This window comes from Ascaphus truei, unplaced genomic scaffold (genome assembly GCF_040206685.1).
Source record: "Ascaphus truei isolate aAscTru1 unplaced genomic scaffold, aAscTru1.hap1 HAP1_SCAFFOLD_311, whole genome shotgun sequence".
In the NCBI taxonomy this organism is placed as follows: Eukaryota; Metazoa; Chordata; class Amphibia; order Anura; family Ascaphidae; genus Ascaphus; species Ascaphus truei.
This window is the reverse complement of record NW_027456082.1, coordinates 68474-190973: the sequence shown is the minus strand read 5'-3', so window position 1 is coordinate 190973 and position 122500 is coordinate 68474. Positions and strand designations below refer to the sequence as shown.

At 53.1% G+C, this 122500-nt stretch overlaps 2 protein-coding genes across 3 annotated transcripts; both read right to left on the bottom strand.

Annotated features, from left to right (window-relative positions):
* Positions 1-12861: 12861 nt before the first annotated feature.
* LOC142483243 (uncharacterized) lies at positions 12862-50600 on the bottom strand. Of its 2 annotated transcripts, XM_075583306.1 has the most exons (12): positions 50428-50594; positions 42192-46292; positions 40467-40568; positions 39689-39807; positions 39140-39198; positions 35958-36115; positions 32848-32907; positions 17959-18124; positions 17662-17823; positions 17014-17123; positions 14454-14524; positions 12862-14091 (listed from the first exon to the last, which is right to left on the bottom strand). In XM_075583306.1, the coding sequence occupies exons 1-12, from the start codon at positions 50477-50479 to the stop codon at positions 14056-14058; spliced, it is 5196 nt and encodes a 1731-aa protein (XP_075439421.1). In that variant the 5' UTR covers positions 50480-50594; the 3' UTR covers positions 12862-14055. The 2 variants fall into 2 exon arrangements, with proteins under 2 accessions (XP_075439421.1, XP_075439423.1); XM_075583308.1 differs by lacking the exon at positions 14454-14524 and having other exon boundaries at positions 50428-50600.
* A 7812-nt stretch (positions 50601-58412) lies between these two features.
* On the bottom strand, positions 58413-83409 carry LOC142483242 (uncharacterized). The gene is made up of 12 exons (XM_075583305.1): positions 83178-83409; positions 71988-75416; positions 71538-71639; positions 70549-70667; positions 69846-69904; positions 69281-69420; positions 67467-67526; positions 66977-67145; positions 65744-65911; positions 62037-62137; positions 59917-59981; positions 58413-59640 (listed from the first exon to the last, which is right to left on the bottom strand). The coding sequence occupies exons 1-12, from the start codon at positions 83227-83229 to the stop codon at positions 59581-59583; spliced, it is 4524 nt and encodes a 1507-aa protein (XP_075439420.1). The 5' UTR covers positions 83230-83409; the 3' UTR covers positions 58413-59580.
* Positions 83410-122500: the final 39091 nt, after the last annotated feature.

The following is a 122500-nucleotide window of genomic DNA, read 5'->3' as shown; positions in this document are numbered from 1 at the left end:
TCAAAGGCGGGGGGGGGGCGTCAAAGGCATGGATTCCTCCCCCTGCATTTCCTCACCTGGCAGCATGCCGCGCTCCTTGGGCTGCCACTGGTTCTCTCCCCCCTCGTGGCCTCCGCCGACTCCCGGTGGCACAAAGGAGGTATTAACTCCCTGCCGCCCTCCTCCTGCTCCTCGGGGATGTTGAGCCGTAGAGAGCATGCTCTGGGAGGTGGGGGGGGAAAGAAGTGGGGGGGGGGAGAAGTAGGCGGGGGGAGAAGTGGGGGGTGGGAAGTGGGGGGGGTGGAAATGGGGGAGCGACACACACGCGACACCTACCTGTACTTCCAGGCGCCGCCATCTTCTCACTCGGCACCGCGAGGGAGGAAGGGGGTCCTTCCGGGCGGCGCCATCTTAGGCGCCGCGAGGCAGCCTGTCTGTTCCCCCGCCGGGGAGGGAGGTGAGTTGGAGCGCCGGCGGGGAGGGAAAGAGGTGAGTTGGAGTGCCGAGGGGGAGAGATGAGTTGGAGAGAAACCCGGCGTTGCCCGTGAGTTAAATTTCCCGCTTCCTTCTCTCTCCCTCTTTCTCTGTTCTCCCCAGAGGCGAGGGACGAACAGTGGACAGGAGGGGGGGGACGAACAGTGAACAGGAGGGGGGGGACGAACAGTGGACAGGAGGGGGGGGATGAACAGTGGACAGGAGGAGGGGGACAAACAGTGGACAGGAGGGGGGGGACGAACAGTGGACAGGAGGGGGGGACGAACAGTGGACAGGAGGGGGGGGACGAACAGTGGACAGGAAGGGGGGGGACGAACAGTGGACAGGAGGGGGGGGACGAACAGTGGACAGGGGGGGGTACAGTAGACAGGAGGGGGGGGGGACGGACAGTAGACAGGAGGGGGGGACGGACAGTAGACAGGAGGGGGGGGACGGACAGTAGACAGAGGGGGGGACGGACAGTAGACAGGAGGGGGGGGACGGACAGTGGACAGGAGGGGGGGGGACGGACAGTGGACAGGAGGGGGGGGACAGACAGTGGACAGGAGGGGGGGACGGACAGTGGACAGGAGGGGGGGGACGGACAGTGGACAGGAGGGGGGGGGGGACAGTGGACAGGAGGGGGGGGGGACGGACAGTGGACAGTAGTGGTGGGACAGTGGACAGGAGGGGGGGGACAGTGGACAGGAGGGGGGGGGCAGTGGACAGGAAGGGGGGGCAGTGGACAGGAAGGGGGGGCAGTGGACAGGAGGGGGAGCAGTGTACAGGAGGGGGGGCAGTAGACAGGAGGGGGGGGCAGTGGACAGGAGGGGGGGCAGTGGACAGGAGGGGGGGCAGTGGACAGGAGGGGGGGCAGTGGACAGGAGGGGGGGGGCAGTGGACAGGAGGGGGGGGGCAGTGGACAGGAGGGGGGGCAGTGGACAGGAGGGGGGACAGTGGACAGGAGGGGGGGGCAGTGGACAGGAGGGGGGGGGGACGAACAGTGGACAGGAGGGGGGGGACGAACAGTGGACAGGAGGGGGGGGGGCAGTGGACAGGAAGGGGGGGGCAGTGGACAGGAAGGGGGGGCAGTGGACAGGAGGGGGAGCAGTGTACAGGAGGGGGGGGCAGTGGACAGGAGGGGGGGGCAGTGGACAGGAGGGGGGGGCAGTGGACAGGAGGGGGGGGGCAGTGGACAGGAGGGGGGCAGTGGACAGGAGGGGGGGCAGTGGACAGGAGGGGGGGCAGTGGACAGGAGGGGGGGGCAGTGGACAGGAGGGGGGGGGGCAGTGGACAGGAGGGGGGCAGTGGACAGGAGGGGGGACAGTGGACAGGAGGGGGGGGGGCAGTGGACAGGAGGGGGGGGGACGAACAGTGGACAGGAGGGGGGGGACGAACAGTGGACAGGAGGGGGGGGACTAACAGTGGACAGGAGGGGGGGGACGAACAGTGGACAGGGGGGTACAGTAGACAGGAGGGGGGGGGACGGACAGTAGACAGGAGGGGGGGACGGACAGTAGACAGGAGGGGGGGACGGACAGTAGACAGGAGGGGGGGGGGGGACAGTGGACAGGAGGGGGGGGACGGACAGTGGACAGGAGGGGGGGGACGGACAGTGGACAGGAGGGGGGGGGACGGACAGTGGACAGGAAGGGGGGGACGGACAGTGGACAGGAGGGGGGGGACGGACAGTGGACAGGAGGGGGGGGGACGCACAGTGGACAGTAGTGGTGGGACAGTGGACAGGAGGGGGGGGGACAGTGGACAGGAGGGGGGGGCAGTGGACAGGAAGGGGGGGCAGTGGACAGGAAGGGGGGGCAGTGGACAGGAGGGGGAGCAGTGGACAGGAGGAAGGGCAGTGGACAGGAGGGGGGGGCAGTGGACAGGAGGGGGGACAGTGGACAGGAGGGGGGGCAGTGGACAGAGGGGGGGCAGTGGACAGGAGGGGGGGCAGTGGACAGGAGGGGGGGCAGTGGACAGGAGGGGGGGGCAGTGGACAGGAGGGGGGGGGCAGTGGACAGGGAGGGGGGGGGCAGTGGACAGGAGGGGGGACAGTGGACAGGAGGGGGGGGCAGTGGACAGGAGGGGGGCAGTGGACAGGAGAGGGGGGGCAGTGGACAGGAGAGGGGGGGCAGTGGACAGGAGAGGGGGGCAGTGGACAGGAGGGGGGGCAGTGGACAGGAGAGGGGGGGCAGTGGACAGGAGGGGGGGGCAGTGGACAGGAGGGGGGGGCTGTGGACAGGAGGGGGGGGCAGTGGACAGGAGGGGGGGCAGTGGACAGGAGGGGGGGCAGTGTCGCACACACATAGTCACACACACACACACACACACACACACACACACACACACACGTCTCAGTCCCGTGATGCGCCCTTTCTCAGTTCCGTGCGGCACCGCAGGTGGGGGGGAGGTGGGGGAGCGACACACGTGACACCTACCTTTACTTCCGGCCGTCGCCATCTTCTCACTCGGTGCCGCGAGGGAGGAAGGGGGTCCGCCATCTTACGTGCCGCGTGGCAGCCTGTTCCCCCGCCAGGGAGGGAATGGAGCGGGAGGGAGTGGTGTGTAGCGGGAGGGAGTGGTGTGTAGCGGGAGGGAGTGGTGTGTAGTGGGAGGGAGGTGAGTGGAGCGGGAGGGAGGTGAGTGCGGGAGTGGAGCGGGAGTGGAGCGGGAGGGAGTGGTGTGTAGCGGGAGGGAGTGGTGTGTAGCGGGAGGGAGTGGTGTGTAGCGGGAGGGAGTGGTGTGTAGCGGGAAGGAGGTGAGTGGAGCGGGAGGTGAATGCGGGAGTGGAGCGGGAGGGAGTGGTGTGTAGCGGGAGGGAGTGGTGTGTAGCGGGAGGGAGTGGTGTGTAGCGGGAGGGAGTGGTGTGTAGTGAGAGGGAGTGGAGCGGGAGGGAGGTGAGTGCGGGAGTGGAGCGGGAGGTGAGTGCGGGAGTGGAGCGGGAGGTGAGTGCGGGAGTGGAGCAGGAGGGAGGTGAGTGCGGGAGTGGAGTGGCTTCCGGGCGCGTCTTAGGTGGGCGCGTGTCCCCCCGCCGGGGAGGGAGTGAAGCGGGAGGGAGGTGAGCACCGGGGAGGGGGGGAGGTGAGTGTGATGGGGGGGGAGAGGACAGAGATGTGTGTGTTTTTTTTTTTTTTGGACCTTTGGCCCGTCACTCCGCCTCAGGCCAATGAGAGGTGTGGGGGGCGGGCCAAGGGGGTGGTCTGAGTGTGTGAGCCCAATGAGAGGTGTGCGGGGGCGGGCGGGCCAAGGGACCAATGAGATTGCTGCTAGGGACGCAGACATACAGTGCTTTCAGAAATATATAGTAGACTAGCTGAGAGACCCGGCGTTGCCCGGGATGTAATGTTCCCGCTCCTCTCTCTCTCTTCCCCCCTCTCTCTGTTTGTCCCCCATTCACATCAATCCAGTCTCCCTCCTCCCTCCTTTACAGCTTCATGCAGTGTGTGCGCGCGCGCGTCAGTGAGTCTGACGCAGAAACACAAACACACACAGACTGAGTGACTGACGCACACACAGTCAGTGTGTGCGTGTGTGTGTGCCTCAGTCAGTGTGTGTGTGCGTCAGTCAGTGTGTGTGTGCGTGCGTGCGTCAGTCAGTGTGTGTGGGGGTGTGTGCGCGCGCGTCAGTCGGTGTGTGTGCGTGTGCGCGCAGTCAGTCTGTGTGTGTCAGTCAGTTAGTGTGCGCGCGCGTCAGTCAGTGTGTGTGTCAGTCAGTCAGTGTGTGTGTCAGTCAGTCAGTGTGTGTGTCAGTCTGTCAGTGTGTGTGTGAGTCAGTGTGTGTGTGAGTCAGTGTGTGTGTGTGTGTGTGTGTGTGTGTGTGTGTGTGTGTGTGTGTGTGTGTGTGTGTGTGTGTGTGTGTGTGTGTGTGTGTGTGTGTGTGTGTGTCAGTGTGTGTGTGGTGTGTGTCAGTGTGTGTGTGTGTGTGTGTGTGTGTGTGTGTGTGTGAGTCAGTGTGTGTGTGTGTCAGTCAGTGTGTGTGTGTGTGTGTGTGTGTGTGTGTGTGTGTGTGTGTGTGTGTGTGTGTGTGTGTGTGTGTCAGTGTGTGTGTGTGTGTGTGTGTGTGTGTGTGTCAGTGTGTGTGTCAGTGTGTGTGTGTGTGTGTCAGTCAGTGTGTGTGTGTGTGTGTCAGTCAGTGTGTGTCAGTCAGTGTGTGTGTGTCAGTCAGTGTGTGTGTGTGTGTGTGTGTGTGTGTGTGTGTGCGCGTCAGTCAGTGTGTGTGTGTGTCAGGTAGTGTGTGTGTGTGCGCGTCAGTTAGTGTGCGTGTGTGTGTGTGCGTCAGTCAGTGTGCGTGCGTGCGTCAGTAAGTGTGTGTGTCAGTCAGTGTGTGTGCGTGCGTCAGGGTGTGTGTGCATGTGGCTGTCAGGGGTTGTGTGCGTGTGGCTGACAGGGGTTGTGTGCGTGCGTCAGTACGTGTGTCAGTCAGTGTGTGTGTGTGTGTATACTCGGCGTTGGCCGGAGGCGGGGCGTGAAAGGCAGGGGGAGTGAGCGCCGGGGAGGGGAGTGTGATGGGGAGGAGGAGAGGTGTGTGTGTGTATACCCGGCGTTGGCTGGAGGCAGGGGGGGGGCGTCAAAGGCAGGGGGCGTCAAAGGCAGGGGGTGGGGGGGGGGGCGTCAAAGGCAGGGGGTGGGGGGGGGGGGGCGTCAAAGGCAGGGGGGGGGCGTCAAAGGCATGGATTCCTCCCCCTGCATTTCCTCACCTGGCAGCATGCCGCGCTCCTTGGGCTGCCACTGGTTTTCTCCCCCCTCGTGGCCTCCGCCGACTCCCGGTGGCACAAAGGAGGTATTAACTCCCTGCCGCCCTCCTCCTGCTCCTCGGGGATGTTGAGCCGTAGAGAGCGTGCTCTGGGAGGTGGGGGGGAAAGAAGTGTGGGGGGGGGAGAAGTGGGGGGGGGGAAGTGGGGGGGGGTGTGGAAATGGGGGAGCGACACACACGCAACACCTACCTGTACTTCCGGGCGCTGCCATCTTCTCACTCGGCGCCGCGAGGGAGGAAGGGGGTCCTTCCGGGCGGCGCCATCTTAGGCGCCGCGAGGCAGCCTGTCTGTTCCCCCGCCGGGGAGGGAGGTGAGTTGGAGCGCCGGCGGGGAGGGAGAGAGGTGAGTTGGAGCGCCGAGGGGGAGAGGTGAGTTGGAGAGAGACCCGGCGTTGCCCGTGAGTTAAATTTCCCGCTCCCTTCTCTCTCCCTCTTTCTCCGTTCTCCCCAGAGGGGAGGGACGAACAGTGGACAGGAGGGGGGGGACGAACAGTGAACAGGAGGGGGGGGACGAACAGTGGACAGGAGGGGGGGGACGAACAGTGGACAGGAGGGGGGGGACGAACAGTGGACAGGAGGGGGGGGACAAACAGTGGACAGGAGGGGGGGACGAACAGTGGACAGGAGGGGGGGGACGAACAGTGGACAGGAGGGGGGGGACGAACAGTGGACAGGAGCGGGGGGGACGAACAGTGGACAGGGGGGGGGGACAGTAGACAGGAGGGGGGGGTGGACAGTAGACAGGAGGGGGGGATGGACAGTAGACAGGAGGGGGGACGGACAGTATACAGAGGGGGGGGACGGACAGTAGACAGGAGGGGGGGACGGACAGTGGACAGGAGGGGGGGGGACAGTGGACAGGAGGGGGGGGGACAGACAGTGGACAGGAGTGGTGGGACAGTGGACAGGAGGGGGGGTGACAGTGGACAGGAGGGGGGGGACAGTAGACAGGAGGGGGGGGCAGTGGACAGGAGGGGGGGCAGTGGACAGGAGGGGGGCAGTGGACAGGAGGGGGGGCAGTGGACAGGAGGGGGGGGCAGTGGACAGGAGGGGGGGCAGTGGACAGGAGGGGGGGCAGTGGACAGGAGGGGGGGGCAGTGGACAGGAGGGGGGGGCAGTGGACAGGAGGGGGGGCCAGTGGACAGGAGGGGGGGCAGTGGACAGGAGGGGGGGCAGTGGACAGGAGGGGGGCAGTGGACAGGAGGGGGGGGCAGTGGACAGGAGGGGGGGGGCAGTGGACAGGAGGGGGGGGCAGTGGACAGGAGGGGGGACAGTGGACAGGAGGGGGGGGCAGTGGACAGGAGTGGGGGCAGTGGACAGGAGAGGGGGGCAGTGGACAGGAGAGGGGGGGCAGTGGACAGGAGAGGGGGGGCAGTGGACAGGAGGTGGGGCAGTGGACAGGAGGGGGGGGCTGTGGACAGGAGGGGGGGCAGTGGACAGGAGGGGGGGCAGTGGACAGGAGGGGGGGGACGAACAGTGGACAGGAGGGGGGGACGAACAGTGGACAGGAGGGGGGGGACGAACAGTGGACAGGAGGGGGGGACGAACAGTGGACAGGAGGGGGGGGACGAACAGTGGACAGGAGGGGGGGACGAACAGTGGACAGGAGGGGGGGGACGAACAGTGGACAGGAGGGGGGGGACGAACAGTGGACAGGAGGGGGGGACGAACAGTGGACAGGGGGGGGACAGTAGACAGGAGGGGGGGATGGACAGTAGACAGGAGGGGGGGACGGACAGTAGACAGGAGGGGGGGACGGACAGTAGACAGGAGGGGGGACGGACAGTATACAGAGGGGGGGGGATGGACAGTAGACAGGAGGGGGGGACGGACAGTGGACAGGAGGGGGGGGACGGACAGTGGACAGGAGGGGGGGGACGGACAGTGGACAGGAGGGGGGGGACAGTGGACAGGAGGGGGGGGGGACAGACAGTGGACAGGAGTGGTGGGACAGTGGACAGGAGGGGGGGGGACAGTGGACAGGAGGGGGGGGACAGTGGACAGGAGGGGGGGGACAGTAGACAGGAGGGGGGGGCAGTAGACAGGAGGGGGGGGCAGTGGACAGGAGGGGGGGCAGTGGACAGGAGGGGGGGCAGTGGACAGGAGGGGGGGCAGTGGACAGGAGGGGGGGGGCAGTGGACAGGAGGGGGGGGCAGTGGACAGGAGGGGGGGCAGTGGACAGGAGGGGGGGCAGTGGACAGGAGGGGGGGGCAGTGGACAGGAGGGGGGGGCAGTGGACAGGAGGGGGGGGCAGTGGACAGGAGGGGGGGCAGTGGACAGGAGGGGGGGCAGTGGACAGGAGGGGGGCAGTGGACAGGAGGGGGGGCAGTGGACAGGAGGGGGGGGGGCAGTGGACAGGAGGGGGGCAGTGGACAGGAGGGGGGACAGTGGACAGGAGGGGGGGGCAGTGGACAGGAGTGGGGGCAGTGGACAGGAGAGGGGGGGCAGTGGACAGGAGAGGGGGGGCAGTGGACAGGAGAGGGGGGCAGTGGACAGGAGAGGGGGGGCAGTGGACAGGAGGGGGGGCAGTGGACAGGAGGGGGGGGCTGTGGACAGGAGGGGGGGCAGTGGACAGGAGGGGGGGGACGAACAGTGGACAGGAGGGGGGGACGAACAGTGGACAGGAGGGGGGGGGACGAACAGTGGACAGGAGGGGGGGGACGAACAGTGGACAGGAGGGGGGGGACGAACAGTGGACAGGAGGGGGGCGACGAACAGTGGACAGGAGGGGGGGGACGAACAGTGGACAGGAGGGGGGGGACGAACAGTGGACAGGAGGGGGGGACAAACAGTGGACAGGAGGGGGGGACAGTAGACAGGAGGGGGGGATGGACAGTAGACAGGAGGGGGGGACGGACAGTAGACAGGAGGGGGAGACGGACAGTAGACAGGAGGGGGGGACGGACAGTGGACAGAAGGGGGGGGACGGACAGTGGACAGGAGGGGGGGGGACAGACAGTGGACAGGAGGGGGGGACGGACAGTGGACAGGAGGGGGGGGGGGACAGTGGACAGGAGGGGGGGGGACGGACAGTGGACAGGAGTGGTGGGACAGTGGACAGGAGGGGGGGGGACAGTGGACAGGAGGGGGGGGGACAGTGGACAGGAGGGGGGGGGACAGTGGACAGGAGGGGGGGGGGACAGTGGACAGGAGGGGGGGGACAGTGGACAGGAGGGGGGGGACAGTGGACAGGAGGGGGGGGACAGTGGACAGGAGGGGGGGGGACAGTGGACAGGAGGGGGGGGGACAGTGGACAGGAGGGGGGGGGCAGTGGACAGGAGGGGGGGCAGTGGACAGGAAGGGTGGGCAGTGGACAGGAGGGGGGGGGCAGTGGACAGGAGGGGGGGCAGTGGACAGGAGGGGGGGCAGTGGACAGGAAGGGGGGGGCAGTGGACAGGAGGGGGGGGCAGTGGACAGGAGGGGGGGGCAGTGGACAGGAGGGGGGGGGCAGTGGACAGGAGGGGGGGGGCAGTGGACAGGAGGGGGGGGCAGTGGACAGGAGGGGGGGCAGTGGACAGGAGGGGGGGGCAGTGGACAGGAGGGGGGCAGTGGACAGGAGGGGGGGCAGTGGACAGGAGAGGGGGGGCAGTGGACAGGAGAGGGGGGCAGTGGACAGGAGAGGGGGGGCAGTGGACAGGAGAGGGGGGCAGTGGACAGGAGGGGGGGGCTGTGGACAGGAGGGGGGGCAGTGGACAGGAGGGGGGGGCAGTGGACAGGAGGGGGGGCAGTGTCGCACACACACAGTCACACAGAGTCACACACACACACACACACACACACACACACACACACACACACACACACACACACACACACACGTCTCAGTCCCGTGATGCGCCCTTTCTCAGTTCCGTGCAGCGCCGCAGGTGGGGGGAGGTGGGGGGAGCGACACACGCGACACCTACCTGTACTTCCGGCCGCCGCCATCTTCTCACTCGGCGCCGCGACGGAGGAAGGGGGTCCGCCATCTTACGCGCCGCGTGGCAGCCTGTTCCCCCACCGGGGAGGGAATGGAGCGGGAGGGAGGGGTGTGTAGCGGGAGGGAGTGGTGTGTAGCGGGAGGGAGTGGTGTGTAGTGGGAGGGAGGTGAGTGGAGTGGGAGGGAGGGAGTGGAGCAGGAGGGAGGTGAGTGCAGGAGTGGAGCGGGAGGTGAGTGCGGGAGTGGAGCGGGAGGGAGTGGTGTGTAGCGGGAGGGAGTGATGTGTAGCGGGAGGGAGTGGTGTGTAGCGGGAGGGAGTGGTGTGTAGCGGGAGGGAGTGGTGTGTAGCGGGAGGGAGGTGAGTGGAGCGGGAGGTGAGTGCGGGAGTGGAGCGGGAGGGAGTGGTGTGTAGCGGGAGGGAGTGGTGTGTAGCGGGAGGGAGTGGTGTGTAGAGGGATTGGAGCGGGAGGGAGGTGAGTGCGGGAGTGGAGCGGGAGGTGAGTGCGGGAGTGGAGCGGGAGGTGAGTGCGGGAGTGGAGCGGGAGGGAGGTGAGTGCGGGAGTGGAGCGGCTTCCGGGCGCGTCTTAGGTGTGCGCGTGTCCCCCCGCCGGGGAGGGAGTGGAGCGGGAGGGAGGTGAGCACCGGGGAGGGGGGGAGGTGAGTGTGATGGGGGGGGGGAGAGGACAGAGATGTGTGTGTGTGTGTGTGTGTGTTTTTTTTTTTTTTTTTTGGACCTTTGGCCCGTCACTCCGCCTCAGGCCAATGAGAGGTGTGGGGGGTGGGCCAAGGGGGTGGTGTGAGTGTGTGAGCCCAATGAGAGGTGTGCGGGGGCGGGCGGGCCAAGGGACCAATGAGATTGCCGCTAGGGACGCAGACATACAGTGCTTTCAGAAATATATAGTAGATTATAAAACATACAGAGCAATGTATACTGTAAGTTTAAATTGCACAGCATTTTATCAATAACACGTAGGCCAATGTATATATCTATACGGTCTATAAACATGCAAAGCGACGTGTATATCTCCACATTAGATGTCCAGACCAACGATTTAATTTATTTTATTATTATTGTTTAATATAACATTTGGAAACAAAATGAGCGCAAATCATATAAAATATAGAACGATGCAAATTACAGTTATAAATAAATGGGGATAAAGTTACTGCGGGGTGGGGTGGGGTGGGGGGGGAGACAGGGGTGAATACAGAGACTACAAGGGGTTAGGCGAAGGGAGCGGCCCAGTACACAGCAATGTAGTGAAACCCGCCCTCGTGATCATGGTGACTATAATGGTGTTGGGGGGGGGGGGTGGAGGAGGAGGAGGGATCTGGTGGTGGAGAAGGGATCTGGTGGTGGTGGTGGAGGGGTGTGGTGGTGGTGGTGGAGGGATGTGGTGGCGGAGAAGGGATCTGGTGGTGGTGGAGGGGTGTGGTGGTGGTGGTGATGGAGGGATGTGGTGGTGGAGTAGGGATCTGGTGGTGGTGGAGGGGTGTGGTGGTGGTGGAGGGATATGGTGGTGGAGAAGGGATCTGGTGGTGGTGGAGGGGTGTGGTGGTGGTGGTGGAGGGATGTGGTGGTGGTGGTGGTGGAGGGATGTGGTGGTGGAGTAGGGATCTGGTGGTGGTGGAGGGGTGTGGTGGTGGTGGAGGGATATGGTGGTGGAGAAGGGATCTGGTGGTGGTGGAGGGGTGTGGTGGTGGTGGTGGAGGGATGTGGTGGTGGTGGTGGTGGAGGGATGTGGTGGTGGAGAAGGGATCTGGTGGTGGTGGAGCGGTGTGGTGGTGGTGGAGGGATGTGGTGGTGGAGAAGGGATCTGGTGGTGGTGGTGGAGGGGTGTGGTGGTGGTGGTGGAGGGATATGGTGTGGGTGGAGAAGGGATATGGGGGTGGTTAAGGATGACGGATATGTTGGTGGTGGAGGAGAAATATGGGGGTGGTGGCATGTTTTCATGGTGGTGGAGGAGGGATATTTTGGTGGTGGTGGAAGAGGGATATGGTGGTGGGGGATATGGTGGTGGTGGAGGGCAGATATTGTGGTGGTGGTGGTGGTGGGATATCGTAGTGTGGAATATGGGGTTGGCGGAGGAGGGATATGGTGGTGCTGGTGGTGGTGATGGAAGGATAGGATAGTGGTGCAGGTGGAGGAAGGATATGGTGGTGGTGGAGGAGGAGGGATATGGTGGTGCTGGTGGTGGTAGAAGAGGGATATGGTGGTGGTGGTGGTGGTGGTGGAGGAGGGATGTGGTGGTGGTGGTGGTGGTGGTGGTGGAGGAGGAAGGATATGGTGGTGGTGGAGGAGGAGGGATATGGTGGTGCTGGTGGTGGTGGAGGAGGGATATGGTGGTGGTGGTGGAGGAGGGATGTGGTGGAGGAGGGATATGGTGGTGGTGGTGGAGGAGGGATGTGGTGGTGGTGGTGAAGGATGGATATGGTGGTGGTGGTGGTGGTGGTGGTGGTGGAGGAGGGATGTGGTGGTGGTGGTGGAGGAGGGATGTGGTGGTGGTGGTGGTGAAGGAGGGATATGGTGGTGATGGTGGTGGTGGAGGAGGGATGTGGTGGTGGTGGTGGAGGAGGGATGTGGTGGTGGTGGTGGTGAAGGAGGGATATGGTGGTGGTGGTGGAGGAGGGATGTGGTGGTGGGGGAGGGATATGGTGGTGGTGGTGGGGGAGGGATATGGTGGTGGTGGTGGGGGAGGGATATGGTGGTGGTGCGGGTGGGTTCTTCATTAGACTGTTAATAACTATAACATTTTGTCTGTCTGTTTCTCTCTCTCATCTTTCTCCTTGTTTTCCCGTCTCCCCCCTCGCTGTCTCTTTCCATTCCACTCCCTCTTCCCTCTCCCCCCCTCTCTATCCCTCTCTTTTTAGCATTCTGATCATGCTCATGACCCTGAGCGTGACATCCCCAGAGCTGATAAAAGGGACAATTACAGGGCTATATATTTATAAAACAGGGAACAACATTTTTCCGAAACTTCCTGCTGTCCCAGGGGCCACTCCTCACTCTCTGCTGTCCCAGGGGCCACTCCTCACTCTCTGCTGTCCCAGGGGCCACTCCTCACTCTCTGCTGTCCCAGGGTGCTCTCCCTGCTGAAGGTGAACCTTTAGATCATTCATGATTGAGGTAGGTTTCTTCGTTCCAATCAGCGTTTATTCAGAAAGCATCTGACAGGCATACGGGTTCAGAGTGGAGAACTTATCAGCATGATGGTACAGCCTAGTTCTGTTCTCTATATGTCTAGTCACAAACTTTACACCCTTTTTCTTAAAACCCGCTATATACGTGGCAGTGACTCCTTTTGCTCACCATCAGCCAAATTATAAATAGCAATTAATATTCATAGGCAGGAAGACAGCACGTTTTCCCAACCGTTACCCGTTATCTTTTAGACATTCACGGCAGAACAATGTCTCCCTATACGTTTCTCTCCCAGACCTCCTTGTGAGATGTCTTCTCACACTATCCATCTCTGTTCCGACAAACCTCCCTTGTTCCAGACTGATCTACAGTAGCTAAGGAATGCGTATAGAGAAGGGTTGGTGCTCACGTGCTTGGTCCCACGTAGATAATAGTTATAAGTTGTAAATATATTCTCTACTGCGTATGTAGGAATCTCCTCTCGTACTTGGATCGATCACCCCCCGGGAGGCCTTTTTTCCCCACTCTTAGAGTGCTGGACAGGAAAAGACGCGAGCAGATCGGAGGAGAAGTGATTGAGTCAGACACCAGTGAGCATTGTCAAAAACCTCTCCTGTTTATTAATGGTTACAGTCAGGTTTTATAGGCGAGCGTAGAAGAAAAAACGTATACGTGAGAAACTTACTTCCCTTTATGTTTATCTAGAAAGTGACAGGGGGAAAGTTACAGTTTGGGAACCAGTCTAGGGCACAACATATTTCTTGCTGTTAAGACACTTCATAAATTTAGGCTAAGCATGGTTGGCTAGAACTTCCTGTTTCTTCATTGTGAAACTATGTCTGAACATATAGTTCAGTAGTTCAGCCAACATTAAGTGGGTAAAAGGTCAGTTTAATATCAGCCTAAAAAGCATAATGGCAGTGTTAATATAGAATGGTTATATAGCAGACAAAATGGAGTCCCCCCCTTGATACACACATTATCATAAGTGATCAAAGAGAAGACAGCCCATGAGGTCTATACTGTAGATCCATAATCCAGTGATACCAGTGATCAATCATTGAAACCTATATAAGGGCTCTATAACTCCCTGAAGGTGGAGCGTAGCATACAGTATACCTTTCCCCTCCTCATTGGGACGGCCCTATAGGTAAATCATAACGTACTCACTGTATGTCCCCAGATGTCTCCTCCAGGCGTGCAGCCATAGCAGAGTCCAGAGATATCCAAAAAAGTGTAGATCCAGCGCACAGCGACAGAGAGCCGGGTCATCAAGATAAAGATTCTTTATTTAAGCGGCATTAAAAAAAACAGAGGGTGCAACACTCCGACGCGTTTCGCGCGTGATTTATCCTTGATAAAGTGCGGTCACGCACGAAACGCGTCGGAGTGTTGCACACTTTTTTGGTGATCTACAGTAGCTGTTCGCCTATCTCCAAAAACCATGTTTATTATCCTACAAATACAAGTACCAAGTTTTATACAACAGAGAAAAAAAATCAAAAGTAGTCCAATAGATTCCTGAATCACACGGGACATTTCTACACCTGCGCTCACTGCTATTCCGGGGGCCGCTCCTCACTCTTTGCACCCTACCAGCAGTCATTATACGGGAGGTCCTGAGCAGTTGGGTGTATCCTGGTTCTTCAAGCCCAGAGCTGTCATTGGTTCCTCACTGGATGTGGCCACTAGGAGCCATGGTGTCTGGGTGTTAACCTATTGCTGCATTAACTTATCGCCCACTTGTTCAAGGCAGAGAGAAGGGGGGAGGGAGAAGTTCATGGCTCAATCATAATTTGGAGATCTCAGGACGCTGTATCTTCACCTGGGCAAGGGGGAGGAAGAGGGAAGAAGAGTGAGGGAGAGGTGAGGAGGAATAGGAAAGAGAGGGAAAGGAAAAGGAGGAGAGAGAGGAGAGAGAGAGGAGAGAGGGAGATAGAGGAGAGAGAGAGAGAGCGCAAGCGCAGTTGGAGAAGGGGGGAGATAAGAAATAGTAATGGAAGGGAAAAAGAGAGAAGTTAGAGAGAACGAGAGAGAGAGAGAAAGAAAGAGAGAAAGAAAGGGCAAGCGAAGGAGGGGAGGGAAAGTGAGTGTGAGAAAGATGGAGTTAAATTGGGCAAAGAGAAGGGAGAGAAAGGGAGAATAGGAGGGAAGAAGCGATGATGAGGGAGAAGAGACACTATATACCTGGATGTTTGTGTTTACGTTTACCAGTGAGGGTTTGAAGCTGGATTTGGAATGACTGATATTGGAGGGGTCTGTAGAGAGAGGGACAGAGAGTGAGACACCGCTGGGTGACACAGTGACACAGACAGAAGGGAGCTATGAGTCTGTCCCTCCCGCCCGCAGGATGACAGTGACACAGACAGAAGGGAGCTATGAGCCTGTCCCTCCCCCCGCAGGGTGACACAGTGACACAGACAGAAGGGAGCTATGTGTCTGTCCCTCCCCCGCAGGGTGACACAGTGACACAGACAGAAGGGAGCTATGAGCCTGTCCCTCCCCCCGCAGGGTGACACAGTGACACAGACAGAAGGGAGCTATGAGTCTGTCCCTCCCCCCGCAGGGTGACACAGTGACACAGACAGAAGGGAGCTATGAGCCTGTCCCTCCCCCCACAGGGTGACACAGTGACACAGACAGAAGGGAGCTATGAGTCTGTCCCTCCTCCCCGCAGGGTGACACAGTGACACAGACAGAAGGGAGCTATGAGTCTGTCCCTCCCCCCGCAGGGTGACACAGTGACACAGACAGAAGGGAGCCATGAGTCTGTCCTCCCCCCGCAGGGTGACACAGTGACACAGACAGAAGGGAGCTATGAGCCTGTCCCTCCCGACCGCAGGGTGACACAGTGACACAGACAGAAGGGAGCTATGAGACTGTAAAGCAGGGTGATACAGTGACATAGACAGAAGGGAGCTATGAGTCTGTCCCTCCCCCTGCAGGGAGACACAGTGACACAGACAGAAGGGAGCTATGAGCCTGTCCCTCCCCCGCAGGGTGATACAGTGACACAGACAGAAGGGAGCTATGAGTCTGTCCCTCCCCCCGCAGGGTGACGCACTGACACAGACAGAAGGGAGCTATGAGCCTGTCCCTCCCCCCGCAGGGTGACAGTGACACAGACAGAAGGGAGTTATGAGTCTGTCCCTCCCCCTGCAGGGAGACACAGTGACACAGACAGAAGGGAGCTATGAGCCTGTCCCTCCCCCGCAGGGTGATACAGTGACACAGACAGAAGGGAGCTATGAGTCTGTCCCTCCCCCCGCAGGGTGACAGTGACACAGACAGAAGGGAGCTATGAGTCTGTCCCTCCCCCCACAGGGTGATAACAAGATGAGGATGTCTGTCAGAACAGGAGTAGCTGCGTAGTGTTCCCATTGGCTAGTTTGTAATCTCCGCCCTCCTTGCCTAAGCCTCACGTCACGCCCCCTTGCCCGATTGGCCAACACAGACCAACCCTCGTCCTGTTATCCAACGCCTGAATGCGTTATCCAACGCTCACCGCCACTGATTAACATGGGACTCGCTTTACAACGGTGTCACTACCCAACGCGACTTCCAGAACCGGTTCCGGTGGATAACTCAGAACCGCCTGTAAAGCTCTATCGTGATTTGTGTTGGGTCTCGCCAGAATACAAATACCTTTATTTGATTTCGGCGCCCTGCCTGGTGGTTGACCCCCCGTGAAAGAGCCTTGGTCTCCCGTGACAGTGGTGTTGAACGCTTGTGATGTCATGTGGTAGGATTGTTGGGTTGTGATGTCATTGTGATGTTGTCGGATTGGGGTGGCTCTGTTGTGGTGTTGCAGGGTTGGGGTATCATGTTGTGGTTGTGATGGAGAGGGGGCCCGGGGATCAGTATAATGAAGGTTAAGCCCAGTCCCTGTCCATCCTTCCTTGGGGCTCATTTGGCCACCGAACCCCCGGAGCGACCCTGCTATAATGTACTATGAAGCCCCTTGCATGACCTGTACTGTGATTCTTCTGTTCCTGTTGTGTAACTGTAATAAAGTATAATACGTGTGTGTTGATGTAACTATAAAGAAGAGTCTGGACACTCAGGGCTTTGTGCAGCTCACATTGTCCAGATTAAATGGCAGCTGCTCAGTCTGGAGGGGGAGAAGAGAGGCAGCGGACCAAGGATAAAGTGACCAGTGGCAGAGATCAGGCAGGGCGGTCATCCGTCCACAAAGCAGAGCATGTGGTTGCCCCCCAAGCCAGAGCGGTGCCAGCCCATCGGGAAATATGCTGTCGGCCTGGGGAAGCCGTTGCCGTGTCCCACTGGACCTTTTGTGTTTCCCTCCACATCCTTTTACCTCTGAGTGGCCAATGCAGATGAGCCCTTGCCTCCTGATTGGTCGGCGAGCAGCATCCGCGCTGTGATTGGTCGCTAGCCCCTCTACCATGCTTTGGGGAAGCTACCGTAGATAAGAGGAACCCGATCGGCGCTCCCGAGCTCATTCTGATCCTGACGTGGAGAAGGACTACGTGCGGTGCTCCGAGGCTGTGCCGGAGACGCCCCAAAAACGAGGCCGAGCCTTGCCAGACGGAGTGTGGAAGCAATTCCCAGGTAAGTCTTCAATATGGCGCCTGGCATGGAGCCAGCTAAGATCCCCCCATATCCCCTGTGTTAGTGAGTGTAGCTCTGATGTGTGTTTTTGTGTTGTGCTTGCTGGCTTCGGCTGGAATAAAAATGTATTGAACTGCAGTAGTGTTGTCATGTTGTGGTGTTGTAGTTCACGTACCCTCGTCTCCTGGTGTCGCCCCCTCGTTCCGGAAGGTGAAACCTCGCTCAGCGCTCCATTCATCGGTATCCTCGTACCACAGCTCCTCCTTATCCACGGAAAACGCGTTCCTGGGACCACAAAATACAACATAGTGACACAACTACACAACCACACAGTGACGCAGCCACACAGTGACCCAACTACACAACCACAGAGTGACACAGCAATGCAGCCATGCAGTGACCCAACTACACAACCACAGAGTGACACAAAACTTGACCACACAGAGCTACACAACCACACACAGATACACAATAAAACAGTGACCCAACTACACAGTGACAACTACAACCATACAGAAAGACTCAGCTACACAAAGTGACAGTGACTCAACCACACACAGCTACACACTGACACAACTACATAAGCATAATCACACAGATACACAACAAGAATGACACACACACAGTGACATAACTACACAAACAAACACAACTGCATAACAATACAATAACACCGGGACAACTATATAACGTACAAAAACATAATGATACAACTATACAACACAACACAAATCAATTACACAGCGACACAACTTTCCGTTCGCCTGGCAGCCATAGGCAGGGCCAGCACAACGCGTGTAACACATGGAGATGCTGCTCTCACCCGGTCTTGGGGCGTCTCGCCCTGTACAGGAGGATTCCCACGGTGACAATGACAATGAGCAGGACGGCGATGGCAGCGCCTATGCCCCCATACACACCCGACTTCAACACACGCCCTGTACACATCGGGGAGGTGTATAGGTAGAGATCTGTTTCGGGGCAGCTGCAGAGAGACACAACAACACAACGTTAGGGACAACTATACAATGACACAGCGTTACTAACAACCGCACAATGACACAGGGTTACTAACACAAGATGGGGAGTATTTATATAACGAGGGGTTATAAATACTCACAAACACTGTGGGCCTTTATACTTTATGATCCGACAGGCCCCCTGGTTGCAGTTCACTATATCAGGGGCTTGGTCACTGCAGAGAGATAGGCACGTCAGTCCGGACGCGGTGACTTTGGGGAAGTAATATTGCTTGAAGCCTTCTTCTATCCGCTCTGTGCAGAGAGCTGAGGGGCAGGAAGAGGGAGAGCAAAGGGAGAGCAGGGGGTCAGCATGGAGATCAGGGGGGCAGGAAGGAGAGCAGGGGGTCAGCATGGAGATCAGGGGGGCAGGAAGGAGAGCAGGGGGTCAGCATGGAGATCAGGGGGGCAGGAAGAGGGAGAGCAGGGGGTCAACATGGAGAGCAGGGGGGCAGGAAGGAGAGCAGGGTGTCAGCATGGAGAGCAGAGGGGCAGGAAGAGGGAGAGAAGGGGGTCAGGATGGAGATCAGGTGGGCAGCATGGATGAGAGCAGGAAGGAGGAGAGGGTGGGGGGGGGCAGAACAGAGGAGAGCCAGGGAGTCAGCAATAAGGGGCAGGAAGATGGAGGGAGGGTGGGGGGGAGGGGGCAGAATTGATGAGATCCGGGGGCTAAAAGATGTTGGGGATGACGGAAGCAAGGGATAAGGCCCAATGGCAGGATGGGGGGTGGGGGTGGAGAAGGGGTATGCACATGGGCAGGATGGGGGGTGGGGAGGGGGTATGCACATGGGCAGGATGAGGTGAGGGGGCAGGGGAAGGAGTATGTACATGGGCAGGATGAGGTGAGGGGGCAGGGAAGGGGTATGTACATGGGCAGGATGAGATGAGGGGGTGGGGAAGGGTTATGTACATGGGCAGGATGAGGTGAGGGGGCAGGGAAGGGGTATGTACATGGGCAGGATGAGGTGAGTGGGTGGGGAAGGAGTATGTACATGGGCAGGACGAGGTGAGGGGAAGGGGTATGTACATGGGCAGGATGAGGTGAGGGGGCAGGGAAAGGGTATGTACATGGGCAGGATGAGGTGAGTGGGTGGGGAAGGGGTATGTACATGGGCAGGATGAGGTGAGGGGAAGGGGTATGTACATGGGCAGGATGAGGTGAGGGGGCAGGGAAGAGGTATGTACGTGGGCAGGATGAGGTGAGGGGTGGGGAAGGGGTATTTTCGTGGGCAGGATGAGGTGAGGGGGCGGGGAAGGGGTATGTACATGGGCAAGATGAGGTGAGGGGGCGAGGAAGGGTTATATATATGGGCAGGATGAGGTGAGGGGGCAGGGAAGGGGTATGTACATGGGCAGGATGAGGTGAGGGGAATGGGTAAGTACATGGGCAGGATGAGGTGAGGGGGCGGGGAAGGGTATGTACATGGGCAGGATGAGGTGAGGGTGGGGAAGCGGTATGTACATGGGCAGGATGAGGTGAGGGGGCGGGGAAGGGGTATGTATATGGGCAGGATGAGGTGAGGGACAGGGAAGGGGTATGTACATGGGCAGGATGAGGTGAGGGGGCGGGGAAGGGGTATGTACATGGGCAGGATGAGGTGAGGGGACGGGGAAGGGGTATGTACGTGGGCAGGATGAGGTGAGGGGGAAGAGAAGGGGTATGTACATGGGCAGGATGAGGTGAGGGGGCAGGGAAGGGATATGTACATGGGCAGGATGAGGTGATGGGGCAGAGAAGGGGTATGTACATGGGCAGGATGAGATGAGGGGGTGGGAAAGGGGTATGTACATGGGCAGGATGAGGTGAGGGGGTGGGGAAGGGGTATGTACATGGGCAGGATGAGGTGAGGGGGTGGGGAAGGGGTATGTACATGGGCAGGATGACGTGAGGGGGCGGGGAAGGGGTATGTACATGGGCAGGATGAGGTGAGGGGGCGGGGAAGGGGTATGTACATGGGCAGGATGAGGTGAGGGAACGGGGAAGGGGTATGTACATGGGCAGGATGATGTGAGGGGGCAGGGAAGGGGTATGTACATGGGCAGGATGAGATGAGGGAGTGGGAAAGGGGTATGTACATGGGCAGGATGAGGTGAGGGGGTGGGGAAGGGGTATGTACATGGGCAGGATGAGGTGAGGGGACGGGGTATATACATGGGCAGGATGAGGTGAGGGGGTGGGGTATGTACATGGGCAGGATAAGGTGAGGGGGTGGGGTATGTACATGAGCAGGACGAGGTGAGGGGGTGGGGAAGGGGTATGTACATGGGCAGGATGAGGTGAGGGGGCGGGGAAGGGGTATGTTAATGGGCAGGATGAGGTGAGGGGGCAGGGAAAGGGTATGTACATGGGCAGGATGAGGTGAGGGGGTGCGGAAGGGGTATGTACATGGGCAGCATGAGGTGAGGGGGTGGGGAAGGGGTATGTACATGCGCAGGATGACGTGAGGGGGCAGGGAAGGGGTATGTACATGGGCAGGATGAGTTGAGGGGGCGGGGAAGGGGTATGTACATGGGCAGGATGAGGTGAGGGGACGGGGAAGGGGTATGTACATGGGCAGGATGATGTGAGGGGGCAGGGAAGGGGTATGTACATGGGCAGGATGAGATGAGGGAGTGGGAAAGGGGTATGTACATGGGCAGGATGAGGTGAGGGGGTGGGGAAGGGGTATGTACATGGGCAGGATGAGGTGAGGGTGTGGGGAAGGGGTATGTACATGGGCAGGATGAGGTGAGGGGGCAGGGAAGGGGTATGTACATGGGCAGCATGAGGTGAGGGGGTAGGGAAGGGGTATGTATATGGGCAGGATGAGGTGAGGGGTGGGGTATGTACATGGGCAGGATGAGGTGAGGGGGTGGGGTATGTACATGGGCAGGATGAGGTGAGGGGGTGGGGAAGGGGTTTGTACATGGGCAGGATGAGGTGAGGGGGTGCGGAAGGTGTATGTACACGGGCAGAATGAGGTGAGGGGGCAGGGAAGGGGTATGTACATGGGCAGGATGAGGTGACGGTGGGGAAGGGGTATGTACATGGGCAGGATGAAGTGAGGGGGCAGGGAAGGGGTATGTACATGGGCAGGATGAGGTGAGGGGGCAGGGAAGGGGTATGTACATGGGCAGGATGAGGTGAGGAGGTCGGGAAGGGGTATGTATATGGGCAGGATGAGGTGAGGGGGTGGGGAAGGGGTATGTACATGGGCAGGATCAGGTGAGGGGGCAGGGAAGGGGTATGTACATGGGCAGGATGAGGTGAGGGGGCAGGGAAGGGGTATGTACATGGGCAGGATGAGGTGAGGGGCAGGGAAGGGGTATGTATATGGGCAGGATGAGGTGAGGGGGCAGGGAAAGGGTATGTATATGGGCAGGATGAGTTGAGGGGGCGGGGAAGGTGTATGTACATGGGCAGGATGAGGTGAGGGGGTGGGAAGGGGTATGTACATGGTCAGGATGAGGTGAGGGGTGGGGAAGGGGTATGTACATGGGCAGGATGAGGTGAGGGGGTGGGGAAGGGGTATGTACATGGGCAGGATGAGGTGAGGGGGTGGGGAAGGGGTATGTATATGGGCAGGACGAGGTGAGGGGGCAGGGAAGGGGTATGTACATGGGCAGGATGAGGTGAAGGGGCAGGGAAGGGTTATGTATATGGGCAGGATGAGGTGAGGGGGTGGGGAAGGGGTATGTACATGGGCAGGATGAGGTGAGGGGAAGGGGTATTTACATGGGCAGGATGAGGTGAGGGGGTGGGGAAGGGGTTTGTACATGGGCAGGATGAGGTGAGGGGAAGGGGTATTTACATGGGCAGGATGAGGTGAGGGGGTGGGGAAGGGGTATGTACATGGGCAGGATGAGGTGAGGGGGTGGGGAAGGGGTATGTACATGGGCAGGATGAGGTGAGGGGACAGGGAAGGGGCATGTACATGGGCAGGATGAGGTGAGTGGGCGGGGAAGGGGAATGTACATGGGCAGGATGAGGTGAGGGGGCAGGGAGGAGTATGTACATGGGCAGGATGAGGTGAGGGGTGGGGAAGGGGTATGTACATGGGCAGGATGAGGTGAAGGAGCAGGGAAGGGGTATGTAAATGGGCAGGATGAGGTGAGGGTGGGGAAGGGGTATGTACATGGGCAGGATGAGGTGAGGGGGCAGGGAAGGGGTATGTACATGGGTAGGATGAGGTGAGGGGGCGGGGAAGGGGTATGTATATGGGCAGGATGAGGTGAGGGGGAAGGGAAGGGGTATGTACATGGGCAGGATGAGATGAGGGGGTGGGGAAGGGGTATGTACATGGGCAGGATGAGGTGAGGGGGTGGGGAAGGGGTATGTACATGGGCAGGATGAGGTGAGGGGGCAGGGAAGGGGTATGTACATGGGCAGGATGAGGTGAGGGGGCAGGGAAGGGGTATGTACATGAGCAGGATGAGGTGAGGGGTGGGGAAGGGGTATGTACATGGGCAGGATGAGGTGCGGGGGCAGGGAAGGGGTATGTACATCGGCAGGATGAGGTGAGGGGGTGGGGAAGGGGTATGTATATGGGCAGGATGAGGTGAGGGTGGGGAAGGGGTATGTACATGGGCAGGATGAGGTGAGGGGGCAGGGAAGGGATATGTACATGGGCAGGATGAGGTGAGGGGGCAGGGAAGGGGTATGTACATGAGCAGGATGAGGTGAGGGGGTGGGGAAGGGGTATGTACATGGGCAGGATGGGTTGACGGGGCAGGGAAGGGGTATGTACATGGGCAGGATGAGGTGAGGGGGCAGGGAAGGGGTATGTACATGGGCAGGATGAGGTGAGGGGGCAGGGAAGGGGTATGTAAATGTGCAGGACGAGGTGAGGGGGTGGCGAAGGGGTATGTACATGGGCAGGATGAGGTGAGGGGGCAGGGAAGGGGAATGTACATGGGCAGGATGATGTGAGAGTACAGGGAAGGGGTATGTACATGGGCAGGATGAGGTGAGTGGGCGGGGAAGGGGTATGTACATGGGCAGGATGAGGTGAGGGGCGGGGAAGGGGTATGTAAATGGGCAGGATGAGGTGAGGGTGGGGAAGGGGTATGTACATGGGCAGGATGAGGTGAGGGGGCAGGGAAGGGGTATGTACATGGGTAGGATGAGGTGAGGGGGCGGGGAAGGGGTATGTATATGGGCAGGATGAGGTGAGGGGGAAGGGAAGGGGTATGTACATGGGCAGGATGAGATGAGGGGGTGGGGAGGGGTATGTACATGGGCAGGATGAGGTGAGGGGGTGGGGAAGGGGTATGTACATTGGCAGGATGAGGTGAGGGGGCAGGGAAGGGGTATGTACATGGGCAGGATGAGGTGAGGGGGCAGGGAAGGGGTATGTACATGAGCAGGATGAGGTGAGGGGTGGGGAAGGGGTATGTACATGGGCAGGATGAGGTGAGGGGGCAGGGAAGGGATATGTACATGGGCAGGATGAGGTGAGGGGGCAGGGAAGGGGTATGTACATGGGTAGGATGAGGTGAGGGGGCGGGGAAGGGGTATGTATATGGGCAGGATGAGGTGCGGGGGCAGGGAAGGGGTATGTACATCGGCAGGATGAGGTGAGGGGGTGGGGAAGGGGTATGTATATGGGCAGGATGAGGTGAGGGTGGGGAAGGGGTATGTACATGGGCAGGATGAGGTGAGGGGGCAGGGAAGGGGTATGTACGTGGGCAGGATGAGGTGAGGGGGTGGGGAAGGGGTATGTACATGGGCAGGATGAGGTGAGGGGGTGGGGAAGGGGTATGTACATGGGCAGGATGAGGTGAGGGGGCAGGGAAGGGATATGTACATGGGCAGGATGAGGTGAGGGGGCAGGGAAGGGGTATGTACATGAGCAGGATGAGGTGAGGGGGTGGGGAAGGGGTATGTACATGGGCAGGATGGGTTGACGGGGCAGGGAAGGGGTATGTACATGGGCAGGATGAGGTGAGGGGGCAGGGAAGGGGTATGTACATGGGCAGGATGAGGTGAGGGGGCAGGGAAGGGGAATGTACATGGGCAGGATGATGTGAGAGTACAGGGAAGGGGTATGTACATGGGCAGGATGAGGTGAGTGGGCGGGGAAGGGGTATGTACATGGGCAGGATGAGGTGAGGGGCGGGGAAGGGGTATGTAAATGGGCAGGATGAGGTGAGGGTGGGGAAGGGGTATGTACATGGGCAGGATGAGGTGAGGGGGCAGGGAAGGGGTATGTACATGGGTAGGATGAGGTGAGGGGGCGGGGAAGGGGTATGTATATGGGCAGGATGAGGTGAGGGGGAAGGGAAGGGGTATGTACATGGGCAGGATGAGATGAGGGGGTGGGGAGGGGTATGTACATGGGCAGGATGAGGTGAGGGGGTGGGGAAGGGGTATGTACATTGGCAGGATGAGGTGAGGGGGCAGGGAAGGGGTATGTACATGGGCAGGATGAGGTGAGGGGGCAGGGAAGGGGTATGTACATGAGCAGGATGAGGTGAGGGGTGGGGAAGGGGTATGTACATGGGCAGGATGAGGTGAGGGGGCAGGGAAGGGATATGTACATGGGCAGGATGAGGTGAGGGGGCAGGGAAGGGGTATGTACATGGGTAGGATGAGGTGAGGGGGCGGGGAAGGGGTATGTATATGGGCAGGATGAGGTGCGGGGGCAGGGAAGGGGTATGTATATCGGCAGGATGAGGTGAGGGGGTGGGGAAGGGGTATGTATATGGGCAGGATGAGGTGAGGGTGGGGAAGGGGTATGTACATGGGCAGGATGAGGTGAGGGGGCAGGGAAGGGGTATGTACGTGGGCAGGATGAGGTGAGGGGGTGGGGAAGGGGTATGTACATGGGCAGGATGAGGTGAGGGGGTGGGGAAGGGGTATGTACATGGGCAGGATGAGGTGAGGGGGCAGGGAAGGGATATGTACATGGGCAGGATGAGGTGAGGGGGCAGGGAAGGGGTATGTACATGAGCAGGATGAGGTGAGGGGGTGGGGAAGGGGTATGTACATGGGCAGGATGGGTTGACGGGGCAGGGAAGGGGTATGTACATGGGCAGGATGAGGTGAGGGGGCAGGGAAGGGGTATGTACATGGGCAGGATGAGGTGAGGGGCAGGGAAGGGGTATGTACATGGGCAGGATGAGGTGAGGGGGTGGCGAAGGGGTATGTACATGGGCAGGATGAGGTGAGGGGGCAGGGAAGGGGTATGTACATGGGCAGGATGATGTGAGAGTACAGGGAAGGGGTATGTACATGGGCAGGATGAGGTGAGTGGGCGGGGAAGGGGTATGTACATGGGCAGGATGAGGTGAGGGGCGGGGAAGGGGTATGTACATGGGCAGGATGAGGTGAGGGGGCAGGGAGGGGTATGTACATGGGCAGGATGAGGTGAGGGGTGGGGAAGGGGTATGTACATGGGCAGGATGAGGTGAGGGGGAAGGGAAGGGGTATGTACATGGGCAGGATGAGGTGAGGGGGTGGGAAGGGGGATGTACATGGGCAGGATGAGGTGAGGGGCGGGGAAGGGATATGTACATGGGCAGGATGAGGTGAGGGGGTGGGGAAGGGGTATGTTCATGGGCAGGATGAGGTGAGGGGACAGGGAAGGGGTATGTACATGGGCAGGATGAGGTGAGGGGGCAGGGAAGGGGTATGTAAATGGGCAGGATGAGGTGAGGGGGCGGGGAAAGGGTATATATATGGGCAGGATGAGGTGAGGGGGCAGGGAAGGGGTATGTACATGGGCAGGATGAGATGAGGGGGCGGGGAAGGGATATGTACATGGGCAGGATGAGATGAGGGGGTGGGGAAGGGATATGTACATGGGCAGGATGAGGTGCGGAGGCAGGGAAGGGGTATGTACATGGGCAGGATGAGGTGAGGGTGGGGAAGGGGTATGTACATGGGCAGGATGAGGTGAGGGGGCAGGGAAGGTGTATGTACATGGGCAGGATGAGGTGAGGGGGCAGGGAAGGGGTATGTACATGGGCAGGATGAGGTGAGGGGGCAGGAAAGGGGTATGTACATGGGCATGATGAGGTGAGGGGGTGGGGAAGGGGTATGTATATGGGCAGGACGAGGTGAGGGGGCAGGGAAGGGGTATGTACATGGGCAGGATGAGGTGAGGGGGTGGGGAAGGGGTATGTATATGGGCAGGACGAGGTGAGGGGGCAGGGAAGGGGTATGTACATGGGCAGGATGAGGTGAGGGGGCAGGGAAGGGTTATGTATATGGGCAGGATGAGCTGAGGGGGTGGGGAAGGGGTATGTACATGGGCAAGATGAGGTGAGGGAGTGGGGAAGGGGTATGTATATGGGCAGGATGAGGTGAGGGGGTGGGGAAGGGGTATGTACATGGGCAGGATGAGGTGAGGGGAAGGGGTATTTACATGGGCAGGATGAGGTGAGGGGGTGGGGAAGGGGTATGTACATGGGCAGGATGAGGTGAGGGGGTGGGGAAGGGGTATGTACATGGGCAGGATGAGGTGAGGGGACAGGGAAGGGGTATGTACATGGGCAGGATGAGGTGAGTGGGCGGGGAAGGGGTATGTACATGGGCAGGATGAGGTGAGGGGCAGGGAAGGGGTATGTACATGTGCAGGATGAGGTGAGGGGGAGGGAGGGGTATGTACATGGGCAGGATGAGGTGAGGGGTGGGGAAGGGGTATGTACATGGGCAGGATGAGGTGAAGGGGCAGGGAAGGGGTATGTAAATGGGCAGGATGAGGTGAGGGGGCAGGGAAGGGGTATGTACATGGGTAGGATGAGGTGAGGGGGCAGGTAAGGGGTATGTACATGGGTAGGATGAGGTGAGGGGACGGGGAAGGGGTATGTACATGGGCAGGATGAGGTGCGGGGGCAGGGAAGGGGTATGTACATCGGCAGGATGAGGTGAGGGGGTGGGGAAGGGGTATGTATATGGGCAGGATGAGGTGAGGGTGGGGAAGGGGTATGTACATGGGCAGGATGAGGGGAGGGGGCAGGGAAGGGGTATATACGTTTGCAGGATGAGGTGAGGGGGTGGGGAAGGGTTATGTACATGGGCAGGATGAGGTGAGGGGGTGGGGAAGGGGTATGTACATGGGCAGGATGATGTGAGGGGGCAGGGATAGGGTATGTACATGGGCAGGATGAGGTGAGGGGGCAGGGAAGGGGTATGTACATGAGCAGGATGAGGTGAGGGGGTGGGGAAGGGGTATGTACATGGGCAGGATGGGTTGACGGGGCAGGGAAGGGGTATGTACATGGGCAGGATGAGGTGAGGGTGCAGGGAAGGGGTATGTACATGGGCAGGATGAGGTGAGGGGCAGGGAAGGGGTATGTACATGGGCAGGATGAGGTGAGGGGGTGGGGAAGGGGTATGTACATGGGCAGGATCAGGTGAGGGGGTGGGGAAGGGGTATGTATATGGGCAGAATGAGGTGAGGGGGCAGGGAAGGGGTATGTACATGGGCAGGATGAGGTGAGAGGACAGGGAAGGGGTATGTACATGGGCAGGATGAGGTGAGTGGGCGGGGAAGGGGTATGTACATGGGCAGGATGAGGTGAGGGGCGGGGAAGGGGTATGTACATGGGCAGGATGAGGTGAGGGGCAGGGAAGGGGTATGTACATGTGCAGGATGAGGTGAGGGGGAGGGAGGGGTATGTACATGGGCAGGATGAGGTGAGGGGTGGGGAAGGGGTATGTACATGGGCAGGATGAGGTGAAGGGGCAGGGAAGGGGTATGTAAATGGGCAGGATGAGGTGAGGGGGCAGGGAAGGGGTATGTACATGGGTAGGATGAGGTGAGGGGGCAGGGAAGGGGTATGTACATGGGTAGGATGAGGTGAGGGGACGGGGAAGGGGTATGTACATGGGCAGGATGAGGTGCGGGGGCAGGGAAGGGGTATGTACATCGGCAGGATGAGGTGAGGGGGTGGGGAAGGGGTATGTATATGGGCAGGATGAGGTGAGGGTGGGGAAGGGGTATGTACATGGGCAGGATGAGGGGAGGGGGCAGGGAAGGGGTATATACGTTTGCAGGATGAGGTGAGGGGGTGGGGAAGGGTTATGTACATGGGCAGGATGAGGTGAGGGGGTGGGGAAGGGGTATGTACATGGGCAGGATGATGTGAGGGGGCAGGGATGGGGTATGTACATGGGCAGGATGAGGTGAGGGGGCAGGGAAGGGGTATGTACATGAGCAGGATGAGGTGAGGGGGTGGGGAAGGGGTATGTACATGGGCAGGATGGGTTGACGGGGCAGGGAAGGGGTATGTACATGGGCAGGATGAGGTGAGGGTGCAGGGAAGGGGTATGTACATGGGCAGGATGAGGTGAGGGGCAGGGAAGGGGTATGTACATGGGCAGGATGAGGTGAGGGGGTGGGGAAGGGGTATGTACATGGGCAGGATCAGGTGAGGGGGTGGGGAAGGGGTATGTATATGGGCAGAATGAGGTGAGGGGGCAGGGAAGGGGTATGTACATGGGCAGGATGAGGTGAGAGGACAGGGAAGGGGTATGTACATGGGCAGGATGAGGTGAGTGGGCGGGGAAGGGGTATGTACATGGGCAGGATGAGGTGAGGGGCGGGGAAGGGGTATGTACATGGGCAGGAAGAGGTGAGGGGGCAGGGAGGGGTATGTACATGGGCAGGATGAGGTGAGGGGTTGGTAAGGGGTATGTACATGGGCAGGATGAGGTGAGGGGGCAGGGAAGGGGTATGTACATGGGCAGGATGAGGTGAGGGGGCAGGGAAGGGGTATGTACATGGGCAGGATGAGGTGAGGGGGCAGGGAAGGGGTATGTACATGGGCAGGATGAGGTGAGGGGGCAGGGAAGGGGTATGTACATGGGCAGGATGAGGTGAGGGGGTGGGGAAGGGGTATGTACATGGGCAGGATGAGGTGAGGGGGCAGGGAAGGGGTATGTACATGGGCAGGATGAGGTGAGGGGGCAGGGAAGGGGTATGTAAATGTGCAGGATGAGGTGAGGGGGCGGGGAAGGGGTATGTATATGGGCAGGATGAGGTGAGGGGGCAGGGAAGGGGTATGTACATGGGCAGGATGAGATGAGGGGGTGGGAAGGGGTTTGTACATGGGCAGGATGAGGTGCGGGGGCAGGGAAGGGGTATGTACATGGGCAGGATGAGGTGAGGGGGTGGGGAAGGGGTATGTATATGGGCAGGATGAGGTGAGGGTGGGGAAGGGGTATGTACATGGGCAGGATGAGGTATGGGGGAAAGAAGTGTATGTATATGGGCAGGATGAGGTGAGGGGGCGGGGTAGAGGGGAATGTACATGGGCAGGATGAGGTGAGGGGGTGGGGAAGGGGTATGTACATGGGCAGGATCAGGTGAGGGGGTGGGGAAGGGGTATGTATATGGGCAGAATGAGGTGAGGGGGCAGGGAAGGGGTATGTACATGGGCAGGATGAGGTGAGAGGACAGGGAAGGGGTATGTACATGGGCAGGATGAGGTGAGTGGGCGGGGAAGGGGTATGTACATGGGCAGGATGAGGTGAGGGGCGGGGAAGGGGTATGTACATGGGCAGGAAGAGGTGAGGGGGCAGGGAGGGGTATGTACATGGGCAGGATGAGGTGAGGGGTTGGTAAGGGGTATGTACATGGGCAGGATGAGGTGAGGGGGCAGGGAAGGGGTATGTACATGGGCAGGATGAGGTGAGGGGGCAGGGAAGGGGTATGTACATGGGCAGGATGAGGTGAGGGGGCAGGGAAGGGGTATGTACATGGGCAGGATGAGGTGAGGGGGCAGGGAAGGGGTATGTACATGGGCAGGATGAGGTGAGGGGGTGGGGAAGGGGTATGTACATGGGCAGGATGAGGTGAGGGGGCAGGGAAGGGGTATGTACATGGGCAGGATGAGGTGAGGGGGCAGGGAACGGGTATGTAAATGTGCAGGATGAGGTGAGGGGGCGGGGAAGGGGTATGTATATGGGCAGGATGAGGTGAGGGGGCAGGGAAGGGGTATGTACATGGGCAGGATGAGATGAGGGGGTGGGGAAGGGGTTTGTACATGGGCAGGATGAGGTGCGGGGGCAGGGAAGGGGTATGTACATGGGCAGGATGAGGTGAGGGGGTGGGGAAGGGGTATGTATATGGGCAGGATGAGGTGAGGGTGGGGAAGGGGTATGTACATGGGCAGGATGAGGTATGGGGGAAAGAAGTGTATGTATATGGGCAGGATGAGGTGAGGGGGCGGGGTAGAGGGGAATGTATATGGGCAGGATGAGGTGAGGGGGCGGGGAAGGGTATGTATATGGGCAGGATGAGGTGAGGGGGCGGGGAAGGGGTAGGTACAAGGGCAGGATGAGGTGAGGGGGAAGGGAAGGGGTATGTACATGGGCAGGATGAGGTGAGGGGGTGGGGAATGGGTATGTACATGGGCAGGATGAGGTGAGGGGACGGGGAAGGGGTATATACGTGGGCAGGATGAGGTGAGGGGGCAGGGAAGGGGTATGTACATGGGCAGGATGAGGTGAGGGGGCAGGGAAGGGGTATGTACATGAGCAGGATGAGGTGAGGGGGTGGGGAAGGGGTATGTACATGGCAGGATGGGGTGACGGGGCAGGGAAGGGGTATGTACATGGGCAAGATGAGGTGAGGGGGTGGGGAAGGGGTATGTACATGGGCAGGATGGGGTGACGGGGCAGGGAAGGGGTATGTACATGGGCAGGATGAGGTCAGGGGGCAGGGAAGGGGTATGTACATCGGCAGGATGAGGTGAGGGGGTGGGGAAGGGGTATGTATATGGGCAGGATGAGGTGAGGGTGGGGAAGGGGTATGTACATGGGCAGGATGAGGGGAGGGGGCAGGGAAGGGGTATATACGTTTGCAGGATGAGGTGAGGGGGTGGGGAAGGGTTATGTACATGGGCAGGATGAGGTGAGGGGGTGGGGAAGGGGTATGTACATGGGCAGGATGATGTGAGGGGGCAGGGATGGGGTATGTACATGGGCAGGATGAGGTGAGGGGGCAGGGAAGGGGTATGTACATGAGCAGGATGAGGTGAGGGGGTGGGGAAGGGGTATGTACATGGGCAGGATGGGTTGACGGGGCAGGGAAGGGGTATGTACAGTACATGGGCAGGATGAGGTGAGGGTGCAGGGAAGGGGTATGTACATGGGCAGGATGAGGTGAGGGGCAGGGAAGGGGTATGTACATGGGCAGGATGAGGTGAGGGGGTGGGGAAGGGGTATGTACATGGGCAGGATCAGGTGAGGGGGTGGGGAAGGGGTATGTATATGGGCAGAATGAGGTGAGGGGGCAGGGAAGGGGTATGTACATGGGCAGGATGAGGTGAGAGGACAGGGAAGGGGTATGTACATGGGCAGGATGAGGTGAGTGGGCGGGGAAGGGGTATGTACATGGGCAGGATGAGGTGAGGGGCGGGGAAGGGGTATGTACATGGGCAGGAAGAGGTGAGGGGGCAGGGAGGGGTATGTACATGGGCAGGATGAGGTGAGGGGTTGGTAAGGGGTATGTACATGGGCAGGATGAGGTGAGGGGGCAGGGAAGGGGTATGTACATGGGCAGGATGAGGTGAGGGGGCAGGGAAGGGGTATGTACATGGGCAGGATGAGGTGAGGGGGCAGGGAAGGGGTATGTACATGGGCAGGATGAGGTGAGGGGGCAGGGAAGGGGTATGTACATGGGCAGGATGAGGTGAGGGGGTGGGGAAGGGGTATGTACATGGGCAGGATGAGGTGAGGGGGCAGGGAAGGGGTATGTACATGGGCAGGATGAGGTGAGGGGGCAGGGAAGGGGTATGTAAATGTGCAGGATGAGGTGAGGGGGCGGGGAAGGGGTATGTAGATGGGCAGGATGAGGTGAGGGGGCAGGGAAGGGGTATGTACATGGGCAGGATGAGATGAGGGGGTGGGGAAGGGGTTTGTACATGGGCAGGATGAGGTGCGGGGGCAGGGAAGGGGTATGTACATGGGCAGGATGAGGTGAGGGGGTGGGGAAGGGGTATGTATATGGGCAGGATGAGGTGAGGGTGGGGAAGGGGTATGTACATGGGCAGGATGAGGTATGGGGGAAAGAAGTGTATGTATATGGGCAGGATGAGGTGAGGGGGCGGGGTAGAGGGGAATGTATATGGGCAGGATGAGGTGAGGGGGCGGGGAAGGGTATGTATATGGGCAGGATGAGGTGAGGGGGCGGGGAAGGGGTAGGTACAAGGGCAGGATGAGGTGAGGGGGAAGGGAAGGGGTATGTACATGGGCAGGATGAGGTGAGGGGGTGGGGAATGGGTATGTACATGGGCAGGATGAGGTGAGGGGACGGGGAAGGGGTATATACGTGGGCAGGATGAGGTGAGGGGGCAGGGAAGGGGTATGTACATGGGCAGGATGAGGTGAGGGGGCAGGGAAGGGGTATGTACATGAGCAGGATGAGGTGAGGGGGTGGGGAAGGGGTATGTACATGGCAGGATGGGGTGACGGGGCAGGGAAGGGGTATGTACATGGGCAAGATGAGGTGAGGGGGTGGGGAAGGGGTATGTACATGGGCAGGATGGGGTGACGGGGCAGGGAAGGGGTATGTACATGGGCAGGATGAGGTCAGGGGGCAGGGAAGGGGTATGTATATGGGCAGGATGAGGTGAGGGGACAGGGAAGGGGTATGTACATGGGCAGGATGAGGTGAGGGGGCAGGGAAGGGTTATGTATATGGGCAGGATGAGGTGAGGGGACAGGGAAGGGGTATGTACATGGGCAGGATGAGGTGAGGGGGCAGGGAAGGGGTATGTACATGGGAAGGATGAGGTGAGGGGGTGGGGAAGGGGTATGTACATGGGCAGGATGAGGTGAGGGGGCAGGGAATTGGTATGTACATGGGCAGGATGAGGTGAGGGGACAGGGAAGGGGTATGTACATGGGCAGGATGGGATGAGGTGAGGGGGTGGGGAAGGGGTATGTTTATGGGCAGGATGAAAGAAGATGGTAAATGATAAATAGACCCGATAATGTACAAGGAAAACACACTTAATACAGGTCGGACACAACATTAGGCCACACGTCTATCTCTCACCTTCTGCATCTGGAACATCTGTTGTATCGATTCGCGTAACATCAGAAACACACAGGTCAGCTGTGAAAAGAACAGGTTGGGTGAGGTTGTAGGGGAAGGGCTGTCCACAATAATACTGCAGACACAATAAGACAGATACACACACACACACACAGGAAAGTGAGATGTAAGGGTGGCAGACACAGGGTAATTTGACAGATACTCACAGTCAGACACACAGTCAAAAACAATCTGACATACATACACAGTCATACAAACAGACCTACAGTCAGAAACAATCTGTCAGACACATACACACACAGTCAAACGCAATATGACATTCTCACAATAATACACAGACACACAGTCAGAAACAATCTGACAGATACACCCGCAGTCACACTCACATACACACAGTCAGAAACAATCTGACAGATACACCCGCAGTCACACACACAGACACACAGTCAGAAACAATCTGACAGATACACCCGCAGTCACACACACAGACACACAGTCAGAAACAATCTGACAGATACACCCGCAGTCACACACAGTCAGAAACAATCTGTCAGACACATACACACACAGTCAAACAAAATCTGACATTCTCACAGTAATACACAGATACACAGTCAGAAACAATCTGACAGATACACCCGCAGTGACACACACAGACACACAGTCAGAAACAATCTGACAGATACACCCGCAGTCACACACACAGACACACAGTCAGAAACAATCTGACAGATACACCCGCAGTCACACTCACATACACACAGTCAGAAACAATCTGACAGATACACCCGCAGTCACACACACAGACACACAGTCAGAAACAATCTGACAGATACACCCGCAGTCACACTCACATACACACAGTCAGAAACAATCTGACAGATACACCCGCAGTCACACACACAGACACACAGTCAGAAACAATCTGACAGATACACCCGCAGTCACACACACAGACACACAGTCAGAAACAATCTGACAGATACACCCGCAGTTATACACACATCACTCCCCTGATTTTCATACTCTGTGCATTTTGTATTGTGTATAGCACATTCATATTGCGCGGTTCTATTCCTCTGTGTGTATTTTTCCATTTCTGAGCAGTAAAATACCATGTTTTGGGCAATCTCAGTGTTACTTTTACATTTCTATTATGAGTACGGGGAACATATGTTTTTGCCTTTATGGTGGTATTTTCCCCAGCTCCTATACATTATACCTGTTCTGTCCCCTGTTCCAGCACTTCCTCGTTTCCCCCCTGTTGCCTTGGAAACCCCCCTTTCTCTTTTCTCTGAGTTGGGCTTCCCCTCCTCCCCTTGACATTTGGTGCAGTCCTACCCCTTTGCTCTCTGTCTGTGTGACGCCCTGCCCTCTTGCTGGAGACTGCATCACAGCGCTCCAGCGTATCCAGGCATTCAACAAAGTCAGCGCGATCCAACGTATCTAGCACAAGTGCATGCGCTACCAGGGCACGAGCTACCGCAGAGGCCACACGTGCAAGGGCAACACACAGTCGGAAAGAGGTAGCCATGAAGTCGGAGAGAGCCCGTATCGAAGAGGAGAAGCAGAGGGGCGCTGCTACCGCTGCTGCTGCTGCCGCCACCGCTGCTGCCACCGCCGCAGCCTTTGTGCATAGGAAGGCCGATTTGGAAGCAAACTTAGAGGCCTTACGTGAAGAAAAGGAAGTAACTGCCACTGAAGCCCAAGCCAAGGTCTTGGAAGCAGCCACAAGACAAGATGGCGGGGAGCAACCGTACAGTCTACCAGCTTGTCTCTGATTGGTGGCAGAGAAATTTCTTACGCTTTGCATTGGGCTATAGTATTTTTTGAATGAAAGTCAGAGGTAATATAACCCCTTGCAGCCCATGAGACAGGGTGTTCTCAGGGTGTTTCTCAGTGTTTTCCAGTGTTCTCAGATTCTCAGATTCTAAGTTTCCAGTTGCAAGCCTTCAGCAAGAAGAGGGCTGCTTCAGCGAAAAGCTGCCTAGAATATTTTCTGTCCTGTTTCTTGCAACTGTTATCAGGGATAGGATTCCCTGCAACTAGGAGAGTCCAGGTTGTTACCCCAATTCCCACGTAAGTGTGTCTTTTTGCTGTAGTTTGTGTAACATTGTGTTTGCCTTTTCCTGTGAATTAACTCGGAGAGAGGCCGTATCGAAGAGGAGGAGCAGCGGGACGCTTCCAAGGCCTCCCTTTGCGTGGAATGGGGATTGAGTTGAGCGGTCTGTCTCTGCTCAGTAGCCACAGTGTGATTGAGACAGAACAATAACGATCAATCTATTTTCTATGGGTGGCAGCGTTTGCCACCAATATGACAGAAACAATAAGACACACACACAGGCAGACAACCAGAAACAATATGACACACACACACACAGGCAGACAACCAGAAACAATATGACACACACACACACATACACACACAGGCAGACAACCAGAAACAATATGACACACACACACACACAGGCAGACAACCAGAAACAATATGACACACACACACACATACACACACAGGCAGACAACCAGAAACATTATGACACACACACACACACACACACACAGGCAGACAACCAGAAACAATATGACACACACACACACACATACACACACAGGCAGACAACCAGAAACAATATGACACACACACACATACACACACAGGCAGACAACCAGAAACAATATGACACACACACACACACACACACAGGCAGACAACCAGAAACAATATGACACACACACACACAGGCAGACAACCAGAAACAATATGATTCATCCACACAGACGCACAAATCGGAAACAATATGACAGACAGACACACAGACACACAGACACACAGAGACAGACAGACAGACAGACAGACAGACAGATAGACAGATAGACAGATAGACAGATAGACAGATAGACAGATAGACAGATAGACAGATAGACAGATAGACCGATAGACCGATAGACTGATAGATACACAGATAGTAGATAGACAGATGATAGATAGATAGATAGATAGATAGATAGAGAGAGAGAGAGAGAGAGATAGATAGATAGATAGATAGATAGATAGATAGATAGATAGATAGATAGATAGATAGATAGACATGACAAATGACACTTACTGGTATTAGTGATATCGCTGCAGTTGTTATTAGTCACGAGCTCCGTCAGAGTTTCCGTCACCAGATTGAACGTAGCGTCGTAATCCTCGGTCACCGTGGCGTTCTCCTTATATTCAATCTCCACAATCACATCGTGATCCACGACAATACTCCCCTGCCTACCACAAGCAACAGAGGGATGTGTGCATGGGAGTAACGCAGCAACACGCAGCAGGGGTCGTGTGCAGAGCAGTAACAAGGCATAGTAACAGTGGGTAAGGAAAGAGTAACAATCCATAGAGCAGTAACAAGGCTTAGTAACACTTGGTAAGAAAAGAGTAACAATCTATAGAGCAGTAACAATGCTTAGTAACACTTGGTAAGAAAAGAGTAACAATCTATAGAGCAGTAACAAGGCTTAGTAACACTTGGTAAGAAAAGAGTAACAATCTATAGAGCAGTAACAAGGCTTAGTAACACTTGGTAAGAAAAGAGTAACAATCTATAGAGCAGTAACAAGGCTTAGTAACACTTGGTAAGAAAAGAGTAACAATCTATAGAGCAGTAACAAGGCTTAGGAATAGTAGGTAAGAAAATGGTAACAATCCACAGAGCAGTAACAAGGCTTAGTAACACTTGGTAAGAAAAGAGTAACAATCTATAGAGCAGTAACAAGGCTTAGTAACACTTGGTAAGAAAAGAGTAACAATCTATAGAGCAGTAACAAGGCTTAGGAATAGTAGGTAAGAAAATGGTAACAATCCACAGAGCAGTAACAAGGCTTAGTAACACTTGGTAAGAAAAGAGTAACAATCTATAGAGCAGTAACAAGGCTTAGTAACACTTGGTAAGAAAAGAGTAACAATCTATAGAGCAGTAACAAGGCTTAGTAACACTTGGTAAGAAAAGAGTAACAATCTATAGAGCAGTAACAAGGCTTAGTAACACTTGGTAAGAAAAGAGTAACAATCTATAGAGCAGTAACAAGGCTTAGTAACACTTGGTAAGAAAAGAGTAACAATCTATAGAGCAGTAACAAGGCTTAGGAATAGTAGGTAAGAAAATGGTAACAATCCACAGAGCAGTAACAAGGCTTAGTAACACTTGGTAAGAAAAGAGTAACAATCTATAGAGCAGTAACAAGGCTTAGTAACACTTGGTAAGAAAAGAGTAACAATCTATAGAGCAGTAACAAGGCTTAGGAATAGTAGGTAAGAAAATGGTAACAATCCACAGAGCAGTAACAAGGCTTAGTAACACTTGGTAAGAAAAGAGTAACAATCTATAGAGCAGTAACAAGGCTTAGTAACACTTGGTAAGAAAAGAGTAACAATCTATAGAGCAGTAACAAGGCTTAGTAACACTTGGTAAGAAAAGAGTAACAATCTATAGAGCAGTAACAAGGCTTAGGAATAGTAGGTAAGAAAATGGTAACAATCCACAGCACAGTAACAAGGCTAACTAATAGAGGATAAGCAAAGAGTAACAATTCATAGAGCAGTAATAAAACTTGGTAACAGAGGGTGAGCAAAGAGTAACAATCCATAGAGCGGCAACAAAGCTTAGTAGCAGAAAATAAGTCAAGAGTAGCAATTCATACAGTACAGCAGTAACAGGGCTTTGTAACAGTAGATAAGAACGGGTAACAATCCAAAGAGCAGTAACAAAACATAAGTAACAGAGGGTAAGTACAGAATAACATGGAGGAGGTGTCACTGCTGATCTCCTCTCCTCCCTCTACCACCCGCTTTCTTGACCCCATTCCCTCCCATCTCCTAAAACCTCTTGGTCCTACTATAACCCCTACGCTCACACACATTTTTTACTCCTCCCTCTACTCTGGTACCTTTCCATCCTCCTTCAAGCATGCAACCGTTATACTGTACCATTACTCAAAAACAGCAAGCTTGACCCTACCTGTCCTTCTAACTATCGACCTGTCTCCCTACCGCCTTTTGCCTCCAAACTCCTTGAACTCCTTGAAGAAATAGGAACAATCCATAGAGCAGTAACAAGGCTTAGTAACAGAGGGTAAGCAAAGAGTAACAATTCATAGAGCAGTAACAAGGCTTATTAACAGTGGGTAAGAAAAGAGTAACAATTCATAGAGCAGCAACAAGGCTTATTAACAGTGGGTAAGAAAAGAGTAACAATTCATAGAGCAGTAACAAAGCCCAGTAACAGAGGGTAAGCAAAGAGTAACAATTCATAGAGCAGTAACAAGGCTTAGTAACAGAGGGTAGGCAAAGAGTAACAATTCATAGAGCAGCAACAAAGCCCAGTAACAGAGGGTAAGCAAAGAGTAACAATTCATAGAGCAGTAACAAGGCTTAGTAACAGAGGGTAAGCAAAGAGTAACAATTCATAGAACAGCAACAAAGCTTATTAACAGTGGGTAAGAAAAGAGTAACAATTCATAGAGCAGTAACAAAGCCCAGTAACAGAGGATATGCAAATAGTAACAATCCATAGAGCAGTAAAAAAAAAGTTTGTAACAGAGGGTAAGAAAAAAGTAACAATCCATAGGGTAAGAAAAGAGTAACAATCCATAGGGCAGAAACAAGGCTTAGTAACAGTGGGTAAGAAGAGAGTAACAATTAATAGAGCAGTAATTAGGCTCAGTAGTAACAGGGTAAGCAAAGAGTCAGAATCCATAAGCAGCAACAAGGGTTAGTAACAGTGGGTAAGAAGAGAGTAACAATTAATAGAGCAGTAATTAGGCTCAGTAGTAACAGGGTATGCAAAGAGTCAGAATCCATAAGCATCAACAAGGGTTAGTAACAGTAGGTAAGAAAATAGTAACCATCCATAGAGCAGTAACAAAACCTTAGTAAAATAGGGTAAGCAACGAGTAGCAATCCATAGAGCAGTAACAAGGCTTAGTAACAGTGGGTAAGAAAAGAGTAACAATCCAAAGAGCAGTAACAATGTTTGTAACAGAGGGTAAGAAAGAGTAACAATCCATAGAGAAGTAACAAAGCTTAGTAACAGTGGGTCAGAGTAACAATCCATAGAGAAGTAACAAAGCTTAGTAACAGTGGGTCAGTGTAACAATCCATAGAGCAGTAACAAAGCTTAGTAACAGTGGGTCAGAGTAACAATCCGTAGAGCAGTAACAAGGCTTAATACCAGAGAGCAAGGAAAGAGTAGTAATAAATAGGGCAGTAACAGAAAGTCACAAGGATTAGTAGTAGTACTCGTACCTCACAGACAAGATGATCACGTCTTTGTAACCCGGGACACTGCTATAAACAGATTTCATCTGTACAACGAGAGAGCGAGGTGAGGGGTCGCAGGTCAAAGTTTACACAGGGTTAGAAGTCACAGGAATGAAGTCACACAGGGATTAAGGTTACAGGTGAAAAGTCACAGGGTTACAGGTTAAAGGTCACGTGGATGGGTAAAGGGCACCGCTAGAGGTCACGCAGGGTGAGAGGTTACAAGTGGAAGGTCACCTGGATGGGTAGAGGGTAAAGTTAGAGATCACACAGGGTTACAGGTCGAAGGTCACAGGGATGGTTAAAGGGTACAGTTAGAGGTCACACAGGCTTAGATGTTACAGGTTGAAGGTCACACGGAAGGGTGAAGGGTAATGTTGGAGGTCACAGAGCGTTAAAGTTTACAGGTAAAGGTCACACAGATGGTTACAGGGTACAGTTAGAGGTCACACAGGGTTAGAGGCTACATGTAAAGGTCACAGAGGGTTAAAGGTTACACGTACACGCATGAGCTATGTCAGGCCGCTCACTCACCTTGTCCTTAAAATCCCGACTGAAGCTCTGATACTCCTCACTGGCAGTATTATTCAGCTCCGGGGTAAACTCTTTCTGAATTTTGACCTCCACTTTCACAACGGTTTCAACGGTGGTACCTGTGAGGGGAGCGACACGCCATGAGGAACCTACAGAGTACCTGTATACTGTACGTCTACATCTGCAACCCTATATAATGATATCTACATGTGTATAACCCACAGGCTATTGTATGCTACAAGGATGTATACAGTTATGGTTACACAATATTTGCCCTGTAGCATGACAACATAATCCAATCCTATGGGATACAATGCAAAGTACCCTGGGGTGAGTGAGATACAATGGAGGATACAATGGTGGGGAGAGGGGGCTTGTTATAGGGACTGGAGGAAGCACACATGATGGAGGTTGGGGGATAGGGGTTTGGGGCTGCCTGGGGGGGCATGGCAGGGGACACAGGGGGATCTGGTGAGCAGAGGGGCTGAACGGAGAAGGGGGCGTTACCTGTGGCTGACCAGAGGCGCTAACGGAGTACAGGAGCGGAGGCGAGGGTCGGGATTTTAGGTAGTTTATACACGGGAAGGGTCAGGGGCGGGGGAGAGAAGGTTCGGCGTGGGACGGAGAGATTGGGCGAGGATCCCACGCCTGCCACGACGCTCGCACCCCTGCAGCCTTTTAACTGCATGTCCGTTACCGGCTCATTGGGGATAATATAGCACAATATCCACCGTGGGGGGAGGGGGGAAGCTTCATGAACCCCTCGTTAAATACTCACTGATCACGACTCGGTCCAAGATGAACTCGCACAAGGGGCCGTAGAAATCGTCAAGGCAAATACATTTAACGGAATCCGGGGTCCCTCCGTTCTGACACGCCACTGAGGGGAGAATAATATATATATATATATATATATACTATATATATTGAGATGAAGGCAGATTAACTAAGTGCTGCTATCTCATGAGACACATTCCGGGGCCCTCGAAGACGCCTGTCAGCACGTTAACTTGCTTGGAACTTAGTGTGCCTTGTAGCACCGCTTAATAACGATGGGCCCACGTGTATGAGAGAGAAGATGTTACGTATATAAGGTGTTATCTGCGTAGTTTAAGACCATGGGCCCCCATTGCCTAAACGGCGTTATGCCACCAGATACCTTTCCGGGTTACCGAAAGACGCCCTACAGCCCGTTCTTGTGGCATAGCCCTGCTTAGTAAATAAGTTCCTAAAGTGCGCACCAAAGTCTGGCAGTCGTGAAGCTGCGGCGCCAGGCGTCGCGCCCCTGATCTGGCTGCACCTGCCATTCAAGTCAAGCTGCTCACCTCCTCTTATCTGTGTTGGATAAGGGGAAAGAAAACACTCCCCCATTCAGAGGCCCCTAAGGAGTCCAACTGGCCGACCATGTGGGATTGCACCTTTAGCACCTCGTCCTTTACAGCCGCTGCTGTGCATCACTCCTCATTTCGCAGTCTCCTTGAGAAAGGGTGCGAAACGCGTGGCAGGATTCGTTTGCCCCGAATAAAGCTTTTTGATATTTTTTTTTCTTCAAACAATTGAGTTCCCGCTGCATTTGTCGCGAGCGGCGACTCCTTACGCCTTTGACTCGTCTCTCGTTCGATCTCTTTAGCGGATTCTAAGGCTAGGTCCTCGCTGCCTGCGGGCGCTGCAGGGATAAGAACCACCCCTCGATGGTGCCGGGCCTGCAAACTACCTTGCCCGCCGCGTTGTGTGAACATCATGGCCGCCCCGCCACTCTCCCCCCTGCAGCTCACCGCAGATCGGGGATCCAGGCTGCACGCGCCACCAGCCTGGTAGGCGCGCGTGCAGCGCTGACACTGGGGCCTCAGCCTAAGGCTGCGGTCCCAGTGCGTTCTACAGTCCACGTACGCGCACAAGCACCGTCCCCCAATCTTTCCGGCCACAGTACATGCGTCGGCGCGCATTTCGCAGCCGCACTGCACCGCAAGTTTTCACACGTACAATTTTTTTTGTCTGTGGAACTTGCGACAGAGGTGTGGCCATGCCCCCCTGCAAAAAAAAACTGCCACGCCCCCTCCCGTCACAAACTCTCCGATCTGCAGTGAAGCGCTGTACACGCGCCCGCCTGTAAGACGAGTCTATGTTACTTTAAGAATATCAGGATACATTGTAGCTGCTGAGTTACACTGACTGCAGGACCTGATTTAAACGGATAGGCGGCAGCCATTTAGTGATCCCAGGGGAAGCAGGGTCTTTGCTGATCGATCGCGGGAGAACAAATCGATCGGCAGCTTGGGTAACAAGTTTTCAGTAAAGGTAATCAAAGACTGCATGTATTCTATATATAGTAAGTGCTGTTGGAGTACCTCTTTAATACCCCAGCAAAGGGTAATGTTGCTGGTGTTTGAGCAGTGCTGCCCATTCAAACTTTCCCTGTAATGTATTACTCTGCCCCGGGTAGAAGCGCTTTAAATATGTGCAAATCAACAAAAGGGGGCATGTTTCATGCAAAAATACTTACAAGGTGGTTTCGTAGTTGTGGTTGTAGTTGTGGTGGTTGTAGTTGGGGTGGTTGTAGTTGGGGTGGTAGTAGTTGGGGTGGTAGTAGTTGGGGTGGTTGTAGTTGGGGTGGTACTAGTTGGAGTGGTTGTAGTTGGGGTGGTAGTAGTTGGGGTGGTTGTAGTTGGGGTGGTAGTAGTTGGGGTGGTTGTAGTTGGGGTGGTAGTAGTTGGGGTGGTTGGAGTTAGGGTGGTAGTAGTTGGGGTGGTAGTAGTTGGGGTGGTTGTAGTTGGGGTGGTAGTAGTTGGGGTGGTAGTAGTTGGGGTGGTAGTAGTTGGGGTGGTAGTAGTTGGGGTGGTTGTAGTTGGGGTGGTAGTAGTTGGGGTGGTAGTAGTTTGGGTGGTAGTAGTTGGGGTGGTTGTAGTTGGGGTGGTTGTAGTTGGGGTGGTAGTAGTTGGAGCGGTTGTAGTTGGGGTGGTTGTAGTTGGGGTGATAGTAGTTGCGGTGGTTGTAGTTGGGGTGGTTGTAGTTGGGGTGGTTGTAGTTGAGGTGGTAGTAGTTGGGGTGGTTGTAGTTGGGGTGGTTGTAGTTGGGGTGGTAGAAGTTGGGGTGGTTGTAGTTGGGGTGGTTGTAGTTGGGGTGCTAGTAGTTGGGGTGGTAGTAGTTGGGGTGGTTGTAGTTGGGGTGGTTGTAGTTGGGGTGGTAGTAGTTGGAGCGGTTGTAGTTGGGGTGGTTGTAGTTGGGGTGATAGTAGTTGCGGTGGTTGTAGTTGGGGTGGTTGTAGTTGGGGTGGTTGTAGTTGAGGTGGTAGTAGTTGGGGTGGTTGTAGTTGGGGTGGTTGTAGTTGGGGTGGTAGAAGTTGGGGTGGTTGTAGTTGGGGTGGTTGTAGTTGGGGTGCTAGTAGTTGGGGTGGTAGTAGTTGGGGTGGTTGTAGTTGGGGTGGTTGTAGTTGGGGTGGAAGTAGTTGGGGTGATAGTAGTTGGGGTGGTAGTAGTTGGGGTGGTAGTAGTTGGGGTGGTAGAATTTGGGGTGGTTGTAGTTGGGGTGGTAGTAGTTGGGGTGATTGTAGTTGGGGTGGTTGTAGTTGGGGTGCTAGTAGTTGGGGTGGAAGTAGTTGGGGTGATAGTAGTTGGGGTGGTAGAATTTGGGGTGGTTGTAGTTGGGGTGGTAGTAGTTGGGGTGGTTGTAGTTGGGGTGGTAGTAGTTGGGGTGGTAGTAGTTGGGGTGGTTGTAGTTGGTGTGGTTGTAGTTTGATTGATAGTAGTTGGGGTGGTTGTAGTTGGGGTGGTTGTAGTTGGGGTGGTTGTAGTTGGGGTGGTTGTAGTTTGGGTGGTTGTAGTTGGGGTGATAGTAGTTGGGGTGGTTGTAGTTGGGGTGGTTGTAGTTGGGGTGGTTGTAGTTGGGGCGGTAGTAGTTGGGGTGGTTGTAGTTGGGGTGGTTGTAGTTGTGGTAGTTGTAGTTGGGGTGGTAGTAGTTGCGGTGATAGTAGTTGCGGTGGTTGTAGTTGGGGTGGTTGTAGTTGGGGTGGTTGTAGTTGAGGTGGTAGTAGTTGGGGTGGTTGTAGTTGGGGTGGTTGTAGTTGGGGTGGTAGAATTTGGGGTGGTTGTAGTTGGGGTGGTTGTAGTTGAGGTGGTAGTAGTTGGGGTGGTTGTAGTTGGGGTGGTTGTAGTTGGGGTGGTTGTAGTTGGGGTGGTTGTAGTTGGGGTGGTAGTAGTTGGGGTGGTTGTAGTTGGGGTGGTTGTAGTTAGGGTGGTAGTAGTTGGGGTGGTAGTAGTTGGGGTGGTAGTAGTTGGGGTGGTTGTTGTTGTGGTAGTTGTAGTTGGCGTGGTAGTAGTTGGGGTAGTTGTAGTTGGGGTGGTTGTAGTTGGGGTGGTTGTAGTTAGGGTGGTTGTAGTTGGGGTGATTGTAGTTGGGGTGGTAGTAGTTGGGGTGGTAGTAGTTGGGGTGGTAGTAGTTAGGGTGGTTGTAGTTGTGGTAGTTGTAGTTGGGGTGGTAGTAGTTGGGGTAGTTGTAGTTGGGGTGGTTGTAGTTGGGGTGGTTGTAGTTTGGGTGGTTGTAGTTGGAGTGGTAGTAGTTGGGGTGGTAGTAGTTGGGGTGTTTGTAGTTGGGGTGGTTGTAGTTGGGGTGGTTGTAGTTGGGGTGGTAGTAGTTGGGGTGGTTGTAGTTGGGGTGGTTGTAGTTGGGGTGGTTGTAGTTGGGGTGGTTGTAGTTGGGTTGGTAGTAGTTGGGGTGGTAGTAGTTGGGGTGGTTGTAGTTGTGGTAGTTGTAGTTGGTGTGGTAGTAGATGGGGTAGTTGTAGTTGGGGTGGTTGTAGTTGGGGTGGTTGTAGTTGGGGTGGTTGTAGTTGGGGTGGTTGTAGTTGGGGTGGGTGTAGTTGGGGTGGTTGTAGTTGGGGTGGTTGTAGTTTGGGTGGTTGTAGTTGGGGTGGTAGTAGTTGGGGTGGTATTAGTTGGGGTGGTAGTAGTTAGGGTGGTTGTAGTTGGGGTGGTAGTAGTTGGGGTGGTAGTAGTTGGGGTGGTAGTAGTTGGGGTGGTAGTAGTTGGGGTGGTAGTAGTTGGGGTAGTAGTAGTTGGGGTGGTAGTAGTTGGGGTGGTAGTAGTTGGGGTGGTTGTAGTTGGGGTGGTTGTAGTTGGGGTGGTAATAGTTGGGGTTGTTGTTGTTGAGGTGGTTGTAGTTGTGGTAGTTGTAGTTGGGGTGTTTGTAGTTGGGGTGGTTGTAGTTGGGGTGGTTGTAGTTGGGGTGGTAGTAGTTGGGGTGGTTGTAGTTGGGGTGGTTGTAGCTGGGGTGGTTGTAGTTGGGGTGGTTGTAGTTGGGGTGGTTGTAGTTGGGGTGGTAGTAGTTGGGGTGGTTGTTGTTGGGGTGGTTGTAGTTGGGGTGGTAGTAGTTGGGGTGGTAGTAGTTGGGGTGGTAGTAGTTGGGGTGGTTGTATTTGGGGTAGTTGTAGTTGTGGTAGTTGTAGTTGGGGTGGTTGTAGTTTGGGTGGTGTTAGTTGTGGTAGTTGTAGTTGGGGTGGTAGTAGTTGTGGTGGTAGTAGTTGTGGTGGTAGTAGTTGTGGTAGTTGTAGTTGGGGTGGTTGTAGTTGGGGTGGTAGTAGTTGGGGTGGTTGTAGTTGGGGTGGTTGTAGTTGGGGTAGTTGTAGTTGGGGTAGTTGTAGTTGGGGTGATAGTTGTTGGGGTGGTTGTTATTGGGGTGGTAGTAGTTAGGGTGGTTGTAGTTGGGGTGGGTGTTGTTGGGGTGGTTGTAGTTGGGGTGGTTGTAGTTGGGGTGGTAGTAGTTGGGGTGGTAGTAGTTGGGGTGGTTGTAGTTGGGGTGGTTGTAGTTGGGGTGGAAGTAGTTGGGGTGATAGTAATTGGGGTGGTAGTAGTTGGGGTGGTAGTATTTGGGGTGGTAGTAGTTGGGGTAGTTGTAGTTGTGGTAGTTGTAGTTGGGGTGGTAGTAGTTGGGGTGGTTGTAGTTGGGGTGGTTGTAGTTGTGGTAGTTGTAGTTGGGGTGGTTGTAGTTGGGGTGATAGTAGTTGGGGTGGTTGTAGTTGGGGTGGTTGTAGTTGGGGTGGTTGTAGTTGGGGTGGTTGTAGTTGGGGTGATAGTAGTTGGGGTGGTAGTAGTTGGGGTGGTAGTAGTTTGGGTAGTTGGGGTGGTTGTAGTTGGGGTTGTTGTAGTTGTGGTAGTTGTAGTTGGGGTGATAGTAGTTGAGGTGGTTGTAGTTGGGGTGGTTGTTGTTGGGGTGGTAATAGTTGGGGTGGTTGTAGATTGGGTTGTTGTAGTTGGGGTGGTAGTAGTTGGGGTGGTAGTAGTTGGGGTGGTAGTAGTTGGGGTGGTTGTAGTTGGGGTGGTTGTAATTGGGGTGGTAGTAGTTGGGGTGGTTGTAGTTGGGGTGGTAGTAATTGGGGTGGTAGTAGTTGGGGTGGTTGTAGTTGGGGTGGTTGTAGTTGGGGTGGTTGTAGTTGGGGTGGTAGTAGTTGGGGTGGTAGTAATTGCGGTGGTAGTAGTTGGGGTGGTTGTAGTTGGGTTGGTTGTAGTTGGGGTGGTTGTAGTTGGGGTGGTAGTAGTTGGGTCGGTAATAGATCCTCCTGCTGTGGTCTCAGTGTCTGTGGTTACGCCTCCTGCTGCTCTGGTCCCAAAATCTGTGAAGCAGGGAGCACAGGGAGTCACAGAGCAGGGAGCACAGGGAGTCACAGAGCAGGGGGCACAGGGAGTCACAGAGCAGTGAGCACAGGGAGTCACAGAGCAGGGAGCACAGGGAGTCACAGAGCAGGGAGTCACAGAGCAGGGAGCACAGGGAGTCACAGAGCCGGGGGCACAGGGAGTCACAGAGCAGGGGGCACAGGGAGCCACAGAGCAGGGAGCACAGAGAGTCACTGAGCAGGGAGCACAAGGAGTCACAGAGCAGGGGGCACAGGGAGTCACAGAGCATGGAGCACAGGGAGTCACAGAGCAGGGAGTACAGGGAGTCACAGAGCAGGGAGCACAGGGAGTCACAGAGCAGGGAGCACAGGGAGTCACAGAGCAGGGAGCACAGGGGGTCCCAGAGCAGGGGGCACAGGGAGTCACAGAGCAGGGAGCACAGGGAGTCACAGAGCAGGGAGCACAGGGAGTCACAGAGCAGGGACTCACAGAGCGGGGAGCACAGGGAGTCACAGAGCCGGGGGCACAGGGAGTCACAGAGCAGGGGGCACAGGGAGTCACAGAGCAGGGAGCACAGGGAGTCACAGAGCAGGGAGCACAAGGAGTCACAGAGCAGGGGGCACATGGAGTCACAGAGCAGGGGGCACATGGAGTCACAGAGCATGGAGCACAGGGAGTCACAGAGCAGGGAGTACAGGGAGTCACAGAGCAGGGAGCACAGGGAGTCACAGAGCAGGGAGCACAGGGAGTCACCCCAGGATCCCACCCTAGAGGCGGCCGCACTAATGTCAGGATCCCACCCCAGAGACGGCTGCACTAATGTCAGGATCCCACCCTAGAGACGCCGCACTAATGTCAGGATCCCACCCCAGAGACGCCGCACTAATGTCAGGATCCCACCCCAGAGACGCTGCACTAATGTCAGGATCCCACCCCAGAGGCGGCTGCACTAATGTCAGGATCCCACCCCAGAGACGGCCGCACTAATGTCAGGCTCCCACCCCAGAGACGGCTGCACTAATGTCAGGATCCCACTCCAGAGGCGGCTGCACTAATGTCAGGCTCCCACCCCAGAGACGGCTGCACTAATGTCAGGATCCCACCCCAGAGACGCTGCACTAATGTCAGGCTCCCACCCCAGAGGCGGCCGCACTAATGTCAGGCTCCCACCCCAGAGGCGGCCGCACTAATGTCAGGATCCCACCCCAGAGACGGCTGCACTAATGTCAGGATCCCACCCCAGAGACGCTGCACTAATGTCAGGCTCCCACCCCAGAGGCGGCTGCACTAATGTCAGGATCCCACCCCAGAGACGGCTGCACTAATGTCAGGATCCCACTCCAGAGGCGGCTGCACTAATGTCAGGCTCCCACCCCAGAGACGGCTGCACTAATGTCAGGATCCCACCCCAGAGGCGGCCGCACTAATGTCAGGATCCCACCCCAGAGACGGCTGCACTAATGTCAGGATCCCACTCCAGAGGCGGCTGCACTAATGTCAGGCTCCCACCCCAGAGACGGCTGCACTAATGTCAGGATCCCACCCCAGAGACGCTGCACTAATGTCAGGCTCCCACCCCAGAGGCGGCCGCACTAATGTCAGGCTCCCACCCCAGAGGCGGCCGCACTAATGTCAGGATCCCACCCCAGAGGCGCTGCACTAATGTCAGGCTCCCACCCCAGAGACGCTGCACTAATGTCAGGATCCCACTCCAGAGGCGGCTGCACTAATGTCAGGCTCCCACCCCAGAGACGGCTGCACTAATGTCAGGCTCCCACCCCAGAGGCGGCTGCACTAATGTCAGGATCCCACCCCAGAGGCGGCTGCACTAATGTCAGGATCCCACCCCAGAGGCGGCTGCACTAATGCCAGGATCCCACCCCAGAGACGCTGCACTAATGTCAGGATCCCACCCCAGAGACGCTGCACTAATGTCAGGCTCCCACCCCAGAGGCGGCCGCACTAATGTCAGGCTCCCACCCCAGAGGCGGCCGCACTAATGTCAGGATCCCACCCCAGAGGCGGCCGCACTAATGTCAGGATCCCACCCCAGAGGCGGCCGCACTAATGTCAGGCTCCCACCCCAGAGACGCTGCACTAATGTCAGGATCCCGTCCCAGAGGCGGCCGCACTAATGTCAGGATCCCACCCCAGAGGCGGCTGCACTAATGTCAGGCTCCCACCCCAGAGGCGGCTGCACTAATGTCAGGATCCCACCCCAGAGACAGCTGCACTAATGTCCGGATCCCACCCCAGAGGCGGCTGCACTAATGTCAGGCTCCCACCCCAGAGGCGGCTGCACTAATGTCAGGATCCCACCCCAGAGACGGCTGCACTAATGTCAGGACCCCACCCCAGAGACGGCTGCACTAATGTCAGGATCCCACCTCAGAGGCGGCTGCACTAATGTCAGGCTCCCACCCCAGAGGCGGCTGCACTAATGTCAGGCTCCCACCCCAGAGGCGGCCGCACTAATGTCAGGATCCCACCCCAGAGACGGCTGCACTAATGTCAGGACCCCACCCCAGAGACGGCTGCACTAATGTCAGGATCCCACCTCAGAGGCGGCTGCACTAATGTCAGGCTCCCACCCCAGAGGCGGCTGCACTAATGTCAGGATCCCACCCCAGAGACGGCTGCACTAATGTCCGGATCCCACCCCAGAGACGGCCGCACTAATGTCAGGATCCCACCCCAGAGACGCTGCACTAATGTCAGGCTCCCACCCCAGAGGCGGCCGCACTAATGTCAGGATCCCACCCCAGAGACGGCCGCACTAATGTCAGGCTCCCACCCCAGAGACGCTGCACTAATGTCAGGATCCCACCCCAGAGGCGGCTGCACTAATGTCCGGATCCCACCCCAGAGACGGCTGCACTAATGTCAGGCTCCCACCCCAGAGACGCTGCACTAATGTCAGGCTCCCACCCCAGAGGCGGCTGCACTAATGTCCGGATCCCACCCCAGAGACGGCTGCACTAATGTCAGGATCCCACCCCAGAGGCGGCCGCACTAATGTCAGGCTCCCACCCCAGAGACGGCTGCACTAATGTCAGGCTCCCACCCCAGAGGCAGCTGCACTAATGTCAGGATCCCACCCCAAAGACGGCTGCACTAATGTCAGGATCCCACCCCAAAGACGGCTGCACTAATGTCAGGCTCCCACCCCAGAGGCGGCTGCACTAATGTCAGGCTCCCACCCCAGAGACGGCCGCACTAATGTCAGGCTCCCACCCCAGAGGCGGCTGCACTAATGTCCGGATCCCACCCCAGAGACGGCTGCACTAATGTCAGGATCCCACCCCAGAGGCGGCCGCACTAATGTCAGGATCCCACCCCAGAGACGGCCGCACTAATGTCAGGCTCCCACCCCAGAGGCGGCTGCACTAATGTCAGGATCCCACCCCAGAGGCAGCTGCACTAATGTCAGGATCCCACCCCAAAGACGGCTGCACTAATGTCAGGATCCCACCCCAAAGACGGCTGCACTAATGTCAGGCTCCCACCCCAGAGGCGGCTGCACTAATGTCAGGATCCCACCCCAAAGACGGCTGCACTAATGTCAGGCTCCCACCCCAGAGACGGCTGCACTAATGTCAGGATCCCACCCCAGAGGCGGCTGCACTAATGTCAGGATCCCACCCCAAAGACGGCTGCACTAATGTCAGGATCCCACCCCAGAGACGCTGCACTAATGTCAGGATCCCACCCCAGAGACGGCTGCACTAATGTCAGGCTCCCACCCCAGAGGCGGCTGCACTAATGCCAAGATCCCACTCCAGAGACGGCCGCACTAATGTCAGGATCCCACCCCAGAGGCGGCCGCACTAATGTCAGGCTCCCACCCCAGAGGCGGCTGCACTAATGTCAGGATCCCACCCCAGAGACGGCTGCACTAATGTCAGGATCCCACCCCAGAGGCGGCTGCACTAATGTCAGGATCCCACCTCAGAGGCGGCTGCACTAATGTCAGGATCCCACCCCAGAGACGGGTGCACTAATGTCAGGATCCCACCCCAGAGGCGGCTGCACTAATGTCAGGATCCCACCCCAGAGGCGGCCGCACTAATGTCAGGCTCCCGCCCCAGAGGCGGCCGCACTAATAACCAGACTTAATCTCCGGGGGACACTTACCAGCTGCTAGAAGTACAAGACAGGCCAGCACCGCTGTGCCCGCGGCCTTCATGCTTGGGCGACTCTTGTAATATCCAAATAGAGTTTCTGCTCATTAACAGAACGAGGTGTCAAAGATGCCGTCTTTCCCAAGAATGGGGAAGCTGGGAACGACACCTCGCTGATATCAGCCTGATCTTTGTCCTGTCTGCATGGGCCCGGTCTGGGCCAGCGTCATCATTAGAAGCTACTGCGCCCTCGGGATTGGTAGGCGCCCTTTGGAACCAAGATTGGTAACGTATAAAAGATTGCCGTTCCTTATCAAAATAATGAGGGATCCCAAGGTCAAGAGGAAGGAGAGAGGGGGTTAATATCAGTGCTTATCCAGCTTTGGCAGCTGTGAGAGGAAGTGATACAGTGCAGGTCAGTGACAGGGACATGGGAGTTAGGTGGGACCCATGGACCACTCGGATTATCACCCAAAGCACGGTGACACAGACAGAAGGGTTTTATGGGACGTAGAGTCTCTCCTATGATGTGGTTGCATTATGACTCTTTGTCCCATTACAGCCAGTAGGACCACTACCTTCATCTCCATTCTACAGAGCCAAGGGCCACTCCACTTCTCCCACAGGCTGAAGGACCATCAATCCCTTAATGTCTCCCCCAGTCTATAAAACCAGTCTTCACTTAAGGGGTAATTCTATATATGCCACCCAGCCCATTTTCGGTCAACAATCCCGATAAACTTTACCGGGGTGATTTTTGTCTGTACACGGCCCTCATGGTTGCTTCGACTAATATAGAAAAATGTCCTTAACGTCTCTCCCAGTCTGTAGGACAGGCAACACCTTGATATCTACCTGATCGCTGAGACCTATAACAGCTTAACCTTCCCCAGTCTACAGAACCAGTAAGAAGACCCCAAGAAGAAGAGAAGCTTCCAGGAACTAATCTTGCAGATTTATTCGAGCGCTTGCTATTTTCTTGTGTGTTTATTTAAGGACCCCTCACCCATGTTTGGTGTCTCGGATTTGTGATGTGTGAGATGTGCAAACGCCTTTACAAATTTAGCAATTATCGAAACTGCAAAAATGTCAAAAAATAACTAGATCCGGAGATTTTAATTCACCCGTGAAATCTCTGATCTTCTTAAATGCTCTTGGGTTCCTCTGGTTGTCAGGGACCTTAGAGGATTCACAAGGAGTGATCCTGCAGTTTGGGATTCATTTAGCAAATGTTTCGCTAAATCTAAAATATTACAATATATTAGTATGAGTGGGATAGCATGCCTTGAGGAGAGTGGGATTTCATGCACTGAGAAGAGTGGGATTTCATGCACTGAGAAGACTGGGATTTGATGCACTGAGAAGAGTGGGATTTCATGAATTTGAGAAGACTGGGATTTCCTGATTTGAGAAGTGGGATTTCCTGATTTGAGAAGAGTGGGATTTCCTGATTTGAGAAGAGTGGGATTTCCTGATTCGGAAGATTGGGATTTCCTGATTTGAGAAAAGTGGGATTTCTTGATTTGAGAAGAATCTTATTTCCTAATTTTAAGAGGAGCGGAATTTCCTGATTTGAGAAGAGTGGAATTTCATGACCTGAGAAGAGTGGGATTTCCTGATTTGAGAAGAGTGGAATTTCTTGACTTTGAGGAGATTGGGATTTCCTGATTTGAGAGGAGTGGGATTTCCTGATTTCAGAGGAGTGAGATTTCCTGATTTGAGAAGAGTGGGATTTCCTGATTTGAGAAGAGTGAGATTTCCTGATTTGAGAAGATTGGGATTTCCTGATTTGAGAAGAGTGGGATTTCATGACTGTGAGAAGCGTGGGATTTCCTGATTTGAGAAGAGCGGAATTTCCTGATTTGAGAAGAGTGGAATTTCCTGATTTGAGAAGAGTGGAATTTCCTGATTTGAGAATAGTGGGATTTCATGACTTTGGGAAAAGTGGGATTTCCTGATTTGAGAGGAGCTGGATTTCCTGATTTGAAAAGAGCGGGATTTCATGACTCCATATAAACTTCAACATGCTGCTGCCCCCTTTGTGATGGAGCGGCCTCTGATTTACGGTCAGTAAGGAGTTCACACAAACTTCTTTCCAAGGTAGTCCTTTATTTCCCAGGTTGGGAAATATACAAGTATCAGCAGTGCACATCAACAAAGCAAAATAGCATACTTCTGCCAAACAACAAAGCGATCTGTTTGGTGCTGTTCGCTAGAGAAGCAGCCTGAGAACCTAAGTTTGGTGCCGGTGAGACTCCGGCTGTTCCCAAGAGAAGCACTCTGAGAACCTAAGTTTGGTGCTGGGTGAGACTCCGGCTGTTCCCCAGAGAAGCACTCTGATAATCTAAGTTTAGTTCCGGGTGAGACTCCTGGCTGTTCCCCAGAGAAGCACTCTGAGAACCTATCTAAGTTTGGTGCCGGGTGAGACTCCTGGCTGTTCCCCAGAGAAGCACTCTGAGAACCTATCTAAGTTTGGTGCCGGTGAGACTCCTGGCTGTTCCCCAGAGAAGCACTCTGAGAACCTATCTAAGTTTGGTGCCGGTGAGACTCCTGGCTGTTCCCCAGAGAAGCACTCTGAGAACCTATCTAAGTTTGGTGCCGGTGAGACTCCTGGCTGTTCCCCAGAGAAGCACTCTGAGAACCTATCTAAGTTTGGTGCCGGTGAGACTCCTGGCTGTTCCCCAGAGAAGCACTCTGAGAACCTATCTAAGTTTGGTGCCGGTGAGACTCCTGGCTGTTCCCCAGAGAAGCACACTGAGAACATATCTAAGTTTAGTGCCAGGTGAGACTCCGGCTGTTCCCCAAAGAAGCACTCTGGGAACATATCTAAGTTTAGTGCCAGGTGAGACTCCGGCTGTTCCCCAGAGAAGCCCTGTGATGGGGAGCAAAGGATGTCCGGGCTGTTGAGAGAGTTAGAAAAAAGCTGAATAAAGGGGTGTCGAATTTTGTTGGACGTTTGTCGGCATCTCTCACAGGCCCGAGAATCTGGAAGAGGGTTGGTCGGGTTTATATAGGGAGGGTGGCATTCATTTATCTGACTTAGCCCTGGACATATTTACTGTAGTATTTGTCTCCAGGATGGGGTGTAAAGAGCTTTGCTTATAGCGGTGGGGTGGTTTTCAGCTTGCACATAGTAAGGTTGGATCAGTGGCCCAGTTAGAAATAAGGTGGAGAAGGCATTGCTGGGCTGTGGCGCCCGGTTGGGTGATATAAGGTGGGGAAGGCATTGCTGGGCTGTGCTCTGGCACCCGGTTGGGTGATATAAGGTGGGGAAGGCGTTGCTGGGCTATGGCACCCGGTTGGGTGATATAAGGTGGGGAAGGTGTTGCTGGGCTGTGGCGCCTGGTTGGGTGATATAAGGTGGGGAAGGCGTTGCTGGGCTGTGGCGCCCGGTTGGGTGATATTAGGTGGGGAAGGTGTTGCTGGGTTGTGGCGCCTGGTTGGGTGATATAAGGTGGGGAAGGCGTTGCTGGGCTGTGGCACCCGGTTGGGTGATATAAGGTGGGGAAGGCGTTGCTGAGTCGTGGCTCTGCCACCCGGTTGGGTGATATAAGGTGGGGAAGACGTTGCTGGGTCGTGGCTCTGGCGCCCGGTTGGATGATATAAGTTGGGGAAGGCATTGCTGGGTCGTGGCTATGGTGGCCCAGTCTGGTGATGTCCTTCTGGTTTGGCTGGGGGTATTTTGATAGCGCCTGCTGGGCTGATTACGGCTGGTGGGTTTGGCGTCTATATGACGTAGGTGGGATAAAGCAGGTAAGGGTGCAATCAGACGCTATGGGTATTTTAGGTATGTTACATTAATTAAAGCTATGGCCATTTTACCCCAACTTGGAGTCAGTGTCTGTTTTGGTTAGGGGGTTTGGTGTCGTCTTTAGGACCTACGGGGCAACTTGTGTCCTCCTGACATCATGCCTCTGGACTGTACCTTCTGCTTCTTACATTTGGTGTCACACTGTCCCATCTGGTGGGTGACCATGTGAGGTAACGCTACTAAAGAGGACGTGTCCTCAGCACTAACCCCAGTGACACTGTGGTCACTCTCATCTTCTCTCCTATCCCTCAACTGCTATGGAAGCCATTCATACACCTCAAGATTCACTCTCACCACCACCAATCGCGATCAACTCAGTGACTAAAGACAACGACTGTCAAACAACGACACTGAGTTTGAATCAGGGGAACCTGGTTCTATTCCTGGAGTCACCTCCTTGTGACCTTGGGCAAGTCTGCCTCAGACACCACAAACATAGATTGTAATCTCTACAGGGTAAGGACTGTAATTGTGACGCGTTTTAAGTCCCATTGTGAGGAAGGTGCTATAGAAGATAAAGTTGTTATTATATCTCTCTCCATCTTTCACTCTCTCCCTCTTTATCTCTTTCTCCTCACTGGGGACATTTTGATTACACCATTAAGACAAGTCCCCCCCCCCCCCCAAGCCTGGCAAACCCTCCCAGTGACCCACACACACACAGCATATTAATATAGAAACATTTATTTACAGTTTTATACCTCCTGCTTAAATACGTCGTACTTTACACCGACGGGCAAAGTCCCGGCTATTTACATGAGTTTGACAAACAACATGCTCATAAAGTGCTCTGCCGGATTACGCCATTCTAATAACATATAAATGGGGGAGCTTGAATTAATAGTTACAAGGGAGCAGTATGATATCATAGGCATTACTGAAACATGGTGGGGTGAAACTCATGACTGGACAGTTAATTTAGAGGGTTATTCCCTTTTTCGGAAGGATCAAACAAATAGAAGGGGAGGTGGAGTATGTTTATATGTTAAACCGGATCTAAAACCTATTATAAGGGATGATGTCTATGAAGGGAATGATGAAAATGTAGAGACTTTGTGGATAGAAATTAGCAGTGGAGGTTAAAGTATAAAGAAAATGTTTGTGGGAATATGCTATAAACCACCAAATATCTGTGAGATTGAGGAAGCTAAAATACTTTTGCAATTGGAGAAGGCATCAAAACTGGGTCATGTATGCATAATGGGGGATTTTAATTATCCAGACATAGACTGGAGCAATGAGATTAGCATTACAGCAAAGGGAAATAGGTTTTTGGGGGTGCTTAAAGACAATGATATGACCCAAATTATTGAGGAACCAACCAGGAGAGGGACAGTACTGGATTTGGTAATATCAAGCAATGTATACGTAATAACAAGTATTCAAGTCCTGGAACATTTGGGTAACAGTGATCATAGCATGGTCTCATGTGAAATAAATGATCAAAAAACAGATTACTTGGGTTCAGCAAAGACCTTAAACTTTAGAAAGGTAGATTTTAATAAACTGAGGTCTAATCTACAAGGAATACATTGGGATGGTGTTTTTGTAGGGGAAAATGTAGAAGATAAATGGGCAGTCTTTAAAACATTGTTAGAAAAGCACACTCATCAGGGTATACCCTTGGGTAATAAGTATAAAAGAAATAAGTCAAAACCAATGTGGCTAAATAAACAGATAGGGGAGGAAATGGACAAGAAGAGGAAGCCGTTTAGATTCTTTAAGTCAGAAGGGACAGAGACATCGTATCAGAATTATAAGGAATGTAACAAAAATTGCAAAAGGGCAATCAAATTAGCAAAAATTAATAATGAAAAAAGGATTGCAATAGAAAGTAAGAACAACCCAAAAAAGTTATTTAAGTACCTTAATAACAAAAAAATGAGAAAAGAAAATATAGGACCCTTTCAGTGTGAGATGGGCAGGCAGATTATTGGAGATAAGGAAAAAGCAGAGGTATTAAACAAATTCTTTGCCTCTGTGTTTACCAGGGAAGAATCAATTTCAATTGTAGTGCCTCAGGAGGAAGCCACAACCTCCATGTTAATGAACAATTGATTAACTGAGGAAGAAGTTCATAGGTGGCTTGATAAAATTAAAGTAAATAAGGCACCTGGTGGCATACATCCAAGAGTTCTCAAGGAGTAAAGTTCAGCAATAGCCAAACTATTACATTTAATATTCAAGGACTCCATTTCCACAGGCTCAGTACCACAAGATTGGCGTAAAGCAGATGTGGTGCCTATATTTAAAACAGGAGCATGATCACAACCAGGGAATTACAGACCTGTAAGCCTGACTTCAATAGTGGGGAAACTACTTAAAGGTTTAATATGGAATAACATTCAGGAATACCTAATGGAAAACAAAATTATTAGTAATAGTCAGAATGGATTTATGAAGGACAGATCTTGCCAAACTAACCTTATTTGTTTCTTTGAGGAGGTAAGTAGGAATTTAGATCAGGGTAATGCAGTTGATGTGGTCTACTTAGATTTTGCAAAGGCTTTTGATATGGTTCCACACAAGAGGTTGGTGTACAAAATAAAGAAAGTTGGACTCAATAATAATATATGCACCTGGATTGAAAAAGGGTTGAAGGACAGACAACAGAGGGTTGTCATATATGGAACTTTTTCAGGTTGGCTAAAGTCGTGAGTGGAGTACCTCAGGGATCAGTACTGGGACCCCTGCTTTTTAACTTGTTTATTAATGACCTTGAGGTTGGGATCGAGAGCAAAGTCTCCATCTTTGCCGATGATACTAAATTGTGTAAGGTAGTAGAATCAGAGCAGGATGTAATTTCTCTTCAGAAGCACTTGGAGAGACTGGAAACGTGGGCAGGTAAATGGCAGACGAGGTTTAACACAGATAAATGTAAGGTTATGCATTTGGGAAGCAAGAATAAACAGGCGACTTAAAATTAAATGGGGATAAATTAGAGGAATCCTTGATGGAGAAGGATTTAGGAGTGCTGGTAGACAGCAGGCTTAGCAATAGTGCCCAATGTCATGCAGTAGCTGCAAAGGCTAATAAGATCTTATCTTGCATCAAACGGGTAATGGATGGAAGGGAAGTAAACATAATTATGCCCCTTTACAAAGCATTAGTAAGACCACACATTGAATATGGAGTACAATTTTGGACACCACTCCTTAGAAAAGACATTATGGAACTAGAGAGAGTCCAGAGAAGAGCCACCAAATTAATAAAGGGGATGGACATTCTAACTTATGAGGAGAGGCTAGCTAAATTAGATTTATTTACATTACAAAAGAGGCGTCTAAGAGGGGATATGATAACTATATACAAATATATTCAGGGACAGTACAGGGATCTTTCAAAAGAACTATTCATCCCAAGGGCAGTACAAAGGACTCGGGGCCATCCCTTAAGGTTGGAGGAAATTAAATTTCACCAGCAACAAAGGAAAGGGTTATTTACAGGAAGGGCAGTTACAGTGTGGGATTCATTACCCATGGAGACTGTGATGGCAGATACAATAAATATGTTCAAAAAAAGGTTGGACATCTTTTTAGAAAGGCAAGGTATACAGGGATATACCAAATAAGTATACATGGGAAGGATGTTGATCCAGGAAGTAATCCGATTGCCAATTCTTGGAGTCAGGAAGGAATTTATTTTTCCCCTTATGAGATATCATTGGATGATATGACACTGGGGTTTTTTGTTTGCCTTCCTCTGGATCAATAAGTATAGATATAGGATAAAGTATCTGTCTTCTAAATTTAGCATAGGCTGAACTTGATGGACGTACGTCTTTTTTCAACCTCATCTACTATGTTACTATATGTAACTATAACATATAATGCATGCACGGGGAGTCGGGAACAGGGAAAAACAAGATAAAAAATACCGATATAAGTTAGTTTTATTTCCAGTCCTGCATCTAAACATGCGAAATAGCTATGTTAAAATATATATACACATACATATGTATAGAAATACACACACACGCACACATATATATATATATATACTCATATACACACACACACACACAAAGTTTATATATAAATATACAAATATTCATGTTAAATAAAAGTTAATATAAATAGGTTCGGTGTAATTCAGTATATAACATGAATGTAAGAAATGGTGCGTAAAATAATAGGCATAATTATATTTAAAAAATAATATATTATAATAATAAATTTACAAACATATACAGCGTACATATATTTTATTCTTTTCCTTCCCTGCAGCTTTGGAATCGTTCCAGCGTCCCCTCTCCAGTAAGAACCGCGTGTGCGCGTGAGTCCGCGTGTGTGTCCACGTGTCATAGACATTTTTCATAAATTCTTCTTCAACGTAAGGCGGAGTCCCCTGTGACGCTGAGCGCGCTGAGCGTGCTGAGCGCGCTGACCGCGCGGTGCTTGGCGAGGTTGCTTGTAGCTATTTTAATTGTTATGTCCCCGCTCACGCGGTGCGTGCATGCTCGTGCGCGGGCACGGACGCTCACCCACGCTTGGCGCTTGCGTAAACAAAAAAAAATCTAACTTTGAACCGCGCTCAGCTTCCCTGCAACGCCCCCCCCCCCCCCTGCGCGTGCGCACGCTTGCGAAATTGCAAGGACACCCGGCGCTCATGCTTGGGGAGTTGGTGACGTCACCGCTGTCTAAGCATGAGGGCAGTCAGCGGCACAGGGGACTCAGCCTAAAAAGTCCAGCTTGGGTCGCGCAAGCGCGTTCATTTCGTGCGGCTCAGTGGGACCGCTCACAAAAAATTAATTTCTTTTATTGAAATTAAACCCCCCCCCCACCCCTCTTGGTTGTGGAAATGGAACATTCCGGGACCCTAGAGGATACGGTATAGGCTCGATGTATCCATGACAACAGCCTCAGCCTATCAGAGCGCCCCTATACACGGTCAGTCCCACAAGTGAGGAGCCGGAAGGGGAGGGTACACAAAGTTGGCGAGGTGTGTGCGGAGCGGAGCGTGCTGATTGGCCGAGCGTTTTATTATAGGCTGTAGGAATGTGACTCTCACAATCCTGCGCGTTCATGAGTATTATTCCCCCGTCCCCTCTCCCGCCTCCTGTATAGAGGAGGGGGAGATCACACAGTGTGTATACAGGCAGTCCTCGGTTATCCAACGGAACCGGTTCTGGAAGTAGCGTTGGATAGTGACACCGCTGTAAAGTGAGTCCCATGTTAATCAGTGGCGGTGAGCGTTGGGTTGCATTGTAAAGCGTTGGATGTGCCATTCGTTGTAAAGTGAAACGTTGGATAACAAGGACTACCTGTACGCGCTTTGATATATACGCTGGCTGGGCGTTGGGGGGGAGGAGGGGGCTTGTTCATAGCGGCTCAGTGCTCCCTCTCCTGGGCATCTTCACATGCTGAACTCCGGCGGGAAAGAGAGGGGGACAATGTGAGGTCTGGAGGTGGTCAGCTGAGGAGGGGGAAAGAGACAGGATTAATGAAGGAGGCGGTCACCCACTCTCTCTCTCTCTCTCTCTCTCTCTCTCTCTCTCTCTCTCTCTCTCTCTCTCTCTCTCTCTCTCTCTCTCTCTCTCTCTCTCTCTCTCTCTCTCTCTCTCTCTCTCTCGTTCTCTCTCTCTCTCTCTCGTTCTCTCTCTCTCTCGTTCTCTCTCTCGTTCTCTCTCTCGTTCTCTCTCTCGTTCTCTCTCCCCCCCCCCCCCGCTCTCTCTCTCCCCCCCTTTCTCACCTTCACATCTGTATTCACTTTCTCCAGTGCCGGTTGGAAGTTTCCAGATCTGGAGCCTTGAGACCCTAAAGCAGACACCGGCAGGAAAGGGGTTAATTGAGCGATGATCTGCATGTCTCTGGGATGGGATGGGGTAATGGTGCGATGCTCTGCAGGTCTCTGGGGTGGGAGGGGTTAGTAGTGCGAAGCTGTGCAGGTCTCTGGGATTGGACGGGGTTAGTGGTGCGATGCTCTGCAGGTTTCTGGGATGGAAGGGGTTAGTGGTGCGATGCTCTGCAGGTCTCTGGGATGGAAGGGGTTAGTGGAGCGATGCTCTGCAGGTCTCTGGGGTGGGAGAGGTTAGTGGTGCAACGTGCTGCAGGTATCTGTGATTGGAGGGATTCGTGGTGCGATACTCTGCAGGTCTCTGGGATGGGAAGGGGTAGTGGTGCGATGCTCTGCAGACTCTGGGATGGGAGAGGTTAGTGGTGCGACGCTGTGCAGGTCTCTGGGATGGGAGAGGTCAGTGGTGCGACGCTCTGCAGGTCTCTGGGATGAGGAGGTTAGTGGTGCAACGTGCTGCAGGTATCTGTGATTGGAGGGATTAGTGGTGCGATAATCTGCAGGTCTCTGGGATGGACAGGGTTAGTGGTGCGATGCTCTGCAGATCGCTGGGGTGGGAGGGGTTAGTGGTGCAATGTTCTGCAGACTCTGGGATGGAGAGGTTAGTGGTGCAATGCTCTGCAGGTCTCTGGGATGGGGAGGTTAGTGGTGCAACGTGCTGCAGGTATCTGTGATTGGAGGGATTAGTGGTGCGATACTCTGCAGGTCTCTGGGATGGGAAGGGGTAGTGGTGCGATGCTCTGCAGACTCTGGGATGGGAGAGGTTAGTGGTGCAATGCTCTGCAGGTCTCTGGGGTGGGAGAGGTTAGTGGTGCAATGCTCTGCAGGTCTCTGGGATGGGGAGGTTAGTGGTGCAACGTGCTGCAGTATCTGTGATTGGAGGGATTAGTGGTGCGATACTCTGCAGATCTCTGGGATGGGAGGGCTTAGTGGTGCGATGCTCTGCAGTTCTCTGGGATAGGAGAGGTTAGTGGTGCAATGCTCTGCAGTCTCTGGGATGGGGAGGTTAGTGGTGCAACGTGCTGCAGGTATCTGTGATTGGAGGGATTAGTGGTGCGATACTCTGCAGGTCTCTGGGATGGGAGAGGTTAGTGGTGCAATGCTCTGCAGGTCTCTGGGATGGGGAGGTTAGTGGTGCAACGTGCTGCAGTATCTGTGATTGGAGGGATTAGTGGTGCGATACTCTGCAGATCTCTGGGATGGGAGGGCTTAGTGGTGCGATGCTCTGCAGTTCTCTGGGATAGGAGAGGTTAGTGGTGCAATGCTCTGCAGTCTCTGGGATGGGGAGGTTAGTGGTGCAACGTGCTGCAGGTATCTGTGATTGGAGGGATTAGTGGTGCGATACTCTGCAGGTCTCTGGGATGGGAGAGGTTAGTGGTGCAATGTTCTGCAGACTCTGGGATGGAGAGGTTAGTGGTGCAATGCTCTGCAGGTCTCTGGGATGGAAGGGGTTAGTGGTGCGATGCTCTGTAGGTCTCTGGGGTGGGAGGGGTTAGTGGTGCAATGTTCTGCAGACTCTGGGATGGAGAGGTTAGTGGTGCAATGCTCTGCAGGTCTCTGGGATGGGGAGGTTAGTGGTGCAACGTGCTGCAGGTATCTGTGATTGAAGGGATTAGTGGTGCGATACTCTGCAGCTCTCTGGGATGGGGAGGGTTAGTGGTGCGATACTCTGCAGGTCTCTGGGATGGGAGAGGTTAGTGGTGCGACGCTCTGCAGCTCTCTGGGATGGGAGAGGTTAGTGGTGCAATGCTCTGCAGGTCCCTGGGATGGGGGGGAAGTTAGTAGCGTGACGCTCTGCAGCTCTCTGGGATGGGAGGGGTTAGTGGTGCAATGCTCTGCAGGTCCCTGGGATGGGGGGGAAGTTAGTAGCGTGACACTCTGCAGCTCTCTGGGATGGGAGAGGTTAGTGGTGCAATGCTCTGCAGGTCCCTGGGATGGGGGGGTGGTTAGTAGCGCGACGCTCTGCAGCTCTCTGCGATGGGAAAGGTTACTGGTGCGATGCTCTGCAGATTTCTCACCCTGCATGCTACTGGCTGAATCTGGGTTCACAATTCTGCCTCTTTCCTGGGTATCAGCTTCCCACCCGTCCTCGTACCAGCGCTGGTCTGAGTCTATCAGCCTGGGGGGGGGGGGGGGGAGAGGGGGGAGAGAGAGGGGAGGTGGGGTTACTAGCTGATGCTCCCTCCCCTCCACCCACAGGTAACTGAGCCCTGACACAATAGGATACAGAATAAAGTCTAGAGTTTGTGAGAGAGAGAAGAATAGAGAGAAGGATAGAGTGAGAGAGAAGGATAGAGTGAGAGAGAAGGATAGAGTGAGAGTGAGAGAGAGAGAGAGAGAGAGAGAGAGAGAGAGAGAGAGAGAGAGGATAGAGTGAGAGAGAAGGATAGAGTGAGAGAGAAGAATAGAGTGAGAGAGAAAGATAGAGTGAGAGAGAGAGAAGGATAGAGTGAGAGAGAGAGAAGGATAGAGTGAGAGAGAGAGAGAAGGATAGAGTGAGAGAGAGAGAAGGCTAGAGTGAGAGCGAGAGAGAGAAGGATAGAGTGAGAGGGAGAGAGCGAAGGATAGAGAGTGAGGTAGAGATAGAGATAGATAGATGGGGAGAGGGAGAGAGGGAGAGGGAGAGAGATAGGGAGAGAGGGAGAGAGATAGAGGGTGAGGGAGAGAGATAGAGGGTGAGGGAGAGAAGGATAGAGTGAGAGAGAAGGATAGAGTGAGAGAGAGAATGATATAGTGAGAGAGAGAGAAGGATAGAGTGAGAGAGAAGGATAGAGTGAGAGAGAAGGATAGGGTGGGAGAGAAGGATAGAGTGAGAGAGAGAAGGATAGGGTGAGAGAGAAGGATATAGTGAGAGAGAGAAGAATAGAGTGCGAGCGAGAGAAGGATAGAGTGAGAGAGAAGGATAGAGTGAGAGAGAGAAGAATAGAGTGAGAGCGAGAGAAGGATAGAGTGAGAGAGAAGAATATAGTGAGAGCGAGAGAGAGAAGGATAGAGAGTGAGATAGAGATAGATAGAGATAGATATATGGGAAGAGGGAGAGGGAAAGAGATAGGGAGAGATGGGAGAGAGAGAGGGTGAGGGAGAGAGGGAGAGAGATAGAGGGTGAGGGAGAGAGATAGAGGGTGAGGGAGAGAGATAGAGGGTGAGTTAGAGAAGGAGAGAGATAGAGGGTGAGGGAGAGAGGGAGAGAGATAGAGGGTGAGGGAGAGAGATAGAGGGTGAGGGAGAGAGGGTGAGAGATAGAGGGTGAGGGAGAGAAGGAGAGAGGATAGGATAGAGCAGTGATTCCTTGAAGCAGTCTCAGGGGTTCCTCCCATGGACCACAGACCCCCCCTGGGGGTGTTCTTTTTTTTTGGTATGTATTTTGTAGGGTGGATTGAGAGAGAGTGTGGTAATTGACGGAAGGTAGGGGCGAGTGAGAGAAGAGAGGGGGGCAGGAGGGAGTGAGTGAGGAAAAGAGGGAGTAAGGGTGAGACGCAAGGGATAAATACATGCGAAGCGGGAGGGGAGAGAGTGAGTGAGACGGAGAGAGGGCAGCGTATGAGAGAGTGTACTGTATAAGAGAGAATACTACAATAGAGAGAGCGAGAATGATGTTCTATAATGGATTTTAAATAGAGGATGCGATAGTGCACAGTAAGTGAGTACTTAAGTATTAGGAAATACCTTTTTTATTTGGACTAACAATTGATTTTTTTTAAGGACAATTTTGAGGGTTTTCTCTCTTCCTTAGATAAAGCAAAACATCATCTCCCCCTAGTGACACTTCCCATATCACAAACTGCCACACACAGGGCACAACCTGTCCCATATTACCCCATAGTCACCGTGAGAGAGAGTGAGGGGGAGAAAGAGTGAGGGGAGAGAGAGAGAGTGAGAGTGGGGAAAGCGAATGTCTCCCATATTACACCAGAGTCACTGTGAGAGAGAGTGAGGGGGAGAGAGAGTGAGGGGAGTGAGAGTGGGGAAAGAGAGAATGTCTATAACAGGTACATATCTCCCCCTAGTGACACTTCCCAAATCACAAACTGCCACACACAGGGCATAACGTGTCCGATATTACCCCATAGTCACCGTGAGAGAGAGTGAGGGGGAGAGAGAGTGAGGGGAGTGAGAGTGGGGAAAGAGAGAATGTCTATAACAGGTACATATCTCCCCCTAGTGACACTTCCCAAATCACAAACTGCCACACACAGGGCATAACGTGTCCGATATTACCCCATAGTCACCGTGAGAGAGAGTGAGGGGGAGAGAGAGTGAGGGGAGAGAGAGAGAGTGGGGAAAGAGAGAATGTCTCCCATATTACCCCATAGTCACCGTGAGAGAGAGTGAGGGGGAGAGAGAGTGAGGGGAGTGAGAGTGGGGAAAGAGAGAATGTCTATAACAGGTACATATCTCCCCCTAGTGACACTTCCCAAATCACACGCTGCCACACACAGGGCACAACCTGTCCCATATTACCCAGAGTCCCCGTGATATCTCACCCCCTCCCCTACAGGGAATGCAGAGCCCGGAATGTGCACGCGGCTTATCCTAGGGCCCCTCTGACACGTATCACACGCAACCGCTCCCGTGTAACGGGAAATACAGGTGTTATATCCCAATGTGTTAGAACCCATACATATTCTAATACCCATATCCCCACGTATGTTCCCCTGAGACGGGTGGGGAGAGGTGTTAGGTGTCACCGTTATTACACAGAAAGGTAACTCCCGTCCTCGTCTCTCCGCGTATCGAGGTTCTCCGTGTCTCTGCTTGTGATATGTGTGTATGTAACTATAACACCACGCACACTCACTTCTCTCTGACCGGACCCCGTCCTCGTCTCCCCGCGTATCGAGGTTCTCCGCGTCTCTGCTTGTGATATGTGTGTATGTAACTATAACACCACGCACACTCACTTCTCTCTGACCGGACCCCGTCCTCGTCTCTCCGCGTATCGAGGTTCTCCGCGTCTCTGCTTGTGATATGTGTGTATGTAACTATAACACCGCGCACACTCACTTCTCTCTGACCGGACCCCGTCCTCGTCTCTCCGCGTATCGAGGTTCTCCGTGTCTCTGCTTGTGATATGTGTGTATGTAACTATAACACCGCGCACACTCACTTCTCTCTGACCGGACCCCGTCCTCGTCTCTCCGCGTATCGAGGTTCTCCGTGTCTCTGCTTGTGATATGTGTGTATGTAACTATAACACCGCGCACACTCACTTCTCTCTGACCGGACTCCGTCCTCGTCTCTCCGCGTATCGAGGTTCTCCGTGTCTCTGCTTGTGATATGTATGTATGTAACTATAACACCACGCACACTCACTTCTCTATGACCGGACCCCGTCCTCGTCTCTCCGCGTATCGAGGTTCTCCGTGTCTCTGCTTGTGATATGTGCGTATGTAACTATAACACCGCCCACACTCACTTCTCTCTGACCGGACGCCGTCCTCGTCTCCCCGCGTATCGAGGTTCTCCGTGTCTCTGCTTGTGATATGTGTGTATGTAACTATAACACCGCGCACATTCACTTCTCTCTGACCGGACCCCGTCCTCGTCTCCCCGCGTATCGAGGTTCTCCGTGTCTCTGCTTGTGATATGTGTGTATGTAACTATAACACCGCGCACATTCACTTCTCTCTGACCGGACCCCGTCCTCGTCTCCCCGCGTATCGAGGTTCTCCGTGTCTCTGCTTGTGATATGTGTGTATGTAACTATAACACCGCGCACACTCACTTCTCTCTGACCGGACGCCGTCGGCGTCGGCACGAGATGACAGCCAGGGCGACGATGACGATGAGGAGGACAGCCAGGCCGGCCCCGACCCCTCCGTATACACCTGGCTTACTGATAGCCGTCTGACATCGATGTCCTGTGTACCAGAACTGATCTGAGCTCTCACAGCTGAGGAGAGAGAAAAGAAAGAGAGCGTTAATAGAGAGAAAAACGGAGAGTGTGTGGGACCATATATATCTATATATATATATTCTGTGTATACAAATAGAAGCGCAGAAACAGTGCAGTAAATGTTGCACCCCGGACTCGATACGTTTTGCAGAGCTCGGTCTGCTTCTTCAGGAGTAGGTGTGTGCTCCAGGGAGTCTTCAATAAATAGTCCACTTAACCCAAGGACATAGTCCAAGAATAAATAAAGCCCGGTGCTCTTCTCAATGGTAGAAATGCTGTTGGCCCCGGGAATAAAGGGAGTAGAAGGTGAGGGTGTGGTCCTCGTGACCCACGGTTCCGATACAGGAAAGGACCTGGTCCATGCACTGGACACTCCAGGCAGTGTCTCCCGGGAGGGCGTGAGAACAGAGAACCCTAAATCCCGACACTGAAAACGTCAGTACCCCGGTTCTGTGTGTGCCGCTCATCTCCCTGGTCAAGGACCTCCACCTCACCTTCTACTTCCTTTATTTCCGAAGCACCAGCATTTCTACCATTAAGCCGGACTTTTTTTTATTCTGGGACTAAGTACTTGGTTAAGTGGACTATTTATTGAAGAGGACACACCTACTCCTGACGAAGCAGACCAAACTCTGCGAAACGCGCCGAGTCCTCGGTGCAACGTGAGTTCCGCCATGGGGACATCGTTGGGTTCAGCGGCGGTAAAGCCGGCGACTCTGGAGGGACTCTGCCTCTCGCCGTGAGGGAATCCCGTGTGTGAAACAACGGACGTGTCTTCTACTGAGGACCCGGGAGAGTCAGAAGGAAAGAGGAAGAGGAATAATGCATGGCGGGACGGGGAGAGAGAAAGGATAGAAATGTGGTGAAAAGTGAAAGTAAGGATCGAGGGGAAGAGGAGGAACGGATGACTGACGGAGAGAGGGCAGAATGAGGGACATCAACTGGTTGGGGAGGGAGAGGATGGATGTGGAGATTAGAGAGAGACATGGAGAGGTAGAAAGGTTGAAGGAGGGAAAGAAATAGATGGGGAGGGGGGTAAGTAGGGATGGGTGATGGTCTCACTAGCAGTTGGGTCCCGCCCTGGTGACTGAGCACTGCCCCTGGTTGCAGTCGATGTTGTGGACGTTATCGGTACTGCAGTTGGTGACACAGACGAGCTGGTTGGAGATGTTGACACCGTAGAAATATTGATGCAGCTCCGGAGGGATCGAATTCAGCTCTGAACATAAATCTGAGGGCAACCACAGAGGTTATAACTTCCTGCAATAAGTAGTGACCACAGCCATAGGGAATATACCCTGCTACATACACACAGTGACCGCAGGGTGTCACTGATACCCATAGGGAATATACCCTGCTATATACACACAGTGACCGCAGGGAGTCACTGATACCCATAGGGAATATACCCTGCTATATACACAGTGACCGCAGGGTGTCACTGATACCCATAGGGAATATACCCTGCTACATACACACAGTGACCGCAGGGTGTCACTGATACCCATAGGGAATATATTGGCTGCTATGTACATACAGTCACCACCCTTACCTGTTAAATCTATCTCATTGTTGTTGATTTTCTCTGTGTTTGGAACAAAGCACAAGGTTTCTGTGAAAGAAAAGGACACAATGACTTACACATCAGGCACTAAGGGAGAGTGTATGCATCTTTGAATATATCTACTGTACACACACACATTCTCTGCTCACATTGAAAAGGTAGCTAAACCTGTCGCTTTTTCCTCCGCAATATAACTAAGATACGCCCGTTCCTCTGTTGCCCGACTGCTAAAACTCTGACTCAGGCCCTCATTCTCTCACGTCTCGATTACTGTAACCTCCTGCTGTCCGGCCTTCCTGCCTCTCACCTGTCTCCCCAACAATCTATCCTAAACGCTGCTGCCAGAATCACGCTGCTCTTTCCTAGATCTGTCTCAGCGCCTCCCATCCTGAAATCCCTCTCCTGGCTTCCTACCAAATCCCACATCTCACACTCAATTCTCCTCCTCACTTTTAAAGCTTTACCCTCTTCTGCCCCTCCTTACATCTCTGCCCTAATTTCTCGTTATACACCATCCCGACTCTTGTGTTCCACTCAAGCATGTCTTCTTTCTACCCCCTATGTATCTAAAGCCCTCTCCAGCCTTAAACCTTTCTCACTGACTGCCCCGCACCTCTGGAATGCCCTTCCCCTCAGTACCCGACTAGCACCCTCTCTATCCACCTTTTAGACCCACCTTAAAACATACCTGCTTAAAGAAGCATATGAGTAGCTCCGTGGCTGATACTATACACCTCATACATAAAGCTTGGCCCCCTGTAGACGCACTTACCAGAACTCCCTCCTACTGTCTCTGTACATTCTCCCTACCTACCAAATAGAGTGTAAGCTCCTCGGAGCAGGAACTCCTCTTCCCAAAATGTTACTTTTATGTCTGAAACACTTCTCCCCTTTATGTGTTATGTGTATTATTTGTTATTTATATGATTACCCCGTGTATTACTGCTGTGACGCGCTATGTACATTAATTGCGCTATATAAATAAAGACATATATGCATACATACATATATATATCTGTGGACACACATGTCTGTGTTTGTGCAAAACCTTGCATATATCCTGCTGCATCAACTCCTGCACATCTTTAACGATCTCTAATATTTTATTGACATTGGAGTTTGCGTTAGACATTTTTACCAAGCGCGGGACAAGCTAGCCGCTCATTGCACGCTAAACAAAATGGAATTCGAATTCCCGACTTGCCTGATTTCAGGTTACCTTGGAGTGGGGAGGGGGAGGGGGGGCGCAAACTTACCATACTGCGGCCTAATTATGTAACTAAAGCCCCAACTGCAATGAAATATTAGCCGTGCTTTTTCTGTGACGGTGCGTCTCGGTGCTGTGTAACCGGAACCTTTTTTCCCAGGGCGAAGTTGGCACCCCCCCCCCCCCCAAATAATCATTTCGTTTGCCTTGCGTGTGACGGTGCGGCCGTGATGTTGGGGTGTAACGGCGAAGTTAAGAAACTACCGAAGGGCACGTTTCCTTCTTTGATAAGCGCGGCGCGGTGCCAGTCACAGATTAGAACATGTCGGCCGGCGATGGTGCCAAAGAGGCTCCAGGAATCAACAGATTCGGCGCGGACGCGCTAACGGCTCATCTGTTAAATAATCGGCCGGGTTTTAAGCACGCGATGGGTGGGCGGCATCCAGTTTCCCGGTGTTTGAATCTGCCTGTGCAGAGGCACCTGCAGAAGTGTGTGTGTGTGTACATGTGTTTGTGTGTGTGTGTACGTGTGTTTGTGTGTGTGTGTACGTGTCTGCATTTTCCATAGCGCACACATCCCCATCTCTGCACTTACCTTTGGTAAATTCTATTGTTGTGCAGTTGGAATGTCTTAAAGTCTCATTAAGCCTTTCCACAGCCTCTGCATACTGCTCTCTATATTTGGCAAAATCAACTTCCAGCAGCACTACATGTTCGACAACAATACTTCCTTTCCTGGAAGAGAGAAACGGGGGTAGAGAGGTTAGAAGGGAGACTAGAAAGAGGGGTAGAGCAAAACAAAGTCATGAATCAAGCATCGACAACTGCAGCATTGCTCCGGACATGCCACAGAGTCGCTCATTTCCCCTTTGTAACTGGTACCGTTATTAAATAAATGTCATCAACGACCTGTACATATCCCCCATACTCTTTGGGTCAGACCCCTCTTAAGATAACATCAACGTTAAGTCATTTGATGGAGTTTTATGGATCTGGCCCGTGGTGATTGGACACTGGATAATATAATCCCACTTCTGACACCATGTGTGTTGTTATGATCTGTGCAGTGACAGGGGAACACTCAGTGACGGCGAGGGCATCAGATATAACCTTCTCCTCTGTATCTGCTGGCTTTGGGTGGTCCTGGGAGGGTTTCTCACCTGATGAAGGTGATCCTTACTCCATTGTAGTTGGTGACGTTTATATACAAGATTCCCATCTGCAGAATAGGAGAGAAATCTGTCACCCAATGCATCCCAGCTACTAGAAATATACTCCAAGTACAGAGCATCACCAGCACCAACCTCTCGCCCCAACGCATCTTCTGTCTCTTCTCTCCCACTTTTTCCATTTATATTGTAACCTTAGGATCAAGAATATATCTACCTCTTCTGACGTTTTCTTTAAGTCTAGTAATATTTTTGTATCTTTTATTATTTGTATTTTAGCTTTCGCACCCCATTCTGCGGCTCTTTTGGATCACGTTGGCACATTGGGAATAAATACTATAACAGTAACAATAATGCTCCTTTTAATACTAAAGCCGCGATAGCATACAGTACTCATACCGTATCTTAATCAGAGAGGTTGATTTTGAAAGGGACGGTGCAGTTCAACCAAAAACCTCAGGGCTAGAGTGCCAAAAACATATACGTTTATTGATTAGCCATTTAAAACCCGCCAACGCGTTTTGCGCCAACAAGAACAAGACTCTTTAAAACCCGCCAATGCGTTTTGCGCCAACAAGAACAAGAATCTTCCCGTGGTGAAGCAGTGACCTCCCGCCGGCTGGTGCCACACTGTGGAGGTGACATCGTTAAAAGTATAAACGCCTCCTCCCCCCACCGTTCCCCCCACACATACTTGCTCCCGGAACCTTTTCTCGAAGTCTTTATATCCCTGGGATGTTGTGTCCGTTAGCTTTTCATTGAATTCTTCATTCTCCACCGTGACAGTGACATTAATTTTAGCGATGACCTTCTCTATAACAAAGGAAGCCAGAGACGTAAGGACATGGCAGGATTTTCAGTGGCTTAACACCCCCCACCCCCATTTTAATTGCCCCTCAAATACTCTATGAACATTATAATATATATATATATATATATATATATACACACACACACACACACACACACACACACACACACACACACACACACACACACACACACACACACACACACACACACACACACACACACACACACACACACACAGTATATATATGTGTGTGTGTGTGCCCTGTATATATGTCAAGCTCACCAAAAAGTGAGAGTTATAATTACAAAGTGGGGGACGGGCTCACATGAGGAGTTATGTTACCTTCGGAGTCGAGCATCTATGTTTGAATATCAACATAAAGAAAACATGGAGGAATCACCCCTGGGGGGGGGGGGAGGGGGAGGGGGTAGAGAGCATCAGTAATAATCTTGCTGCTATTGAAATGGGTGGAACCAGTTTGTATCCAAATGGGAATCCCTTGTTGCCTTGGGCATCATCCAAAGTATTAGAATCTAAGTGTTGTGCTGGAGCCTCATACATTCCACATGCAGTGCTGTGTACAGTGCTGTGTGCAGTGCTGTGTGCAGTGCTGTGTGCAGTGCTGTGTACAGTGCTGTACTATTCTAAATAATGATAGGTCACATGGTGCAGTAACGACATTGCGGATGTCACTGGCTTATTTTCCCATTTCCTTTTCTCCAGAACGAATTTACATCGGGAACATCGTTACCGTTCTCCCTGCCTTATTGCCACATTATTCCGTTTGGTAAATGTGGTGTTAACTTAACGTCTCCCGTTATTGGGGGAAGGGGGGTGGGGTGGGTCACGGGATGAAGATCCTTGCATACCTGGTCTAACCTCGTCCAAGATAAACTCGCAGCGCACTCCGTAGAAGTTTCGGTCGCAGACGCACTTGATGCCGTCAAAAGCGCCATTTCCACAGAAAGGCCCTAAATCAGACAAACCCCAGAGGAACATCATCAGTACAAGGGTTACAGCTGAAGCAGGGGAGACATGCAGAAGCTCGAGGAGGTACAGAAGCAGGGAGAGGTTTTGAAACAAATGGGTCGTACGTGGTTAAGATGGAGGGATAGATGCAGTGGTTACGAAAGCAGCTGGGTTTATAGAAACGATGATGGGTATGGAAGCGGTAAAGATGTGGAAGAAGAGTTTGAGAGGCGGAGGGGATGAAAGGAGCAGTAGGGCGTAGAGAAAATTTTGAGATTTCATAAGGGATAGATATGGATCAGTACAGATACACCGAGTTGATGCTGGATGAATATGTAATATGGATGTACCTGTTGTGCTCTGAGGAAGGCTGGAAGTGCTGGGTGGATTGGTGGTTTGAGGGCTTCTAGATGTCTGTGTGAATGGTCCTTCTGATGGTAACTCAGTAGGTGTGGATGGTACTGATGGTAACTCAGTAGGTGTGGATGGTCCTGATGGTAACTCGGTAGGAGTGGATGGTCCTGATGGTAACTCAGTAGGTGTGGATGGTCCTGATGGTAACTCAGTAGGTGTGGATGGTCCTGATGGTAACTCAGTAGGTGTGGATGGTCCTGATGGTAACTCAGTAGGTGTGGATGGTCCTGATGGTAACTCAGTAGGTGTGGATGGTCCTGATGGTAACTCAGTAGGAGTGAATGGAACTGATGGTAACTCAGTAGGTGTGGATGGTCCTGATGGTAACTCAGTAGGAGTGGATGGTCCTGATGGTAACTCAGTAGGAGTGGATGGTCCTGATGGTAACTCGGTAGGAGTGGATGGAACTGATGGTAACTCAGTAGGTGTGGATGGTCCTGATGGTAACTCAGTAGGTGTGGATGGTCCTGATGGTAACTCAGTAGGAGTGGATGGAACTGATGGTAACTCAGTAAGTGTGGATGGTCCTGATGGTAACTCAGTAGGAGAGGATGGTCCTGATGGTAACTCAGTAGGTGTGGATGGTCCTGAGGGTAACTCAGTAGGTGTGGATGGTCCTGATGGTAACTCAGTAGGTGTGGATGGTCCTGATGGTAACTCAGTAGGTGTGGATGGTCCTGATGGTAACTCAGTAGGTGTGGATGGTCCTGATGGTAACTCAGTAGGAGTGGATGGTACTGATGGTAACTCAGTAGGTGTGGATGGTCCTGATGGTAACTCAGTAGGAGTGGATGGAACTGATGGTAACTCAGTAGGAGTGGATGGTCCTGATGGTAACTCAGTAGGAGTGGATGGTCCTAATGGTAACTCAGTAGGTGTGGATGGTACGGATGGTAACTCAGTAGGTGTGGATGGTGCTGATGGTAACTCAGTAGGTGTGGATGGTCCTGATGGTAACTGAGTAGGTGTGGGTGGTCCTGATGGTAACTCAGTAGGAGTGGATGGTCCTGATGGTAACTCAGTAGGTGTGGATTGTCCTGGAGGTAACTCAGTAGGTGTGGATGGTCCTGATGGTAACTCTGTAGATGTTGATGGTACTGATGGTAACTCAGTAGGTGTGGATGGTACTGATGGTAACTCAGTAGGTGTGGATGGTCCTGATGGTAACTCAGTATTTGTGGATGGTCCTGATGGTAACTCAGTAGGTGTGGATGGTCCTGATGGTAACTCAGTAGATGTTGATGGTCCTGATGGTAACTCAGTAGGTGTGGATGGTGCTGATGGTAACTCAGTAGGTGTGGATGGTCCTGATGGTAACTCAGTAGGTGTGGATGGTCCTGATATTAACTCAGTAGATGTTGATGGTCCTGATGGTAACTCAGTAGGTGTGGATTGTCCTGGAGGTAACTCAGTAGGTGTGGATGGTCCTGATGGTAACTCTGTAGATGTTGATGGTACTGATGGTAACTCAGTAGGTGTGGATGGTCCTGATTGTAACTCAGTAGAAGTGGATGGAACTGATGGTAACTCAGTAGGTGTGGATGGTCCTGATGGTAACTCAGTAGGAGTGGATGGAACTGATGGTAACTCAGTAGGTGTGGATGGTCCTGATGGTAACTCAGTAGGAGAGGATGGTCCTGATGGTAACTCAGTAGGTGTGGATGGTCCTGATGGTAACTCAGAAGGTGTGGATGGTATTGATGGTAACTCAGTAGGTGTGGATGGTCCTGATGGTAACTCAGTATGAGTGGATGGTCCTGATGGTAACTCACTAGATGTGGATTGTCCTGGAGGTAACTCAGTAGGTGTGGATGGTCCTGATGGTAACTCAGTAGGTGTGGATGGTACTGATGGTAACTCAGTAGGTGTGGATGGTCCTGATGGTAACTCAGTAGGTGTGGATGGTCCTGATGGTAACTCAGTAGGAGTGGATGGAACTGATGGTAACTCAGTAGGTGTGGATGGAACTGATGGTAACTCAGTAGGTGTGGATGGTCCTGATGGTAACTCTGTAGGAGTGGATGGAACAGATGGTAACTCAGTAGGTGTGGATGGTCCTGATGGTAACTCAGTAGGCGTGGATGGTCCTGATGGTAACTCAGTAGGAGTGGATGGTCCTGATGGTAACTCAGTAGGTGTGGATGGTCCTGATGGTAACTCAGTATGAGTGGATGGTCCTGATGGTAACTCAGTAGGTGTGGATTGTCCTGGAGGTAACTCAGTAGGTGTGGATGGTCCTGATGGTAACTCTGTAGGTGTGGATGGTACTGATGGTAACTCAGTAGGTGTGGATGGTACTGATGGTAACTCAGTAGGTGTGGATGGTCCTGATGGTAACTCAGTAGGTGTGGATGGTCCTGATGGTAACTCAGTAGGAGTGGTTGGAACAGATGGTAACTCAGTAGGTGTGGATGGTCCCGATGGTAACTCAGTAGGAGTGGATGGTCCTGATGGTAACTCAGTAGGAGTGGATGATCCTGATGGTAACTCAGTAGGAGTGGATGGTCCTGATGGTAACTCAGTAGGAGTGGATGGAACTGATGGTAACTCAGTAGGTGTGGATGGTCCTGATGGTAACTCAGTAGGTGTGGATGGTCCTGATGGTAACTCAGTATGAGTGGATGGTCCTGATGGTAACTCAGTAGGTGTGGATTGTCCTGGAGGTAACTCAGTAGGTGTGGATGGTCCTGATGGTAACTCTGTAGGTGTGGATGGTACTGATGGTAACTCAGTAGGTGTGGATGGTCCTGATGGTAACTCAGTAGGTGTGGATGGTCCTGATGGTAACTCAGTAGGAGTGGATGGTAGTGATGGTAACTCAGTAGGTGTGGATGGTCCTGATGGTAACTCAGTATTTGTGGATGGTCCTGATGGTAACTCAGTAGGTGTGGATGGTCCTGATGGTAACTCAGTAGATGTTGATGGTCCTGATGGTAACTCAGTAGGTGTGGATGGTGCTGATGGTAACTCAGTAGGTGTGGATGGTCCTGATGGTAACTCAGTAGGTGTGGATGGTCCTGATATTAACTCAGTAGGTGTGGATGGTCCTGATGGTAACTCAGTAGGTGTGGATGGTCCTGATGGTAACTCAGTAGGTGAAGATGGTCCTGATGGTAACTCAATAGATGTGGATGGTCCTGATGGTAACTCAGTAGGAGTGGATGGAACTGATGGTAACTCAGTAGGTGTGGATGGTCCTGATGGTAACTCAGTAGGAGTGGATGGAACTGATGGTAACTCAGTAGGTGTGGATGGTCCTGATGGTAACTCAGTAGGAGTGGATGGTCCTGATGGTAACTCAGTAGGTGTGGCTTGTGTTTCTGATTTTGATTCAGTCGATGCTGTTGTGTTATTAGTCCTGCAGGCTAGAAGAGAGGTTATGATGTTACTGGAACTACAGACTTGTGAGAAGGTTACAGCTTACAGACTGGGGGAGAGGTTAAGGGGTTACTGGTTACAGACTGGGGAGATGTTAAGGGGTTACTGGTTACAGACTGGGGGGGTGTTAAGGGGTTACTGGCCACACACTGAGAAAGAGGTTAAGGGTTCACTGGTCCTACAGATGGAGGGAGACATTTAGGGGTTACTAGTTACAGACTGGGGAGAGCTTGAGGTTGCTGGTTACAGACTGGGGGAGAGGATAAGGGGTTACTGGTTACAGACTGGGGGGAGCTTAAGGGGCTGCTGGTTAAAGACTGGGGGGAGCTTAAGGGGTTGCTGGTTAAAGACTGGGGGAGAGGTTAAGGTTTTGCTTGTTACAGACTGGGGAGAGGTTAAGGCGTTACTGGGTACACACTGGGGCAGAGGTTAAGAAGTTGCTGGTTACAGACTGGGGGAGAGATTAAGAGGTTACTTGTTACAGACTGGGGGAGAGGTTGAGGGGTTACTGGTTATAGAGGAGGGGAGAGGTTAAGGGGTTACTGGTTACAGAGGAGGGGAGAGGTTAAGGGGTTACTGGGTACAGACTGGGGGAGAGGTTAAGGAGTTGCTGGTTACAGACTGGGAGTTAGGTTAAGGGGTTACTGGTTACAGACTGGGGCGAGCTTAAGGTGTTGCTGATTATAGATTGGGGAGAGGTTAAGGAGTTGCTGGTTACAGACTGGGGAGAGGTTAAGGAATTACTGGTTACAGACTGGGGAGAGGTTAAGGGATTACTGGGTACAGACTGGGGCAGAGGTTAAAGAGTTGTGGTTACAGACTGGGGGAAAGATTAAGGGGTTACTTGTTACAGACTGGGGGAGAGGTTAAGAGGTTACTGGTTGCGCAGTGGGGGAGAGGTTAAGGGGTTACTGGTTAAACACGGGGAGAGGTTAAGGGGTTACTGGTTACAGACTGGGGAAGAGGTTAAGGAGTTGCTGGTTACACACTGAGAGAGGTTAAGGGGTTACTGGTTACACACTGGAAGAGGTTAAGGGATTACTGGTTACATTCAGGGGGAGAGGTTAAGGTTTTACTGGTTACACACTGTGAGAGAGGTTAAGGGGTTACTGGTTACAGACTGGGGGAGAGGTTAGGTGGTTACATGTTACACACTTAGAGAGAGGTTAAGGGGTTACTGGTTACACACTCAGAGAGAGGTTGAGGGGTTTTTTGGTTACACACTGGGGGTAGGTTAAGGGGTTACTGGTTACACACTGGGGGAGAGGTTAAGGGGTTACTGGTTACAGACTGGGGGAGAGGTTAAGGGGTTACTGGTTACAGACTGGGGAGAGAGGTTAAGGGGTTACTGGTTACACACTGGGGGAGAGGATAAGGGGTTACTGGTTACAGACTGGGGGAGAGGTTAAGGGGTTACTGGTTACAGACTGGGGGAGAGGTTAAGGGGTTACTGGTTACAGACTGGGGGAGAGGTTAAGGGGTTACTGGTTACAGACTGGGGGAGAGGTTAAGGGGTTACTGGTTACAGACTGGGGAGAGGTTAAGGGCTTACTGGTTACAGACTGGGGGAGAGGTTAAGGTGTTTCTGGTTACAGACAGGGAGAGAGGTTAAGGGGTTACTGGTTACAGACTGGGAGAGATGTTAAGGGGTTACTGTTTACACACTGGGGGGAGAGGTTAAGGGGTTACTGGTTACAGACTGGTGAGAGGTTAAGGGGTTACTGGTTATAGACAGGGGGAGAGGTTAAGGGCTTACTGGTTACAGACTGTTGGAGAGGTTAAGGAGTTACTGGTTACAGACTGGGGGAGAGGTTACGGTGTTACTGGTTACAAACTGGGGGAGAGGTTAAGGGGTTACTGGTTACAGACTGGGGGAGAGGTTAAGGGGTTACTGGTTACAGACTGGGGAGAGAGGTTAAGGGGTTACTGGTTACACACTGGGGGAGAGGTTAAGGGGTTACTGGTTACACACTGGGGGTGAGGTTAAGGGGTTACTGGTTACACACTGGGGGAGAGATTAAGGGGTTACTGGTTACAGACTGGGGAGAGGTTAAGGGGTTACTGGTTACAGACTGGGATAGAGGTTAAGGGGTTACTGGTTACAGACTGGGGAGAGGTTAAGGGTTTCCTAGCTAGAGACTTTAGGGGTTAATGGCCCCACAGACTGTGAGAGGTTAACCCTTTCGCTGTGTATGTGTCTGTGTGTGTTTGTGGGTCTGTGTGTGTGTGTGTGTGTGTGTGTGTGTGTGTGTGTGTGTGTGTGTGTGTGTGTGTGTGTGTGTGTGTGTGTGTGTGTGTGTGTGTGTCTGTGTGTGTGTGTGTCTGTGTGTGTGTGTGTGTGTCTGTGTGTGTGTTTGTGTCTGTGTGTGTGTGTGTCTGTGTGTGTGCGTGTGTGTCTGTGTGTCTGTGTGTGTGCGTCTGTGTGTGCGTCTGTGTGTGTGTCTGTGTGTGTCTGTATCTGTGTGTGTGTGTGTGTGTGTGTGTGTCTGTGTGTGTGTGTCCATGTGTGTGTCTGTATGTGTGTGTCTGTGTGTGTGTCTGTGTGTGTCTGTGTGTGTGTGTGTGTGTCCCTGTGTGCCTGTGTGTGTCACCGTGTGTGTGTCTGTGTGTGAGTGTGTGTGTCTGTGTGTGTGTCTGTGTGTCCGTGTCTGTGTGTCCATGTGTGTCCGTGTGTGTGTCCCCGTGTGTCCATGTGTCCCCATGTGTCCGTGTGTCCCCGTGTGTGTGTGTGTCTGTGTGTGTGTCTGTGTCTGTGTCTGTGTGTGTGTGTGTGTGTGTGTGTGTGTGTGTGTGTGTGTGTGTGTGTGTGTGTGTGTGTGTGTGTGTGTGTGTGTGTGTGTGTGTGTGTGTGTGTGTGTGTGTGTGTGTGTGTGTGTGTGTGTGTGTGTGTGTGTGTGTGTGTGTGTCTCGGCACGACATTACCGATGACCTCACCAATTGAATCTAATTACATAATTTAGAATGATGCTAAATATGTTTGAACACAAAGACCATCCACAAAAGAATATATATTTATAATGTTATTATGTTTCCTGTATAGATACTACACTGTACGTTTATCTGTTGGAATTCCCCTTACTCTATTAGTCCCTTAGCTCTGTGCAAAACTTTGTCACGTTTTTCTATCCAGTCCAATTTCCGCTAACATCGCTCTTTCATATTATAAATAATAGTTACGTACACGGCAGCTTTAGTCCTATAATGGGCTAGACGCGGTTCGGAGTGTTTTGAATGACACCCTTTGACATGTCATTGATGATGTCATGCATGATGTCATGCAAAGCCAAAGGAAGGGGGCATATTTCTGGATTTCCCGGCTTTTGGCCGTTTGGTTTCTCACCTGTAATGTCAATTTAATAAAGTCTAGATTATTCTATTATTCTATGTATATATAGTGGCTCATGTCACACATCTGCATCAAGTCCTCTCTCACCAGGCTCTCCCTCCTCTCTCCACCCTCTCTCACCATGTTCTGCCTCCTCTCCTCTCAATACCCTCTCTCACCATTTTTTTTCCTGACAGGGGTCCGGCGGGCCCCTTGAGTCACCGGGCCCGGGACTGCAACCCCGGCAGACCCACCCTGTTGGCGGCCCTGCTCCTCTCCTTTCGCCACCCTTTCTCGCCATGCTCTCCCTCTGCTCCTCTCTCCACCCTCTCTCTCCATGCTCTCCCTACTCACCTCTCTCCACCCTCTCTCACAATGCTCTCACTCCTCTCTCCCTCCTCTCTCTCCATGCTCTCCCTCCTTTCTCCACCCAGTCTCACCATGCTCCCCCTCCTCACCTCTCCATCCTCTCTCACAATGCTCTCCCTCCTCCACCACCCTCTCTCTCCATGCTCTTCCTCATCTCTCCACCCACTCTCACCATGCTCCCCCTCTTCACCTCTCTCCACCCTCTCTCTCCATGCTCTCCCTACTCTTCCCACTCTCTCACCATGCTCCCCTCCTCACCTCTCTCCACCATCTCTCTCTATGTCCTCCCTACTCTCCCCACACTCTCTCACCATGCCCCCCCTCCTCACCTCTCTCCACCCTCTCTCACCATGCTCTCCCTACTCTCCCCACACTCTCTCACCATGCTCCCCCTCCTCACCTCTCTCTCTACCCTCTCCCTCCATGTCCTCCCTACTCTCCCCACACTCTCTCACCATGCTCCCCCTCCTCACCTCTCTCCACACTCTCTCACCATGCTCTCCCTACTCTCCCCACACTCTCTCACCATGCTCCCCCTCCTCACCTCTCTCCACCTTCTCTCACCATGCTCTCCCTCCTCTCTCCACCCTGAATCTCTGCGTGGCTGCATCTCTGCGCTGCTGCGTGGCTGCATTGCTGTATGGCTGCATGACTGCCTAGCTGTGTGGCTGCATTGCTGTATGGCTGCATGACTGCCTAGCTGTGTGGCTGCATTGCTGCATGGCTGTGTGGCTGCATTGCAGTGTGGCTGCATTGGTGCGTGGCTGCATGGCTGCATGGCTGCGTGGCTTCATTGCTGTATGGCTGCGTGGCTTCATTGCTGTATGGATGCGTGGCTGCATTGCTGTATGGCTGTGTGGCTACATTACTGCGTGGGTACGTGGCTACATTATTGCGTGGGTACGTGGCTACATTACTGCGTGGGTACGTGGCTACATTACTGCGTGGGTACGTGGCTACATTACTGCGTGGGTACGTGGCTACATTACTGCGTGGCTGCATTGCTGTATGGATGCGTGGCTGCATTGCTGTATGGATACGTGGCTGCATTGCTGTATGGATGCGTGGCTGCATTGCTGTATGGATGCGTGGCTGCATTGCTGTATGGATGCGTGGCTGCATTGCTGTATGGATGCGTGGCTGCGTTGCTGTATGGATGCGTGGCTGCATTGCTGTATGGATGCGTGGCTGCATTGCTGTATGGATGCGTGGCTGCATTGCTGTATGGATGCGTGGCTGCATTGCTGTATGGATGCGTGGCTGCATTGCTGTATGGATGCGTGGCTGCATTGCTGTATGGATGCGTGGCTGCATTGCTGTATGGATGCGTGGCTGCATTGCTGCATGGATGCGTGGCTGCATTGCTGTATGGATGCGTGGCTGCATTGCTGTATGGATGCGTGGCTGCATTGCTGTATGGATGCGTGGCTGCATTGCTGTATGGATGCGTGGCTGCATTGCTGCGTGGGTACGTGGCTATATTGCTGCGTGGCTGCATTGCTGCGTGGGTACGTGGCTACATTACTGCATGGGTACGTGGCTACATTACTGCGTGGCTGCATTGCTGCATGGATGCGTGGCTGCATTGCTGTATGGATGCGTGGCTGCATTGCTGCATGGATGCGTGGCTGCATTGCTGTATGGATGCGTGGCTGCATTGCTGTATGGATGCGTGGCTGCATTGCTGTATGGATGCGTGGCTGCATTGCTGTATGGATGCGTGGCTGCATTGCTGCGTGGGTGCATGGCTGCATTGCTGCATCGCTGCGTGGCTACATTACTGCATCGCTGCATGGCTGCATTGCTGCATCGCTGCATGGCTGCATTGCTGCATCGCTGCGTGGCTACATTACTGCATGGCTGCGTGGCTACATTACTGCATCGCTGCATGGCTACATTACTGCATCGCTGCATGGCTACATTACTGCATCGCTGCGTGGCTACATTACTGCGTGGCTGTATCTGGTTTGGTCTTGACGAAGGTGAAACGGAACTAGAATAAAGTGGAAATAATGATGTAACTGTGCGCGGGTTTCTGGAGCGGCGGCGGGTAACCTTATTGGATACAACAACGCCAAATTGTTGCAGGGAGAAATATTACGAACCCAGGGCGCCGAGGTGAGACCTCACCCTAAAAACCCTAATCTTAACCCCTAATACGAACACTACCCTAAAAACCCCTATCCTTACCCCCTACTCTTACCACAACCCCCCCCCCCACCCTTACTTTAATTTAATGGTGAAGCGTCCAACGCCAAGCGTCCAGCGATGGCCTAACACCTGCGGAGATTTGGTCACGACGAGATTGTCGCGGCCAAGTGTCCGCTTCTGTATAGACGAGGTGACGCTATCCCCCCCCACCCCCCGCCTCCCCCGTACGTTACGGACCAGTACACGACAATATCGGGGGTTGAGCCGTCCCTGACGGCAGTCGGAAGGTGAGCAGGACTGGCTGAACCACGTCTCTTTTACCAGCGCCGACGGGCAAGGCATAATATCCCCGTTCCACCAACCTTCAGGCTGCAGTCTGGCCGGGGAGCCACGCGGGACCACGTGAACCGTCATCCCGGGCAGCGACGCGACGGCACACGGGGCGGGAATTTTAACCAGATATGGAAGTCGGGTCCCTTCCCCCATTGCCCAAACCCGGGGTGGTTACAAGTGTCATGGCGGCTTTACATGTAGCAAACGTGTCCTAGGGTCAAGGGTGGCCAACTCCAATTCTCAAGGGCCACCAACAGGGGGAGGTTAAGGATAGCCCTGCTTCAGCATAGGTGGCTCAATTGTAGACTGCTCTAGGGGCAGGGGTGGCCAGCCCTCATGGGCCATCAATATGTCAAGTTGTTAAGTGAAATCCCTGCTTCAGCACAGGCAGTGCAGTCGTTGACTGAGCCACTGATTGAGTGTTAACAACACGACTGTAGATGACCCTTGAGGACTGGAGAAGACCACCCCTAGAGCAGTCTATGATTGAGCCACCTGTGCTGAAGCAGGGCTATCCTTAACCTCACCAGTTGGGGGCCCTTGGGGACTGTTGATGGCCCTGCCCCTAGAGGGTGCATGGACTAACCCACACCCCGGCCGGGGCTATAAAAGAAAGCTAATTTCACCTGTATATCATTAGGTGTCCATAGTGTTACTGCCCATGCAATGAAAGGTTAGGGGTGGGGGAGGATGTCCGCGAGGGCGAGGAGCGGAGGAGGGCATTAGTGTGGTGCTTTCGGGGGGGGGGTGTCAGGGAGTAGGGAATCCTATCAAGCTGAAGAGCGCAAATGTGAAGCTTGCGCCGTGAGGTCACAGCAGGTACAGTAAACGCGTTCCACGGCAATAGGAAAAAGAAATAGGGGGAAATGGTCTGAAAACCCAACAACAAAACAGGACAGACACTTCTACCCCTCCATTCCCCCCCTCGCCCCCCCCCTCTCCCCAAACCTCAACTAACTACGTCTAGCTGTTTTCTTCTCAGAAATATGAGATGGGTGATAAAGAGAACCATAAAAGTGTGAAATTGCCATTGATAACACCTAACTTCTGACACCTCTGTATCGCAATCGGCTACACGGATTGCTACCAAATTTAGCACCCAGGATGTCACATCTCCCGACGGCAAACGTTCCAAATTTGGTGCCAATCCATCAAGCCGATTGAGTGGTTTTACCTTTATCTCTAATTCTTGGGTATTATAACGTGGACAGGACAGTGTGTGCCGATATCGTTCGCTAGGGGTTTCCAGGCTGTGGTGGTGGGATGTGGTGATGGGATGTGCGACTGCAGATGTCAAGTAGACATTGTCATAGATGAGATCAGGTATCTCCATACATATCGTAATAAAAAAAGGTACGCCATGCCATGGGAGTTCATTCTCACCCCATTGTGCCTTCCCTTGTCCCCTTCTGCTCCTTCTCACTGCGACTCTCCCCTGTCACTGTCCCCCTGTTCCCATTTTTACCGACACCGCAGGAGCTTGGCCTGGAGGCCTGAAGGCTCCTTGGGTGTTCCTGTGACGCAGACAGAGCGGGCAGGGGATGTGACATGAGAAACATGGATCACTTACTGGTCATCAGACAGGAGATCAGGAGAAGCCGAGACCGCCACAGGGTCCCCATCCTACAGGTTCTACCAGAGATGTCCAATGGAACGTTCCGGACAAAAAGTGGTGTCTCCGGTGAATATAGAAGAAGGCTCTTAGTCTCTCAGTGATGTCTCCTGCCGCGCTCTATGCACTGTCTTCCTCACCGCTCTCTCAGACGCTCTTCTTTTTTTGCCCCGTGCCTGCGCTCTCTTGGAACCTGCTTCCTAAATGAGCCTCTGGCAGTGCAGGGGGTTATATTTATAGATAGGTGTATTGGGGAAGGATGTGTTGCAGGTGACATAGGAACGGAGATTACAAAGGAGGAGGGAGTGGGTGGGGGGTTTCATGAAACACGAAGTGCGTAATTTATAGGGTGCAAAGGCCAGTTGTGTAATATCACTGAGATTGTGGGATAAGAGAGCGTAAAAATAAGCACCAGGATAATGGGATCTTGCTGTCATATCCTACACGACACAGAGACCCTACAAAACTGAGGATAATGGGTTCTTACTGTCATATCCTACAGTACACAGAGACCCTACAAACTGAGAATAAATGGTGTTCACTGTGAATTCCTACACAGCACAGTACCCTACACACTGAGGATAATGAGGTCTCACTGTGAGATCCTACACAGCACAGAGACCCTACACACTGAGGATAATGAGGTCTCACTGTGAGATCCTACACAGCACAGAGACCCTACAAACTGAAGATAATGGGGTCTCACTGTGAGATCCTACACAGCACAGAGACCCTACAAACTAAGGATAATGGTGTCTAACTATGAAATCCTAAACAGCACAGAGACCCTACAAACTGAGGATTATGTGGTCTCACTGTGAAATACTACTCAGCAAAGACACCCTACAACCTGAGCAAAATGGGGTCTCACTATGAAATCCTACACAGCAAAGAGACCCTACAAACCGTGTTTACTGGGATCTTACTGTGAAATCCTACACAGCACAGAGACCCTACAAACTGAGGATAATGGGGTCTCGCTGTGAGATCCTACACAGTACAGAGACCCTACAAACTGAGGATAATGGATTCTCACTGTGAGATTCTACACAGCATAGAGACCCTACACACTGAGGATAATGGGGTCTTACTGTGAGATCCTACACAGCACAGAAACCCTACAAACTGAGGATAATGGGGTCTCACTGTGAGATCCTACACAGCACAGAGACCCTACACACTGAGGATAATGGGGTCTCACTGTGAGATCCTACACAGCACAGAGACCCTACACACTGAGGATACTGGGGTCTCACTGTGAGATCCTACACAGCACAGAGACCCTACAAACTAAGGATAATGGTGTCTAACTATGAAATCCTAAACAGCACAGAGACCCTACAAACTGAGGATTATGTGGTCTCACTGTGAAATACTACTCAGCAAAGACACCCTACAACCTGAGCATAATGGGGTCTCACTATGAAATCCTACACAGCAAAGAGACCCTACAAACTGTGTTTACTGGGATCTTACTGTGAAATCCTACACAGCACAGAGACCCTACAAACTGAGGATAATGGGGTCTCGCTGTGAGATCCTACACAGTACAGAGACCCTACAAACTGAGGATAATGGATTCTCACTGTGAAATTCTACACAGCATAGAGACCCTACACACTGAGGATAATGGGGTCTTACTGTGAGATCCTACACAGCACAGAGACCCTACAAACTGAGGATAATGGGGTCTCACTGTGAGATCCTACACAGCACAGAGACCCTACATACTGAGGATAATGGGGTCTCACTGTGAGAACCTAAACAGCACAGAGACCCTACAAACTGAGGATAATGGGTCACACACAGATCGTATACCCCCCATCACCCCCAGAGTGGGGACAGCTCCTCATTCCCCCTGCCCACCGCCCAATAATATTATGGTTCCTCTTGGCTGGTACCCCCCCATTTAACATTCCCAGCACGGGATCCTGTTTATCCCACCCCACCACAGAGCAACCTGTATCAGGATAGCTTCCAACCTAACGAGGGTCCTGAGAGGAGCAGACACACCCAAGAAGTTGGGTAACCACGTCATTGCCCCCAACAAGGTCACAAGAGCCATAAATGTTACAACAATCAATCATTAGAAAAAGCACTAAAGAGGCTAAATTTAGCTCGTGCTCCTGTTGCTGACGCAGAGGAGTAGGAAGGACATGGTGGTATTTCACCATTGACGCCGGGATGCTAAAGATCTCCTGCAAGGATCTGAACATTGAATTGGTTTACTACTCAAAGTGGGTTATAAACAGCACGATCCCTGGGTGAGGAGTCTTGGGAAAGGATGGTTTATTTTAGGGTCTTATAGGGTTATTGCAGAGGTATGCAATGGAGACCGTTTTTAAGGTGAAATTAATGTAAGGCTTTGTTGCCTGTTCCTTTATACCATACAGCAACAAAAAAAAACACAAAACAACACACCTATCCCTTGTGTAAGGGCTGACTTACAGTCCCTCTCTGCAAGGCTGGGGGGGGGGGAGCCCCTTACCCACGTATCACCCCAAAGTCTCAGCGGTACCTTAACGCAGGTAGCACTTCAGGTCAGTGGTGTCAGTGAAACAACAAATACGGCACGACAAATATATGATATAGTGATAAATTCACGTGCTGCCTCAACACCCGCGTTCGACCCAAAGCGCAATTATAATAACACTAAACCGTTGTGGCGCAAATTGAATTCAACAGTGCAGTGAAAGTGCAAAATACCCAGTGAATAAACGTAAAGGCTGATCACACTTATACTGTTACTCCATAGACTGGACGCCTTTGGGGTGGGGACTCCTTGTAGACCTCGTACAGAGAAGACGCACATGCATAGATTGTACTGTAGAGCATTAACGTTTTACTTATAACAGACAACGCAGAGGGGAAAGGGACAACTCACACTCTCCCCGCTGGTAAAAAGCACTGAGTGACTCTGGGCGCACTCCAACCCTCCTCCCGGATCTGCTTCCCGGCGTGCGTGTGCGCACGTGCGCGGTCTCCCTGGTTCCGCGGCTTCCACTCCCGTCTGGGATCCCCTACGCTTCACGCGTCACGAGCATCGGCCGCCTCAGCCAATCAGATCCTTCACGGAGCAGAGTTGGTACGGTGGCCTCTGACGCCACAAAAAGCCCAACGCGTTTCGTCTTTTGACTTCTTCTGGGGTCATGCTCAATGCTCTCTGCAGCCTATCTATATACTGAACACTGTTATATTATTGTATCTATATATTTTCTATATTAAGTAGGATAGCAATATATATATATATATATATATATATATATATATATATATATATATATATATATATATATATATATATATATATATATATATATATATATTATTAAGGTTATGGTGGGTAAAAAAAAGTGACAAAAACCCTCCACAGTAAAGCATAAAGCAACTGTAAATATTACTGTATGTTCATTTGCATGTCTTAGACAGGTCTGCAACCCTATCTTTCCCCATTATCGCCCAGCACACAGTTTAAAGATATGAGTTAGAAGAGCAGATACAGAATATAATGTGTGGGAACGAGAGTTTGCACAGTAAGGGGCCTATGCAGAGAGCAGCGCTATTTCGAAATTCGCCATTTTTTGGAGAAAATCGCGCAGAAAGCAGCAGAAAATGGCGAGTTCCGAAAAACGCGCCAATTTTTCTTTTCTATTTGTAAAACTCGCCTCGCGGCTGGCGAGAACCTCAATCTCGCCAGTTTTAAAAATATCCGTATGCAGAGAGGCGCGAACGGCATGTAGCGGCTGTTCGCGCCAATAAAATGGCGCGATTGTCTCCTTTTTGCCTCGCCAGAAAAAACTGGCAAGAAGCTGCCGCTCGCGGCCATTGCAAAGGGAAAAAAAAGGCGCAAATTTGTTTTTACACGTTTCTGAAGCGCGCATCTCGCCAATTTAAACTCGCCACACGCATCCATGTTAAACATAGCAGAATTCGCACTTTTCTGCATATTGTGACAAACGGCTTACTCCGGGGCTCCGCCGTCTGTCCGGGACTGTTAGAACACGGTCTTTTAGGGTAGGTTAAATGATGAGACGTCACGTACTGTTCCTTTAAACAGGCTATGCCTGGTTTATTCAGTCCCAGGCACTGAGACTGCCACAGTTTAAACAGAAAACAAAGCCAAACAAAAAGCTGCTCGTCTGAGCGATAACTTAAACTTAGATGTCCCTGACTCAGAGTTGGAAGTGGCTTGTCCACTTCCACCAACAAAATAAGTACCTTTGCAGTCTTTAGACAAACTAACAGAATGAATGAAGCGATTTGGGAAAGAGGCTTTCTCACCCCTCTGCAGTTCAGCAGCCTTCCAGGCTCTTGGGCGGGGCCCAGAGGAAACAGGAAACAGGTCTTATATACCTGAACTCTAATCAGCATGACAGGTGACAGAAAACAGGCAGCAGACAAACTGTGGAATGGAGTGCCTGTACCACGAGGCTGCCCTGTTCAGCTTAGACAGGACAGAAACTGTTCAGTATCCTGGGAGCCCTGTATATGGAGTTTATTACCAACCCCTGGTTTCTGTCACATATCCTCCCCCCCAGCTCAGACCTCGAGGGGTGAGCGACCATGGATATTAGGGAGTGCATCCTTGACAACCCGTCGGCATTGCCATGTTTGTGCCCCGACCTGTGTTCCACAGAAAATTTAAAGGGCTGTAGGCTTAGGAACCACCTGGTCACCCTAGCGTTCTTCTCCCTATTTTGACACATCCAGGTAAGGGGTGCATGATCTGTGACCAATCGGAACTTTCTCCCCAACAGATAATACTTGAGTGTCTCTACAGCCCACTTTATTGCGAGACACTCTTTCTCGACTATGGAGTAATTTTTCTCCTGGGGATTTAGTTTCCTACTTAAATAAAGGATGGGGTGCTCCTCCCCTTGAGACTCCTGGGAGAGTACCGCCCCCAGCCCTACCTCAGATGCGTCGGTTTGGACTACGAACTCTTTGGAGAAGTCAGGTGTGACCAACACTGGTTGGGCACAGAGAGCTTCTTTCAGGCTTCTAAAGGCCTGTTCGGCTTCGGGGGACCACTTTACCATTAGCGGTCCTCTTGCTTTTGTGAGGTCGGTTAGTGGGGTTGCCTTAGTTGCAAAATTGGGAATAAACCTCCTATAGTAGCCAATTAACCCCAAAAAGGTCCTTACTTGTTTTTTTGTGACTGGCCTTGGCCAATTTTGTATCGCCTCTACTTTGAGTGTTTGTTGTTTGAGTAACCCTCTACCAATAGAATACCCCAGATACTTGGCCTCCTCCAGACGAATAGTGCATTTAGCGGGGTTAGCAGTTAGTCCAGCAGACCGAACTGCGTCGAGCACAGCTTGGACCTTTGGAAGGTGGGACTGCCAATCTTCACTATGGATTACCACATCATCCAGGTAGGCGGCAGCATACCGAGCATGTGGTTTTAAAATTTTATCCATCATTCTTTGGAATGTGGCGGGAGCTCCATGTAAGCCAAAAGGCAGCACCTTATATTGAAAGAGGCCGTCTGGGGTTGAGAAGGCTGTTTTTTCTTTTGCCCTTTCTGTGAGGGGAACCTGCCAGTACCCTTTTGTTAGGTCTAGGGTTGTGAGATATCGGGCTTTGCCCAGTCTCTCTACAAGTTCATCCACCCTGGGCATAGGATAAGTATCAAATTTTGACACCGCGTTTAGTTTCCGGTAGTCATTACAAAACCTTGTTGTACCGTCTGGCTTTGGGACTAAAACTATAGGGCTGTTCCACCCACTTTGGGATTCCTCAATTACGCCTAGTTTTAGCATTTTTTTAACCTCTAAACTTATAGCCTCTCTCTTGGCCTCTGGGATTCGGTACGGTTTAAGGTTAACTCGGACCCCCGGTTCAGAGACTATGTCATGTTTAATTACGTTAGTTTTACCTGGCTGTGTAGAGAAGATTTCTTTGTTCCTTCTCACTAAACTCTGGACCTCTCGTTTCTGATGCACGGACAGTGTTTCAGCTATGCTAACCTCTGGGTCAGTTTCTTGATTCTCTGACGGACCTGGGGGTACTAGGGTTTACAAGACCTCTCTATCTTTCCAGGGCTTGAGTAGGTTTATATGGTAAATTTGCTCAGGTTTCCTCCTACCTGGCTGCCTTACCCTATAATTTACTTCTCCCACTCTTTCCAAGACCTCATATGGCCCATGCCATTTAGCAAGGAATTTACTCTCCACGGTGGGAACCAGAACTAGTACCCTATCACCTGGAAAAAAAATTCTGACCCTAGCACCCTTATTATACGTATTCCTTTGTGCTTCTTGAGCTTTCTCCATGTGTTCCCTCACTATGGGTAGGACTGCAGCAATGCGGTCCTGCATTTGGGCAACATGCTCTATTACACTTCTGTAAGGGGTAACCTCGTGTTCCCAAGTTTCTTTGGCTATATCCAGTAAGCCCCTTGGATGTCGGCCATACAATAGTTCAAACGGGGAGAAGCCTGTGGATGACTGGGGAACTTCCCTAATGGCAAATAACAGGTATGGTAACAAACAGTCCCAGTTTTTCCCATCCTTATCGACCGCCCGGCGTAACATGCTCTTTAAGGTTTTATTGAACCTTTCCACTAAACCATCTGTTTGTGGATGATAGACTGAGGTTCTGAGATGCTTGATTTTTAGGAGTTTACATAGCTCTTTTGTTACTTGGGACATAAATGGTGTTCCCTGGTCAGATAAGATCTCTTTAGGAATTCCGACCCGGGAAAACAGAAGTACTAACTCTTTTGCTATGTTTTTAGCAGAGGTGCTACGTAGGGGAACTGCCTCCGGATATCGGGTAGCATAATCTAATATTACCAATATATGCTGATGTCCCCTAGCAGACTTTATTAGGGGTCCTACTAGATCCATAGCAATCCGGTCAAATGGTACCTCTATTATGGGAAGGGGTACCAATGGGCTGCGGTATGCTTTGAACGGGGCGGTGATCTGACATTCTGGGCATGAGGAACAATAGTTTGTAATTTCTGCCAGAACCCCAGGCCAATAAAAGCTTCGGAGAACCTTTTCTTTTGTCTTTTCCACCCCTAGGTGTCCCCCCAATGGATGACTATGTGCGAGGTGTAATACTATGTTACGGAATGTCCGTGGTACCAACAATTGTTTAGTTGTAACTGATTTTCTTTTATCAACCCGATATACTAGGTCGTTCTCTACCTCGAAGTAGGGGTAAGCAAGTGACCTATCTGGTTGGCCATGAGTACTATTCTGGTCCCGTATATTTCCCCTTGCTACCGCTAATGTGGGGTCCTCCCACTGGGCCTTCTTAAAACTCCCAGGACTGACCTCTAGGTCAGCGAGGGTCTTATCCTGTACTGGGGTGGTAAGTGCCTGATCAACATCTTGATTTGGGGTATTCCCTACCAAAGTAGTGATGGGGAAGGGAATTTCACAGCACTCCTCCTTTTCCCCCTTCTTATTTGGGCCCTCGTCAACCTCCATTTCTGAAAAAGGGAAAGGATTTGTTTCTTCTAACACTTCGTTATGGTCTGCTATTGAACTCTGGGCGCTATTCTGAGCTGGGGACCACATTTTTAGAAAATGGGGAAAGTCGGTCCCTATTAACACATCATGTGCCAGTTTGGGTACAACACCCACCTTGAAATCTAAAGAACCAAATTCTGTTTAAAAAAAAACATCAACAGTGGAATATTCATGATTATCCCCATGTATACAACAAATTGCCACTCTTTGTGAACTGTTTACCTGTTTCTTCTTAATGGGCAATAGGTATTCGGACACTAGTGTGACCATACTCCCAGAGTCAAGAAGTGCCCGAACCCTCTTACCATTAACCTTTACAAATGCCCACAGATGGTTATTCAAGGGGTCCTCTGGGCTAGGGCCCATACATTGGGAAAACAGCGAATAAGGTTCCACGCTGTTGCACTGCATGGGCTCATCATTTAGTGGGCAGATTTTTGCTGTGTGGCCCCTCTCATGACAATTTACACATTTAGGTACATAGTCTGTGTCCCACTTAGAGCCTTTTCCCGGCTCCCCATGTTGGCTATTGCCCTTAGTGTGCGAACCACTGTTGCTGGAGCGGCGTGAAGGTGGTCGCCGCTCTTCAGCGCCCCTTAACCCCGGTACCCTTTTACCGTCTCTGGAAGAGTCCTGGAACCTCGGGTAGTGGGGTTGCTCCACGACTGTGGGTTGCGGGTGCTCTTCTGCTGCACTGTACCTTTCAACAAGGGCCACAAGCTCATCCGCATTGTGGGGGTCACTCTGACTGACCCAACGGCGTAAGGCAGAGGGAAGTTTCCTCAAGAACTGGTCCATGACCAACCGTTCCACGATGTGGCTTGCTGAGTTGATCTCGGGTTGTAGCCACTTCCGGGCGAGGTGGATGAGGTCATACATCTGGCTTCGGGTGGCTTTATCCATCGTGAAGGACCATGCGTGAAACCTTTGGGCACGAACAGCCGTGGTTACGCCGAGGCGGGCGAGGATCTCGAACTTCAATTTTGCATAGACGTTAGCTTCGGCTGGCTCTAGATCAAAGTAAGCCTTCTGGGGTTCGCCGCTTAGGAAGGGTGCGATTAGACCAGCCCACTCAGCTTCTGGCCATCCCTCTCTCTGTGCCGTGCGTTCAAACGTGAGAAGATAGGCTTCCACATCATCCGAGGGTCCCATCTTCTGAAGGTAGTGGCTTGCCCTGGTCATTTTCGGAACTGGGGCTGCCTCTGCCAGTGGAAGGTTACTGATAGTCCCCCTCAGGATCTCGAGTTCCTGCTGTAAGCCCTGAGCGAACCGCTTTTGCTCCTCTCTCAGCAGGCGGTTTGTCTCTTGCTGGTTTGCATTAGTCTCTTGCTGGGCTATTAACAGCTGTCGCTGGGTTTCACTCGCCTGTTGCTGGGCTTCATTCGCGTCTTTCTGGACAGCGACATTGCGTACCAGCGCACTCACCACGTCTTCCATCTTGTTTGGAGAGAGAGAAAAAAAAACCTTCTTTTTTTTTTTTTTTTTTTTTTTTTTTTAAAGTTCTTTAACCCCCAGACCTTTCAGTGTTCTGCCCGCATTCTCCACCATATGTGACAAACGGCTTACTCCGGGGCTCCGCCGTCTGTCCGGGACTGTTAGAACACGGTCTTTTAGGGTAGGTTAAATGATGAGACGTCACGTACTGTTCCTTTAAACAGGCTATGCCTGGTTTATTCAGTCCCAGGCACTGAGACTGCCACAGTTTAAACAGAAAACAAAGCCAAACAAAAAGCTGCTCGTCTGAGCGATAACTTAAACTTAGATGTCCCTGACTCAGAGTTGGAAGTGGCTTGTCCACTTCCACCAACAAAATAAGTACCTTTGCAGTCTTTAGACAAACTAACAGAATGAATGAAGCGATTTGGGAAAGAGGCTTTCTCACCCCTCTGCAGTTCAGCAGCCTTCCAGGCTCTTGGGCGGGGCCCAGAGGAAACAGGAAACAGGTCTTATATACCTGAACTCTAATCAGCATGACAGGTGACAGAAAACAGGCAGCAGACAAACTGTGGAATGGAGTGCCTGTACCACGAGGCTGCCCTGTTCAGCTTAGACAGGACAGAAACTGTTCAGTATCCTGGGAGCCCTGTATATGGAGTTTATTACCAACCCCTGGTTTCTGTCACAATATGGAGAATAAAACTCTCCAAAAAAGCTACTTTTTAATAAATTCGCCAATTTTAAAATTCGCTGCTCTCTGCATAGGCCCCTTAGTCTTATCTCTAACATATACAGCCTGTCACTCTGTTTCAACTAATACATTGTATACCATTAGTTTCAAGCTGCCCATAAGAATCCTTTCATGAGACAGCATGAGCAACTGTGCAACATTTTTACCTATTGTGTGCTGAATACTGTATATATATGCCCGGGATGTAAATGCGTAATACAGTAGGTAGTATTATTTATAAATCGTGGAACAATAGGTGAGTATTTGTTGTAAAGGTTGGATAATAATGTTGAAAAGAAAGATGGAATAAAATGTAATACGATGTTGTTTAAAAATGTTTTATTGTAAACACACCACAGTACAATGTATATTTTGGTGACATAACAGATGTAAAAATGTGAGGTGTGTGTCCTGCTAGGGTGTGAGGCGGCGGGTGGCGCGTGGGTTGTGAGTGCTGTCTGTGAGTGGGGGTCCTGCTAGGGTGTGAGGCGGCGGGTGGCGCGTGGGTTGTGAGTGCTGTCTGTGAGTGAGGGTCCTGCTAGGGTGTGAGGCGGCGGGTGGCGCGTGGGTTGTGAGTGCTGTCTGTGAGTGGGGGTCCTGCTAGGGTGTGAGGCGGTGGGTCAGTGATGTCGGTGCGTAGGGGCGGGAGGCAGCAGGTGTGTGTGGCGGCAGGTATGTGTCGAGTGTGGCGGGTGTCTGTTGAGTGCGTGCAGCGGCTGTGAGGCGGCGGGTGAAAGGCAGAGGCGGGCGGAGTAAGGGTGGGTGAAAGGCAGAGGCGGGTGGGCGCGAAAGCAGAGGCGGGAAGGCAGGGGTGGGTAGGCGGGAAGGCGGGCAGGAAGGCGAAGGGTGGTGGGAAGGGGTGGAGGAGGGGGGGAGGGGGGAGGGGGGAAGGGGTTGGGAGGGGGGGAAGGGGGTAAGGGGGTGGGGGGGGTAAGGGGGTGGAGGGGGAGGGGGAGTGGGAGGGGGGAGGGGGAGGGGGAGGGGGGGAGGGGGAGTGGGAGGGGGGGAGGGGGGGAGGGGGGTGGGAGGGGAGTAGGGGGGAGGGAAAGGGGAGGAGGGGAAGGGAAAGGGGAGGAGGGGGGGAAAGGGGAGCGGAGGGGGGAAGGAAAGGGGAGCGGATTTGGGGAGGAAAGGGGAGCGGAGGGGGGAGGAAAGGGGAGAGGAGGGGGGGAGGAAAGGGGAGCGGAGGGGGGAGGAAAGGGGAGCGGGGGGGGAGAAAGAGGAGCGGGGGGGAGAAAGGGGAGCGGGGGGGGGAGAAAGGGGAGCGGGGGGGAGAAAGGGGAGCGGGGGGGAGAAAGGGGAGTGGGGGGGAGAAACGGGAGTGGGGGGGAAAAAGGGGAGTGGGGGGGAGAAAGGGGAGTGGGGGGGGAGAAAGGGGAGTGGGGGGGGAAAGGGGAGTGTGGGGGAGAAACGGGAGTGGGGGGAGAAAGGGGAGTGGGGGGGAGAAAGGGGAGTGGGGGGGAGAAAGGGGAGTGGGAGGGGGGGAAAGGGGAGGGGGGGAAAGGGGAGGGGGGGAAAGGGGAGTGGGGGAAAGGGGAGTGGGGGAGGGGGGGAAAGGGGAGGGGGGAAAGGGGAGTGGGGGGAGGGGGGGGGAAAGGGGAGTGGGGGAGGGGGGTGGAGAGCAGTGGGCATATGTATTGTCATAATTTATGTATGCCCCCCCCCCCCTCCGGGTATCCGTCCCCCCGCTGGTTCGGCGGGTGTTCGCTCCCTCGTTCCCCGTGACTCGCCCCCCCCCCCCCCCGTTCCCCGTGATTTGCGGCTTGCCCCCCCCCCCGTTCCCCGTGACTCGCGCTCCCCCCCCCGTTCCCCGTGACTCGCGCTCCCCCCCGTTCCCCGTGACTCGCCCCCCCCCTGTTCCCTGTGACTCTCCCCCCCCCCGTTCCCCATGACTCCCCCCCCCCCCCCCCCGTTCCTCGTGACTCGCGCTCCCCCCCCCCGGCGCCCGCTTTCCCCCGATGTGCCGTCCGGCTGAGTGAGGCGTGTGCAGGCGGCGGCAGGAAGCACCCTGTGTAGGGCCTGTGTGGGGCCTGTGTGGGCCTGAGGCACGAGGCTCCGCGCCTGAAATAGGAGCGTTACTGGCAGTGGTGTGCCTTACCTGAGGGGGAGGTAGCGCCGGGGAGGTAAGGGAGCGGCTGGGGTAGGAGGGCCGCGCTTCCCCTCCGTCTGGAGCCGGTGCAGGGCGGCGCACGTGATGGGGGACGGACGGACGGACAGAGGGTGGGACGGATAGAGGGGGGGAGGGGGGGGTGGTGTGTGTGTGTGTGTGTGTCCTGTCTGTCTATCTGTGTCCTGTCTGTGTATCTCAGTGTGTGTGTGTGTGTGTGTGTGTGTATCTTTGTGTGTGTCTCAGTGTCCTGCCTGTGTGTGTCTCCGTGTGTGTATCTCTGTGTGAGTGTATGTGTGTGTCCGGCCAATGAGAGGTGTGTGGGGGCGGACCAAGGGAGCCAATGAGATTGCCGCTAGGGACACAGGGAGGGACACAGGGAGACACATACAGACACGGACACATAGAACACTTTCACAAATATATAGTAGATATGGGGGTTATATGATTTATATTACATGGGGTTATATAATTTATATTATATATTATATAGGGGTTTATGGAGTTATATGGGGTTATATGATTTATATTATATAGGGTTATATAGGGTTATAGGAGGAGGAATTGCCTGCTGGGTAAAGACACGGACTCTGATAACAATGACACTGAGTGTGAAGCAGGGGACCCTGATTGAATTCCCGGTGTCACCTCCTTGTGACCTTGGGCAAGTCACTTAATCTCCCTGTGCCTCAGGCACGAAAAACATAGGGTGTAAGAGAAGAGCGGGATTTCCTGATTTTGAGAGGAGCAGGATTTCCTGATTTGAGAAGAGCAGGATTTCATGACTTTGAGAAGAGCGGGATTTCATGACTTTGAGAAGAGTGGGATTTCATGACTTTGAGAAGAGCGGCCCACCTCATTGCCTTAGTACCCCTCCCTATACAAACACACAGATACCCAGCAAGCTCTCAGAACCCCCCCCAAATTACCACAAAATATATATGTATGTATATAAGTGTCAAAAGGAGTGCTACTGGACGTGGCTAATTGTATAAAACAAGAAACAAAGACGTCCAGAGCAACATCCAACGTGACAAAAATACACAGTGAAATACCTATATATCTCTTGAAAAAAGGGTTATTTAGTTAACGCTCTGGCCAAAGCGTATAAGCCTGCGAGCCACTTTCAAGGTATGACCATAATATCGCAGATCCTATGCACCCCAACATCATCTGCCCTCCTCAGCACCTTGTAACACGCTCCAACATCCTGCTCCTCTCCTCACTGCCTTAATACCTCTTTGTGATGGTGCGGCCTCTGATTTAGGGTCAGTAAGGAGTTCACACCAACTTCTTTATTTCCCAGGTTGGGAAATATACAAGTATCAGCAGTGCACATCAACAAAGCAAAATAGCATACTTCTGCCAAACAACAAAGCGATCTGTTTGGTGCTGGGTGAGACTCTAGGTTGTTCCCCAGAGAAGCACTCTGGGAACCTATCTAAGTTTGGTGCCGGGTGAGACTCCGGCTGTTCCCCAGAGGAGCACTCTGAGACCTTATCTAAGTTTGGTGCTGGGTGAGCCTCCGGCTGTTCCCCAGAGGAGCACTCTGAGACCTTATCTAAGTTTGGTGCTGGGTGAGCCTCCGGCTGTTCCCCAGAGGAGCACTCTGAGGCCTTATCTAAGTTTGGTGCCGGGTGAGACTCCGGCTGTTCCCCAGAGAAGCACTCTGGGAACCTATCTAAGTTTGGTGCTGGGTGAGACTCCTGCTGTTCCCCAGAGAAGCACTCTGAGGCCTTATCTAAGTTTGGTGCCGGGTGAGACTCTGGCTGTTCCCCAGAGAAACACTCTGAGAACTTATCTAAGTTTGGTGCCAGGTGAGACTCCTGCTGTTCCACAGAGAAGGGGGTGGGAGGTAGGAGGGGGAGGGGGGAAGGGGGGTGGGAGGGGAGGAGGGAAAGGGGAGGAGGGGGGGGAAAGGGGAGCGGAGGGGGGGAGGAAAGGGGAGCGGAGGGGGGGAGGAAAGGGGAGAGGAGGGGGGAGGAAAGGGGAGAGGAGGGGGGAGGAAAGGGGAGAGGAGGGGGGAGGAAAGGGGAGAGGAGGGGGGAGGAAAGGGGAGCGGAGGGGGGAGGAAAGGGGAGCGGAGGGGGGAGGAAAGGGGAGGAAAGGGGAGCGGAGGGGGGAGGAAAGGGGAGCAGGGGGAGAAAGGGGAGCAGGGGGGAGAAAGGGGAGCGGGGGGGAGAAAGGGGAGCGGGGGGGGAGAAAGGGGAGGGGGGGGGGAGAAAGGGGAGTGGGGGGGAGAAAGGGGAGTGGGGGGAGAAAAGGGAGTGGGGGGGAGAAAGGGGAGTGGGGGGGAGAAAGGGGAGTGGGGGGGGGAGAAAGGGGAGTGGGGGGGGAGAAAGGGGAGTGGGGGGGGGAGAAAAGGGGAGTGGGGGGGGAGAAAGGGGAGTGGGGGGGGAGAAAGGGGAGTGGGTGGGGGGGAAAGGGGAGTGGGGAAAGGGGAGTGGGGGGGGGAAAGGGGAGTGGGGGAGGGGGGGAATGGGAAGGGGAGGGGGGGGAAAGGGGAGGGGGGGAAAGGGGAGGGGGGAAAGGGGAGGGGGGGAGGGGGGGAAAGGGGAGTGGGGGAGAGGGGGAAAGGGGAGGGGGAAAGGGGAGTGGGGGAGGGGGGGGGAAAGGGGAGTGGGGGAGGGGGGGAAAGGGGAGGGGGGAGTAAGGGGGGAACTGCAGGAGGCAGGGAAGGAGCAGAGGGGATGGAGGATTGGAGAGTACTTACTCTCGTACTCTCCAACAGATCCCCTGGCAGAAAAAATGGCCGTTCGTTGGGGGCGGGCTCATATAGAGCCTGGCCGCGCGCCCACAAAGCCTGGGAGCGCGCGCCAATCAGCTGGCAGGTAGGGGGAGTTTTTTTTGTGTGTTTGTTTCAGCGCGAGCGCGGGAAAAACAGCAGCGCGAGCGGGGGAAATGTAAAAAAACAAACGTGTTCTGCATGTGCCAATATTTACTCACCCGGGGATTAAATCCACCCGCCCCGGGCGTGTAAATGTATAGGATTGTCGAACACTGTATATATATATATATATATCAGAGCTAGGAAAGAGACACACAGTATCAGACAAGAATCATAACAACTGTTTAAAATAACAGACAGAGCTATAACACAGGATCACACCTATATATACAGTACATGTTTTTATACACTGATAATAAAATACAATACAATCAAACTTTATTTAATACAACTATTTAAAAAAAACTAACATACACACATATAAATGCATTTATTAAAAGTGATGATAATTGATCTGTACATTGGACTAACACCTTCCCTATAAATACACAAACCCCCCTTTCCTGCACACATTATTACTCCGGCTGGAAAGGTAGAAAACGACAAAAAAAACGTGTTTAAATCAATTCCAAACCCAGATAATATAACACAACCACACAACTGGTGGGGATTCAACTATTGAAATGTTGGACCTTTTAAATGTAGATGACGAGAAAGATTACTATGAATACAAGGGTCATGGAAGCAGGCTTTTTCTAACCGTCCTAATCAGCCAGGTGGAGTCTGGTTGATTGCCTGTGCAAGTAACCAGCACACTGCTGGATTTAGAGGCGGTTTCTCTCAAACAGTGAAGTCCCTGTTACAAGGTCATATAGGGTTATATGGGGACATATGATTTATATGATATAGGGTTACATAGGGTTACAGGAGGATGAATTACTCAGTGGGTTAACAGCATGATCCCTGGCATGGGGTAAGGAGTCTTGGGTAAGGATGGTTTATGTTAGGGTCTTATAGGGTATATGATGTCATATAGGGTTATATGATTTATACTATGATGTATGATATTGGGTTTTATGGAGTTATATAGTGTTATATGGGAGTTATATGATTGATATTATATAGGGTTATATGATTTATATTATATAGGGTTATATGGGGGTTATATGATTTATATTACACTAGCTGAGAGACCCGGCGTTGCCCGGGATGTAAATGCGTAATAGGTAGTATTATTTATAAATTGTGGAACAATCGGTGAGTATTTGTTGTAAAGGTTGGATAATAATGTTGAAAAGAAAGATGGAATAAAATGTAATACGATGTTGTTTAAAAATGGTTTATTGTAAACACACCACAGTACAATGTATATTTTGGTGACATAACAGATGTAAAAATGTGAGGCGTGTGTCCTGCTAGGGTGTGAGGCGGCGGGTGGCGCGTGGGTTGTGAGTGCTGTCTGTGAGTGGGGGTCCTGCTAGGGTGTGAGGCGGCAGGTGGCACATGGGTTGTGAGTGCTGTCTGTGAGTGGGGGTTCTGCTAGGGTGTGAGGTGGCAGGTGGCGCGTGGGTTGTGAGTGCTCTCTGTGAGTGGGGGTCCTGCTAGGGTGTGAGGCGGTGGGTCAGTGATGTCGGTGCTTAGGGGCGGGAGGCAGCAGGTGTGTGTGGCGGCAGGTATGTGTTGAGTGTGGCGGGTGTCTGTTGAGTGCGTGCAGCGGCTGTGAGGCGGTGGGTGAAAGGCAGAGGCGGGCGGAGTAAGGGTGGGTGAAAGGCAGAGGCGGGTGGGCGCGAAAACAGATGCGGGAAGGCAGGGGTGGGTAGGCGGGAAGGCGGGCAGGAAGGCGAAGGGTGGTGGGAAGGGGTGGAGATGGGGGGGACGGGTGGGAGGATAGGGGAGCGGAGGGGGGGAGGAAAGTGGAGCGGAGGGGGGGGAAAGGGGAGCGGAGGGGGGGAAATGGGAGCGGAGGGGGGAAAGGGGAGCGGAGGGGGGAAAGGGGAGCAGGGGGGGAAAGGGGAGCGGGGGGGGGGGAAGGGAGCGGAGGGGGGCAGAAAAGGGGAGCAGAGGGGTGGGGGGAAAGGGGGAACGGAAGGGGGGGGAAAGGGGAGCGGAGGGGGGGAAAGGGGAGCGGGGGGGGAAAGGGGAGCGGAGGGGGGGGGAAAGGGGAGCGGAGGGGGGGGGGAAGGGGAGCGGACGGGGGGGAAAGGGGAGCGGAGGGGGGGAAAGGGGAGCGGAGGGGGGGGAAAGGGGAGCGGAGGGGGGGAAAGGGGAGCGGAGGGCGGGGGGAAATGGGAGCGGAGGGGGGGGGAAAGGGGAGCGGAGGGCGGGGGGAAAAGGGGAGCGGAGGGCGGGGGGAAAAGGGAGCGGAGGGCGGGAGAAAAGGGAGCGGAGGGCGGGGGGGGGGAAAGGGAGCGGAAGGTGGGGGAAAAGAGAGCGGAGGGCGGGGGAAAAGGGGAGTGGAGGGCGGGGGGAAAAGGGGAGTGGAGGGCGGGGGGAAAAGGGGAGCGGAGGGCAGGGGAAAAGGGGAGCGGAGGGCGGGGGGAAAAGGGGAGCGGAGGGCGGGGGGGAAAAGGGAGCAGAGGGCGGGGGGAAAAGGGGAGCGGAGAGCGGAGGGAAAAGGGAGCGGAGGGAAAAGGGAGCGGAGGCGGGGGGAAAAGGGAGCGGAGGGCGGGGAGCGGAGTGCGGGGGAAAAGGGAGCGGAGGGGGAGAAAGGGGAGGAGGGGGAAGGGGAGTGGGGGGGGAAAGTGGAGTGGTGGGGGGAAAGTGGAGTGGGGGGGGGAAGGGTAGTGGGGGGGGAAGGGGAGTGGGGGGGAAAGGGGAGTGGGGGGGTGAAAGGGGAGTGGGGGGGAAAGGGGAGTGGGGGGGTGAAAGGGGAGTGGGGGGGGGAAAGGGGAGTGGGGGGGGAAAGGGGAGTGAGTGAGGGGGGGAAGGGGAGTGGGGGGAAGGGGGAGTGGGGGAGGGGGGGGATGGGGAGTGGGGGAGGGGGTGGGGGAAGGGGAGTGGGGAGGGGGGGAAAGGGGAGTGGGGGAGGGGGGGGGAAGGGTAGTGGGGGAGTGAGGGGGGGGAAGGGTAGTGGGGGAGTGGGGGGGGGGGGTGGGGGGGGGAGTGGGGGAGTGGGATGGGGTGGAAAGGGGAGTGGGGGAGGGAAAGGGGAGTGGGTGAGGGGGGGGAAAGGGGAGTGGGGGGGTGGGGGGAAAGGGGAGTGGGGGAGGGAAAGGGGAGTGGGTGAGGGGGGGGGAAAGGGGAGTGGGGGAGGGGGATGGAGAGCAGTGGGCATATGTATTGTCATAATTTATGTATGTGCATGCCCCCCCCTCCTGGTTCGGCGGGTGGTCGCTCCCTCGTTCCCCATGACTCGCCCCCCCCCCCCGTTCCCCGTGACTCGCCCCCCCCCCCCCATTCCCCGTGACTCGCGGCCCCGCCCCCCCCCCCATTCCCCGTGACTCGTGCTCCCCCCCCCGTTCCCCGTGACTCGCGCTCCCCCCCCCCCCCCGGCGGCCGCTTGTGCCGTCCAGCTGAGTGAGGCTCGTGCAGGCGGCGGTAGGAAGCGCCCTGTGTGGGCCTGAGGCTGAGGCGGGACGCGCAGTGACTTACCTGAAGGGGAGGTAGCGCCGGGGAGGTAAGGGAGCGGCTGGGTAGGAGGGCCGCGCTTCCCGTCCGGAGCCGGTGCAGTGCGGCGCACGTGATGGGGGACGGACGGATGGACAGAGGGGTGGTGTGTGTGTGTGTGTGTGTGTGTGTGTGTGTGTGTGTGTGTGTATGTGTGTGTGTGTGTGTGTGTGTGTGTGTGTGTGTGTGTGTGTGTGTGTGTGTGTGTGTGTGTGTGTGTGTGTGTGTGTGTGTGTGTGTGTGTGTGTGTGTGTGTGTGTGTGTGTGTGTGTGTGTGACCGGCCAATGAGAGGTGTGCTGGGGCGGGCCAAGGGGAGCCAATCTGATTGCCGCTAGGGACACAGGGAAGGACACAGGGAGACACATACATACAGACAGACAACGACACATAGGACACTTTGAGAAATATATAGTAGATAGGGTAATATGGGGTTATATAATTTATATTATATATTATATGGGGGTTTATGGAGTTATATAGGGTCATATGGGAGTTATATGATTGATATTATATAGGGTTATATGGAGTTATATAGGGTTATATGATTTATATAATATAGGGTTATATGGGGGTTATATGATTTATATTACATGGGGTTATATAATTTATATTATATATTATATAGGGGTTTATGGAGTTATATGGGGTTATATTATTTATATTATATAGGGTTATATAGGGTTATAGGAGGAGGAATTGCCTGCTGGGTAAAGACACGGACTCTGATAACAATGACACTGAGTGTGAAGCAGGGGACCCTGATTGAATTCCCGGTGTCACCTCCTTGTGACCTTGGGCAAGTCACTTAATCTCCCTGTGCCTCAGGCACGAAAAACATAGGGTGTAAGAGAAGAGCGGGATTTCCTGATTTTGAGAGGAGCGGGATTTTCCTGATTTTGAGAGGAGCAGGATTTCCTGATTTGAGAAGAGCGGGATTTCATGACTTTGAGAAGAGCGGGATTCATGACTTTGAGAAGAGTGGGATTTCATGACTTTGAGAAGAGCGGCCCTCCTCATTGCCTTAGTACCCCTCCCTATACAAACACACAGATACCCAGCAAGCTCTCAGAACCCCCCCAAATTACCACAAAATATATATATGTATATAAGTGTCAAAAGGAATGCTACTGGACGTGGCTAATTGTATAAAACAAGAAACAAAGACGTCCAGAGCAACATCCAACGTGACAAAAATACACAGTGAAATACCTATATATCTCTTGAAAAAAGGGTTATTTAGTTAACGCTCTGGCCAAAGCGTATAAGCCTGCGAGCCACTTTCAAGGCATGACCATAATATCGCAGATCCTATGCACCCCAACATCATCTGCTCTCCTCAGCACCTTGTAACACGCTCCAACATCCTGCTCCTCTCCTCACTGCCTTAATACCCCTTTGTGATGGTGCAGCCTCTGATTTAGGGTCAGTAAGGAGTTCACACCAACTTCTTTATTTCCCAGGTTGGGAAATATACAAGTATCAGCAGTGCACATCAACAAAGCAAAATAGCATACTTCTGCCAAACAACAAAGCAATCTGTTTGGTGCTGGGTGAGACTCTAGGTTGTTCCCCAGAGAAGCACTCTGGGAACCTATCTAAGTTTGGTGCCGGGTGAGACTCCAGCTGTTCCCCAGAGGAGCACTCTGAGACCTTATCTAAGTTTGGTGCTGGGTGAGCCTCCGGCTGTTCCCCAGAGGAGCACTCTGAGACCTTATCTAAGTTTGGTGCTGGGTGAGCCTCCGGCTGTTCCCCAGAGAAGCACTCTGAGACCTTATCTAAGTTTGGTGCTGGGTGAGACTCCGGCTGTTCCCCAGAGGAGCACTCTGGGAACCTATCTAAGTTTGGTGCTGGGCGAGACTCTGGCTGTTCCCCAGAGAAGCACTCTGAGACCTTATCTAAGTTTGGTGCCGGGTGAGACTCTGGCTGTTCCCCAGAGGAGCACTCTGAGACCTTATCTAAGTTTGGTGCTGGGTGAGACTCCGGCTGTTCCCCAGAGGAGCACTCTGAGGCCTTATCTAAGTTTGGTGCTGGGTGAGCCTCCGGCTGTTCCCCAGAGGAGCACTCTGGGAACCTATCTAAGTTTGGTGCTGGGCGAGACTCTGGCTGTTCCCCAGAGAAGCACACTGAGACCTTATCTAAGTTTGGTGCTGGGTGAGACTCTGGCTGTTCCCCAGAGAAGCACTCTGAGGCCTTATCTAAGTTTGGTGCTGGGTGAGCCTCCGGCTGTTCCCCAGAGGAGCACTCTGAGACCTTATCTAAGTTTGGTGCCGGGTGAGACTCTGACTGTTCCCCAGAGGAGCACTCTGAGAACTTATCTAAGTTTGGTGCTGGGCGAGACTCCGGCTGTTCCCCAGAGAAGCACACTGAGACCTTATCTAAGTTTGGTGCCGGGTGAGACTCCTGCTGTTCCCCAGAGAAGCACTCTGAGGCCTTATCTAAGTTTGGTGCCGGGTGAGACTCTGGCTGTTCCCCAGAGAAGCACTCTGAGAACTTATCTAAGTTTGGTGCCGGGTGAGACTCCTGATGTTCCCCAGAGAAGCACTCTGAGAACTTATCTAAGTTTGGTGCCGGGTGAGACTCCTGCTGTTCCACAGAGAAGCACTCTGAGAACCTATCTAATATTGGTGACGGGTGAGACTCCGGCTGTTCCCCAGAGAAGCACTCTGGGAACTTATCTAAGTTTGGTGCTGGGTGAGACTCCGGCTGTTCCACAGAGAAGCACTCTGAGAACCTATCTAAGATTGGTGACGGGTGAGACTCCGGCTGTTCCCCAGAGAAGCACTCTGGGAACCTATCTAAGTTTGGTGCTGGGTGAGACTCCTGCTGTTCCCCAGAGAAGCAATCTGAGGCCTTATCTAAGTTTGGTGCCGGGTGAGACTCTGGCTGTTCCCCAGAGAAACACTCTGAGAACTTATCTAAGTTTGGTGCCGGGTGAGACTCCTGCTGTTCCACAGAGAATCGGGTGGGAGGTAGGAGGGGGAGGGGGGAAGGGGGTTGGGAGGGGAGGAGGGGGGAGGGAAAGGGGAGGAGGGGGGGAAAGGGGAGCGGAGGGGGGGAGGAAAGGGGAGCGGAGGGGGGGGAGGAAAGGGGAGAGGAGGGGGGAGGAAAGGGGAGAGGAGTGGGGAGGAAAGGGGAGAGGAGGGGGGAGGAAAGGGGAGAGGAGGGGGGAGGAAAGGGGAGCGGAGGGGGGAGGAAAGGGGAGCGGAGGGGGGAGGAAAGGGGAGGAAAGGGGAGCGGAGGGGGGAGGAAAGGGGAGCGGGGGGGGAGAAAGAGGAGCGGGGGGGGAGAAAGGGGAGCAGGGGGGAGAAAGGGGAGCAGGAGGGGAGAAAGGGGAGCGGGGGGGAGAAAGGGGAGCGGGGGGGAGAAAGGGGAGTGGGGGGGGAGAAAGGGGAGTGGGGGGGGAGAAAGGGGAGTGGGGGGGAGAAAAGGGAGTGGGGGGGGGAGAAAGGGGAGTGGGGGGGGAGAAAGGGGAGTGGGGGGGAGAAAGGGGAGTGGGGGGGGAGAAAGGGGAGTGGGGGGGGGAGAAAGGGGAGTGGGGGGGGAGAAAGGGGATTGGGGGGGGGAGAAAGGGGAGTGGGGGGGGAGAAAGGTGAGTGGGTGGGGGGGAAAGGGGAGTGGGGAAAGGGGAGTGGGGGGGGGGAAGGGGAGTGGGGGAAGGGGGGGAATGGGAAGGGGAGGGGGGGAAAGGGGAGGGGGGAAAGGGGAGGGGGAGGGGGGGAGGGGGGGAAAGGGGAGTGGGGGAGGGGGGGAAAGGGGAGGGGGAAAGGGGAGTGGGGGAGGGGGGGGGATAGGGGAGTGGGGGAGGGGGGGAAAGGGGAGGGGGGAAAGGGGAGTGGGGGAGGGGGGGAAAAGGGGAGTGGGGGAGAGGGGGGGGGAAAGGGGGGAGGGGGGGGAAAGGGGAGTGGGGGAGGGGGGTGGAGAGCAGTGGGCATATGTATTGTCATAATTTATGTATGCCCCCCCCCCCTCCGGGCATCCGTCCCCCCGCTGGTTTGGCGGGTGTTCGCTCCCTCGTTCCCCGTGACTCGCCCCCCCCCCTGTTCCCCGTGATTTGCGGCTTGCCCCCCCCGTTCCCCGTGACTCGCGCTCCCCCCCCCGTTCCCCGTGACTCGCGCTCCCCCCCGTTCCCCGTGACTCGCCCCCCCCCCGTTCCCGGTGATTCGCCCCCCCCCCGTTCCCCATGACTCGCCCCCCCCCCCCCCCGTTCCTCGTGACTCGCGCTCCCCCCCCCCGGCGCCCGCTTTCCCCCGATGTGCCATCCGGCTGAGTGAGGCGTGCAGGCGGCGGCAGGAAGCGCCCTGTGTGGGGCCTGTGTGTTCCTGTGTGGGCCTGAGGCACGAGGCTCCGCGCCTGAAATAGGAGCGTTACTGGCAGTGGTGTGCCTTACCTGAGGGGGAGGTAGCGCCGGGGAGGTAAGGGAGCGGCTGGGGTAGGAAGGCCGCGCTTCCCCTCCGTCTGGAGCCGGTGCAGGGCGGCGCACGTGATGGGGGACGGACGGACGGACAGAGGGGGGGGGACGGATAGAGGGGGGGAGGGGGGTGGTGTGTGTGTGTGTGTGTCCTGTCTGTCTATCTGTGTCCTGTCTGTGTATCTCAGTGTGTGTGTGTGTGTGTATCTTTGTGTGTGTCTCAGTGTCCTGCCTGTGTGTGTCTCCGTGTGTGTATCTCTGTGTGAGTGTATGTGTGTGTCCGGCCAATGAGTCTTGTGCGGGGGCGGGCCAAGGGAGCCAATGAGATTGCCGCTAGGGACACAGGGAGGGACACAGGGAGACACATACAGACACGGACACATAGAACACTTTCACAAATATATAGTAGATATGGGGGTTATATGATTTATATTACATGGGGTTATATAATTTATATTATATATTATATAGGGGTTTATGGAGTTATATGGGGTTATATGATTTATATTATATAGGGTTATATAGGGTTATAGGAGGAGGATTTGCCTGGTGGGTAAAGACACGGACTCTGATAACAATGACACTGAGTGTGAAGCAGGGGACCCTGATTGAATTCCCGGTGTCACCTCCTTGTGACCTTGGGCAAGTCACTTAATCTCCCTGTGCCTCAGGCACGAAAAACATAGGGTGTAAGAGAAGAGCGGGATTTCCTGATTTTGAGAGGAGCGGGATTTCCTGATTTTGAGAGGAGCAGGATTTCCTGATTTGAGAAGAGCGGGATTTCATGACTTTGAGAAGAGCGGGATTTCATGACTTTGAGAAGAGTGGGATTTCATGACTTTGAGAAGAGCGGCCCTCCTCATTGCCTTAGTACCCCTCCCTATACAAACACACAGATACCCAGCAAGCTCTCAGAACCCCCCCCAAATTACCACAAAATATATATATGTATATAAGTGTCAAAAGGAGTGCTACTGGACGTGGCTAATTGTATAAAACAAGAAACAAAGACGTCCAGAGCAACATCCAACGTGACAAAAATACACAGTGAAATACCTATATATCTCTTGAAAAAAGGGTTATTTAGTTAACGCTCTGGCCAAAGCGTATAAGCCTGCGAGCCACTTTCAAGGCATGACCATAATATCGCAGGTCCTATGCACCCCAACATCATCTGCCCTCCTCAGCACCTTGTAACACGCTCCAACATCCTGCTCCTCTCCTCACTGCCTTAATACCCTTTTGTGATGGTGCGGCCTCTGATTTAGGGTCAGTAAGGAATTCACACCAACTTCTTTATTTCCCAGGTTGGGAAATATACAAGTATCAGCAGTGCACATCAACAAAGCAAAATAGCATACTTCTGCCAAACAACAAAGCGATCTGTTTGGTGCTGGGTGAGCCTCCGGCTGTTCCCCAGAGGAGCACTCTGAGAACTTATCTAAGTTTGGTGCTGGGTGAGACTCTGGCTGTTCCCCAGAGAAGCACTCTGAGGCCTTATCTAAGTTTGGTGCTGGGCGAGACTCCGGCTGTTCCCCAGAGGAGTACTCTGAGACCTTATCTAAGTTTGGTGCCGGGTGAGACTCTGGCTGTTCCCCAGAGAAGCACACTGAGACCTTATCTAAGTTTGGTGCTGGGCGAGACTCCGGCTGTTCCCCAGAGAAGCACTCTGAGACCTTATCTAAGTTTGGTGCCGGGTGAGACTCTGGATGTTCCCCAGAGGAGCACTCTGAGACCTTATCTAAGTTTGGTGCCGGGTGAGACTCTGGATGTTCCCCAGAGGAGCACTCTGAGACCTTATCTAAGTTTGGTGCCGGGTGAGACTCTGGATGTTCCCCAGAGGAGCACTCTGAGACCTTATCTAAGTTTGGTGCCGGGTGAGACTCTGGATGTTCCCCAGAGGAGCACTCTGAGGCCTTATCTAAGTTTGGTGCTGGGTGAGCCTCCGGCTGTTCCCCAGAGGAGCACTCTGAGACCTTATCTAAGTTTGGTGCCGGGTGAGACTCTGGCTGTTCCCCAGAGAAGCACACTGAGACCTTATCTAAGTTTGGTGCCGGATGAGACTCTGGCTGTTCCCCAGAGGAGCACTCTGAGAACTTATCTAAGTTTGGTGCCGGGTGAGACTCTGGCTGTTCCACAGAGAAGCACTCTGAGGCCTTATCTAAGTTTGGTGCCGGGTGAGACGATGACTTGTTCCCCAGAGAAGCACACTGAGACCTTATCTAAGTTTGGTGCTGGGTGAGCCTCCGGCTGTTCCCCAGAGGAGCACTCTGAGACCTTATCTAAGTTTGGTGCTGGGTGAGCCTCCGGCTGTTCCCCAGAGAAGCACTCTGAGACCTTATCTAAGTTTGGTGCCGGGTGAGACTCTGGCTGTTCCCCAGAGAAGCACACTGAGTCCTTATCTAAGTTTGGTGCCGGGTGAGACTCTGACTGTTCCCCAGAGGAGCACTCTGAGAACTTATCTAAGTTTGGTGCTGGGCGAGACTCCGGCTGTTCCCCAGAGAAGCACACTGAGACCTTATCTAAGTTTGGTGCCGGGTGAGACTCCTGCTGTTCCCCAGAGAAGCACTCTGAGGCCTTATCTAAGTTTGGTGCCGGGTGAGACTCTGACTGTTCCCCAGAGGAGCACTCTGAGAACTTATCTAAGTTTGGTGCCGGGTGAGACTCTGACTGTTCCCCAGAGGAGCACTCTGAGAACTTATCTAAGTTTGGTGATGGGTGAGACTCCTGCTGTTCCCCAGAGAAGCACTCTGGGAACCTATCTAAGTTTGGTGCCGGGTGAGACTCTGGCTGTTCCCCAGAGAAGCACTCTGAGAACTTATCTAAGTTTGGTGCCGGGTGAGACTCTGGCTGTTCCCCAGAGAAGCACTCTGAGAACTTATCTAAGTTTGGTGACGGGTGAGACTCCTGCTGTTCCCTAGAGAAGCACTCTGGGAACCTATCTAAGTTTGGTGCCGGGTGAGACTCTGGCTGTTCCCCAGAGAAGCACTCTGAGAACTTATCTAAGTTTGGTGCCGGGTGAGACTCTGACTGTTCCCCAGAGGAGCACTCTGAGGCCTTATCTAAGTTTGGTGCCAGGTGAGACTCTGGCTGTTCCCCAGAGAAGCACTTTGAGAACTTATCTAAGTTTGGTGCCGGGTGAGACTCTGGCTGTTCCCCAGAGAAGCACTCTGAGAACTTATCTAAGTTTGGTGACGGGTGAGACTCCTGCTGTTCCCCAGAGAAGCACTCTGGGAACATATCTAAGTTTGGTGCCGGGTGAGACTCTGGCTGTTCCCCAGAGAAGCACTCTGAGAACCTATCTAAGATTGGTGACGGGTGAGACTCTGGCTGTTCCCCAGAGAAGCACTCTGGGAACCTATCTAAGTTTGGTGCCGGGTGAGACTCTGGCTGTTCCCCAGAGAAGCACTCTGAGAACTTATCTAAGTTTGGTGACGGGTGAGACTCCTGCTGTTCCCCAGAGAAGCACTCTGGGAACCTATCTAAGTTTGGTGCCGGGTGAGACTCTGACTGTTCCCCAGAGGAGCACTCTGAGGCCTTATCTAAGTTTGGTGCCGGGTGAGACTCTGGCTGTTCCCCAGAGAAGCACTCTGAGAACTTATCTAAGTTTGGTGCTGGGTGAGACTCTGGCTGTTCCCCAGAGAAGCACTCTGAGAACTTATCTAAGTTTGGTGACGGGTGAGACTCCTGCTGTTCCCCAGAGAAGCACTCTGGGAACATATCTAAGTTTGGTGCCGGGTGAGACTCTGGCTGTTCCCCAGAGAAGCACTCTGAGAACCTATCTAAGATTGGTGACGGGTGAGACTCCGGCTGTTCCACAGAGAAGCACTTTGAGAACCTATCTAAGATTGGTGACGGGTGAGACTCCGGCTGTTCCCCAGAGAAGCACTCTGGGAACCTATCTAAGTTTGGTGCTAGGTGAGACTACTGCTGTTCCCCAGAGAAGCCCTGTGGGAACCTATTGTAAGGATCCGCGCTGCGGGTATACCCGCTGCCAGCGCCTCCTTACCTTTGGGCCATGCCGCCCAGGCTTCCCCGCGGCGTCCTTCGCCCCTTGCGGTCCCCTTCGCGGCTGCCCTGCACTTCCAGGTCACGCGCGTCACCCCTACGGGCTCGCGCGGACCCAGGCCTCCATTTCTTGGCGCCGGGTCACTGACTCCGCCCCCTCTGATGCTGCGCGTGTGCCATGCACTTCCCTGCCCCTGCTCCGTCAGTTCCGCCCCCCAGGCCCTTCTCCCCTATCGGATCCTTCCCCGGGCCACTCCTCCGCTCCTCCCCTTGTTCTAACAGGCCCCAGCTTCCCAGGCCCTTCTCCCCTATCAGCTCCTCCCTCGGGCCGCCTCTCCGTTCCTCCCCTCATTCTGATTGGGACCCAATCTCTCAGACACTTCTCCCCTATCAGGTCCACCCTCGGGCAGCTCCTCTGTTCCTCCCCTTCCTCCGATAGGTCCCGGCCCCCTATTTAGTCTCCCCTCACCATTCCTTCATTGCTCTGCATAGCTTCTGTACCTTGGTGCTGTCTGCTGTTGCCTGGCCCCTTCTCTCTTTCAGTTGCTGTCCCTGTCCCTGGATACTCTGCTGACCTCCCTGGATTTGACCTTTGGCTTTGGTCTTCGTTAACACTGATCTCTGGAACCCCTTGGATTTTGGCTTTGGACTCTATACCTTGCAGACCTCTACATCCCTTGGACACGGCTTACGGACAATCTACTACGCTGCTCTCTCCACTCCACGACCCAGGCTTACGGACACTCTACTGCGCTGCTCTCCACTCCACGACCCTTGGCTTATGGACTTTGCCTTCCACCGCTGGAGTTGGCAAGTACGGTACCTTTTCTATTATTGATACCCGGACCATCTACGCTACTTCCACACTCCGGCTGTGCCCCCGTTTACTGTTAGGTGTGTGGTATTACTCCTTCCCACCTCAGTCCCGGGGTCTTGTCTGGCTTGTGGGCAGGCCGAGCGTTACACCTATCTAAGTTTGGTGCTGGGTGAGACTCTGGCTGTTCCCCAAAGAAGCACTCTGATAATCTAAGTTTGGTGCTGGGTGAGACTCCGGCTGTTCCCCAGAGAAGCATTCTTGGAACCTATCTACGTTTGGTGCCGGGTGAGACTCCAGCTGTTCCCCAGAGAAGCCCTCTGAGAACGTATCTAACCCTAGCTGGCTTATATGGCTTACATATTGCATGTGAGGGGAAATGACCTTGCTAGGGTTCGTACCATTGATTTGTTTTAGGTGAGATTTATATGGCCGTTAGTTCCTCGGTGGTACTTTGGTCCGAGGTGGTGGTGAGGCAGGTGTTATGGGGAGCAAGGGATGTCCGGGCTGTTGAGAGAGGTCGAAAAAATGCTGAATAAAGGGGTGTCCAATTTGGTTGGACATTTGTCGGCATCTCTCTCAGGCCCGAGATTCTGGAAGTGGGTTGTTCGGGTTTGTATAGGGAGGGTGGCATTCATTTATCCGACATAGCCCTGGACATCTTTAATATTTGTCTCCAGGATGGGGTGGAAAGAGCTTTGGGCGTGGTGCGGTACCAGGAAAATTTTAGGGGTTAAAATTGCACTGCTTATTGCGGTGGGGTGGTGTTCAGCTTGCATGTAGTAAATGTGATCAGTGGCCCAGTTGGAAATAAGGTGGGGAAGACGTTGCTGGGCTGTGCTCTGGTGCCCGGTTGGGTGATATAAGGTGTGGAAGACGTTGCTGGGCTGTGGCTCTGGCACCCGGTTGGGTGATATAAGATGGGGAAGACGTTGCTGGGCTGTGTCTCTGGCGCCCGGTTGGGTGATATAAGGTGGGGAAGACGTTGCTGGACTGTGTCTCTGGCGCCCGGTTGGGTGATATAAGGTGTGGAAGACGTTGCTGGGCTGTGCTCTGGTGCCCGGTTGGGTGATATAAGGTGGGGAAGACGTTGCTGGGCTGTGCTCTGGTGCCCGGTTGGGTGATATAAGGTGTGGAAGACGTTGCTGGGCTGTGTCTCTGGTGCCCGGTTGGGTGATATAAGGTGGGGAAGGCGTTGCTGGGCTGTGCTCTGGTGCCCGGTTGGGTGATATAAGGTGTGGAAGACGTTGCTGGGCTGTGCTCTGGTGCCCGGTTGGGTGATATAAGGTGTGGAAGGCGTTGCTGGGCTGTGTCTCTGGCGCCCGGTTGGGTGATATAAGGTGGGGAAGACGTTGCTGGGTCGTGGCTCTGGCACCCGGTTGGGTGATATAAGGTGTGGAAGACGTTGCTGGGCTGTGCTCTGGTGCCCGGTTGGGTGATATAAGGTGTGGAAGACGTTGCTGGGCTGTGCTCTGGTGCCCGGTTGGGTGATATAAGTTGGGGAAGACGTTGCTGGGCTGTGTCTCTGGTGCCCGGTTGGGTGATATAAGGTGTGGAAGACGTTGCTGGGTTGGGCTGTGGCACCCGGTTGGGTGATATAAGGTGGGGAAGGCGTTGCTGGGCTGTGTCTCTGGCGCCCGGTTGGGTGATATAAGGTGTGGAAGACGTTGCTGGGCTGTGTCTCTGGTGCCCGGTTGGGTGATATAAGGTGTGGAAGACGTTGCTGGGCTGTGCTCTGGTGCCCGGTTGGGTGATATAAGGTGTGGAAGGCGTTGCTGGGCTGTGCTCTGGCACCCGGTTGGGTGATATAAGGTGGGGAAGGCGTTGCTGGGTCGTGGCTCTGGCACCGGTTGGGTGATATAAGGTGTGGAAGACGTTGCTGGGCTGTGTCTCTGGCACCCGGTTGGGTGATATAAGGTGGGGAAGGCGTTGCTGGGTCGTGGCTCTGGCACCCGGTTGGGTGATATAAGGTGTGGAAGACGTTGCTGGGCTGTGTCTCTGGCGCCCGGTTGGGTGATATAAGGTGTGGAAGGCGTTGCTGGGCTGTGTCTCTGGCGCCCGGTTGGGTGATATAAGTTGGGGAAGGCGTTGCTGGGCTGTGTCTCTGGCACCCGGTTGGGTGATATAAGTTGGGGAAGGCGTTGCTGGGCTCTGGCACCCGGTTGGAAGATATAAGTTGCGGAAGGCGTTGCTGGGTCATGGCTCTGGCACCCGGTTGGGTGATATAAGGTGGGGAAGGCGTTGCTGGGTCATGGCTCTGGCACCCGGTTGGGTGATATAAGATGGGGAAGACGTTGCTGGGCTGTGCTCTGGTGCCCGATTGGGTGATATAAGGTGTGGAAGACGTTGCTGGGCTGTGTCTCTGGCGCCCGGTTGGGTGATACAAGTTGGGGAAGGCGTTGCTGGGCTGTGTCTCTGGCGCCCGGTTGGGTGATATAAGTTGGGTAAGGCGTTGCTGGGTCGTGGCTCTGGCACCCGGTTGGGTGATATAAGATGGGGAAGACGTTGCTGGGCTGTGGCTCTGGCGCCCGGTTGGAAGATATAAGTTGGGGAAGGCGTTGCTGGGCTGTGGCTCTGGCGCCCGGTTGGAAGATATAAGTTGGGGAAGGCATTGCTGGGCTCTGGCACCCGGTTGGGTGATATAAGTTGGGGAAGGCATTGCTGGGCTCTGGCACCCGGTTGGGTGATATAAGTTGGGGAAGGCGTTGCTGGGCTCTGGCACCCGGTTGGGTGATATAAGGTGGGGAAGGCGATGCTGGGCTCTGGCACCCGGTTGGGTGATATAAGTTGGGGAAGGCGTTGCTGGGCTCTGGCACCCGGTTGGGTGATATAAGTTGGGGAAGGCATTGCTGGGCTCTGGCGCCCGGTTGGAAGATATAAGTTGGGGAAGGCATTGCTGGGCTCTGGCACCCGGTTGGGTGATATAAGTTGGGGAAGGCATTGCTGGGCTCTGGCACCCGGTTGGGTGATATAAGGTGGGGAAGGCATTGCTGGGCTCTGGCAACCGGTTGGGTGATATAAGGTGGGGAAGGCGTTGCTGGGCTGTGCTCTGGTGCCCGGTTGGGTGATATAAGTTGGGGAAGGCATTGCTGGGTTGTGGCTATGATGGCCCAGTCTGGTGATGTCCTTCTTGTTTGGCTGGGGGTATTTTGATATCTCCTGCTGGGCTGATTATGGCTGGTGGGTTTGTCGTCTATATGACGTAGGTGGGATAAAGCAGGTAAGGGTGCAATCAGACGCTATGGGTATTTTAGGTACAGTATGTTACATTAATTAAAGCTATGGCCATTTTACCCCAACTTGGAGTCCGTGTCTGTTTTGGTTGGGGGTTTGGTGTCGTCTTTAGGACCTACGGGGAAATTTGTGTCCTCCTGACATCATGCCTTGTTATACCTTCGTACTGTACCTTCTGCTTCTTACATTTGGTGTCACACTGTCCCGTCTGGTGGGTGACCACTGTGAGGTAACGCTACTAAAGGGGACGCGTTCTCAGCACTAACCCCAGTGACACTGTGGTCACCCTCATCTTCTCTCCTGTCCCTCAACTGCTATGAAAGCCATTCATACAGCTCAAGATTCACTCTCACCACCACCAATCGCGATCAACGTAATAGTTGGACATTGACTATTTAACAGTGGCTTGTTCCTCTGTCTGTCTGTCTCTTAACTGTCTAACTGTCACTCACTTTCTCTGTATGTATGTCCCGCCCCACTCTATGGTATCTCTCTCTCTCTCTCTCCCCCCTCTCTCCTTTCTCCTCTCTCTCTCCTGCCAAACCACGACACTGAGTATGGATCAGGGGAACCTGGTTCTATTCCTGGTGTCACCTCCTTGTGACCTTGGGCAAGTCTGCCTCAGACACCACAAACATAGATTGTAAGCTTGAGTCCCATTGGGAGGAAGGTGCTGTAGGAGATAAAGTTGTTATTATATCTCTCTCCGTCTTTCACTCTCTCCCTCTTTATCTCTTTCTCCCTCGCTGGGGCCATTTTGATCACACCAGTCAGACAAGTCCCCAAGCCTGGCAAACCCTCCCAGTGACTCACACACACACACAGCAGATAAATATAGAAACATTTATTTACAGATTTATACCTCCTGCTTAAATACGTCGCACTTTACAACGAGGGACAAAGTCCCGGCTATTTACATGAGTCTGACGAGCAACGTGCTCATAAAGTGCTCTGCCCGGATTACGCTATTCTAATAACATATAACATGTAACACATGCACGGGGGGTCGGGGTGAGGGGAAAACAAGATAAATAATACCGATCTAAGTTAGTTTAGTCCAGTTGCGATAGTGCAGAATAAGGGTATCACTGACCTGAGGAAGAGAGGAGAACTCTCGAAAGTTTGTCCTATGGCATAGAAAAGGTATCACCTAATACTGTGTGTGTGTGTATATATATATATATATAGCAAATGGAAATATTACTGTATACTCATTTGCATGTCTTAGGTCTGCAACCCTGCCTTTCACCATTATCACCCAGAACACAGCACTTCCACTGCGTATATATATATACGTGTTTATATATATATACATATACAAATGTTTATGTTAAATAAAAGTTAATATAAATAGGTTCGGTATAATTCAGTATATAACATGAATGTAAGAAATAGTACGTAAAATAATATGCATAATTATATTTTTTAAATAATATATTATAATGATGAATTTACAAACATATACAGTGTACATATATTTTATTCTGTTCCTTCCCTGCAGCTTTGGAATCGTTCCAGCGTCCCCTCCCGGCTCAGTGGGACCGCTCGCAAAAATTCATTTCTTTTATTGAAATGAGCGCCCTCCCCCCCGCCCCTCTTGGATTGGAGTGAATGGAACATCCCGGGACCCTAGAGGATACGGTATAGGCTCGATATATCCACGACAACAGCCTCAGCCTATCAGAGCGCCCCTATACACGGTCAGTCCCACGAGTGAGGCACCGGAAGGGGGGTAACAAAGTGGGCGGGTTTTGCCAAGCGGAGTGTCCTGATTGGTCGAGTGTTTTATTTTAGGCTATAGTATTGTAATCCTGCGGGTTCATGAGTATTATTCCCTCGTCCCCTCTCCCGCCTCCTGTATAGGGTGGGGGGGATCACACAGTGTGTATACGCGCTTTGGTATATATGCTGGCTGGGCGTTGGGGGGGAGGAGGGGGTTTGTTCATAGCGGCTCGGTGCTCCCCCTCCTGGGCAGGGGCATCTTCACATGCTGAACTCCGGCGGGAAAGAGAGGGGGACAATGTGAGGTCTGGAGGTGGTCAGCTGAGGAGGGGGAAAGAGACAGGATTAATGAAGGAGGCGGTCACCCACTCTCTCTCTCTCTCTCTCATTCTCTCTCTCATCTCTCATTCTCTCTCTCTCGCTCTCTCTCTCATTCGCTCTCTCGCTCTCTCTCATTCTCTCTCTCGCTCTCTCTCTCGCTCTCTCTCTCTCATTCTCTCTCTCTCTCTCTCATTCTCTCTCTCCCTCTCATTCTCTCTCTCCCTCTCATTCTCTCTCTCCCTCTCATTCTCTCTCTCTCTCTCTCTCTCTCTCTCTCTCTCTCTTTCTCTCTCTCTCTTTCCTCTCTCTCTCTCTTTCTCTCTCTCTCTCTTTCTCTCTCTCTCATTCTCTCTCTCTCATTCTCTCTCTCTCATTCTCTCTCTCATTCTCTCTCTCATTCTCTCTCTCTCTCTCTCTCTCTCTCTCTCTCTCTCTCTCATTCTCTCTCTCTCTCTCTCTCTCATTCTCTCTCTCTCATTCTCTCTCTCTCATTCTCTCTCTCTCATTCTCTCTCTCTCATTCTCTCTCTCTCTCTCTCTCTCTCTCTCTCTCTCTCTCTCTCTCTCTCTCTCTCTCTTTCTCTCTCTCTCTTTCTCTCTCTCTTTCTCTCTCTCTCTTTCTCTCTCTCTCTTTCTCTCTCTCTCTTTCTCTCTCTCTCTCATTCTCTCTCTCTCTCTTTCTCTCTCTCTCATTCTCTCTCTCTCTCATTCTCTCTCTCTCATTCTCTCTCTCTCATTCTCTCTCTCTCTCTCTCTCTCATTCTCTCTCTCTCTCTCTCTCTCTCTCTCTCTCTCTCTCTCTCTCTCTCTCTCATTCTCTCTCTCATTCTCTCTCTCATTCTCTCTCTCGCTCTCTCTTTCCCCCTCTCTTTCCCCCTCTCTCTCTCTCCTTTCTCTCTCTCCCTCCCTCTCTCTTTTGTTCTCCCTTCCTCTCTCTCTCTTTCTCGTCTCTCCCCCACTCTCTCTCATTTCTCTCTCCCTTGCCACTTCTCTCCTCTCTCTCCCTCCCTTTCACTTTTATTCTCCCTCTTCCCCTCTCTCTCTCTTTCTCTCCCCCACACTCTCTCGTTCTCTCTCCCCTCTCCCCCCCCCTCGCTCTCCCCCCCCTTTCTCACATTCACATCTGTATTCACTTTCTCCAGTGCCGGTTGGAAGTTTCCAGATCTGGAGCCTTGAGACCCTAAAGCAGACACCGGCAGGAAAGGGGTTAATTGAGCGTTGTTCTGCGGGTCTCTGGGATGGGAAGGGGTTAGTGGTGCGATGCTCTGCAGGTCTCTGGGATGGGATGGGGTTAGTGGTGCGATGCTCTGCAGGTCTCTGGATGGAAGGGGTTAGTGGTGCGATGTTCTGCAGGTGTCTGGGATGGAAGGGGTTAGTGGTGCGATGTTCTGCAGGTGTCTGGGATGGAAGGGATTAGTGGTGCGATACTCTGCAGGTCTCTGGGATGGGAGGGCTTAGTGGTGCGATGCTCTGCAGTTCTCTGGGATAGGAGAGGTTAGTGATGCAATGCTCTGCAGTCTCTGGATGGAGAGGTTAGTGGTGCGATGCTCTGCAGTTCTCTGGGATGGGAGAGGTTAGTGGTGCAATGCTCTGCAGTCTCTGGGATGGGAGAGGTTAGTGGTGAAATGCTCTGCAGGTCCCTGGGATGGGAGGGGTTAGTGGTGCAATGCTCTGCATGTCCCTGGGATGGGGGGAGGTTAGTAGCGTGACGCTCTGCAGCTCTGTGGGATGGGAGAGGTTAGTGGTGCAATGCTCTGCAGATCCCTGGGATCGGGGGTGGTTAGTAGCGCGATGCTCTGCAGCTCTCTGCAATGGGAAAGGTTAGTGGTGCGATGCTCTGCAGGTTTCTCACCCTGCATGCTACTGGCTGAATCTGGGTTCACAATTCTGCCTCTTTCCTGGGTATCAGCTTCCCACCCGTCCTCGTACCAGCGCTGGTCTGAGTCTATCAGCCTGGGGGGGGGGGAGAGAGAGGGGGGAGAGAGAGGGAGGTGGGGTTACTGGCTGATGCTCCCTCCCCTCCAACCACAGGTAACTGAGCCCGGACACCATAGGATACAGAATAAAGTCTGTGGCGCCTATTTTAGTAGCATCGATAAAATTACTGCCATATTGAACGGTTTGGCGTCATCTTACCGACTTTGCGTCTTAACCCAGACGGTGCTGAAAAGCTGTGCAATGCAACAAGCATAAGCTTATAGGGGTCCATGTCAAAATGGATTTGAAGAAAAAGGTGACACTATATAAGTAGGGTGGGTGGCTAAATATATATATATATAAATTATATATCAAATGGAAATATTACTGTATGCTCATTTGCGTGCCTTAGACAGGTCTACAACCCCGCCTTTCACCATTATCACCCAGCACACAGCACTTACACTGCAGCAAGGGATTCTGGGAAATGACATGCAAATGAGCACACAGTGCCACCTTTTGCTTCAAAACCATATGACATGATCCCCTGTAGGCTAATGCTTCCTGCATATCACATGGGAAGGAAGTTGATCCAGGGATTAATCCGATTGCCAATTCTCGGAGTCAGGAAGGAATTCATTTTTCCCCTTAATGGGTTTTTTTTTGTTTGCCTTCCTCTGGATCAATAAGTAAGTATGGATATAGGATAAAGTATCTGTTGTCTAAATTTAGCATAGGTTGAACTGGATGGGCCTACGTCTTTTTTCAACCTCATCTACTATGTAACTATGTAACTATGTAACTATATATCACAGCTATTGAGCACAGCCTGGGTTAAAATGCATAGCCAGTAAATACACTATATATAAAATCGATCTCTCTCTGTGGGGGTACCCAGGGCTCTGTCCTGGGACCTCTCCTCTTTTCTCTGTACACACTCTCTCTAGGTGACCTAATAACATCTCTTGAGTTTAAATATCACCTCTATGCTGATGACACAAATATACCTTTCAACACCCGACCTTACACCTGCTGTACAAACCAAAGTTTCTGAATGCCTCTCGCTATATCATCCTGGATTGCCCTCCGACGCCTTAAACTCAACATGGCTAAAACAGAGCTCCTCATACTTCCTCCTAACCTGGCCCTACTACCTCCTTCCACATTACTGTTGGAAGTACCATCATTCACCCAGTAGCCCAAGCACGCTGCCTAGGGTTACACTCGTCTCCTCTCTCACATTCTCCTCTCACATTCACAAAGTAACTAAAACCTGTCGCTTTTTCCTCGGGAGCATTGCAAAGATTCGCTCTTTCCTCTGTCACTCTGCTGCTAAAACTCTAACAACTCCCCTAAAATCTATGCTAAGTGCTGCTAGAATCACTCGACTTTCTCCTAAATCTGTCTCTGCGTCTCTCCTGCTGAAATCCCTCTCCTGGCTTCCTATTAAACTCTGTATCACTTACAAGATTCTCCTCACTTTTAAAGCTTTACACTTGTCTGCCCCTCCTTACATCTCACCCTAATATCTCACTATACTCTCATCTGCCCCTCCTTACATCTCACCCTAATATCTTACTATACCCTCCTCTGCCCCTCCTTACATCTCACCCTAATCTCTCACTATACACCCCTCTGCCCCTCCTTACATCTCACCCTAATATCTCACTATACCCTCCTCTGCCCCTCCTTACATCTCACCCTAATATCTCACTATACCCCCCTCTGCCCCTCCTTACACCTCAGCCCTAATATCTCACCATACCCCCCTCTGCCCCTCCTTACATCTCACCCTAATATCTCACTATAACCCTCCTCTGCCCCTCCTCACACCTCACCCTAATATCTCACTATACACTCCTCTGCCCTCCTTACATCTCACCCTAATATCTCACTATACCCTCCTCTGCCCTCCTTACATCTCACCCTAATATCTCACTATACCCCCTCTGCCCTCCTTACATCTCACCCTATATCTCACTATACCCTCCTCTGCCCCTCCTTACATCTCACCCTAATATCTCACTATACCCTCCTCTGCTCCTCCTTACATCTCACCCTAATATCTCACTATACCCCCTCTGCCCCTCCTTACATCTCACCCTAATATCTCACTATACCCTCCTCTGCCCCTCCTTACATCTCACCCTAATATCTCACTATATCCTCCTCTGCCCCTCCTTACATCTCACCCTAATATCTCACTATACCCTCCTCTGCCCCTCCTCACACCTCACCCTAATATCTCACTATACACTCCTCTGCCCCTCCTTACATCTCACCCTAATATCTCACTATACCCTCCTCTGCCCCTCCTTACATCTCACCCTAATATCTCACTATACCCCCCTCTGCCCCTCCTTACATCTCACCCTAATATCTCACTATACCCTCCTCTGCCCCTCCTTACATCTCACCCTAATATCTCACTATACCCTCCTCTGCTCCTCCTTACATCTCACCCTAATATCTCACTATACCCCTCTGCCCCTCCTTACATCTCACCCTAATATCTCACTATACCCTCCTCTGCCCCTCCTTACATCTCACCCTAATATCTCACTATATCCTCCTCTGCCCCTCCTTACATCTCACCCTAATATCTCACTATACCCCCCTCTGCCCCTCCTTACACCTCAGCCCTAATATCTCACTATACCCCCCTCTGCCCCTCCTTACATCTCACCCTAATATCTCACTATACCCCCCTCTGCCCCTCCTTACATCTCACCCTAATATCTCACTATACCCCCCTCTGCCCTCCTTACATCTCACCCTAATATCTCACTATACCCCCCTCTGCCTCCCTCCTTACATCTCACCCTAATATCTCACTATACCCCCCTCTGCCCCTCCTTACACCTCAGCCCTAATATCTCACTATACCATCCTCTGCCCCTCCTTACATCTCACCCTAATATCTCACTATACCCCCCTCTGCCCCTCCTTACATCTCACCTAATATCTCACTATACCCCCTCTGCCCCTCCTTACATCTCACCCTAATATCTCACTATACCCCCCTCTGCCCCTCTTTACATCTCACCCTAATATCTCATTATACACCTGCTCAACTCTTGTGTTCTGCTCAAGGATGTCTTCTCTCTGCCCCTTTGTATCTAAAGCCCTGTCCCGCCTTAACCTTTCTCACTGACTGCCCTGCACCTCTGGAATACCCTTCCCCTCAGTACCCGACTAGCACCCTCTCTATCCACCTTTAAGACCTTTCTTAAAACACACCTTCCTATTCTTGCTCTCGTGTCTGAAGCGCTTATTCCCATTATGTGTTACTTGAATATGTCACGTGTGTTACTGCTCTGACGCGCTATGTACATGTATGGCGCTATATACATAAAGATATACATACATACATAAATGGATCACAGTGTCACTCTGACATGTATTAAGCACACAGCCGCTCCCGTGTAACGGGAAATACATGAATTATATTCTAATACCCATATCCCCACGTATGTTCCCCTGAGACGGGTGGGGAGAGGTGTTAGGTGTCACCGTTATTACACAGAGAGGTAACTCCCGTCCTCGTCTCCCGCGTATCGAGGTTCTCCGTGTCTCTGCTTGTGATCTCTGTGTATATAACTATAACACCGCGCACACTCACTTCTCTCTGACCGGACGCCGTCGGCGTCGGCACGAGATGACAGCCAGGGCGACGATGACGATGAGGAGGACGGCCAGGCCGGCCCCGACCCCTCCGTATACACCTGGCTTACTGATAGCCGTCTGACATCGATGTCCTGTGTACCAGAACTGATCTGAGCTGTCACAGCTGAGGAGAGAGAGAAGGAGAGAATGAGGGGAGAGAGAGAAGGAGAGCGTGAGGGGAAGAGAGTGAGGAGAGAGAGAGAGAGAGTGTGTGAGGAGAGACAGTGTGAGGAGAGACAGTGTGAGGAGAGAGAAGAGTGAGGAGGGAGAAGAGTGAGGAGGGAGAAGAGTGAGGAGGGAGAAGAGTGAGGAGAGAGAAGAGTGAGGAGAGAGAAGAGTGAGGAGAGAGAAGAGTGAGGAGAGAGAAGAGTGAGGAGAGAGAAGAGTGAGGAGAGAGAAGAGTGAGGAGAGAGAAGAGTGAGGAGAGAGAAGAGTGAGGAGAGAGAAGAGTGAGGAGAGAGAAGAGTGAGGAGAGAGAAGAGTGAGGAGAGAGAAGAGTGAGGAGAGAGAAGAGTGAGGAGAGAGAAGAGTGAGGAGAGAGAAGAGTGAGGAGAGAGAAGAGTGAGGAGAGAGAAGAGTGAGGAGGGAGAGAGTGAGGAGGGAGAGAGTGAGGAGGGAGAGAGTGAGGAGGGAGAGAGTGAGGAGGGAGAGAGTGAGGAGGGAGAGAGTGAGGAGGGAGAGAGTGAGGAGGGAGAGAGTGAGGAGGGAGAGAGTGAGGAGGGAGAGAGTGAGGAGGGAGAGAGTGAGGAGGGAGAGAGTGAGGAGGGAGAGAGAGAGAGTGAGGAGGGAGAGAGTGAGAGGAGGGAGAGGAGTGAGGAGGAGAGAGTGAGGAGGGAGAGAGTGAGGAGGGAGAGAGTGAGGAGGGAGAGAGTGAGGAGGGAGAGAGTGAGGAGGGAGAGAGTGAGGAGGGAGAGAGTGAGGAGGGAGAGAGTGAGGAGGGAGAGAGTGAGGAGGGAGAGAGTGAGGAGGGAGAGAGTGAGGAGGGAGAGAGTGAGGAGGGAGAGAGTGAGGAGGGAGAGAGTGAGGAGGGAGAGAGTGAGGAGGGAGAGAGTGAGGAGGAGAGAGTGAGGAGGGAGAGAGTGAGGAGGGAGAGGTGAGG

Coding starts and splice junctions, on each gene's coding strand:
- LOC142483243 (XM_075583306.1), bottom strand. CDS start 50,479: ATGAAGGCCGCGGGCACAGCGGTGCTGGCCTGTCTTGTACTTCTAGCA. Junction 46,293..50,427: donor TCTTGTACTTCTAGCAGCTG/GTAAGTGTCCCC, acceptor CCTGCTTCACAG/ATTTTGGGACCAGAGCAGCA. Junction 18,125..32,847: donor AGATGTTCCAGATGCAGAAG/GTGAGAGATAGA, acceptor CCTGCCCCTCAG/CTCTCTGCACAGAGCGGATA.
- LOC142483242 (XM_075583305.1), bottom strand. CDS start 83,229: ATGGGGACCCTGTGGCGGTCTCGGCTTCTCCTGATCTCCTGTCTGATG. Junction 75,417..83,177: donor GATCTCCTGTCTGATGACCA/GTAAGTGATCCA, acceptor CCTCTCTTCTAG/CCTGCAGGACTAATAACACA. Junction 69,905..70,548: donor AGAAAAGGTTCCGGGAGCAA/GTATGTGTGGGG, acceptor CCTATTCTGCAG/ATGGGAATCTTGTATATAAA.